Consider the following 142,179-nt stretch of genomic DNA (forward strand, 5'->3'; position numbering starts at 1 on the left):
AGGGGCGAGTGGGAGAGCGGGGATTCACTGTGGCTTTTAAGGTTCAATAAGAACATCACTTTGATACCCATAGAAAAGAGCTGGAAAATCTGCTTAGCATTCATTACAGTAAAAAAAAACGGACAGATGTGCACCTCTGAAATCTTACACCCAGAATTACCTTAAATTGTTGATTCTTTTATGGATTTTTTTAAAGCGAGATACGCACATGGTTAAGATTTCTTCCCTACCCCGAAGTAGGTGGACTATCTGGTTATGTTTATCAGCTCTTTGATTTTAAACTATTAAATATTTATCCCCTTACCTCCAAACTTCATAATTTGCACAAGTCTACGAAGAACCTTATCACGAGCGTACATGGGCATGACCAGAATAAATGTTTTTTACAGAAACCAGGCAAAAGTCAGCAAAGCCAGGTGTTGTTTGAAGTCTTGAATGTCCTATTACAAATGGGTCTCAGTTGTGGAACTTGCTTCCTGAAACTTCTGACATTTAAATTGTGTTCTTAAGAGACACTATAAAAAGAATCCCAGAATCCAAAGCTCAAAAGACGTCTTAATGGTCGTGTAATCCAACATCTCAGTTGGTGTCAGATCCGCCATCTCCCAACCCACTGTCCAGTGAGATAATTCCACCAAGATGTTCAATTCTGATTCCTCTTTCAACTCATTTCCAAAGAGACCATCGTATCCTGGGCACAAATTAAAAACCTAAACTGAAAAGAGGTTTAGTTTACATATTCAAAGCCCCAAATTTTAATTCAACTAATTTAAGAGCTCAAGCAACTCATTTAATTACCTTAAAAAGGTATAAAAATACTTGTGCAATCATCACTGAGTGAAGAGCCTTGTGTTTCTGCATCCTGATTTTTCCTGTCGGCCTGTTAGATCTGGGGAAAGAATCATCTTCAGCCTGTACAGCCACTCAGCATAACAAGATACATAACTCAGCTACAGACAGACCCCTCCAGGATTCACAGGAGAGGGCACGACTCACTGGTATGATTATTGCAGCCAAAACCAGTCCCAGGGTGACGGGGAACATATACCCACCATCTCTGCCATTGGTGATACCTTGAAAACAGCTGCAAGAGGGACATTTGGTTGTGGTTTGGGTTTATTTTGGTTTCTTGAGACAAGATCTCACTATGTAGCTCAGGCTGGCCTTGAACTCACTATGTAGCCCAGGTTGGCTTCACACTCACAGCGATCCTCCTGTCTCAGCCTCCTGAGGGCTGCAACTCCAGGTGTGCGCCACCACCCCTGACAAGAAGCACATTTGGGACGGCAACTTTGCTCCTGCAAACGTATCAGACAGATGGGAGCACAGGGCTTACTTCCCGAGCACCTCTGGTCTTGGCAATGAGACCAGCAGACCTCTAGCCTTTCAGATCAGGAAAAGAGGTCAGAAAAAGAGAAGCCTGCACTGCACTCAGGCCTGCCCTCCCTCTTGAAAGCCAGCAAGAAGGGAAACTGAGGAAAGCCCACCTTGGCAAGCCTACATAGTGGGAAACGTGGTCTGTAATCAGAAAAGAAAACCACTGAAAGGCTGAATCATGGGCGCAAGAGCACTCAGTGTCAACACACACGGTGCCCGAAGCAAGAGCTGGGCCCCAGGTGGCCCCGGGACGCTGTTGGTGCTGGGCCTCATTTAAGACAAGCGCAGAACAAGACAGTGTCTGAGCTGTTTCCCTCCACCCCGTGCATTCACAGCGCGTGGACACGCAGGGATTCGCTGGCCAGCTTTCTCCATCCTGGCAGACTAATCTGCAGTGTGCTGCCTATCTAAAAACCATCAACTTCTTTAGTCATAGCATGATTCTGTTGGGGCTTATTAATCTTTCTTAATACGAAAAGCTTTAAAAGAAGCGCTGATCGAAGGGGGACTTGCTATCAATGTTACTATGCAAAGCTACAGCGCTCCGCTCCTTGTAACCTGTTGCTTTTGTTCCTAATGGCTATGATATCATCGGCCGCTAGAAAGTTGATTACCCAAAAGTGAAATCACAGCGTGCAAATTTCATAGAGACAATAACTGCCATGGCCTGATTTTGTTTGAAGGGTAGAGCTACAAATGTCAAGTATTGAAATCTACAATACGTGTACATTAGCATCATCAGACGGAGTCAGGCTGTAACTGCAGAGCCCTCCTAAGTGAGATTAGTGCCTTACAAAAGAGTCTTCAGGGAGCCTTTAGGACCCTTCCACCATGGATGACACTGCAAGAAGCCACCATCGTCAAAGAGAAAATGCAGCCTCCGTGTCACTGGGTCTCTTGGGCCTTTGACCTTGGGCTTCCCAGTCTCCAGGACTGTGAACAACGAAAGGAATTTTGTTATTGCAGCAGAATGAAGAAGACACACACACACACACACACACACACACACACACACACACACAGCCAAAGACAGGAGAAGACTGGAAACAGATTTAATTCCATGCTTCTTGCAAGCCATAAAGGAGCCCACTGTCAGTCCTCCTGGTGACGGACTGAGTGACACAGCAAACACAGCAGCTAACCACCACGCCCCGAGTTTGCACACCCTCATGAGGTAGGCTGCACTTGCACACAGGTGTGCACCACATCTGGACACGTTGCCAAGGCAGCGAAGCCCCACCTGGCACTGGAGAATAAGGCACGTGTTTGGAACTCATCCCGAAGACCCCCGCTTTCACCAAGTCTGCATGTTTACCCTTTGAAGGAGCCCAAGTGCAGTTCAGAATAAAAATGAGAAACGCGTTCCTTTCAAATGCTAGGAGCACTTTGATTCAGCTAGATGGACAGACCCAGGGAATGAGACTGTCCGGCAGGCACGTGCTGCGGTGTTGGTCACATAAACCGGAATAAAATTTCGAGAGCCCAAGTCCTCCATGTCAAAAAGAGAACTAGGCTTTCCTCTTCACATGCTGGGATGCGTTCCATGTGAGGTGGGAGGAACATCAGCCCCAGAGATAACATGGTTCTGTCTTTATCTCTCCTTCTCTTGGCTACATAATAACAAGAGAGCACTTCTCACATACCTATGCCAGGCCGGGCCATCTCTGCATCACAGTCTGATATATATATATATCAGGTTAAGTTGTAGTTTAGAAATAAATCATTTTAACAATCTGAAGAAAAGGCAGCCTTCCCCAAACATGAGAATTCAATCAGTAAGAGCAGTGAAACATTACAAAAGCCAGTTAATACAAAGTTCTGCCTATCAAAAGTTATGGAAGTTAAGTGGGAAATTCATTATGCTTCCTTTGAGATCTTGACTGCAGCCAATGTAGTTGTCACTTCTTGGTTTCTGCCAAGAGCAGATTACATGACTAGTAATGCCTACGGCCCAGGACACCCTGATGATGTGGTCACTGACACACTCAAAGAAGCAGCAGCCCTGGAGACTTCCCTGCTGTGGTGGGGGCTTGATGGGCATCAAAAGAGGAGCTAGAGGAAAATAATACCTAAGAGGAAGTAATCTGTTTACATTTTAAGTCGAGGCATGTGTGTCTAACAAGCATACGTGTCCTTTCTTTTCTTGTAATGTATCATCATATAACTTTTCCTCAAACAAGACAACCCCACTCCTGGAAGAAAGTCCACAGACTGGGACACAGCAGCCGTTCTGCATCCTGTTCTGGGCGCTTTCCACTTTCAGCCTCATTCACAAGCGTAACTCCTTCCTGGAGCAGGATCAGCCGAAAAAGGTGTTGCTTAAATTTTCTAGGTAAGCAAGACGTCCTAACTCTGGCTAGATATCACCTTTGGTAAGAGGGGCGCCGAGGGGGTAACTCTACATCTGAATGCAAAATCCATTCCTCTCCCTCTGCACCAGCCTAACACTGGCCGTAAATTAGTCAACACATCATCACTGCACAGTGGATAGAGATCTTTGCTGTTCATTTCTAAGACAGCTGCTGGACAGTATTCTGCAAAATATCATGACAGTCTGTGACTCGGGCTTTATAGTAACATATGTTTTCAAAGTTTAATTTGGTTCCAAACAGGATTAAATGTGCCAAAACTCAGCCTGTAAGATATCCCTAATGGGAGACAGAATACAATGGCCACCTTACAGGAAGAGCGATTATTTAACAAGAATTCACGAATTGCCTGGTGGTGTTTTCTTGTAGAGATGGGCACAGCTGCCACCCTGAGAAAGTGCCAAGTTTTATTCTTTTTTTTTTTTCCGTTTCCAAGAAGAGCAACCACCCTCCCTTCCCTGCCTCCCACAGGCCTCTCATTCCCCTCAGATGGGCCCACACCATCTTGCAGGCGATCCCTTAGGCAACCTGGTCTTTTTCCAAAGTGTTTCTTATGAGGCCTGGTGCAACTGGGGGTGTGCATGGCACGTGGTGCCCTGTGTGGGGTGCGGTGTCCTTTGGGTCATAGGTTCTTATTAACATTAAAGTGTTTGTTATTCATATGGGCATATGTGTTTATATGACATAATTCAGAACTTGGTATAAAAGCAATGTAGATTTAACAAAAAGAGTTGTGATTCTCCAAGTCTTTCGGTTGATCTGATGCCCCCTCTGAATCTAGGAAAACATTCTACAAAGCAAAAGGCTGAATGCATTCAGAATGGGCCAGAGCTCAACAGATTAGGAAATAAAAACTTTTCTTAAGATGTTGGAAATCCAGGGATTGGTAGCCAGGCAGCATTTCTGCAAAGATTCAGAATGGTTATTTTCTTTTTTTTTTATTTTAAAAAAAGATTAAAATAAAAGAGGACATTACAAAACAGTTCAGGACAGAACAATTTAAGCAACATAGTATTTCATCACAAGATAACCTGACATAACAGTAGCTGCCATAGTGTGTCTTTGCTTGAAGTATTTGAGTATATCTTCATACACAATTAGTATCAAACATAATAAGACAGTGTAAAACCATTCAAGAGAAAGAAAGTATTATAGGGTATTCAGAACCAGCTAACAGAAAACGAACAATGGTTTCTATATTATCTGCTTGTCCATAACAATTTTGTTTATACTATCACATCTAATAAAATCCAATAAGATACAACATGATAAGACCAATAGAGACAGAAGAACAAAAGCTTGGTGGGACTTCAAAACAAGATGATACTAAATCAGCACTAGCTGTTATAATGTCTTACTTTCTTCAAAATAGCTGTTCATACCATCACAGACAATAAAATCAAACAACCCAGAAAAAAACCATTCCAACTAGTGAATGAAAACATTATAAGGCTCCAAAGCAATATAATGGGGAATCATGATTACCACATACTTTTATGTATTCTTACCATTTCTCATACTAGGGAAACTATTAGGTATTTATACATGTCAGTTTGATTTATTTCACTTATGAGTATGATCTCAAGCTGCGTCCATTTATTTATAAATATCTCAATGTGATCATTCTTTATAGCTGAGTAGTACTCCATTGTATAAAAATGCCACAACTTTTTTATCCATTTCTCAGCTGATGGACACTTCGGTTGTTGCCAAGATCTGGCTGTTACAAATTCTGCTGCTATAAATGGTTATTTTCAACAAGGCAGTGCAGAAATCCACCAGTTCACTGGAATAGGACACTCTAGGAGCTGGAGAAAGCATTAAAGCCCTGCACCTCATCTCTCCCCTAAAAGAGCATGAATTCATTCACATACACTACGTTCACAACACATGAAAGTGCTTAGGACAGAGGTAGGACAGGGTTTGCTTTGGGGAGTAGACACATACATACATTTGCTCTGAATAACTACTTTACGTGCTCTGTCCACTGAAAAGGATCTCTGGTTCCATGCTTTGCACAATTTTGGTGCAGTGGCCTTGACAAATGAATTAGAATTCTTCGCTTCTGTTTTTCTTTCTCTGCCCTTTGCATGCCAAAGCCAGGTAGGCCCTGAGTTAGATATTTGTTTTCACAGCAGTTGTACAGAAGATAACAATGGTGTGTGCAAGGACCAAGGGTGGTTCCTCACACTGATGACGTTTTCCTAAGAGAAGTGGCCTCTCCTTCCCTCACTCCTAAACCCAGACTTTAGAATTGTGTCTTCCCCCCAAAGTCCTCAAGTGCCACCGGCTAAAAGCTACCCAGGTGCACAGTGTAGGAACGGTCTGGAGATAGAAGTGCCTCTCCAATATTTAGGAGAAACTCAGGATCACACGTAACCATTTCTGTTGTCCGTCATTTAAATGTGAACAATTCCTGAGTAATTTCCCTCACTTAGCTGCGCCACAGTCCAGGTGTCGTGAGGGTCCACAGCTAAGCCACGCTGCCTCGCTGCCCTCCCCAGTCTCCTGCCTCTTCTCTCTTATCACCCGCATCCAGCCCAAACTTCCCCTCAAGCAAGACAGCCCCACTCCTGGGAAGAAGTCTGGAGCTGGGCCGTCGCAGCCATTGGGCACCTGTCCCTGGACGGATCTCCCTGTGGGACGTTAGTAGACTTCATGGTACCTCCCCTCCCAGAAAGCAGAGGCTCTGGATGGCAGGGGAGAGCTCTGCTCCTCCACCCAGAGCCCCTTCCCAGCTCAGCCGTCATCCTGTCCTGCATGTGCTCCACCTGCCACTGTCCCCCCACCAGTCACGGTCCTCAGCACTCACACGCAGCACACACCGTCAGCTCGCTTCCGTGTCTGCATCCGAGTCCCCATCGTAATGATTCAAGCGGAAATGATTCTGCCTTATGCCCAAGAGCTGTTTAGACACCTGTTGATTCCCAGAGCTGATTCAAGGACATTGAAGTTAATGCAAACCCTGGGCTGTTTTTAAATTATTGCCTAACCAAAACTTCCTGTCCCTGGTTGGGAAAATATATTTTTAATAAAGGAATCTTCACAACTGAAAAAAAAAATCAAGTCTCTGGAGCCATCTGTTCCTCAGTACGGGTCGCCTGCTTTCCAAAGAAAAGACTACAACACTGGGCCACAGCACGCTTGCCCTCTTCCGAGGCTGCAGCTCAGGGCCCCCTCGTCACCTCACATGCAGGGCTCCAGGGCTCTGTCCCCAGCTCACGGTGCCTTGACAGAGCAGGGTCGGCTCCCAGCAGTGTGCTCACTGCAGTAGGAACTGGTTATTCACAGCCCAGGGCAGAGCAGAAACAACAGCGTAAACCTCTTTGGGAAAGACTTTCTGTGCAACATTTGATTCCTTGTCGTTTGTTTGTTTAAATATTCATTTATTTATCCAGTTGTAGCAATATTACACCGCTTCTTACATCTACAGTTGGCAAAAGTCAGAAATTCCGCACGTGTGCTTCCGGTCATCAGAACCTATAAGGGAACAGGTTATTAAACAGATGAGTGCCAAGAAACTGTGGTAGAGGGGGGGACTGGGGAAGCGGATTGGACCAGGAGGGAGGCCCCCAGCTTCACAATGCTTTAACCCACTGAGGAGCTCCCCGCTGCATGTGCTGTGGGCTGGGGCTGGTGAGAGACGGCAGGTCACGGGCTGCGTGAATTTAGACAGCCGATTCTGGGATTCCAGCTCACGCAAACCCTGATCTGCCTCCAAACGCATCACCCCGAGGGACGCGTCCTGCGGCCCTCCTCGTCTCTGCCTTGTCCTTGCTGTCTGCTTCCGGGCTGCCAGGAAGGGAGCAGATTTCATCGGTCCTGCCCTCCTGCTGTGCGTTTCCGCCTCGGAGTCAGCTGGCCATGGGCTGAACCCATGAGTCAAAATCAGCTTTTTCTCCTTTCACCTAAATGGGTCGGGATTTGGGGAGCGAGAGGTAAGGCGGGAGCTGCTCACACGAGGGAAGGTTGGTGGTTCACTCAGAAGACTGTGAGGCTCAGTGAGACGGTGCCAGGGAGCAGACAGAATCCAGCAGCGGATAAGAGCTGGGAAAAAATGGTGGGTAGAGAACCTGTGAAGGGGTTGGAGTTTATTCAGGAGCCAGTGACGGGGCCACTAGAAGGTTTTAAGCAAACGTGGAGATTTCTAAGCAAAGACGCATGTGAGAAAGGCACCCTGGCTCCAGTGTATGGTGTGAATTGATTAGAGACGAAGCCAGGGAACGGGAGGCCTTAGTGATGAAGTGGGAAGCCTTGGAGAGGACAGTCCTTCCCTCCCCGAGGCTGCTCCTGTAACCAGTCTGACCCAGCGTGCATCATGCGGTTGATGACTGTAAAGCCCTCCGTGATCCTAACTCTGGTTCCTGCCCGGAATCCTCCAGGACAGACTGCCCAGTCCCCAGTCCTCCAGCCCTGCTCCCCACAACACCAGTGCTTCAGGCCTGGGCATGTTCGCTCCTTTAACTGAGCTTGAGCTCCCCAGCGTGACCTGTGCTTCTGCAGCTCCCTGTCACCTCTGACCACTGCCGCTTCTGGTCCCCTCGGGAGGCCCAAGTCCTATCCTCCGCTAGTGTCTGTTGTGCCTTTTCTAGCACAAAACTAAATTTGTGCAGCTTTCTAATAAGAAGCTTCTAAAACATGGGTTCTGAAGCTTTGCTCGTGTTTCTTTTGCACAACACAGGGCATTGACAGAACCAAGCAAAAGGAGAAAAAACTCATATTCCAATAGAGAAGCTTTATTCAATGTTCCAAAACAAGTGTCCCAATAATATTGTGGGGCTCCGATCCCCTCTGACAAAGGTGGAGGTGAAGACCTGCCATCAGCCCAAGAGTCTCCGCAAAAAGATACAAACAAGTTGCTGAAATTGTCCAGACAACACCTTCCCAAAAGAGAAGATTCGTTGCAGAATGCCTCGGTATTATTCCCTGTCCGGCTCTCCTAGGGCACTCATCTTCCAAAAGCCGAACTAAAATGATCAGAAATTATGTCCTTTGTAGCCAAAATCTATTCATTGGCGTCTGAAGGATAAATTCATGTATAAGGAAGTATTGGGCTGGATTAAACTTGCTGTCAATGATTAAATCATTTCTTACATAAAGAAAAAGAGGTGCAGCCCTGGAGGAAATTGAAGAAAAGCTCTATTTGCGGACAATCTCTTGTTCTATTCAAATGTCTTTAAATTCACTGCAATGAATTTGAATCCTGTGAAGGTTGTGACTCAAAAAAAGAAAAACCCAAAATTGATTTAAAGGGGCTAATCACGGAGGAGATTTGCAGTACTTTTAAGAAAGAACATTCTGAAATGGAAGAGAATTAGCCAACAATTCCATTCCACAGAGCACACGTTAATATAAGAGCCAATTATTGTTCAACAAAAGCAATATCCAATTCATCCTTTTTCACAAGGTAACGACTCTGGGCTGGGAGTTGAGAAAATAAAACGCTGGACTTGACACATGCCGCTGAGGAAAAGTGTGGGCAGGATTTGGGGCTTTTTACTGGACCCGGCACATTTCATTAGTGGGCTGCATCCCCCGCTGGGCTGTTATTTCTAACCCTTTTGTGTGGATTTTCCTTTTAAAATGATACCTCAATGCAAATGTCCACATCAGTGTAAGGAAACACTTAGCCATGTCTAAGAAACCTGTAGAATGGCTCCGGGAAGCACAGGATTTTTTTTTTTTTTTTTTTTTACAAGAAAAACTAAGGGGAATAAAGCAGAATTATTTTAGGCCGCCCTAGCAGGTGGGTAGCCAGTAGTTGGAAATCTGCTCCAGGGCAAATCAAGACTGTAACTGTAACAAGAGAAAAGACACTGCTGGCCCAATAATCCCAGAGAAACAAAATTGCAGACCTGGAGTATAAAAAGAAAAAGAAGAAAAAGACACAACACCCTTCAAAAGAAAAATAAAACAATGTCCCCAAAATGGGCCCGATTATGTGGGTCACTGCATTCTGTGTGCTCCCCCTGTCGCATTTTATCATGGTTACTGTTGCCGGGGACTCTGGTCATCTCATTATATATGTTTGTCTTTCACATCCACATCGAAGCCAGTTTTGTTGTTTTTTTTTCCCTCCTTCAATGCCCCCAGAACTGTAACTGAAATAAAAGTAAGGAATGGACCCCATTATTACACAAATACCTACAAAGCCGGGGGAGTGACCCCGGGAGCACTGGCGCCCTTGCCCCGGCCCCAGGCTTTTATCCCAGGGTCAAAGCCAGGACCTCAGCTGAGTGTCCTCTGTGAAGAAATAACAAGTGTGGCGATTTGGGGGCCTCCCCCGCGGCCCCTGGTCCTGCTGCACCAACCAGTAAATAGAGACATCTGGAGGCAGCTCTTTCACTGCAGTAATTGAAAATGAGCAGGGACCCAGTCCGGGCCTGTTGCATTCATAAATCTTGTGGCTTAATTACATTAAAGGGAAATCTAGGGCCCAGCGCTATGGAAACTGCAGATTCTATCGGGAGCTTGGATCATGAATCTTTAAGATAAGTGGGTTTTCCTCCCCGCCCCGGCCCCCAGCTCTTTAGTAGAGTGAATGGGAGATTTTCAAATCCAGCCTGCCAGTATTAATGCACCAGAAATCTTGGGCGATTTCGAGTTCTCCTATCTGCACGTGTGCTCCCCGGGCCTGTTCACCAGGTGACACTCGCGGCATTTCTCCCGAGCAGGTCAGCATTTTGAGGCTTAAAATTAGACACATTTCTATGAGTCACAGCGACAGACCTGACAGATATTTAAAATGTGTTTCCCCCTCACGTTGAGCAGAAAGAGTGTGTATCCAGTTAAAATTTAATTAGCTTCATGAATAAAAAAGATGATGGCAATTTAAGTTTCCAAATGAAGTCAAAGCCCTCAGCATCCCATCTCAGGATAGCAAGTCGAGAACTACACTCCGGGTGGTTCTACTGAAGTTTATAAATAACCCGCCTTGAAATTTCATTTTATTGCTTCCTGTAAGAATGTGTTTGTTCTCTTACCTGCAGACGGATTTAGCTGGGTACACGACAGCAGTGTCCCTTCTGGGTCTTTTTTTAACTCAATGTATTAGACGACATGAGGGCAGCTTTGAAAAATGAGTGAATGGGGCCGGTCACAGCTTCATTCACGGCAGGAGGCGCACACTAGTGGTCACGCAGAACTGAGTGGAGCACAGGCGCCCTCGGGGGCCAGGATCTCTCCCCATGGTGCCTCTCACACGTGGGCACACCTTAACTGCCAGGTGAGCTCAGGAAGCAGCCTACAAACTGGACTCGGGTCTCCGCGTTCATACTTTGTCCCTACTGCCCCGTGGTCTTCCTGCCTCTGGGGTCCTATCCAGGGTCTCAGGAGAAAAATCACTGAGTATGAACCAGATCGAGGAACCACAAGGAGGTGGCGAGCATTCGGTCCCTCCGACATTGTGCCCGGAAGGGACGCTCACATGCAGGCCCCCAACCGTGCACCACGGTCCATCCATCGACTTTTCTAGATTGTGAAACTATGGCTCAGAGTAATTCAGGACCAAGACCATGGGACAAGGCATGGTGGGCTGAAAATTAAACTGAGCTCATTTTGATGCTAAAGTCCATGCTATTTCCACCAAACGACAGTACCAGAAAACCTTCTGGAAAGATCCACCATTTATAAAAAGCTTTCTTACGTATCGTGGGCAGCAAGACCTACTGTGCTAAGACCCCAAGCTGGAGTCCGATCTACACCTGGTACTTATTTATTACAGGGACCCAAACAGTGTGGCCTCTCTTGCCTCTGAAGCTGCTCACACTAAAAGGGGGAACAATGTGGATAGTGATAAAAACAGCCAACACTCCCAAAATGAAACAAGAAGCTGTAACTGCTGTCCTTACCGTTACTTTTCACCTTTCTTTGGTAAAGTTTCACGCCCACACCAAAGTGGGAAGTAGGTTAAATGGTCAACCTACGTGCATGACGCCAGAGGCACGCATGTTTAACACGTGACAATCTTGTTTAGCTGTTACTTCTGCTCATTCCCATCACCTGGGGAAAACCTTTCAGCAAATGGAAAACTCACTCTGGACTCTGTGACTGAGATGATGCGAGCGTTTATTGAACATTTGCTGTTTTCAAGATATAAGAGGTGTACGTAACTGTTTCTTTGTGTTAAAAAAAATGGTGAATGCAGTTATAAATGCATCTTCTACAAGACATTTATGTTGAGTATCCTCCAAGCTATTGTGCTATTTTTTAGTTCACTGAAATTTGAAATTTTATCCAAAAAAAGCAACAACAAACGAGAAGACTTTTGCATTAAGATGGGGTATTTTGAAGGAATCCTTTGGCAAAGTGAACTGATAAAATCTAATCACTATAATAAATACACAGACAAAGAAAAAAGATACACACTACTTAGCCTGACGCATCATACATGCTCAGAAATAGCTGGCATCATCTCTTATGTGCACTATCTTTTAATGATTGCTTTCTACTGATTTGTCTTTCTAAAATCCTCTCTCCAGGAACTCACTAGAATGGGGTTAGGCATGCTAAGGAACGGGAGAGATGGTGAAGGCTCCTGGTCTCTAAAGAGATCTGCAGTCCAATAAGGACAGGATCCCTTCTCTACATCATGGGTGAGTTATGTCCCCTCTCCCAAGTTCACACACAGGAATCCTAATCCCCAGGATGGAGGATTCAGTGTGTGGAGTTAAGGTCAAGGTCAAATAAGGCCCGTGAAGGAGCCTGACCAGCACACCAGGCATCCGCATGGGGAGGGGTCGGGACCTGACCCCCACACCTGAAAGGTTGGCGTTGGAAAACAGACAAGAGAGGACTCCGGAGAAATCAAACCTGCTGGCGCCGTGGCCTAAGACGTCCCGCCTTCAGAGCGCGAGCAGATGTTTTTCTGTTGTTGAAGCCATCCAATCTGTGCTATGTTTTATAGCAGCAGTAGGAAATTTATATACAATAGAAAATGGATCAAAACAAAAAACCAGCAAATCACCCCAAGCCCTGAAGAACAACTCACGTAGAACCCCGTGTTTTCTTTATATGCCACACGATAGGGTAATCGTTTATTTATCCAATTCCATGATCCAAGAGCAAGGTCCTAACACTGGGTGTGGACTTGGCTGTGGTTCCCCCCAATACCTGTCACTCACAGTTTCTGACAGCTGACAGATACATACGCATTGAACAAACACCGTGAAGATTCCTCACCCTCCCTTCCGTGTATAGCAAGGTACCCAAATAGTTAATGACTGAAAGTTCTTTACAGGTATCTATAGCTAATAAATGGGTGGAAAATGATAGAATTAGGCAATTGCCATATGGTAGCACCCCTAGTGCAAAAACTAGATCTAATGCTTAAAAGTGGGTTCTAAAGTTGTTTGTGCCTGGTGGGTGGGAAACTTACAATAAAGGGATCTGTTGATACTGTCTGTCTTGTAACTTTCTTTGTCACTGGGAGGCAATACCTGACACCCATGAGGGAAAGTTTACCCTGACTCGCAGTCTGTAGAGGGTTCGGTCTGGGGTCTGAGGGCTCCAGGGCAGCATGCAGAGGGGCCTGACCGAGGAACCTCGCTTATAGCAGGGCCATCAGGAGGCAGAGAGCAATCAAGAGAGGAGAAAGAAACAGACCCTGCTGAGCCACGCCCCGGGGACCCACCAAGCTTTATTTCCTAAATCACATTTAGCTATAAACTCATCAGTGAGCTAATCCGCTGACGAGTGTTACACCTTCCTGATCCAATCAGCCCTCAAAGGCCCACCTGGGAGCGCGTAAGGCTTAGAGGGGAAGTCCAGACACAAACCACAACACCATCTAAACTTACTGGGCCATCTCTAGATATCGGAAAGGTAGATGGATAGATATTGAGTACCTCCTTGTTAGGGTTTGTGACTAGATGTTCCCCCAAAGCTTCATGCAGTCATGGGGGTGGGCTTCAGAGTTTGTCCAGTGCTGAGATTATGGACGGGAGTGTTACACCTACCGTGCAGTGGGCAGCCTGCACACACTGTAAGGGACAGAAACAGTCTGTCTCTCCTTCCCCCCTTTTTGCTCTTCCTCTTTTTGCTCTTGTAGTTTTCGCTGTCTTCTGCCACCATGAACTGTCGCCCTCTCTGCCACATCACCCGGCCTTGGAGCCAGCTGATTATGGACTTAAACCTCCACAAACAGTGAGCTAAATAAACCTTTCCTGCCTTCATTCTGGATATTGGGTATTTTGTCTCAGCAACAAGAGAAAAGCAACCAAGACAACACCTAACTACTTCTTTACAAAAACAGAGATAGAACAAGGTAAAACAACACTGGGGTCTCCTAATCTCTTTCAACATGAATATTTTCTATCATGCCTTTGAGGATAAAATTCTATAACATGAAACCTTATGATCATACATTTCCAGGTTTACAATAAGGTAACGCCAGCCAATGACCACATAATCATGCACACATCACTGGTATGTCTTTACACGAGTAGGAGACCGGTGACCAGTGGTCTCGCATCTACTTCTTGGTCTCAGTGTCACAAAGATGAAAGTTCCACAGATGACAGCTTTATTAAGCGATGGAAAGCACAGATATGCAAGTCAACCGATGGTGGGTTTGGGCATCTAGGACCTTTGGTGAGCTGAGGACAAGGTAGTCACCCCGCAACGCCCGACAACCGACATGCACTCTGCACGTGGACCTACGTGGTCACTGCTCTTTCCTGCTGTCCAAACCAGCCCTCCCTTCTGCCAACTTCCTGTCTTTAAACAGACTTCTTCATTCTCATCCTAACACACACTGAATTATCATTTTTAACAAATTACTAAGTCATAGTGCTCTGCCCGCCCTTGGAACAACATAGATCAGTCTCCTAACAAGCACATTAACCACCTTCTACCTGCCAGCCGCTGTACTGCAAGCTCTCCACGTGTTACAAACGATTTTTTTTTAAAAAGGGAAAAGAACATGAATCACAGAATAATCGATGTTCTAAACAGTAAAGAAACATAATTTTTTGAACTGTTTTAAAGGGAAATTGCCCTGGAATATCTACATACACTATTGTGCTTTGTCTCATAATCTGTGTTCAACAAACTTTAGTTGGCTTTGCTTTATAGGTTTCAGGTTTTGCCCTTGGTGATAAAAAAAAAAGAAAAGGGTGAATCGGGCAGCTTCTGAAAGGAGCATCAGCTGAAGGAGAGAGATGCTGTGGAGGACTGGGGCAAGATGCTCAAAGGAGCCCGCCGCTCCTGTGTATTAGGATAAACTGTCATGGAGCAGCTCGGGCTGCACTTCGCAAACGCCCAAGCAGCTGGCGTCAGTGATTACCGAATCTCTGTCAAGATAAGGATTCTGTTGCTCACCTTCTTTCTATAGCTAGTAAGAGGCAGCAGTGCCACATTACAGAGGAATCAGTGCAAATTAAAGAGGCCACAAGAAAGGCAGCGCCACCAGCCAGCAGTGCTGGAAAGATGCATTCGTGGTCTTTATCTGAGCCAATGTTTAGTCACCTTCTAGACTGCTGCCTAGGTCCAGGACTCCTCCATCTTGCAAACTGAGAGCACTGACACCCTGTAGCATTCATCACTTCCCCAGGAGAAGACTCCTGCTGATGGACGAGGCTGGGACTCTCACTCCAAAGTTCCCAGGGTACAGGACTCAAGGATCTGTGTGTCGAGTGCAATTGATGGGTCATGGAAACATTCGTGTATCTCCATGTACTATTCTGGTACTTAATCTTGATTGTCACCTTGATCGGTTTGAGACATCAGTAAAGCACACCTCAGGCGTGGCCAGGTGGGCCCTAGGGACCTGAGCTTGAAGGTGCACCTCGTCCCTCCTCTCTGGTTTCCTTGCTCTGCTCCCTGGCTGCCATGAAGTGAGCGGCTCCCCTCCACCTCGATCTCTTTCCATGATGCTTCTGCATTGCAGTCGGTCAGCCATGGCCTGCACCCTCTGAGACAATGAGCCCAAACGACCTGTCCCTCCTTTGAGCCGTGTATGTCAGGTATTTCCTCCCAGCTCACTAATACAACTGCAGAGCATCAAATTGTTTTTCAAAAGGAACGTGCAAAGAAATGTGCACTGATTCTGTTTCACACTTTCACCAACATTAAATCCAAGTTTATTGGGGTGCCTACAGCTATCTCCTCTTAAATTTAACCTTCATTTATTTGATCTGCTAGTGAAGATGAATACCATTACACTCTGATCAGACATTAGCCCAGGCTATTCTTGTGTTATTGGTGATCTTATTTTGTTTTTTATTTTGTCTTGGTTGAGACAGAGTTTTTCTGTGTGTTCAGATTAGCCCTGAACTCACTTTGTAGCTCAGGCTGGCCTTGAACTCAGATGAATCCTCCTGCCTCAGCCTCCCGAGTGCTGGGAATACAGACATGCACCAACCTGCCCGGTCAAGCCCAGGCTATTTATAAAATGTTTGTATGAGGCCTTTGATAATATTCACACTATGATATTTGCTGGATAGTAATTGACTGGATTTATGTGTTGGAAATATTCTCTCCCACTTGGAGTCTTAACATTTCGTTTGTCCATAAATGAACAAAATAATTTATGTGCAATACTTGTAAGACTTTTCTCTTATGGTTAGAGCTCTTGGATCTTAGCTATGAGCGTCTTCCTTAGCTCTGGGTCATGAAGTCGCTTTTCTGTCGTATCTTTCTAGGGCTTTACAGGTTTCCATTTTCCAGTTAAGTCTCATTCGCTTAGAGTGACTTTTGTGTATGGTGCAGGGTAGGAGTCTTCCACCTCTCCTCTTCCTCCTCCTCCTTCTTTGGGATAATTGAATGTCCTAGAACGATTCATAGCCTAGGCCGCAGTTCCATCACCGATCTGCAGTAGCAGCAGCCGCTGTTTACGCAGCGCTTCCCTGTACACAGTCGTGTGTCTCCGCGCCAGCCGCCTCCTGCGCTTTGCCGGGCAACCCCAGCGCCCGCCAGGAACGCGCTCTCTGAGTTCCATCGCAGCGGGGCATCGCTCCAGAAGCACATTTTAATTGCTATGCATTTACTCGATTCCAGATATCTAACAGGATGATTCCTCCCAGGTAATTTGGCTTTTGCAGGAGTATGCTGGCCATCCCTAACCTTTGTTCTGCCATCTAAATTTTAGAATGCTTTGCTTCTCCAGTTTTAATGAAAAAAATTCACATTTAAGTGAAAATGCATCAACTTTAAAATTAAGGGGAAGAACAGCCATAATTTTAGCAACGATTCAAATATGAGCCCAGCGTATGTTTCATATCTTAAAATTTAACGTGTTTCAATAAATTTGTATGATTTCCTTTCATAAAATTTGTCATTTGATTCTGAAGCATTTTTTGCAAGTGAGATTGATTAAACTTTGCGTCTCACTGGTACATAAACTGCAATTAATTGCATATACTTATTTCATTTTTGATTTATTTACTAGGGGTGGATTCCTACTTAGTTTTTGGTGTGGTGAATTAATTGATTTCCTCACATTAATCTGCCTTCGCTCTTCTGAAGTAAATTTAACATGATAGATGTGGCTTACACTTGTGTTTAGAACTTTTGTATTAGTGTCCATGAATGAATGAGAATAGACACTTGCTTTTTCCGCACTATATTTTTAATCTTTGATATCAAGATTACGTGATCGCTTTCTAATAGTAAGCCATCCTTCCTCAAGGGGATAAACTCAGCATCATGATTCGGTTTACTAACACTGTGGATCAAACTGTTGAATCAGTGCTCATAGGATTGCTCTGTACATTTTTTCGTGAGTGCTTTGTTTGACTGGTTCTGATGCCAAAAGTATACTGGCCTCAAAAATAATTTGGGAAGAACAGGAGATGCGACAGTCATCTGGTGAACTGTAGTGTAGTTCTGAAACCTGGCTCTACCAGGCCGTGTCTCTCCAAGCCTGCCCAGGGGTTGTTTGCCTACAGGCAGAAACGGCAGGTGTCTGCAGACAGAACTCCTGAGGCACAGCGCACACCTGGCACACCACCACTTCCGGTGCCAGCATTTCCTGCTTCTAATCACCAGAGCAAGTCACCAAGTCAACCCAGACACAAGGACTAAGAAACAGACTCCATCTATCAGACAGAGCAGGGCCTGCAAAACCCTGCTGCAAATGGCGTGGGCTCAGGGACCAGACAAGAGCTGGTAACACAGAAAGATTGCTTTATTGTTAATTTAATACAGGGACTACTCCAGATTTTCTGGAGGCATCTGTGTAAGATTGAAATAATCTCTTCTTTGAATTTATAGCATGATTTGCCCATAAAATTAACTGGGGCTTTGTTAGGAACTTCTAACTTTCTACTACAATATCTAGTGTAGCAAAAATTTAATTTCTATAATGAATTCACAGGTCTTCCATTTCTTCTAAGATTTTTTTATATTTTATATAAAAGTTTATGTGAAGTTTTATTCATGTAAAAGATTTTATAAGTTGCAAGTTTTTCATTTGACCTGTTTGTCAAATGTATTGATATAAAGTTGTTCCGTTACCTCATAATTATTCAAATTTCTCTGTGTGTACTTACCTCTTATTGTTCATTCCTGGCCTTACTTATTTGTGATTTTATTCTGTCTTTCACTGATTCTTATTTCTCTTGGGGAAAAAAATCATACTTTTCTGTTCTTTTTTCTCAGAAGGAGAAAAAATACGAATTTGCGATTTCATTTTTATCGTGCTAAGCTTGTTACACGTGACATACACTGGGGACATCAACTATCTCTTCATTTTCTATTGAAAAGAACCTCTGTACAGTATTCTTCTTCAGGTTTTCCATGGTGAACGCTACCACCTAGCACTTCTGGTATCTGTATCTTCTTCCTGTGTGACAATTACTCTTGTCACGCACACAGAACCCACCAAGCCACGTGAAACCACTTTATTACTCGTGCATGGGCAGTGGGAGGCCAGTAAGCCCAGGACTGCTGGCCCGCTGGTCCACCAAGGCTCAGGGCAGGCGGAGTCTGCCCCACAGCTCACATCATCGTGCCAGGAAGCCCCAGAACAGGACCCCGCTCTAGGAAGGACAGGCAAGCTGCTTCCCAGCGCACCCTAGAGTTACCCTGGAAACTACCAGCGGGCAGGAAAGGAAGGAGCTGGGTCACCACGGTCACTGAGGACTTGTCCTGTGCGTCCTGGCGTCCTTCCTGTGATGCATCTGGAACAGAGCCTCCTAGACAGCAAAGGATTTTGATACGTGTAGGACATTTTCTGGAAGTTCAACAGTTTTCTCAAACTTGTCAAAAGTCAGTATAAAGATTTCCCTGCCTGATTTAGTGCAATAATCTTTGGTCTCAAAACTCCACAGTTTTACAACCGCTGTGCTCATGATAAGGAGCCAGAGACTTAACTCACTGTTTACCACCCTGGTGCACACAATACACAGCCAGGTGAGGAAAGAACCCAGGACAAACACAGTGGAAATTAGCATCAGACAGCTCCCAGTGTGTGCTGGGCTCTGACTATGGCTCCTTGGAAACCAGCTACTGCTTAAGAGTGGAGGTTATAATCTGGCTTTCGAACCCAGACTGCAGTTTCCCCTTCATCTGAACCCACCCTGCCTCTTTCTTCAAGAAACACCTCAAGCATTCAAGGATGTCCTACATATTAGGTTATTAGATGAAGTGACCATCTAGGAAAGTCCTTTGTGTAGTCATTTATCAATTATACTTTCTCTGATTTTTAAAATAATGTAATATGCCTTGAAATTTTTATCAGGCTGCTGAAAATATTCTGTGATCCACCATTATGAAAATGTAATTTCTAAGATGCCTAAATAGTCCACAAGACGTGCAGTGGAAAGAAAACCCCTGAACCTGAAATCCCTTTCCCGGCTGTGACAGCCCCTCAGCTCACTCACACACAAGCGCCGACGAGGAGCAGCGTCTGCAGAACCTGGACCTGGTCGCCTAAACCCTGGAAACTTTGTTTTATTTATTTTCTACTTTCGATTGAAAGCACATGATGATCAGGCGATGCTTGTAGGACATTGGTGGTGAGCTCAGAGCAGGCAGGCTTTTTGCTTTTCACTTTAGACAAAAGATGAGTTGTTTTTCCTTTAAACTAAGTCCTCAGTATTCAGGTTTAATTGCAGTGTTGGCGTTGTGCAATAAATATGTTTTCTGTTAGTTTGGGCACTCGTCTCTAAAAGGTTTACCATCACCATTCAAGCAGCTTCCAGTGCCAAAATGAACCTGTAGATAAGACTGAATTTCTGGCCAGGTAGGTCAGTGCACTCCTGTAATCCCAGCACTCGGGAGGCTGAGGCAGGAGGACCGTTGTGAGTTCGAGACCAGCTTGAGCCACAAAGTGAGCTCAACGCCAGACTGAACCACATAGAGAGACCCTGCCTCAAAAAGACCAAAAAAAAGACTGAATTTCTGTGTCTCCACAAAGGAGGAAAAAAAGTAACTTTTCGTACACTTACTTATAGAAACCACTACAGAGTGCATACTCGTATGTTTCTGTTAGAAAATTTATTTCAGTTTTCCATGATTATGCCCCCAGAAATTGTTGTTCTTCCCGCTTCCTCTGTGGCTTCCGGATACAGAAAAGACGGTCAAACAGACCCTGGTATGTGTCCAGCAGAGGTGCTGTGACCCCAGCCGCGGACTGACCCTGTTCAGACAGCAGCGGAGAAGCAGCCGCCCGCGCCTGCCCTCCGGCTGAGGTCCTGGTTTCTAAACCGTCTCCCTTTGAGCAAGTCCTCCTCTGCTTGCAGCTGCATCAGCCAGGTCGGCTGAATGGGGACCCACAAGTGTCTGTTTTAAAATATATTTAGTTCCCATATTGTCAAAAACATCTAGTTAAGTTGCCTAAATCATCTTTCTAGCATGTGAATCAGTTGCCGTGGTAACAGGGGTTCAAGATAGAGGCTTGCGATTTTATATTAAATCATGTTTTCCCCCCACTTCCCACAGGCTTGCATTTATATCCTCTGTCCTCTGGGGAGGGGTGAGGCACAAGTAACCGTCTTCTTCGTGACACGTTTTTTTATTATAAAAAAAAAAAGCATCGCACTGAAAATTTTAGCCATAACTTAATGCTGTTTCACAGCACTGGGATGCTTAATAAAATGTGAAAACATTAAGATAATAATAATTAAGATAATAATAATAATAACTAAGAAAAAGAGGGGAGTGAAGCCTCGGGCTCCCCTGCGTGTCCTCCAACTGCACTTCAGATGAAATTAAAACTCCCCAGCCCCATTGGCTGGTCATCTCGAGACAAAGAACAAAAGCTTAATCACATATCTAGACATGGCAATTAAACTCAAGACCACAGAAATCTAATTCTTCCAACACATCCATGCACAATAACCACTTTTGGAAATGTCTATACTGAAAAGACTCAGTGTCTGTATAGAATCTGTGCTTTTTAATTATGAGACATTTCACATGGAGAAGACATGGGGCCACGGGGGTGGGGGGGGACAAATCCAGGCATCCAGGGAGGGGGACCTGCCCTTGCCATGGGCTCTGAAACTCATAGGTTTCAACTTTTCTTTTATGCTATATTTTTTCTTGGTATTGGGAATTGAACTCAGGACCTTGCGCTTGCCAGGCAGGTACCGTGCCACTGAGCTATATCCCTGGCCCTTCAACTTTTCTTTTATAAGAGAAATCCAATACTTTTCCAAGAATTCATTGCAAAACTACCCTCTGCACAGTCATGTAGTAAGATAGAGAATGGGCGAGACCAGCTCCACACCAGCTCTGCCTCTTCCCAGAGCGACACTGGGCTCATGACTTTGCCTCTGCGAGCCTTTCTCCCCATCTTGGAACTTGTCCTATACTAAAGCCTCTTCCCAGGGTTTAGCCTCATCTTCCTAAAAAGTCCAGTCCAAACTACTTTAATGCTAAGGACATGAATCTCAAAAGCTCGGTGGTTCCCCTTAATTCCTTCTTTATACTCAGCAATCTAGGCAGCTCTGTGGCAGGCACTCTTCAAGACAGCCATCTAGGGGGCCTCCACTTCGTCAAGCCATAGCGATGTGAGGGCTTTCTCTTCCAGCCAGTGAACCGAAGAACAGGAGGCCTTCCTGGGGAAGCTTTTATGGGCCAAGTCTAGACACAGCACTGTCACTTCCACTCATGTTTGTTGGAGAGAACAAATTGAATGACCACATCAAACTGTAAGAGAGGCCAGAACGCAGTCCAGCTGTGTGCTCGGGAGAGGAGTATATAGCCTTTATTAGCACCCCATCCCCTCTGCTGAGGAGGGTCCTGTGCTGAGGCCCGGCAGCTAGGGTCTTGGCCACCATGTCTCTCTGCGTCAGGTGAGCTACTGCTTGGTTGCAAAAGTTCCCTAAAGTTGGCTTCTGACTCTCCCCGCAAAACTCTGATGTGTTGGAAAGTTCAGCTTTGAGCATTTAGTAAATGTTTTCAAGTGCAAAATTCCTATGAAGAAATGTGGTGTGAGTTATAAACAACCTATTTATAAACAGTCTTTTGTAAGGAAACCCATCTGTAAGTTAGGAGCTAAATTTATATGCGTGAGCATAAATGCATGTGTTATATTTTGCAAAACCTTGAGCTACCGTGAAGTTGGATGTAAGGTAACTGGCGATTGGCTCCTGTCCTCTAACAAGATTACACGAGTACCATCAGGGAGGAATGGGGCAGAGGCGTGGACGGAAGCAGCTCTCATTAGGGATTTTCTCCGAGCAATCATCTGTTGCAGATTCATTGTAGGGCAATTTAACACCATTAAGTACAACTGATTTAAAATACTATCTTCCATTAACCTCCAGTGAAGCAATACAGCACTTTATGAGAATAAAACTTTGGACCCTGCATTGAATCCTGGTGAGCTTTCATTTATATCTTACACATATGTAAATATGCCATTTCAAAGGTAAGCTCGAAAAGAATGAGAAAGATTGCTGGCTATCTAACCCCTGAGCTCCAAAGCAAAAACCAGTTGTATCTTTTCTTCTAGAAGCCATCATGGCTTCCTCTTACTTTTGATGAAAAACAGCTCTTCACAATCCCCTGTCAACATAATCCTGAATTGCATTGTCCATTTTAAAGCATACGCGATATCATGGGTGTAGGAATCAGCCAGGAAATTTTAGGGCTGCTGAGAAGTTGAACAATACATTCCTGATTAGGGAACTGTGCACAGACTGTCTCCCAGACACTCTTTGCATTATAAAATCTTTCCATAATACTTGGAGACATGCGGACATAAGCGGCATCGTGCTTGCAATGTTTGTATTTATACTCGTGGAACTGGACCAGAAGTACCTTGGTAGACAGAGTTCTCTCAGAGGAGTCAGGAGACTTGTATACTCAAATCAGCTCTGCACCTCCTTTTTTAGAAGCTTCAATGAGCCACCTAACTTTTCTGATCTTCGGTTCTCCACTCCATAAAGCTCAGATCAGAATTAAATGACTTAGCCTTCGTCCAGTATTCTACATATGTTTAACCTTACGGAATTTTTATTTCCACTCTAGGAAACTGCTCATAAAACTTTGTAACCCTTTTAAATCCCAAGGTTGTTGTTATGGATTAAAAACTGGTGGTCAATTTAACGCCAGCTGAATTAAATCAGCATGGTGCTGCGCATAGATGGCCACCTGAGGAAAGCTGCCAGCATAAATAGAGATGTGAAGGAGAAGCTAGGTGTTGTGGGTTTCTCTAAGTGTTACTGTTTGAGCCGTCGGTTCTCCTGGAGGAGCTCATCATGACCAGCTTCCCCAGTGTGAGCTCCACCATTGTTATAGGAGGAGCTCGGGACCTTGTCAGTGAGAGTGGATGTGGTTCAGTTTAGAGGAGCTCTGGTCCTTACATCAAGTATCGCTTCCTGACTCTGGAGGGGAAGATGTGTGCTGTTTAATCTCCAGGAGAAGCTTGTCATGCTGGCTTTCTGGCATGTACTCAACTGTTATCAGAGGAGCTCAGGGCCTCTCTGTCGCTGAGAATGGCTGTGGTGCCTTTCAGGACAGCCGTGGTCTTTGCTGTGAGTGTGACTTCTGGCTCCAGCATAGAACCCTCATCCCACCAGCACAGCTCCTTTACCCTGCTGGCGTAGACTTTCTGGCTTCCACTCTTGACCTTTGGACCTTCCTAGCACAGATCCGTAAAACAGACTGGTGTGAGTCCATCTTGTGGGCTCTGGACCTCCAGTTGGACTCATGGGAGGCACTGTCATGCGTTCTAGGTCTTCAGCTGGACTCATTCAAGACATTGCTGTGGGATCCAGGCCCTTGGCTGAATATTCTGGGTCTTAGTGTTGTGGATAGAGTTCCTGCTCTTTCTTGTGTTAGCTCTGGGTAATCATCATAAATAATATTATAAATTCTGTGTCCTCACTGGAATTGTTCTCCTCACAACCCCTGACCACAGCAATTGTCTCCAGCATCAAAAGCGACACACATGCACATGACTAAGGAAGCCGGCTGAGGGCATAGCTCAGGGCAGAGCACTTGCCTAGCACGTGCTAAGGTCTTTGGTTTAACCCTTACTGCCAGAAATACACAGTGGTACCTCAGTTCCCGAACTTGATTCTTTCCATGATTCTTTCTACCATGTGACTTGAACAAGAACCAAATCAAATTTGATGCTTAGGTTCAACATTGAACTTACAAGGAAATTTGATTCTGTCTTATTCAACTTGGTTTGCAACCAGAATTGTAGAAAGAATCAAATTTGTGAGCCAAGGTACTACAGTACATACAGAGTATCAGGAAAAGAAAAACTTGTGTGAATATTTTAATACTAAATTTTTGAGGCATTATGAGATTAATATGTTACCTTTGACCTTTGCATTGCAAGAGGTGCTCAAAGTGGTGGCCATGAGCTTCCAGAAATTTATTAGTACAGTGAAAATGTGTACACATTTTGTGGCAGACTCTCTCTACACAATATATTATGTACTATGTTTGAAAATAAAATATATAAGAAAACTGTAAAATTCTATGCAAATGTAATGTTTTAAGCAGAAATAATTACATTCACAATCTCTGACTTTTTGGCATCTAGACCCAGCAGGAGACACTGAGAATTAAGACCTGAGGATGCAAATCCCTCTAAAGTTCATCTAGAAAGACAAGTTATTTCCATTTTTGAAAAGCTGTAGAACGCAGCCTAAGTCCAGACAAAGAAACATTGTCTGCTGTCAGAAAGTAAAGCGTCTCCTATCACAGTGCATGGTTGTTGCTGCGGCCTGCCCAAGCCAGAATGTCTCCTACAAGTCCCCACAGCGCACATTTATGGAAGGGCAGAGGTAGGGCAACAGTGCCTTTAAGAAATGCATCATTTACTGTCTGAGACAGCCAGATCTGTAAAGCCCACAGAGTCGAGTTGGAAAAGGAAGAGGAAATCCAAGCGGTCTGCACTTCAGTTGAAGCACAGTGTGATGGTCAAACAGCGTGGAAGAAATTCAGTGTCACTGCTCTAACGCTCAGGAAAGCCCATCTCTGGAGACTCCCAAAGACTGCATCCGCCCTTGGTGTGTTGTTTCTCTGTAGGCTAAGCAGAGTGCTGGCCGGTGGTCCAGAGTCTGCCGTTGCCATGAGAACACGCCCAGGCTGGCCAGCTGGCAGGGAAAGACACCCGGGGCACAGCCCCATCACCCAGCTCACGCCATCCTAGCTCAGCTAAAGGCCAATTGATCCCCCAGCCGGGTGAGTTATCCGCCCAAAATCAGCACTGCCCAGCCTGGCCACAGCTGATTACTAACACGCTGCAAAGTAGTTGAGGGTTCTTTTGATTGATTCTGATAAAAATCAAATCAGCAAAAATGCAGCTCTGCTAACAGCCCTGATGCCACCAGATGACACCAGGTCACCAGGCTAAACTTCCCAACCTCAGACCCAGCCATAAACCCATGGTGAGCTAATCCAGGATCACCCACCCATGATCCAGTCACCTCTCCAGGTCCCCATCTGGGAGCACACAAGGCTTTGGGGGATGTCAAGGGCGAAGCCACAACAAGATCTTTTCTGTTTACCAGAACTGTAGGAAATTTAGTAGGTTTACTAGTTATCAGATCTTTCACTTTCTAGATTTATAAAATATGTACATATGTCAGCAGGCGTTGAAACTGGAAATTGAACACACGTGCAGGGCTGCAGCATGGCTGGGGCGTGGCTCTGCTGTCCTGAGAATAAAGAGACACCTCAAAGGGAGGATAAGGTCACAGTGGAGGAAACCTGGCTCCCTGTTCAATTAACTAAATAAAACTGTAGCTAAAAGCATTTCACTCCGGTAGTGAAATACAGTATGGAGGTCTTCTCCTAAGACAGTTCTTCTCCTAAGTTAAACATAATGTGTTACTGGGCCAAGTCCTTGAACCACTCCCAGGTCTGCTTAGCTTCCTGCATTGTTTGAAAAAATCATAAATACGGGCTGCCCAGAGACATCCCTTGTCTTCGCCCTCAGAGTGTCAGACTGCAGAGGGTTTTGATCCTCCTGGAGCCCTAAAATCATATCACTTACCTCATTTATTTGAGCCTTCGCCGTATACTCATCTGGGAGATTGGGATTCTAGGCCAGGCCCCTGACATACGTAACTATGGTACCCCACAAGGCAGGTCCTCCATCCCTGTACTAATGGGGAGGAGGAGGGCAGAAGGGAGACCTGTGTTGAAAAACACATTTCCTCTAAATGACGATGGACATAAATCTCTGCACACAGTGCATCCTACGACTGTGTCCTCCGTCTGAATACAACAGAGACCCCACGCCAAGGTGAGTGAGCAGCTGGGACGGCCACACAGGTCTCCTCCTTGCTCCCTTCCCTTGGGGGCGGTGCGTGGCCAGAGGGCTCTGCCAGGGCTGAGAGAGCGTCCTCAGCAGAACCGCTCTTTCCTGAAAACATGGGGCCTGAGCCTGCAGCATCCTGGGGGTGGGATCCCAGGCCTCAGCAAGTGGGGAACGTAGGGAAAACCTCTTGGTCTCTGCTTGTCACTGTTCTCAGTCGGTAACCTGTGTTTTAAAAGCCCAGATGTCAAGAGGACACATGCTCACCCTCCTCCTTCAGCAAGACCAAGCCAGGACATTTGAAACTCAAAAGCATTAACAAGATCATGGCATCCACCGTGCACAAAACTTCATGTACTGTTAGATCCAGCTACACTGGTTGAAAACTTCCTGACATATTGTTAAAAACCATTCTTGGTCTTCCTTGTATTTTCATGAAGTTTTGTTTGTCATTTGGGAGAATTCTTGTTTTCCACATAAATATTTAGCACTCCATTTTAGTATTCTATGCATAAGAAGATTAGAAAAGACCTCGGGGTAAAATTAGGTACCTCTTTTACCTGGGACTCTAACTAACCTGACCAGATACCTGCAATGCAAAATGTAAGTGATCTATATCAATGTTATGGATTAAAAACTGGTGGTCAACTTACACCAGCTGAATTAAATCAGCGTGGCGCTGAGTGTAGATGGTCACCTGAGGAAAGTTGCCAGCATAAGTGGAGACGTGGAGAAGAGCTAGGCATTGTGCGTTCTCTGTGTGGCTGTTTGAGCCGTTGGTTCTCCTGGAGGAGCTCATCATGACGAGCTTCCCCAGTGTGGGTGTGGCCATTGTCATCAGAGGAGCTCAGGACCTTGTTGATGGTTCACTTAGGGGAGCTTTGGTTCTTACATTAAGCATCGCTTCCTGGCTCTCGAGGGGAAGACATGCGCCATTTAACCTCCAGGATGAACTGATCATGCTGGCTTTCTGGCACTTACTCAACTGTTAACATCAGAACTGCTCGGGACCTCTGTGTCGCTGAGAATGGCTGTGGTGCTTTTCAGGACAGCCCTGGTCTTTGTTTTGAGCATGATTTCTCGGCTCCAGTGTAGAACCCTCAACCTACCAGCACAGCTCCTTAACCCCTCTGACATGGACTTTCTAGCTTCCACCGCTGACCTTTGGGCCTTCCCAGTGCAGATCTGTAAAACAGACTGGCGTGAGTCCTTCTTGTGGGCTCTAGACCTCCAGTTGGACTCATGGGAGGCACTGTCACGGGTTCTAGGTCTTCATCTGTACTCATGTGGGACACTGCTGTGGGATTCAGGCCCTTGGCTGAATATTCTGGGTCTTTAGTGTTGTAAACAGATTTCCTGCACTTTTTTGTGTTTAACTCTGGGTGGCCATCATAAAATAATATTACAAATTCTGTATCCTGATTGAAATTGTTCTTCTCAAAACCCTTGACTACCACAATTAGTGAATAAAAATAAGTAAACTTTATAAACCATGTCTTATAAAAGACCCTATTAATTGCATTAGAACAAATTCTTACTGATAAAGGCAAGTTAAGCCTATATTTATATTAAAGGCTATATGAATTAACTTACTACCAACCTAGTTTTACTGGGCCTGTTTTTAAATTTTAAGTAAATATAAGCAAATATAAAATGCTAGAATTCCAAAAAGAGTCGGCATACATAGTTTACATCCTCATGGGCAGGGCTTACCATTCTAGACTATAAATTTAACCTTATTTACTAAGTTAGAAGTAAAAGTGTTTCTTGCCCAACAACCTAGAAACACAGTGTGTGTGATAGTTACATTTATAGGTGCAGTCATAAAATAGTTGCTTAATTTTATTAACTAGAGGAGAAAATAAACGTCAAAATGCAAACGGCATACAAGTTGCCACCTCTAATTGTCTCCTGGATCAGACATACAAAAGTAAAATCTCGCTGTTTTTAATTTATGCTTATTTTTACCTAAAAGGCAATCTCTTTCCTTCTTGGGATTTAATAGGAGACTGCAACTCTGGAATCCTATCCTGTTTCAAGATTCCACACAACCAAGATTGCCTTGCAAGAGCTGCACATATATAAGCATGGCCCAAAAATCTCTATGGGAAAAACTGGCCTGATGAATTCACCCCAAGTGCAAATTACCCTGTGTTGGGCGCAGGCGCTCAACATACCATACCCCACCCGGGACTAAGGACCACGCCAGCTTCCGCAATGCGCTACGTCCCTCCTTAAATTAGCCAACCCGTGTGCACTTCGTGCTCACTCCATACTCTGTGGCAACTCCTGATTGGCCACAGCTGGATATAGTAGCCGGAGCCTACATCCCATTCCCGCCCTGCTTCCTTGTGGCAGCCTGTGATTGGTCACGGCCGAATATATAAACCAGAGCCCGCCTAAATAAACGAGCAGTTAACTGTCGTCCACAAAAGCATCTCCTGTGTCCTGTTTCATTGGAGCTGCGCCGGTCAACCCTGAGATACTGTTTCTGCTTTTTTTAAAACTAACAAGTGAATCTTATGAGTTGGAACAAAAACCCCACAGAAGTGAGCTTTTGAGAGACATTTGTGCTGGCGATGACAGCATTTTCATGGTAATTTGTAAGTGTTCTTGGAAAGAGGGGTAATTTACTCCAGTAAAATCCTGCTAATAGCCTTGCAGATTTGAGGCCTTCAATCAGGAGGTTACATGCAAGCCTTGGGTACCTGGGGCTCTGTTATGGTTTATATCTAGATGTCCCCCAAAGCCCCATGTAGTCCTAGGTGCAGAGTTCCAACGATAACTGCATTAGGGTGTGTGAATGTAGATTAAATATGTGATGCTGGATTAGTGGTGTGGAGAACGGAAGCCCCGTCCTGACGTGGGCAGCACAGAAAGAAGGCAAGCGCGGTGCTGCTGGCTGCTTCACTGTCTCCTGACGGCCTGCCATGGACTTTTCTCCTCTGCAAGACCCCTCTGCCATGCCACCTTGCTTGGAAACCAGTCGACGATGGCCTGAAATCTCTACACACTGGGAACTGAAATAAACCTTTCCTCCTTTAACTTCGGGTGTCAGATATCTGGTCTCAGCAACAAGAACAGTAACTAAGACAGGGTCCCTTAGCCTGCGACCCCGGCGCAGCACAGACCAGCTTCCCCTTTTTCAGCCGCTTCCCTCCTGCAGTACCTCAGATCCAGTGCCCAGCTGGGAAGCTCGGGTGGGCAGAAGCCATGGTGTTTGTGAGACTCAAACTCTGGAAAGCATTTACCTGCTAAGTTTCTTTTGGAGGCAGACAATCCACAACAACAAGAAGTATACACAACAGACATACACAAACACCATTCCTTTTCCCATTATAGAGTTTTGAAAAAGAGAAAGACCACCAAAAGGAGACAAAAATCACCAATAGATATTTGTATTCCATTCTCAAAGTTCTTCCTCTGTGAGCACTTTAATTACTTCATGCAAATTTGCTGTCTATGCATTCTTTTTATAAAATCTGGTTCTTCATTGCCTTGTGTAATGCACATTATATAATGTGGCTATTCCTGGCAAACCCAGGTGGTTTCCCTCGCTGGATAACTATAAATCACTTGCAGTGGAGATCCTTATACAGAAACCTTGACCTCACAGTCTAACGAGATCTTAGAGCTCGACTCTCAGAAGGACAGGGTGCAACCAGCAGACATGGACAATTCACCAACATTTATGCATAAAATCGAAGCAAACTGCTGTTCAGAAAAGCTGCGGCCAATAGCTTGTTCAGCACCAGGACAGGACAGCACAGTCCCATACACTGCCCACACTGAGTTTTTAATCTGTGCTAACCTGACAGCAAAATTACAGAGTAAGAGCCAGTGTCTCAAGCTTATGAGTATAAAATGCACTGGGAATAGCTTCACTTCTCATCACGTTAACAAACTCAACCCATTCAAGAAGCTATAAAATGAGTCTTGGAAACTCAAAGTGACCTCAAGAGCTCATGAGAGCAGAAAGTGAAGGATCTTCCCGGCCCCCTCCTTAGTGATAAACTCAGGACTGAAACCCAAAATCTCTCCATCCCCAGGCCAGCGTGCGAGCCATTGTTAGTAAAGGAACCTGCTCTGACATGTGGAAAGGACGGAGAGGTGGAGGAGTTCTTGGTGGGTGTGGTAAGCAAGCTGTTTGCTCCACAATGCTTGCGAGGTATTTTGACTTCTGCCGCCCAGAAGTTCCTCAGCCTCACCTTTTGAAAGGGAACGACACGAAATGTGAGTTGGTTTCAGAATAAACCACTGTGTTCTGAGGCGTTTGCTGAATGCCGGGAAGCAGCTACATAGATCCTATCTCCTTCCCTTGCTTTTTCCGCTCCCCTTTTTCCTACTAAACTTCAAAAATCATTGCAACTGGGAGCTCCTGCTACCCAGCAATTCTCTCACTTTCAAAATTCTCTGCAGATTGGATCACAGCATTCACAACAATACTCAGTAACAATGTGTTGGCCAAGCGTGGAGACACACGCCTGTGATCCCAGCACTCGGGAGGCTGAGGCAGGAGAATTGCTGCGAGTTGAAGGCCAGCCTGGATTACAAAGTGATCTGCACTGTGCAGGTCTATGAAATGCACAGTGAGACTTTGTCTCAATAATAATAATTCATAGGTCCCCTGCCCAAGATTTGCCCAGTCATCACGGCAGTGATCCGACGCTGAGTCATCATGGTGCCTAGCTGCTTCTTCCCAGAAACCCCTGTGGTTTCTTCTTCCCAGCAGTCTTTGCCAAAGCCTGAGCACACCAAAAATAGCCCAATCCCTTTCAAGCTCATCTAATTAGGCAGTTTACATCAGCTGCCCAATACCCTCCCCTTCAGAGAGCATATAAGCCAACCCACACCCTTGTGTGCAGAGACAGCACCGCCTGCGTTGTGGTGACTCCCTCTGTGCCCGCATTAAACTTTCTCTGTCTTGCTGCCTTTATCTCTCATCTTCTCTGCCTGCTTCAGATCGAGTGCCAAAAATACTCAACCAGTAATAATAATGTGATTAATGATAGCATTGAAAAGGGACTTAGAAGTCACCTGGAGCCCGTGAAGAAACCTGGGTGTTTCTGGGGCATTACAGTGTCTGAGACGTTTTCTCTGCCCTGATTTTTTCTTTTCTGGAAGCAGGAATCAAACTTATGACCTCGCACTTGCCAGGCAGGCACTTATACCTGCCAGGCTAAATCCCCAATCCTCTCCCCAGCTTTCTGCCCATTTGTTCCCCCAGTTCCTGAGGCTCCCCCCATCTCTGGTATAAAGAATTTATGAAAACTTCCTGTAAACTCAATCCAGGGGTCGGTTGCATTTAAAATAATAACATTTCCATTTGCTGAGTGCCGTGTTAAGTATTTTACCACCTTCTTTTCATATCTCAGTTGGGTAAATCTTATCCCCCTCTGCTGCGGGAGCAGAGCCAGGATCTGACCGTGGAGCCCGAGGACACCAGGACCAGGTCCTGACTGCTCCTCCATAACTTTAAGCCCTCTGGCTATCTCGTGGAAGGAAAAGGATCCTAGATCACCCTAGAAACCCACAGACACCCCACTCATCCGAAGTGTCAGGAAACAGCAAGCATCTTTCCACCTTCACGGCACTCCAGCTGTTAGGTTTGAGGTTTAAAACGCCCCCCAAGGCCTCACAGTTTGGAAGGTGATTGGATTCCTGGGGCGCGGCAGCAGGCTTTGTGTTAGGAGATGGAGCTGGGTTGGAAGGCGCAGATCCCTGGAGGGGTGACCTGGCAGGCTCCATCTCCCTCCCTCCACCCGCTGCTCCCTGCTTCCTGCCTCCACGCTCTGAGCAGCCCTCCTCCGCCCGGGGCCCTTGTGCCCGCCCTGCCTCCTTTCAGCCAAACACATGCTGAAAACATCAGCCAAATACCCCTGTCTTCCTCTTTAAGCTGCAGGGGCCGGGTGTTTGTCCCAGTAATAAAGTGACTGAGACCCTGGTCCTCTCTATTCTTTCCAACCTCTCTCCTTTTTTAAAAGTTTATCTAGAAACCTAACAAACTGCTAATTGATCACAGCAGAAACTGAAAACATTACTGGATGCCTTCTCCCACTGGACTCAAATGTGGGCAGTCATTACGCCAGATCCTCTCCATCCTCTAACTGAAGGTCACTGCTCACGGGGAACATTTTCATACAGCTTAATGTTTTTAAATTAGAAACAAGCCTTAAAATGTCTACCTATCTCTTTTCTTTCTAGTAGACTAATAAAAAGCTCTTTTTGATAAATTTAACCAACAACAAAATTGGCAACGTAAGTGTGTAATATTTTCAGTTGCTGGACAGCAGTAGAAGACACAGGCTTGACCCCACTTCTGATTTTGCCCCAAGCTCCTGCCTGGGAGTGCCACCTGCCACAGCCCCAAGGCCACAGGACCTGCTTGGCCTCCTTGCTTCGGGTGTCTGAACCATCAGGTAACCGGAGGCTCCTGCCACAGAGAAAATGAGAAAAATCACTGGATCAGACCCGAGAGTTAGAGCAGCAGGAAGAGCTGGGTAAAGAGGCTGGGAGCTCCTGAGGAAGGGGTCGGGACCACAGGGAAATATCCTGGTGACGGAATGCAGAATCCACCTGGGAGGGAGGGAGGGGACCACATATTCAGAGGGGAGCAGAGGGCGGCCGAGGGTCCACCAGAAGGCAGACACAAAGCAGGCCTCTCCCGTGGCCGCAGGTCCTGGTCCCAGTGCCAAGACATGTACACTTGAAGATTTGGAGGACTCTTAATTCTTTGTGATCCAGAGTTTCTTAGCTAAATGGAGACCCACAATATTCTCACAGTGAGAGTCTCAAAGCAAGGAATGCACGGGGTCACCGGCAAGAGACAGAACCGCACAAAGGCTCCGGCGTGCTTCGGTCTTTTAGAATATTAAAGATGACCACTATTATGACTTTTCCTTGAATCACACAGTCCTTGACGATCTGCCAAAGCAACGATCACACATGATCATCTGTAATTCGGGACCGATCACAGAACCTGTCCGTAGTTTTGCTGGGAAGATAAAAAGCATAAACAGGTAAAATCTTTACCTGGGTGCCTCCTGCATAACAGATTCACAATAAGTGGGATTTGGCCTGTGCTGACACTGCTACGGGAAGCGGCGTACAGCCCCGTCCAGGCGAGGGACCTCAGGCCACGCCGAAGGTCACACAGCTGATAGATGTGACTGAGGTCTCTGGCTTTGCCTCACTCACCCACCCATTCCACAGATATTCACGGAAAGCCAGGAACAGGCCCCTCCACAAAGCAGTGGGATGCTCGCTCCTCCAAGTCTCACTGTGTTCCCATCAGGTCTGCGCTGGTCAATAATCACTCTTTGTTTTGTGCCTTGAAAATGAGATCAAATTAAACCTACAAAGAAGCAAAAGATCAGAAAAGGATGCAAGTTCCCGAGTCTTAAAAGATCTGAGCTGATTTCTCCTCGCCCTCTGTCACAGCTCTGAGGACACCAGATTATAAACCTCCAGGAATTATCTTTCCTCCTGCCCCAACCAAAAGCTGTCAGCTCCGTGCGGCAGAAACTATCCCGAGTACAAAAGATGGTGCGTAATAGATGGTGTCTGACTTGAGCTGAAGAAGGGAGCTGTCTCACGTCCGTGCCAAGCTCCTGATTCTTAATACTCAGTCTAATCTGTTTTTGATGACACCAAAAAGGTTTTACTTCTCAGGTTTGGCTTTTTTGTTTTTGTTTCCTCTTTTGTTTAGAATTTTGTTTCCTTTTTTCTTTTGTTCTTTTTGTTTTTCCTTTGGCCTTTTGTTTGAACCTCCGGAATCTCCACTGGTTTCTCAGTCTAAGGAGCCCGGGGGGAGCTAAAATGGTTTCCATCACCACAAATAATCCTCGCATGCATTTTTTCTTAGTCTTGAGCTCTAAGAAGATGAGGAAAAGAAGTGAGTAAAAAGGCAGAGAAGAGAGAGACAAGGAAGTCAAGGCTGAAACAAATGTTAGAATTCATCCGTTCGAACATGACAAAGCTGAATTTAAAAATATCGGAAGTTACAGGATGCCGTTCTGTCCAACGCACTTTCCTACCAGAATGAGTGTCTGTCTGTCTGTCTGTCTGACTGATTGGGAAAAAAGTGTGTGTTCACAGACGCACACAAATACACATACACGCATTGAGAGAGAGATCGAGATACTTAATCAAAAATCACTGCGCAGTCCTTTGGAATCTTTCATTAGAAGCAGCCTTTATTGTAAAGAACGATGATAACTTCAAAATGTAAAACTGTCCATGCTCAAAGAAACTGACCAACCAGAAATAGTAGTTCTGCCTTTAACCAAAGCCAGCACTTTTGATTGGTTAAATTTTACTCAAAGTCAATTTATCTTCATTATTAATGCATTCATTCATGTCAATGCAGAGGACAGCAATTCTGAGCTCCAAACAGATTTCCGTCAAAGCCAGAGTTTACAAAGTCAACACTGCTAAATGTTAATGGGTGCTGTCTTTGTGAGCCGGGAAGCAGGAAGGTTACTAGATCATCATGAAGCTTCATAAAATTCTAAACATCAAATATTGGGAGCCAGCAGTGAATAGGTGAAGGTTTAGAGACCCTCGAGACAAACTTTCCCAAGTTAGGCTCCTCTCCTGGCTAACCCAAGCCCGAGGATTCTCTAAGCAATACCGTAAATTTGAACTTTGTGTGTGTGTGTGTATGTTTTAGCCAGCACCCTGGAATGGCAAATGCTTCCTCATCAGTGGAACCATGTAGATTCAGCAAAAGCCATCTTCCATTGAGAAGACAATTGTTTTCTATAGAGACGAGGAACAAATGCCCGTGACCCGGGTCACCTCTTCCCAGCAGGCTTTTTCTGCGGCTTCCTCTGAGCAAACACAACAAAGTCAGGAGTAGTCAATCCCTCTGCCCCACACTGAGCCCTGGCAGTCGTTGCTATTTACTCTTCCTATTAATCTGTCAATGTTCTGGTCAAACACGCAAAACAATATGGTGGGCGCATAGTTTGATCGGCCATTGCTAAGTAACTTGGTCCAAAGATGAAGAAATGGAACTTCCAATGAACAAAATGTGAGGCCCAATTTGATTGTTAGAAAATGTCCAACAATGCCAGTGCATGGCCATTTTTCAGGGTGGCTGTGATTTAGCGTCCCTCTCCCCAGAAAAAGAGTAGTCCCAGTAAATGACATTCAGTCCCAGCATCTAAATTCAGGTCATGTCGCTGTTCTTGCTCTGGGAGCAACCATCTGGGCAGTTTGTAGAGGAAGGTGTTTGTGAGGAGATGTCCTCATCCTCCAGTGAGCAGATTATTAAAGAACTGAGTTTCCTATGCAGGCGAGGCCCTGCCAACAACTGAAACATTCTCTGAACTGGAAAAGGGTCCAAGTCCTTGGGTAAATTCTTCCTAGATGAGAAAATGTGTGACTTCAGGGCTCCAAAATGCAATTCAAGGGATCAAAGACCTGAACAAGTTGAATAGCTCGTTTCCTCACCCTGAGTTCGTTCTTTGCTGCTGGCCCAGATGAAGCCCCAGAATCCTCCTGGGCACAGAGCTCCACAGAGTTGTCTCTGTTCACCTCAAAATAGCACCAAAGACAGACCTTGTGTGGCTTTCCAAGCCTGGCACTGAAAAACAACAAATCCATCAGAATTCAAGGTGTTGGACAGCCAGAACTGTCCAAGACATGTCTTGCTAGAAAAACAGAACCACTGTTTCCTGCTGGGTTTTCAAAACCTCTGGGTTTCAAAAATCCATCTGAATAAGGGTAGGTGGCCACGAATCTGCGATGTCAGGACAAAGGGCAGCACAGTGAGAAAGAATGGACAGTGAGAGAGGGTGGACAGTGAGAGAGGACTGACAGTGAGAGAGGGCGGACAGTGAGAGAGGGCGGACAGTGAGAGAGGGCGCACAGTGAGAGAGGGTGGACAGTGAGAGAGGGCGGACAGTGAGAGAGGGTGGACAGTGAGAGAGGGCGGACAGTGAGAGAGGACGGATAGTGAGAGAGGGCGGACAGTGAGAGAGGGCGGACAGTGAGAGAGGGCGGACAGTGAGAGAGGACGGATAGTGAGAGAGGGCGGACAGTGAGAGAGGGCGGACAGTGAGAGAGGGCGGACAGTGAGAGAGGGCAGACAGTGAGAGAGGGCGGACAGTGAGAGAGGGCGGACAGTGAGAGAGGGCGGACAGTGAGAGAGGGCGGACAGTGAGAGAGGGCGGACAGTGAGAGAGGACGGACAGTGAGAGAGGGCGGACAGTGAGAGAGGGCGGACAGTGAGAGAGGGCGGACAGTGAGAGAGGGCGGACAGTGAGAGAGGGCGGACAGTGAGAGAGGACGGACAGTGAGAGAGGGCGGAGAGTGAGAGAGGATGGACAGTGAGAGAGGGTGGACAGTGAGAGAGGACGGACAGTGAGAGAGGGTGGACAGTGAGAGAGGGCGGACAGTGAGAGAGGGCGGACAGTGAGAGAGGGCGGACAGTGAGAGAGGGCGGACAGTGAGAGAGGACGGACAGTGAGAGAGGACGGACAGTGAGAGAGGGTGGACAGTGAGAGAGGGTGGACAGTGAGAGAGGGCGGACAGTGAGAGAGGGCGGACAGTGAGAGAGGGCGGACAGTGAGAGAGGGCGGACAATGAGAGAGGGCGGACAGTGAGAGAGGGCGGACAGTGAGAGAGGGCGGACAGTGAGAGAGGGCGGACAGTGAGAGAGGACGGACAGTGAGAGAGGGCGGACAGTGAGAGAGGGTGGACAGTGAGAGAGGGTGGACAGTGAGAGAGGACGGACAGTGAGAGAGGGCGGACAGTGAGAGAGGGTGGACAGTGAGAGAGGGCGGACAGTGAGAGAGGGTGGACAGTGAGAGAGGGTGGACAGTGAGAGAGGACAGACAGTGAGAGAGGGCGGACAGTGAGAGAGGACGGACAGTGAGAGAGGGCGGACAGTGAGAGAGGGTGGACAGTGAGAGAGGGTGGACAGTGAGAGAGGACGGACAGTGAGAGAGGGCGGACAGTGAGAGAGGGTGGACAGTGAGAGAGGGTGGACAGTGAGAGAGGGCGGATAGTGAGACAGGGTGGACAGTGAGAGAGGGTGGACAGTGAGAGAGGACGGACAGTGAGAGAGGGCGGACAGTGAGAGAGGGTGGACAGTGAGAGAGGGTGGACAGTGAGAGAGGGCGGACAGTGAGAGAGGGCGGACAGTGAGAGAGGGCGGACAGTGAGAGAGGGCGGACAGTGAGAGAGGGTGGACAGTGAGAGAGGGTGGACAGTGAGAGAGGACGGATAGTGAGAGAGGGTGGACAGTGAGAGAGGGTGGACAGTGAGAGAGGACGGACAGTGAGAGAGGGCGGACAGTGAGAGAGGGTGGACAGTGAGAGAGGGTGGACAGTGAGAGAGGACGGATAGTGAGAGAGGGTGGACAGTGAGAGAGGGTGGACAGTGAGAGAGGACGGACAGTGAGAGAGGGCGGACAGTGAGAGAGGGTGGACAGTGAGAGAGGGTGGACAGTGAGAGAGGACGGATAGTGAGAGAGGGTGGACAGTGAGAGAGGGTGGACAGTGAGAGAGGACGGACAGTGAGAGAGGGCGGACAGTGAGAGAGGGTGGACAGTGAGAGAGGGTGGACAGTGAGAGAGGGAGGACAGTGAGAGAGGGCGGACAGTGAGAGAGGACGGACAGTGAGAGAGGGCGGACAGTGAGAGAGGGTGGACAGTGAGAGAGGGTGGACAGTGAGAGAGGGCGGACAGTGAGAGAGGGTGGACAGTGAGAGAGGGTGGACAGTGAGAGAGGGCGGACAGTGAGAGAGGGCGGACAGTGAGAGAGGGCGGACAGTGAGAGAGGGTGGACAGTGAGAGAGGGTGGACAGTGAGAGAGGGCGGACAGTGAGAGAGGGTGGACAGTGAGAGAGGGCGGATGTGAGAGAGGGTGGACAGTGAGAGAGGGCGGACAGTGAGAGAGGGTGGACAGTGAGAGAGGGTGGACAGTGAGAGAGGACGGACAGTGAGAGAGGGCGGACAGTGAGAGAGGGTGGACAGTGAGAGAGGGTGGACAGTGAGAGAGGACGGATAGTGAGAGAGGGTGGACAGTGAGAGAGGGTGGACAGTGAGAGAGGACGGACAGTGAGAGAGGGCGGACAGTGAGAGAGGGTGGACAGTGAGAGAGGGTGGACAGTGAGAGAGGGCGGACAGTGAGAGAGGGCGGACAGTGATAGAGGACGGACAGTGAGAGAGGGCGGACAGTGAGAGAGGGTGGACAGTGAGAGAGGGTGGACAGTGAGAGAGGGCGGACAGTGAGAGAGGGTGGACAGTGAGAGAGGGCGGATAGTGAGAGAGGGTGGACAGTGAGAGAGGGTGGACAGTGAGAGAGGACGGACAGTGAGAGAGGGCGGACAGTGAGAGAGGGTGGACAGTGAGAGAGGGTGGACAGTGAGAGAGGGCGGACAGTGAGAGAGGGCGGACAGTGAGAGAGGACGGACAGTGAGAGAGGGCGGACAGTGAGAGAGGGTGGACAGTGAGAGAGGGTGGACAGTGAGAGAGGGCGGACAGTGATAGAGGACGGACAGTGAGAGAGGGCGGACAGTGATAGAGGACGGACAGTGAGAGAGGGCGGACAGTGAGAGAGGACGGACAGTGAGAGAGGGCGGACAGTGAGAGAGGGTGGACAGTGAGAGAGGGCGGACAGTGAGAGAGGGCGGACAGTGATAGAGGACGGACAGTGAGAGAGGGCGGACAGTGAGAGAGGGTGGACAGTGAGAGAGGGTGGACAGTGAGAGAGGGCGGACAGTGAGAGAGGGTGGACAGTGAGAGAGGGCGGATAGTGAGAGAGGGTGGACAGTGAGAGAGGGTGGACAGTGAGAGAGGACGGACAGTGAGAGAGGGCGGACATTGAGAGAGGGTGGACAGTGAGAGAGGGTGGACAGTGAGAGAGGGCGGACAGTGAGAGAGGGCGGACAGTGAGAGAGGACGGACAGTGAGAGAGGGCGGACAGTGAGAGAGGGTGGACAGTGAGAGAGGGTGGACAGTGAGAGAGGGCGGACAGTGAGAGAGGGTGGACAGTGAGAGAGGGCGGATAGTGAGAGAGGGTGGACAGTGAGAGAGGGCGGATAGTGAGAGAGGGTGGACAGTGACAGAGGGCGGACAGTGAGAGAGGGTGGACAGTGAGAGAGGGCGGACAGTGAGAGAGGGTGGACAGTGAGAGAGGGCGGACAGTGAGAGAGGGTGGACAGTGAGAGAGGGTGGACAGTGACAGAGGGCGGACAGTGAGAGAGGGTGGACAGTGAGAGAGGGCGGACAGTGAGAGAGGGTGGACAGTGAGAGAGGGTGGACAGTGAGAGAGGGTGGACAGTGACAGAGGGTGGACAGTGAGAGAGGGCGGACAGTGAGAGAGGGCGGACAGTGAGAGAGGGTGGACAGTGAGAGAGGGTGGACAGTGAGAGAGGGTGGACAGTGAGAGAGGGTGGACAGTGACAGAGGGTGGACAGTGAGAGAGGGCGGACAGTGAGAGAGGGTGGACAGTGAGAGAGGGTGGACAGTGAGAGAGGGCGGACAGTGAGAGAGGGTGGACAGTGAGAGAGGGCGGATGTGAGAGAGGGTGGACAGTGAGAGAGGGCGGACAGTGAGAGAGGGTGGACAGTGAGAGAGGGTGGACAGTGAGAGAGGACGGACAGTGAGAGAGGGCGGACAGTGAGAGAGGGTGGACAGTGAGAGAGGGTGGACAGTGAGAGAGGGCGGACAGTGAGAGAGGGTGGACAGTGAGAGAGGGTGGACAGTGAGAGAGGGCGGATGTGAGAGAGGGTGGACAGTGAGAGAGGGCGGACAGTGAGAGAGGGTGGACAGTGAGAGAGGGTGGACAGTGAGAGAGGGTGGACAGTGAGAGAGGGCGGACAGTGAGAGAGGGTGGACAGTGAGAGAGGGCGGACAGTGAGAGAGGGTGGACAGTGAGAGAGGGCGGACAGTGAGAGAGGGTGGACAGTGAGAGAGGGTGGACAGTGAGAGAGGACGGACAGTGAGAGAGGGCGGACAGTGAGAGAGGGTGGACAGTGAGAGAGGGTGGACAGTGAGAGAGGACGGATAGTGAGAGAGGGTGGACAGTGAGAGAGGGTGGACAGTGAGAGAGGACGGACAGTGAGAGAGGGCGGACAGTGAGAGAGGGTGGACAGTGAGAGAGGGTGGACAGTGAGAGAGGGCGGACAGTGAGAGAGGGCGGACAGTGAGAGAGGACGGACAGTGAGAGAGGGCGGACAGTGAGAGAGGGTGGACAGTGAGAGAGGGCGGACAGTGAGAGAGGGCGGACAGTGAGAGAGGGTGGACAGTGAGAGAGGGCGGATAGTGAGAGAGGGTGGACAGTGAGAGAGGGCGGATAGTGAGAGAGGGTGGACAGTGACAGAGGGCGGACAGTGAGAGAGGGTGGACAGTGAGAGAGGGCGGACAGTGAGAGAGGGTGGACAGTGAGAGAGGGTGGACAGTGAGAGAGGACGGACAGTGAGAGAGGGCGGACAGTGAGAGAGGGTGGACAGTGAGAGAGGACGGACAGTGAGAGAGGGTGGACAGTGAGAGAGGGTGGACAGTGAGAGAGGACGGACAGTGAGAGAGGGTGGACAGTGAGAGAGGACGGACAGTGAGAGAGGGCGGACAGTGAGAGAGGGTGGACAGTGAGAGAGGGCGGATAGTGAGAGAGGGTGGACAGTGAGAGAGGGTGGACAGTGAGAGAGGACGGACAGTGAGAGAGGGCGGACAGTGAGAGAGGGCGGACAGTGAGAGAGGGTGGACAGTGAGAGAGGGCGGACAGTGAGAGAGGACGGATAGTGAGAGAGGGTGGACAGTGAGAGAGGGTGGACAGTGAGAGAGGACGGACAGTGAGAGAGGGCGGACAGTGAGAGAGGGTGGACAGTGAGAGAGGGTGGACAGTGAGAGAGGACGGATAGTGAGAGAGGGTGGACAGTGAGAGAGGGTGGACAGTGAGAGAGGGCGGACAGTGAGAGAGGACGGACAGTGAGAGAGGGTGGACAGTGAGAGAGGGTGGACAGTGAGAGAGGACGGACAGTGAGAGAGGGCGGACAGTGAGAGAGGGCGGACAGTGAGAGAGGGTGGACAGTGAGAGAGGACGGATAGTGAGAGAGGGTGGACAGTGAGAGAGGGTGGACAGTGAGAGAGGACGGACAGTGAGAGAGGGTGGACAGTGAGAGAGGGTGGACAGTGAGAGAGGGTGGACAGTGAGAGAGGGTGGACAGTGAGAGAGGACGGACAGTGAGAGAGGGTGGACAGTGAGAGAGGGTGGACAGTGAGAGAGGACGGACAGTGAGAGAGGGTGGACAGTGAGAGAGGGTGGACAGTGAGAGAGGACGGATAGTGAGAGAGGGTGGACAGTGAGAGAGGGTGGACAGTGAGAGAGGACGGACAGTGAGAGAGGGAGGACAGTGAGAGAGGGCAGACAGTGAGAGAGGGTGGACAGTGAGAGAGGGCGGACAGTGAGAGAGGACGGATAGTGAGAGAGGGTGGACAGTGAGAGAGGGTGGACAGTGAGAGAGGACGGACAGTGAGAGAGGGCGGACAGTGAGAGAGGGTGGACAGTGAGAGAGGGTGGACAGTGAGAGAGGACGGATAGTGAGAGAGGGTGGACAGTGAGAGAGGGTGGACAGTGAGAGAGGACGGACAGTGAGAGAGGGCGGACAGTGAGAGAGGGTGGACAGTGAGAGAGGGTGGACAGTGAGAGAGGGCGGACAGTGAGAGAGGGCAGACAGTGAGAGAGGACGGACAGTGAGAGAGGGCGGACAGTGAGAGAGGGTGGACAGTGAGAGAGGGTGGACAGTGAGAGAGGGCGGACAGTGAGAGAGGGTGGACAGTGAGAGAGGGCGGATAGTGAGAGAGGGTGGACAGTGAGAGAGGGCGGATAGTGAGAGAGGGTGGACAGTGACAGAGGGCGGACAGTGAGAGAGGGTGGACAGTGAGAGAGGGCGGACAGTGAGAGAGGGTGGACAGTGAGAGAGGGCGGACAGTGAGAGAGGGTGGACAGTGAGAGAGGGTGGACAGTGACAGAGGGCGGACAGTGAGAGAGGGTGGACAGTGAGAGAGGGCGGACAGTGAGAGAGGGTGGACAGTGAGAGAGGGTGGACAGTGAGAGAGGGTGGACAGTGACAGAGGGTGGACAGTGAGAGAGGGCGGACAGTGAGAGAGGGCGGACAGTGAGAGAGGGTGGACAGTGAGAGAGGGTGGACAGTGACAGAGGGTGGACAGTGAGAGAGGGCGGACAGTGAGAGAGGGCGGACAGTGAGAGAGGGTGGACAGTGAGAGAGGGTGGACAGTGAGAGAGGGTGGACAGTGAGCGAGGACGGACAGTGAGAGAGGGTGGACAGTGAGAGAGGGTGGACAGTGAGAGAGGGTGGACAGTGAGAGAGGGTGGACAGTGAGAGAGGACGGACAGTGAGAGAGGGCGGACAGTGAGAGAGGGTGGACAGTGAGAGAGGGTGGACAGTGAGAGAGGGCGGACAGTGAGAGAGGGCGGACAGTGAGAGAGGGTGGACAGTGAGAGAGGGTGGACAGTGAGAGAGGGCGGACAGTGAGAGAGGGCGGACAGTGAGAGAGGACGGACAGTGAGAGAGGGCGGACAGTGAGAGAGGGTGGACAGTGAGAGAGGGTGGACAGTGAGAGGGGGCGGACAGTGAGAGAGGGTGGACAGTGAGAGAGGGCGGATAGTGAGAGAGGGTGGACAGTGAGAGAGGGCGGATAGTGAGAGACGGTGGACAGTGACAGAGGGCGGACAGTGAGAGAGGGTGGACAGTGAGAGAGGGCGGACAGTGAGAGAGGGTGGACAGTGAGAGAGGGTGGACAGTGAGAGAGGGTGGACAGTGAGAGAGGGCGGACAGTGAGAGAGGGTGGACAGTGAGAGAGGACGGATAGTGAGAGAGGGTGGACAGTGAGAGAGGGTGGACAGTGAGAGAGGGTGGACAGTGAGAGAGGGTGGACAGTGAGAGAGGGCGGATAGTGAGAGAGGGTGGACAGTGAGAGAGGGTGGACAGTGAGAGAGGACGGACAGTGAGAGAGGGCGGACAGTGAGAGAGGGTGGACAGTGAGAGAGGGTGGACAGTGAGAGAGGGCGGACAGTGAGAGAGGGCGGACAGTGAGAGAGGACGGACAGTGAGAGAGGGCGGACAGTGAGAGAGGGTGGACAGTGAGAGAGGGTGGACAGTGAGAGAGGGCGGACAGTGAGAGAGGGTGGACAGTGAGAGAGGGCGGATAGTGAGAGAGGGTGGACAGTGAGAGAGGGCGGATAGTGAGAGAGGGTGGACAGTGACAGAGGGCGGACAGTGAGAGAGGGTGGACAGTGAGAGAGGGCGGACAGTGAGAGAGGGTGGACAGTGAGAGAGGGCGGACAGTGAGAGAGGGTGGACAGTGAGAGAGGGTGGACAGTGACAGAGGGCGGACAGTGAGAGAGGGTGGACAGTGAGAGAGGGCGGACAGTGAGAGAGGGTGGACAGTGAGAGAGGGTGGACAGTGAGAGAGGGTGGACAGTGACAGAGGGTGGACAGTGAGAGAGGGCGGACAGTGAGAGAGGGCGGACAGTGAGAGAGGGTGGACAGTGAGAGAGGGCGGACAGTGAGAGAGGGTGGACAGTGAGAGAGGGCGGACAGTGAGAGAGGGTGGACAGTGAGAGAGGGCGGACAGTGAGAGAGGGTGGACAGTGAGAGAGGGTGGACAGTGAGAGAGGGTGGACAGTGAGAGAGGGTGGACAGTGAGAGAGGGTGGACAGTGACAGAGGGCGGACAGTGAGAGAGGGTGGACAGTGACAGAGGGCGGACAGTGAGAGAGGGTGGACAGTGAGAGAGGGCGGACAGTGAGAGAGGGTGGACAGTGAGAGAGGGCGACAGTGAGAGAGGGTGGACAGTGAGAGAGGGTGGACAGTGACAGAGGGCGGACAGTGAGAGAGGGTGGACAGTGAGAGAGGGCGGACAGTGAGAGAGGGTGGACAGTGAGAGAGGGCGGACAGTGAGAGAGGGTGGACAGTGAGAGAGGGTGGACAGTGACAGAGGGCGGACAGTGAGAGAGGGTGGACAGTGAGAGAGGGCGGACAGTGAGAGAGGGTGGACAGTGAGAGAGGGTGGACAGTGAGAGAGGGTGGACAGTGACAGAGGTTGGACAGTGAGAGAGGGCGGACAGTGAGAGAGGGCGGACAGTGAGAGAGGGCGGACAGTGAGAGAGGGTGGACAGTGAGAGAGGGTGGACAGTGAGAGAGGGTGGACAGTGAGAGAGGACGGACAGTGAGAGAGGACGGACAGTGAGAGAGGGTGGACAGTGAGAGAGGACGGATAGTGAGAGAGGGTGGACAGTGAGAGAGGGCGGACAGTGAGAGAGGGTGGACAGTGAGAGAGGGTGGACAGTGAGAGAGGGTGGACAGTGAGCGAGGACGGACAGTGAGAGAGGGTGGACAGTGAGAGAGGGTGGACAGTGAGAGAGGGTGGACAGTGAGAGAGGGTGGACAGTGAGAGAGGACGGACAGTGAGAGAGGGCGGACAGTGAGAGAGGGTGGACAGTGAGAGAGGGCGGACAGTGAGAGAGGGCGGACAGTGAGAGAGGGCGGACAGTGAGAGAGGGTGGACAGTGAGAGAGGGTGGACAGTGAGAGAGGGCGGACAGTGAGAGAGGGCGGACAGTGAGAGAGGACGGACAGTGAGAGAGGGCGGACAGTGAGAGAGGGTGGACAGTGAGAGAGGGTGGACAGTGAGAGAGGGCGGACAGTGAGAGAGGGCGGACAGTGAGAGAGGGCGGACAGTGAGAGAGGGTGGACAGTGAGAGAGGGCGGATAGTGAGAGAGGGTTGACAGTGAGAGAGGGCGGATAGTGAGAGAGGGTGGACAGTGACAGAGGGCGGACAGTGAGAGAGGGTGGACAGTGACAGAGGGCGGACAGTGAGAGAGGGTGGACAGTGAGAGAGGGCGGACAGTGAGAGAGGGTGGACAGTGAGAGAGGGTGGACAGTGACAGAGGGCGGACAGTGAGAGAGGGTGGACAGTGAGAGAGGGCGGACAGTGAGAGAGGGTGGACAGTGAGAGAGGGTGGACAGTGAGAGAGGGTGGACAGTGACAGAGGGTGGACAGTGAGAGAGGGCGGACAGTGAGAGAGGGCGGACAGTGAGAGAGGGTGGACAGTGAGAGAGGGTGGACAGTGACAGAGGGCGGACAGTGAGAGAGGGCGGACAGTGAGAGAGGGCGGACAGTGAGAGAGGGTGGACAGTGAGAGAGGGTGGACAGTGAGAGAGGGTGGACAGTGAGCGAGGACGGACAGTGAGAGAGGGTGGACAGTGAGAGAGGGTGGACAGTGAGAGAGGGTGGACAGTGAGAGAGGGTGGACAGTGAGAGAGGACGGACAGTGAGAGAGGGCGGACAGTGAGAGAGGGTGGACAGTGAGAGAGGGTGGACAGTGAGAGAGGGCGGACAGTGAGAGAGGGCGGACAGTGAGAGAGGGTGGACAGTGAGAGAGGGTGGACAGTGAGAGAGGGCGGACAGTGAGAGAGGGCGGACAGTGAGAGAGGACGGACAGTGAGAGAGGGCGGACAGTGAGAGAGGGTGGACAGTGAGAGAGGGCGGACAGTGAGAGAGGGCGGACAGTGAGAGAGGGTGGACAGTGAGAGAGGGCGGATAGTGAGAGAGGGTGGACAGTGAGAGAGGGCGGATAGTGAGAGATGGTGGACAGTGACAGAGGGCGGACAGTGAGAGAGGGTGGACAGTGAGAGAGGGCGGACAGTGAGAGAGGGTGGACAGTGAGAGAGGGTGGACAGTGAGAGAGGGTGGACAGTGAGAGAGGGCGGACAGTGAGAGAGGGTGGACAGTGAGAGAGGACGGATAGTGAGAGAGGGTGGACAGTGAGAGAGGGTGGACAGTGAGAGAGGGTGGACAGTGAGAGAGGGTGGACAGTGAGAGAGGGCGGACAGTGAGAGAGGGTGGACAGTGAGAGAGGGTGGACAGTGAGAGAGGACGGATAGTGAGAGAGGGTGGACAGTGAGAGAGGGTGGACAGTGAGAGAGGACGGACAGTGAGAGAGGGCGGACAGTGAGAGAGGGTGGACAGTGAGAGAGGGTGGACAGTGAGAGAGGGCGGACAGTGAGAGAGGGCGGACAGTGAGAGAGGACGGACAGTGAGAGAGGGCGGACAGTGAGAGAGGGTGGACAGTGAGAGAGGGTGGACAGTGAGAGAGGGCGGACAGTGAGAGAGGGTGGACAGTGAGAGAGGGCGGATAGTGAGAGAGGGTGGACAGTGAGAGAGGGCGGATAGTGAGAGAGGGTGGACAGTGACAGAGGGCGGACAGTGAGAGAGGGTGGACAGTGAGAGAGGGCGGACAGTGAGAGAGGGTGGACAGTGAGAGAGGGCGGACAGTGAGAGAGGGTGGACAGTGAGAGAGGGTGGACAGTGACAGAGGGCGGACAGTGACAGAGGGTGGACAGTGAGAGAGGGCGGACAGTGAGATAGGGTGGACAGTGAGAGAGGGTGGACAGTGAGAGAGGGTGGACAGTGACAGAGGGTGGACAGTGAGAGAGGGCGGACAGTGAGAGAGGGCGGACAGTGAGAGAGGGTGGACAGTGAGAGAGGGCGGACAGTGAGAGAGGGTGGACAGTGAGCGAGGACGGACAGTGAGAGAGGGTGGACAGTGAGAGAGGGTGGACAGTGAGAGAGGGTGGACAGTGAGAGAGGGTGGACAGTGAGAGAGGGTGGACAGTGAGAGAGGGCGGACAGTGAGAGAGGGTGGACAGTGACAGAGGGTGGACAGTGAGAGAGGGCGGACAGTGAGAGAGGGCGGACAGTGAGAGAGGGTGGACAGTGAGAGAGGGTGGACAGTGAGAGAGGGTGGACAGTGAGCGAGGACGGACAGTGAGAGAGGGTGGACAGTGAGAGAGGGTGGACAGTGAGAGAGGGTGGACAGTGAGAGAGGGTGGACAGTGAGAGAGGACGGACAGTGAGAGAGGGCGGACAGTGAGAGAGGGTGGACAGTGAGAGAGGGCGGACAGTGAGAGAGGGCGGACAGTGAGAGAGGGCGGACAGTGAGAGAGGGCGGACAGTGAGAGAGGGTGGACAGTGAGAGAGGGCGGACAGTGAGAGAGGGCGGACAGTGAGAGAGGACGGACAGTGAGAGAGGGCGGACAGTGAGAGAGGGTGGACAGTGAGAGAGGGTGGACAGTGAGAGAGGGCGGACAGTGAGAGAGGGTGGACAGTGAGAGAGGGCGGATAGTGAGAGAGGGTGGACAGTGAGAGAGGGCGGATAGTGAGAGAGGGCGGACAGTGACAGAGGGCGGACAGTGAGAGAGGGTGGACAGTGAGAGAGGGCGGACAGTGAGAGAGGGTGGACAGTGAGAGAGGGTGGACAGTGAGAGAGGGTGGACAGTGAGAGAGGGCGGACAGTGAGAGAGGGTGGACAGTGAGAGAGGACGGATAGTGAGAGAGGGTGGACAGTGAGAGAGGGTGGACAGTGAGAGAGGGTGGACAGTGAGAGAGGGTGGACAGTGAGAGAGGGCGGACAGTGAGAGAGGGTGGACAGTGAGAGAGGGTGGACAGTGAGAGAGGACGGATAGTGAGAGAGGGTGGACAGTGAGAGAGGGTGGACAGTGAGAGAGGACGGACAGTGAGAGAGGGCAGACAGTGAGAGAGGGTGGACAGTGAGAGAGGGTGGACAGTGAGAGAGGGCGGACAGTGAGAGAGGGCGGACAGTGAGAGAGGGTGGACAGTGAGAGAGGGCGGACAGTGAGAGAGGGTGGACAGTGAGAGAGGGCGGATAGTGAGAGAGGGTGGACAGTGAGAGAGGGCGGATAGTGAGAGAGGGTGGACAGTGACAGAGGGCGGACAGTGAGAGAGGGTGGACAGTGAGAGAGGGCGGACAGTGAGAGAGGGTGGACAGTGAGAGAGGGTGGACAGTGAGAGAGGGTGGACAGTGAGAGAGGGCGGACAGTGAGAGAGGGTGGACAGTGAGAGAGGACGGATAGTGAGAGAGGGTGGACAGTGAGAGAGGGTGGACAGTGAGAGAGGGTGGACAGTGAGAGAGGGTGGACAGTGAGAGAGGGCGGACAGTGAGAGAGGGTGGACAGTGAGAGAGGGTGGACAGTGAGAGAGGACGGATAGTGAGAGAGGGTGGACAGTGAGAGAGGGTGGACAGTGAGAGAGGACGGACAGTGAGAGAGGGCGGACAGTGAGAGAGGGTGGACATTGAGAGAGGGTGGACAGTGAGAGAGGGCGGACAGTGAGAGAGGGCGGACAGTGAGAGAGGACGGACAGTGAGAGAGGGCGGACAGTGAGAGAGGGTGGACAGTGAGAGAGGGTGGACAGTGAGAGAGGGCGGACAGTGAGAGAGGGTGGACAGTGAGAGAGGGCGGATAGTGAGAGAGGGTGGACAGTGAGAGAGGGCGGATAGTGAGAGAGGGTGGACAGTGACAGAGGGCGGACAGTGAGAGAGGGTGGACAGTGAGAGAGGGCGGACAGTGAGAGAGGGTGGACAGTGAGAGAGGGCGGACAGTGAGAGAGGGTGGACAGTGAGAGAGGGTGGACAGTGACAGAGGGCGGACAGTGAGAGAGGGTGGACAGTGAGAGAGGGCGGACAGTGAGAGAGGGTGGACAGTGAGAGAGGGTGGACAGTGAGAGAGGGTGGACAGTGACAGAGGGTGGACAGTGAGAGAGGGCGGACAGTGAGAGAGGGCGGACAGTGAGAGAGGGTGGACAGTGAGAGAGGGCGGACAGTGAGAGAGGGTGGACAGTGAGCGAGGACGGACAGTGAGAGAGGGTGGACAGTGAGAGAGGGTGGACAGTGAGAGAGGGTGGACAGTGAGAGAGGGCGGACAGTGAGAGAGGGTGGACAGTGAGAGAGGGCGGACAGTGAGAGAGGGTGGACAGTGAGAGAGGGTGGACAGTGAGAGAGGGCGGACAGTGAGAGAGGGTGGACAGTGAGAGAGGGTGGACAGTGAGAGAGGGTGGACAGTGAGAGAGGGTGGACAGTGAGAGAGGACGGATAGTGAGAGAGGGTGGACAGTGAGAGAGGGTGGACAGTGAGAGAGGGCGGACAGTGAGAGAGGGTGGACAGTGAGAGAGGGCGGATGTGAGAGAGGGTGGACAGTGAGAGAGGGTGGACAGTGAGAGAGGGCGGACAGTGAGAGAGGGCGGACAGTGAGAGAGGGCGGACAGTGAGAGAGGGCGGACAGTGAGAGAGGGCGGACAGTGAGAGAGGGCGGACAGTGAGAGAGGGTGGACAGTGAGAGAGGGTGGACAGTGAGAGAGGGTGGACAGTGAGAGAGGGCGGACAGTGAGAGAGGGTGGAAGTGAGAGAGGGTGGACAGTGAGAGAGGGTGGACAGTGAGAGAGGGCGGACAGTGAGAGAGGGTGGACAATGAGAGAGGGTGGACAGTGAGAGAGGACGGACAGTGAGAGAGGGTGGACAGTGAGAGAGGGTGGACAGTGAGAGAGGACTGACAGTGAGAGAGGGTGGACAGTGAGAGAGGACTGACAGTGAGAGAGGACGGACAGTGAGAGAGGGTGGACAGTGAGAGAGGGTGGACAGTGAGAGAGGACTGACAGTGAGAGAGGACGGACAGTGAGAGAGGGCGGACAGTGAGAGAGGGCGGACAGTGAGAGAGGGCGGACAGTGAGAGAGGGCGGACAGTGAGAGAGGGTGGACAGTGAGAGAGGGTGGACAGTGAGAGAGGGTGGACAGTGAGAGAGGGTGGACAGTGAGAGAGGGTGGACAGTGAGAGAGGGCGGACAGTGAGAGAGGGCGGACAGTGAGAGAGGGCGGACAGTGAGAGAGGGTGGACAGTGACAGAGGGTGGACAGTGAGAGAGGGTGGACAGTGAGAGAGGGTGGACAGTGAGAGAGGGTGGACAGTGAGAGAGGGCGGACTGTGAGAGAGGGCGGACAGTGAGAGAGGGTGGACAGTGAGAGAGGACGGATAGTGAGAGAGGGTGGACAGTGAGAGAGGGTGGACAGTGAGAGAGGGCGGACAGTGAGAGAGGGTGGACAGTGAGAGAGGGCGGATGTGAGAGAGGGTGGACAGTGAGAGAGGGTGGACAGTGAGAGAGGGCGGACAGTGAGAGAGGGAGGACAGTGAGAGAGGGCGGACAGTGAGAGAGGGCGGACAGTGAGAGAGGGCGGACAGTGAGAGAGGGCGGACAGTGAGAGAGGGCGGACAGTGAGAGAGGGTGGACAGTGAGAGAGGGTGGACAGTGAGAGAGGGCGGATAGTGAGAGAGGGTGGAAGTGAGAGAGGGTGGACAGTGAGAGAGGGTGGACAGTGAGAGAGGGCGGACAGTGAGAGAGGGTGGACAGTGAGAGAGGGTGGACAGTGAGAGAGGACGGACAGTGAGAGAGGGTGGACAGTGAGAGAGGGTGGACAGTGAGAGAGGACTGACAGTGAGAGAGGGTGGACAGTGAGAGAGTACTGACAGTGAGAGAGGGTGGACAGTGAGAGAGGGCGGACAGTGAGAGAGGGCGGACAGTGAGAGAGGGCGGACAGTGAGAGAGGGCGGACAGTGAGAGAGGGTGGACAGTGAGAGAGGGTGGACAGTGAGAGAGGGTGGACAGTGAGAGAGGACTGACAGTGAGAGAGGGCGGACAGTGAGAGAGGGTGGACAGTGAGAGAGGGCGGACAGTGAGAGAGGGCGGACAGTGAGAGAGGGCGGACAGTGAGAGAGGGTGGACAGTGACAGAGGGTGGACAGTGAGAGAGGGTGGACAGTGAGAGATGGTGGACAGTGAGAGAGGGTGGACAGTGAGAGAGGGCGGACAGTGAGAGAGGGCGGACAGTGAGAGAGGGGGGACAGTGAGAGAGGGCGGACAGTGAGAGAGGGCGGACAGTGAGAGAGGGCGGACAGTGAGAGAGGGCGGACAGTGAGAGAGGGCGGACAGTGAGAGAGGGCGGACAGTGAGAGAGGGTGGACAGTGAGAGAGGGTGGACAGTGAGAGAGGGTGGACAGTGAGAGAGGGCGGACAGTGAGAGAGGGCGGACAGTGAGAGAGGGCGGACAGTGAGAGAGGGCGGACAGTGAGAGACGGCGGACAGTGAGAGAGGGTGGACAGTGAGAGAGGGTGGACAGTGAGAGAGGGTGGACAGTGAGAGAGGGTGGACAGTGAGAGAGGGTGGACAGTGAGAGAGGACGGACAGTGAGAGAGGGCGGACAGTGAGAGAGGGTGGACAGTGAGAGAGGGTGGACAGTGAGAGAGGACGGATAGTGAGAGAGGGTGGACAGTGAGAGAGGGTGGACAGTGAGAGAGGACGGACAGTGAGAGAGGGCGGACAGTGAGAGAGGGTGGACAGTGAGAGAGGACGGATAGTGAGAGAGGGTGGACAGTGAGAGAGGGTGGATAGTGAGAGAGGACGGACAGTGAGAGAGGGCGGACAGTGAGAGAGGGCGGACAGTGAGAGAGGGCGGACAGTGAGAGAGGGTGGACAGTGAGAGAGGGTGGACAGTGAGAGAGGGCGGACAGTGAGAGAGGGTGGACAGTGAGAGAGGGTGGACAGTGAGAGAGGACGGATAGTGAGAGAGGGTGGACAGTGAGAGAGGGTGGACAGTGAGAGAGGACGGACAGTGAGAGAGGGCGGACAGTGAGAGAGGGTGGACAGTGAGAGAGGGTGGACAGTGAGAGAGGGTGGACAGTGAGAGAGGGCGGACAGTGAGAGAGGGCGGACAGTGAGAGAGGGCGGACAGTGAGAGAGGGCGGACAGTGAGAGAGGGCGGACAGTGAGAGAGGGCGGACAGTGAGAGAGGGCGGACAGTGAGAGAGGGCGGACAGTGAGAGAGGGCGGACAGTGAGAGAGGGCGGACAGTGAGAGAGGGCGGACAGTGAGAGAGGGTGGACAGTGAGAGAGGGTGGACAGTGAGAGAGGGCGGACAGTGAGAGAGGGCGGACAGTGAGAGACGGCGGACAGTGAGAGAGGGTGGACAGTGAGAGAGGGTGGACACTGAGAGAGGGTGGACAGTGAGAGAGGGTGGACAGTGAGAGAGGGTGGACAGTGAGAGAGGACAGACAGTGAGAGAGGGCGGACAGTGAGAGAGGGTGGACAGTGAGAGAGGGCGGACAGTGAGAGAGGGTGGACAGTGAGAGAGGACTGACAGTGAGAGAGGGCGGACAGTGAGAGAGGGTGGACAGTGAGAGAGGGTGGACAGTGAGAGAGGGCGGACAGTGAGAGAGGGTGGACAGTGAGAGAGGGTGGACAGTGAGAGAGGGCGGACAGTGAGAGAGGGCGGACAGTGAGAGAGGGCGGACAGTGAGAGAGGGTGGACAGTGAGAGAGGGTGGACAGTGAGAGAGGGCGGACAGTGAGAGAGGGCGGACAGTGAGAGAGGGTGGACAGTGAGAGAGGGTGGACAGTGAGAGAGGGCGGACAGTGAGTGAGGGCGGACAGTGAGAGAGGGTGGACAGTGAGAGAGGGCGGACAGTGAGAGAGGGCGGACAGTGAGAGAGGGTGGACAGTGAGAGAGGGTGGACAGTGAGAGAGGGGGGACAGTGAGAGAGGGCGGACAGTGAGAGAGGGCGGACAGTGAGAGAGGGCGGACAGTGAGAGAGGGCGGACAGTGAGAGAGGGCGGACAGTGAGAGAGGGGGGACAGTGAGAGAGGGCGGACAGTGAGAGAGGGCGGACAGTGAGAGAGGGCGGACAGTGAGAGAGGGCGGACAGTGAGAGAGGGCGGACAGTGAGAGAGGGCGGACAGTGAGAGAGGGTGGACAGTGAGAGAGGGTGGACAGTGAGAGAGGGCGGACAGTGAGAGAGGGTGGACAGTGTGAGAGGGCGGATAGTGAGAGAGGGTGGACAGTGAGAGAGGGCGGATAGTGAGAGAGGGTGGACAGTGACAGAGGGCGGACAGTGAGAGAGGGTGGACAGTGAGAGAGGGCGGACAGTGAGAGAGGGTGGACAGTGAGAGAGGGCGGACAGTGAGAGAGGGTGGACAGTGAGAGAGGGTGGACAGTGACAGAGGGCGGACAGTGAGAGAGGGTGGACAGTGAGAGAGGGCGGACAGTGAGAGAGGGTGGACAGTGAGAGAGGGTGGACAGTGAGAGAGGTTGGACAGTGACAGAGGGTGGACAGTGAGAGAGGGCGGACAGTGAGAGAAGGCGGACAGTGAGAGAGGGTGGACAGTGAGAGAGGGTGGACAGTGAGAGAGGGTGGACAGTGAGCGAGGACGGACAGTGAGAGAGGGTGGACAGTGAGAGAGGGTGGACAGTGAGAGAGGGTGGACAGTGAGAGAGGGTGGACAGTGAGAGAGGACGGACAGTGAGAGAGGGCGGACAGTGAGAGAGGGTGGACAGTGAGAGAGGGCGGACAGTGAGAGAGGGCGGACAGTGAGAGAGGGCGGACAGTGAGAGAGGGTGGACAGTGAGAGAGGGTGGACAGTGAGAGAGGGCGGACAGTGAGAGAGGGCGGACAGTGAGAGAGGACGGACAGTGAGAGAGGGCGGACAGTGAGAGAGGGTGGACAGTGAGAGAGGGTGGACAGTGAGAGAGGGCGGACAGTGAGAGAGGGTGGACAGTGAGAGAGGGCGGATAGTGAGAGAGGGTGGACAGTGAGAGAGGGCGGATAGTGAGAGAGGGTGGACAGTGACAGAGGGCGGACAGTGAGAGAGGGCGGACAGTGAGAGAGGGCGGACAGTGAGAGAGGGTGGACAGTGAGAGAGGGTGGACAGTGAGAGAGGGTGGACAGTGAGAGAGGGCGGACAGTGAGAGAGGGTGGACAGTGAGAGAGGACGGATAGTGAGAGAGGGTGGACAGTGAGAGAGGGTGGACAGTGAGAGAGGGTGGACAGTGAGAGAGGGTGGACAGTGAGAGAGGGCGGACAGTGAGAGAGGGTGGACAGTGAGAGAGGGTGGACAGTGAGAGAGGACGGATAGTGAGAGAGGGTGGACAGTGAGAGAGGGTGGACAGTGAGAGAGGACGGACAGTGAGAGAGGGCGGACAGTGAGAGAGGGTGGACAGTGAGAGAGGGTGGACAGTGAGAGAGGGCGGACAGTGAGAGAGGGCGGACAGTGAGAGAGGACGGACAGTGAGAGAGGGCGGACAGTGAGAGAGGGTGGACAGTGAGAGAGGGTGGACAGTGAGAGAGGGCGGACAGTGAGAGAGGGTGGACAGTGAGAGAGGGCGGATAGTGAGAGAGGGTGGACAGTGAGAGAGGGCGGATAGTGAGAGAGGGCGGATAGTGAGAGAGGGTGGACAGTGACAGAGGGCGGACAGTGAGAGAGGGTGGACAGTGAGAGAGGGCGGACAGTGAGAGAGGGCGGACAGTGAGAGAGGGCGGACAGTGAGAGAGGGTGGACAGTGAGAGAGGGTGGACAGTGACAGAGGGCGGACAGTGAGAGAGGGTGGACAGTGAGAGAGGGCGGACAGTGAGAGAGGGTGGACAGTGAGAGAGGGTGGACAGTGAGAGAGGGTGGACAGTGACAGAGGGTGGACAGTGAGAGAGGGCGGACAGTGAGAGAGGGCGGACAGTGAGAGAGGGTGGACAGTGAGAGAGGGCGGACAGTGAGAGAGGGTGTACAGTGAGCGAGGACGGACAGTGAGAGAGGGTGGACAGTGAGAGAGGGTGGACAGTGAGAGAGGGTGGACAGTGAGAGAGGGCGGACAGTGAGAGAGGGTGGACAGTGAGAGAGGGCGGAGAGTGAGAGAGGGTGGACAGTGAGAGAGGGTGGACAGTGAGAGAGGGCGGACAGTGAGAGAGGGTGGACAGTGAGAGAGGGTGGACAGTGAGAGAGGGTGGACAGTGAGAGAGGGTGGACAGTGAGAGAGGACGGATAGTGAGAGAGGGTGGACAGTGAGAGAGGGTGGACAGTGAGAGAGGGCGGACAGTGAGAGAGGGTGGACAGTGAGAGAGGGCGGATGTGAGAGAGGGTGGACAGTGAGAGAGGGTGGACAGTGAGAGAGGGTGGACAGTGAGAGAGGGCGGACAGTGAGAGAGGGCGGACAGTGAGAGAGGGCGGACAGTGAGAGAGGGCGGACAGTGAGAGAGGGCGGACAGTGAGAGAGGGCGGACAGTGAGAGAGGGTGGACAGTGAGAGAGGGTGGACAGTGAGAGAGGGTGGACAGTGAGAGAGGGCGGACAGTGAGAGAGGGTGGAAGTGAGAGAGGGTGGACAGTGAGAGAGGGTGGACAGTGAGAGAGGGCGGACAGTGAGAGAGGGTGGACAATGAGAGAGGGTGGACAGTGAGAGAGGACGGACAGTGAGAGAGGGTGGACAGTGAGAGAGGGTGGACAGTGAGAGAGGACTGACAGTGAGAGAGGGTGGACAGTGAGAGAGGACTGACAGTGAGAGAGGGTGGACAGTGAGAGAGGGCGGACAGTGAGAGAGGGCGGACAGTGAGAGAGGGCGGACAGTGAGAGAGGGCGGACAGTGAGAGAGGGTGGACAGTGAGAGAGGGTGGACAGTGAGAGAGGGTGGACAGTGAGAGAGGACTGACAGTGAGAGAGGGTGGACAGTGAGAGAGGGTGGACAGTGAGAGAGGGCGGACAGTGAGAGAGGGCGGACAGTGAGAGAGGGCGGACAGTGAGAGAGGGTGGACAGTGACAGAGGGTGGACAGTGAGAGAGGGTGGACAGTGAGAGAGGGTGGACAGTGAGAGAGGGTGGACAGTGAGAGAGGGCGGACAGTGAGAGAGGGCGGACAGTGAGAGAGGGTGGACAGTGAGAGAGGACGGATAGTGAGAGAGGGTGGACAGTGAGAGAGGGCGGACAGTGAGAGAGGGCGGACAGTGAGAGAGGGTGGACAGTGAGAGAGGGCGGATGTGAGAGAGGGTGGACAGTGAGAGAGGGTGGACTGTGAGAGAGGGCGGACAGTGAGAGAGGGAGGACAGTGAGAGAGGGCGGACAGTGAGAGAGGGTGGACAGTGAGAGAGGGCGGACAGTGAGAGAGGGCGGACAGTGAGAGAGGGCGGACAGTGAGAGAGGGTGGACAGTGAGAGAGGGTGGACAGTGAGAGAGGGTGGACAGTGAGAGAGGGCGGATAGTGAGAGAGGGTGGAAGTGAGAGAGGGTGGACAGTGAGAGAGGGTGGACAGTGAGAGAGGGCGGACAGTGAGAGAGGGTGGACAGTGAGAGAGGGTGGACAGTGAGAGAGGACGGACAGTGAGAGAGGGTGGACAGTGAGAGAGGGTGGACAGTGAGAGAGGACTGACAGTGAGAGAGGGTGGACAGTGAGAGAGGACTGACAGTGAGAGAGGGTGGACAGTGAGAGAGGGCGGACAGTGAGAGAGGGCGGACAGTGAGAGAGGGCGGACAGTGAGAGAGGGTGGACAGTGAGAGAGGGTGGACAGTGAGAGAGGGTGGACAGTGAGAGAGGGTGGACAGTGAGAGAGGACTGACAGTGAGAGAGGGTGGACAGTGAGAGAGGGTGGACAGTGAGAGAGGGCGGACAGTGAGAGAGGGCGGACAGTGAGAGAGGGCGGACAGTGAGAGAGGGTGGACAGTGACAGAGGGTGGACAGTGAGAGAGGGTGGACAGTGAGAGAGGGTGGACAGTGAGAGAGGGTGGACAGTGAGAGAGGGCGGACAGTGAGAGAGGGCGGACAGTGAGAGAGGGGGGACAGTGAGAGAGGGCGGACAGTGAGAGAGGGTGGACAGTGAGAGAGGGCGGACAGTGAGAGAGGGCGGACAGTGAGAGAGGGCGGACAGTGAGAGAGGGCGGACAGTGAGAGAGGGCGGACAGTGAGAGAGGGTGGACAGTGAGAGAGGGTGGACAGTGAGAGAGGGTGGACAGTGAGAGAGGGTGGACAGTGAGAGAGGGCGGACAGTGAGAGTGGGCGGACAGTGAGAGACGGCGGACAGTGAGAGAGGGTGGACAGTGAGAGAGGACGGATAGTGAGAGAGGGTGGACAGTGAGAGAGGGTGGACAGTGAGAGAGGACGGACAGTGAGAGAGGGTGGACAGTGAGAGAGGGCGGACAGTGAGAGAGGGTGGACAGTGAGAGAGGGTGGACAGTGACAGAGGGCGGACAGTGAGAGAGGGTGGACAGTGAGAGAGGGCGGACAGTGAGAGAGGGTGGACAGTGAGAGAGGGTGGACAGTGAGAGAGGGTGGACAGTGACAGAGGGTGGACAGTGAGAGAGGGCGGACAGTGAGAGAGGGCGGACAGTGAGAGAGGGTGGACAGTGAGAGAGGGCGGACAGTGAGAGAGGGTGGACAGTGAGCGAGGACGGACAGTGAGAGAGGGTGGACAGTGAGAGAGGGTGGACAGTGAGAGAGGGTGGACAGTGAGAGAGGGCGGACAGTGAGAGAGGGTGGACAGTGAGAGAGGGCGGACAGTGAGAGAGGGTGGACAGTGAGAGAGGGTGGACAGTGAGAGAGGGCGGACAGTGAGAGAGGGTGGACAGTGAGAGAGGGTGGACAGTGAGAGAGGGTGGACAGTGAGAGAGGGTGGACAGTGAGAGAGGACGGATAGTGAGAGAGGGTGGACAGTGAGAGAGGGTGGACAGTGAGAGAGGGCGGACAGTGAGAGAGGGTGGACAGTGAGAGAGGGCGGATGTGAGAGAGGGTGGACAGTGAGAGAGGGTGGACAGTGAGGGAGGGCGGACAGTGAGAGAGGGCGGACAGTGAGAGAGGGCGGACAGTGAGAGAGGGCGGACAGTGAGAGAGGGCGGACAGTGAGAGAGGGCGGACAGTGAGAGAGGGTGGACAGTGAGAGAGGGTGGACAGTGAGAGAGGGTGGACAGTGAGAGAGGGCGGACAGTGAGAGAGGGTGGAAGTGAGACAGGGTGGACAGTGAGAGAGGGTGGACAGTGAGAGAGGGCGGACAGTGAGAGAGGGTGGACAGTGAGAGAGGGTGGACAGTGAGAGAGGACGGACAGTGAGAGAGGGTGGACAGTGAGAGAGGGCGGACAGTGAGAGAGGGTGGACAGTGAGAGAGGGTGGACAGTGAGAGAGGACTGACAGTGAGAGAGGGTGGACAGTGAGAGAGGGCGGACAGTGAGAGAGGGCGGACAGTGAGAGAGGGCGGACAGTGAGAGAGGGCGGACAGTGAGAGAGGGTGGACAGTGAGAGAGGGTGGACAGTGAGAGAGGGTGGACAGTGAGAGAGGACTGACAGTGAGAGAGGGTGGACAGTGAGAGAGGGTGGACAGTGAGAGAGGGCGGACAATGAGAGAGGGCGGACAGTGAGAGAGGGTGGACAGTGAGAGAGGGTGGACAGTGACAGAGGGTGGACAGTGAGAGAGGGTGGACAGTGAGAGAGGGTGGACAGTGAGAGAGGGTGGACAGTGAGAGAGGGCGGACAGTGAGAGAGGGCGGACAGTGAGAGAGGGTGGACAGTGAGAGAGGACGGATAGTGAGAGAGGGTGGACAGTGAGAGAGGGTGGACAGTGAGAGAGGGCGGACAGTGAGAGAGGGTGGACAGTGAGAGAGGGCGGATGTGAGAGAGGGTGGACAGTGAGAGAGGGTGGACAGTGAGAGAGGGCGGACAGTGAGAGAGGGAGGACAGTGAGAGAGGGCGGACAGTGAGAGAGGGCGGACAGTGAGAGAGGGCGGACAGTGAGAGAGGGCGGACAGTGAGAGAGGGCGGACAGTGAGAGAGGGTGGACAGTGAGAGAGGGTGGACAGTGAGAGAGGGTGGACAGTGAGAGAGGGCGGATAGTGAGAGAGGGTGGAAGTGAGAGAGGGTGGACAGTGAGAGAGGGTGGACAGTGAGAGAGGGCGGACAGTGAGAGAGGGTGGACAGTGAGAGAGGGTGGACAGTGAGAGAGGACGGACAGTGAGAGAGGGTGGACAGTGAGAGAGGGTGGACAGTGAGAGAGGACTGACAGTGAGAGAGGGTGGACAGTGAGAGAGGACTGACAGTGAGAGAGGGTGGACAGTGAGAGAGGGCGGACAGTGAGAGAGGGCGGACAGTGAGAGAGGGCGGACAGTGAGAGAGGGCGGACAGTGAGAGAGGGTGGACAGTGAGAGAGGGTGGACAGTGAGAGAGGGTGGACAGTGAGAGAGGACTGACAGTGAGAGAGTGTGGACAGTGAGAGAGGGTGGACAGTGAGAGAGGGCGGACAGTGAGAGAGGGCGGACAGTGAGAGAGGGCGGACAGTGAGAGAGGGTGGACAGTGAGAGAGGGTGGACAGTGAGAGAGGTTGGACAGTGAGAGAGGACTGACAGTGAGAGAGGGTGGACAGTGAGAGAGGGTGGACAGTGAGAGAGGGCGGACAGTGAGAGAGGGCGGACAGTGAGAGAGGGCGGACAGTGAGAGAGGGTGGACAGTGAGAGAGGGTGGACAGTGAGAGAGGGTGGACAGTGAGAGAGGGTGGACAGTGAGAGAGGGCGGACAGTGAGAGTGGGCGGACAGTGAGAGACGGCGGACAGTGAGAGAGGGTGGACAGTGAGAGAGGACGGATAGTGAGAGAGGGTGGACAGTGAGAGAGGGTGGACAGTGAGAGAGGACGGACAGTGAGAGAGGGTGGACAGTGAGAGAGGGCGGACAGTGAGAGAGGGTGGACAGTGAGAGAGGGTGGACAGTGACAGAGGGCGGACAGTGAGAGAGGGTGGACAGTGAGAGAGGGCGGACAGTGAGAGAGGGTGGACAGTGAGAGAGGGTGGACAGTGAGAGAGGGTGGACAGTGACAGAGGGTGGACAGTGAGAGAGGGCGGACAGTGAGAGAGGGCGGACAGTGAGAGAGGGTGGACAGTGAGAGAGGGCGGACAGTGAGAGAGGGTGGACAGTGAGCGAGGACGGACAGTGAGAGAGGGTGGACAGTGAGAGAGGGTGGACAGTGAGAGAGGGTGGACAGTGAGAGAGGGCGGACAGTGAGAGAGGGTGGACAGTGAGAGAGGGCGGACAGTGAGAGAGGGTGGACAGTGAGAGAGGGTGGACAGTGAGAGAGGGCGGACAGTGAGAGAGGGTGGACAGTGAGAGAGGGTGGACAGTGAGAGAGGGTGGACAGTGAGAGAGGGTGGACAGTGAGAGAGGACGGATAGTGAGAGAGGGTGGACAGTGAGAGAGGGTGGACAGTGAGAGAGGGCGGACAGTGAGAGAGGGTGGACAGTGAGAGAGGGCGGATGTGAGAGAGGGTGGACAGTGAGAGAGGGTGGACAGTGAGGGAGGGCGGACAGTGAGAGAGGGCGGACAGTGAGAGAGGGCGGACAGTGAGAGAGGGCGGACAGTGAGAGAGGGCGGACAGTGAGAGAGGGCGGACAGTGAGAGAGGGTGGACAGTGAGAGAGGGTGGACAGTGAGAGAGGGTGGACAGTGAGAGAGGGCGGACAGTGAGAGAGGGTGGAAGTGAGACAGGGTGGACAGTGAGAGAGGGTGGACAGTGAGAGAGGGCGGACAGTGAGAGAGGGTGGACAGTGAGAGAGGGTGGACAGTGAGAGAGGACGGACAGTGAGAGAGGGTGGACAGTGAGAGAGGGCGGACAGTGAGAGAGGGTGGACAGTGAGAGAGGGTGGACAGTGAGAGAGGACTGACAGTGAGAGAGGGTGGACAGTGAGAGAGGGCGGACAGTGAGAGAGGGCGGACAGTGAGAGAGGGCGGACAGTGAGAGAGGGCGGACAGTGAGAGAGGGTGGACAGTGAGAGAGGGTGGACAGTGAGAGAGGGTGGACAGTGAGAGAGGACTGACAGTGAGAGAGGGTGGACAGTGAGAGAGGGTGGACAGTGAGAGAGGGCGGACAATGAGAGAGGGCGGACAGTGAGAGAGGGTGGACAGTGAGAGAGGGTGGACAGTGACAGAGGGTGGACAGTGAGAGAGGGTGGACAGTGAGAGAGGGTGGACAGTGAGAGAGGGTGGACAGTGAGAGAGGGCGGACAGTGAGAGAGGGCGGACAGTGAGAGAGGGTGGACAGTGAGAGAGGACGGATAGTGAGAGAGGGTGGACAGTGAGAGAGGGTGGACAGTGAGAGAGGGCGGACAGTGAGAGAGGGTGGACAGTGAGAGAGGGCGGATGTGAGAGAGGGTGGACAGTGAGAGAGGGTGGACAGTGAGAGAGGGTGGACAGTGAGAGAGGGTGGACAGTGAGAGAGGGCGGACAGTGAGAGAGGGAGGACAGTGAGAGAGGGCGGACAGTGAGAGAGGGCGGACAGTGAGAGAGGGCGGACAGTGAGAGAGGGCGGACAGTGAGAGAGGGCGGACAGTGAGAGAGGGTGGACAGTGAGAGAGGGTGGACAGTGAGAGAGGGTGGACAGTGAGAGAGGGCGGATAGTGAGAGAGGGTGGAAGTGAGAGAGGGTGGACAGTGAGAGAGGGTGGACAGTGAGAGAGGGCGGACAGTGAGAGAGGGTGGACAGTGAGAGAGGGTGGACAGTGAGAGAGGACGGACAGTGAGAGAGGGTGGACAGTGAGAGAGGGTGGACAGTGAGAGAGGACTGACAGTGAGAGAGGGTGGACAGTGAGAGAGGACTGACAGTGAGAGAGGGTGGACAGTGAGAGAGGGCGGACAGTGAGAGAGGGCGGACAGTGAGAGAGGGCGGACAGTGAGAGAGGGCGGACAGTGAGAGAGGGTGGACAGTGAGAGAGGGTGGACAGTGAGAGAGGGTGGACAGTGAGAGAGGACTGACAGTGAGAGAGTGTGGACAGTGAGAGAGGGTGGACAGTGAGAGAGGGCGGACAGTGAGAGAGGGCGGACAGTGAGAGAGGGCGGACAGTGAGAGAGGGTGGACAGTGAGAGAGGGTGGACAGTGAGAGAGGGTGGACAGTGAGAGAGGACTGACAGTGAGAGAGGGTGGACAGTGAGAGAGGGTGGACAGTGAGAGAGGGCGGACAGTGAGAGAGGGCGGACAGTGAGAGAGGGCGGACAGTGACAGAGGGTGGACAGTGAGAGAGGGTGGACAGTGAGAGAGGGCGGACAGTGAGAGAGGGTGGACAGTGAGAGAGGGTGGACAGTGAGAGAGGGCGGACAGTGAGAGAGGGCGGACAGTGAGAGAGGGGGGACAGTGAGAGAGGGCGGACAGTGAGAGAGGGTGGACAGTGAGAGAGGGCGGACAGTGAGAGAGGGCGGACAGTGAGAGAGGGCGGACAGTGAGAGAGGGCGGACAGTGAGAGAGGGCGGACAGTGAGAGAGGGTGGACAGTGAGAGAGGGTGGACAGTGAGAGAGGGTGGACAGTGAGAGAGGGTGGACAGTGAGAGAGGGTGGACAGTGAGAGAGGGCGGACAGTGAGAGAGGGCGGACAGTGAGAGACGGCGGACAGTGAGAGAGGGTGGACAGTGAGAGAGGGTGGACAGTGAGAGAGGGTGGACAGTGAGAGAGGACGGACAGTGAGAGAGGGCGGACAGTGAGAGAGGGTGGACAGTGAGAGAGGGTGGACAGTGAGAGAGGACGGATAGTGAGAGAGGGTGGACAGTGAGAGAGGGTGGACAGTGAGAGAGGACGGACAGTGAGAGAGGGCGGACAGTGAGAGAGGGTGGACAGTGAGAGAGGACGGATAGTGAGAGAGGGTGGACAGTGAGAGAGGGTGGACAGTGAGAGAGGACGGACAGTGAGAGAGGGCGGACAGTGAGAGAGGGTCGACAGTGAGAGAGGGTGGACAGTGAGAGAGGACGGATAGTGAGAGAGGGTGGACAGTGAGAGAGGGTGGACAGTGAGAGAGGACGGACAGTGAGAGAGGGCGGACAGTGAGAGAGGGTGGACAGTGAGAGAGGGTGGACAGTGAGAGAGGGCGGACAGTGAGAGAGGGTGGACAGTGAGAGAGGGTGGACAGTGAGAGAGGACGGATAGTGAGAGAGGGTGGACAGTGAGAGAGGGTGGACAGTGAGAGAGGACGGACAGTGAGAGAGGGCGGACAGTGAGAGAGGGTGGACAGTGAGAGAGGGTGGACAGTGAGAGAGGGTGGACAGTGAGAGAGGGTGGACAGTGAGAGAGGACGGATAGTGAGAGAGGGTGGACAGTGAGAGAGGGTGGACAGTGAGAGAGGACGGACAGTGAGAGAGGGCGGACAGTGAGAGAGGGCGGACAGTGAGAGAGGGCGGACAGTGAGAGAGGACGGATAGTGAGAGAGGGTGGACAGTGAGAGAGGGTGGACAGTGAGAGAGGGTGGACAGTGAGAGAGGACGGACAGTGAGAGAGGGCGGACAGTGAGAGAGGGTGGAAAGTGAGAGAGGGTGGACAGTGAGACAGGGTGGACAGTGAGAGAGGACGGATAGTGAGAGAGGGTGGACAGTGAGAGAGGGTGGACAGTGAGAGAGGACGGACAGTGAGAGAGGGCGGACAGTGAGAGAGGGCGGACAGTGAGAGAGGGTGGACAGTGAGAGAGGGCGGACAGTGAGAGAGGACGGATAGTGAGAGAGGGTGGACAGTGAGAGAGGGTGGACAGTGAGAGAGGACGGACAGTGAGAGAGGGCGGACAGTGAGAGAGGGTGGACAGTGAGAGAGGGTGGACAGTGAGAGAGGACGGATAGTGAGAGAGGGTGGACAGTGAGAGAGGGTGGACAGTGAGAGAGGACGGACAGTGAGAGAGGGTGGACAGTGAGAGAGGGTGGACAGTGAGAGAGGGTGGACAGTGAGAGAGGGCGGACAGTGAGAGAGGGCGGACAGTGAGAGAGGACGGACAGTGAGAGAGGGCGGACAGTGAGAGAGGGTGGACAGTGAGAGAGGGTGGACAGTGAGAGAGGGCGGACAGTGAGAGAGGGTGGACAGTGAGAGAGGGCGGATAGTGAGAGAGGGTGGACAGTGAGAGAGGGCGGATAGTGAGAGAGGGTGGACAGTGACAGAGGGCGGACAGTGAGAGAGGGTGGACAGTGAGAGAGGGCGGACAGTGAGAGAGGGTGGACAGTGAGAGAGGGCGGACAGTGAGAGAGGGTGGACAGTGAGAGAGGGTGGACAGTGACAGAGGGCGGACAGTGAGAGAGGGTGGACAGTGAGAGAGGGCGGACAGTGAGAGAGGGTGGACAGTGAGAGAGGGTGGACAGTGAGAGAGGGTGGACAGTGACAGAGGGTGGACAGTGAGAGAGGGCGGACAGTGAGAGAGGGCGGACAGTGAGAGAGGGTGGACAGTGAGAGAGGGTGGACAGTGAGAGAGGGTGGACAGTGAGCGAGGACGGACAGTGAGAGAGGGTGGACAGTGAGAGAGGGTGGACAGTGAGAGAGGGTGGACAGTGAGAGAGGGTGGACAGTGAGAGAGGACGGACAGTGAGAGAGGGCGGACAGTGAGAGAGGGCGGACAGTGAGAGAGGGTGGACAGTGAGAGAGGGCGGACAGTGAGAGAGGGCGGACAGTGAGAGAGGGTGGACAGTGAGAGAGGGTGGACAGTGAGAGAGGGCGGACAGTGAGAGAGGACTGACAGTTGGAGAGGGTGGACAGTGAGAGAGGACTGACAGTGAGAGAGGGCGGACAGTGAGAGAGGGTGGACAGTGAGAGAGGGCGGATGTGAGAGAGGGTGGACAGTGAGAGAGGGCGGACAGTGAGAGAGGGCGGACAGTGAGAGAGGGCGGACAGTGAGAGAGGGCGGACAGTGAGAGAGGGCGGACAGTGAGAGAGGGCGGACAGTGAGAGAGGGCGGACAGTGAGAGAGGGTGGACAGTGAGAGAGGGTGGACAGTGAGAGAGGGCGGACAGTGAGAGAGGGTGGAAGTGAGAGAGGGTGGACAGTGAGAGAGGGTGGACAGTGAGAGAGGGCGGACAGTGAGAGAGGGTGGACAGTGAGAGAGGGTGGACAGTGAGAGAGGACGGACAGTGAGAGAGGGTGGACAGTGAGAGAGGGTGGACAGTGAGAGAGGACTGACAGTTGGAGAGGGTGGACAGTGAGAGAGGACTGACAGTGAGAGAGGGTGGACAGTGAGAGAGGGCGGACAGTGAGAGAGGGCGGACAGTGAGAGAGGGCGGACAGTGAGAGAGGGCGGACAGTGAGAGAGGGTGGACAGTGAGAGAGGGTGGACAGTGAGAGAGGGTGGACAGTGAAAGAGGACTGACAGTGAGAGAGGGTGGACAGTGAGAGAGGGTGGACAGTGAGAGAGGGCGGACAGTGAGAGAGGGCGGACAGTGAGAGAGGGCGGACAGTGAGAGAGGGTGGACAGTGACAGAGGGTGGACAGTGAGAGAGGGTGGACAGTGAGAGAGGGTGGACAGTGAGAGAGGGCGGACAGTGAGAGAGGGCGGACAGTGAGAGAGGGCGGACAGTGAGAGAGGGTGGACAGTGAGAGAGGGCGGACAGTGAGAGAGGGCGGACAGTGAGAGAGGGCGGACAGTGAGAGAGGGCGGACAGTGAGAGAGGGCGGACAGTGAGAGAGGGCGGACAGTGAGAGAGGGCGGACAGTGAGAGAGGGTGGACAGTGAGAGAGGGTGGACAGTGAGAGAGGGTGGACAGTGAGAGAGGGCGGACAGTGAGAGAGGGCAGACAGTGAGAGACGGCGGACAGTGAGAGAGGGTGGACAGTGAGAGAGGGTGGACACTGAGAGAGGGTGGACAGTGAGAGAGGGTGGACAGTGAGAGAGGGTGGACAGTGAGAGAGGGCGGACAGTGAGAGAGGGCGGACAGTGAGAGAGGGCGGACAGTGAGAGAGGGTGGACAGTGAGAGAGGGTGGACAGTGAGAGAGGGCGGACAGTGAGAGAGGGCGGACAGTGAGAGAGGACGGACAGTGAGAGAGGGCGGACAGTGAGAGAGGGTGGACAGTGAGAGAGGGTGGACAGTGAGAGAGGGCGGACAGTGAGAGAGGGTGGACAGTGAGAGAGGGCGGATAGTGAGAGAGGGTGGACAGTGAGAGAGGGCGGATAGTGAGAGAGGGTGGACAGTGACAGAGGGCGGACAGTGAGAGAGGGTGGACAGTGAGAGAGGGCGGACAGTGAGAGAGGGTGGACAGTGAGAGAGGGTGGACAGTGAGAGAGGATGGACAGTGAGAGAGGGCGGACAGTGAGAGAGGGTGGACAGTGAGAGAGGACGGATAGTGAGAGAGGGTGGACAGTGAGAGAGGGTGGACAGTGAGAGAGGGTGGACAGTGAGAGAGGGTGGACAGTGAGAGAGGGCGGACAGTGAGAGAGGGTGGACAGTGAGAGAGGGTGGACAGTGAGAGAGGACGGATAGTGAGAGAGGGTGGACAGTGAGAGAGGGTGGACAGTGAGAGAGGACGGACAGTGAGAGAGGGCGGACAGTGAGAGAGGGTGGACAGTGAGAGAGGGTGGACAGTGAGAGAGGGCGGACAGTGAGAGAGGGCGGACAGTGAGAGAGGACGGACAGTGAGAGAGGGCGGACAGTGAGAGAGGGTGGACAGTGAGAGAGGGTGGACAGTGAGAGAGGGCGGACAGTGAGAGAGGGTGGACAGTGAGAGAGGGCGGATAGTGAGAGAGGGTGGACAGTGAGAGAGGGCGGATAGTGAGAGAGGGCGGATAGTGAGAGAGGGTGGACAGTGACAGAGGGCGGACAGTGAGAGAGGGTGGACAGTGAGAGAGGGCGGACAGTGAGAGAGGGCGGACAGTGAGAGAGGGCGGACAGTGAGAGAGGGTGGACAGTGAGAGAGGGTGGACAGTGACAGAGGGCGGACAGTGAGAGAGGGTGGACAGTGAGAGAGGGCGGACAGTGAGAGAGGGTGGACAGTGAGAGAGGGTGGACAGTGAGAGAGGGTGGACAGTGACAGAGGGTGGACAGTGAGAGAGGGCGGACAGTGAGAGAGGGCGGACAGTGAGAGAGGGTGGACAGTGAGAGAGGGCGGACAGTGAGAGAGGGTGGACAGTGAGCGAGGACGGACAGTGAGAGAGGGTGGACAGTGAGAGAGGGTGGACAGTGAGAGAGGGTGGACAGTGAGAGAGGGCGGACAGTGAGAGAGGGTGGACAGTGAGAGAGGGCGGACAGTGAGAGAGGGTGGACAGTGAGAGAGGGTGGACAGTGAGAGAGGGCGGACAGTGAGAGAGGGTGGACAGTGAGAGAGGGTGGACAGTGAGAGAGGGTGGACAGTGAGAGAGGGTGGACAGTGAGAGAGGACGGATAGTGAGAGAGGGTGGACAGTGAGAGAGGGTGGACAGTGAGAGAGGGCGGACAGTGAGAGAGGGTGGACAGTGAGAGAGGGCGGATGTGAGAGAGGGTGGACAGTGACAGAGGGTGGACAGTGAGAGAGGGTGGACAGTGAGAGAGGGCGGACAGTGAGAGAGGGCGGACAGTGAGAGAGGGCGGACAGTGAGAGAGGGCGGACAGTGAGAGAGGGCAGACAGTGAGAGAGGGCGGACAGTGAGAGAGGGTGGACAGTGAGAGAGGGTGGACAGTGAGAGAGGGTGGACAGTGAGAGAGGGCGGACAGTGAGAGAGGGTGGAAGTGAGAGAGGGTGGACAGTGAGAGAGGGTGGACAGTGAGAGAGGGCGGACAGTGAGAGAGGGTGGACAATGAGAGAGGGTGGACAGTGAGAGAGGACGGACAGTGAGAGAGGGTGGACAGTGAGAGAGGGTGGACAGTGAGAGAGGACTGACAGTGAGAGAGGGTGGACAGTGAGAGAGGACTGACAGTGAGAGAGGGTGGACAGTGAGAGAGGGCGGACAGTGAGAGAGGGCGGACAGTGAGAGAGGGCGGACAGTGAGAGAGGGCGGACAGTGAGAGAGGGTGGACAGTGAGAGAGGGTGGACAGTGAGAGAGGGTGGACAGTGAGAGAGGACTGACAGTGAGAGAGGGTGGACAGTGAGAGAGGGTGGACAGTGAGAGAGGGCGGACAGTGAGAGAGGGCGGACAGTGAGAGAGGGCGGACAGTGAGAGAGGGTGGACAGTGACAGAGGGTGGACAGTGAGAGAGGGTGGACAGTGAGAGAGGGTGGACAGTGAGAGAGGGTGGACAGTGAGAGAGGGCGGACAGTGAGAGAGGGCGGACAGTGAGAGAGGGTGGACAGTGAGAGAGGACGGATAGTGAGAGAGGGTGGACAGTGAGAGAGGGCGGACAGTGAGAGAGGGCGGACAGTGAGAGAGGGTGGACAGTGAGAGAGGGCGGATGTGAGAGAGGGCGGACAGTGAGAGAGGGTGGACTGTGAGAGAGGGCGGACAGTGAGAGAGGGAGGACAGTGAGAGAGGGCGGACAGTGAGAGAGGGCGGACAGTGAGAGAGGGCGGGGACAGTGAGAGAGGGCGGACAGTGAGAGAGGGTGGACAGTGAGAGAGGGTGGACAGTGAGAGAGGGTGGACAGTGAGAGAGGGTGGACAGTGAGAGAGGGCGGATAGTGAGAGAGGGTGGAAGTGAGAGAGGGTGGACAGTGAGAGAGGGTGGACAGTGAGAGAGGGCGGACAGTGAGAGAGGGTGGACAGTGAGAGAGGGTGGACAGTGAGAGAGGACGGACAGTGAGAGAGGGTGGACAGTGAGAGAGGGTGGACAGTGAGAGAGGACTGACAGTGAGAGAGGGTGGACAGTGAGAGAGGACTGACAGTGAGAGAGGGTGGACAGTGAGAGAGGGCGGACAGTGAGAGAGGGCTTACAGTGAGAGAGGGCGGACAGTGAGAGAGGGCGGACAGTGAGAGAGGGTGGACAGTGAGAGAGGGTGGACAGTGAGAGAGGGCGGACAGTGAGAGAGGGTGGACAGTGAGAGAGGGTGGACAGTGAGAGAGGGTGGACAGTGAGAGAGGGTGGACAGTGAGAGAGGACGGATAGTGAGAGAGGGTGGACAGTGAGAGAGGGTGGACAGTGAGAGAGGGCGGACAGTGAGAGAGGGTGGACAGTGAGAGAGGGCGGATGTGAGAGAGGGTGGACAGTGAGAGAGGGTGGACAGTGAGAGAGGGCGGACAGTGAGAGAGGGCGGACAGTGAGAGAGGGCGGACAGTGAGAGAGGGCGGACAGTGAGAGAGGGCGGACAGTGAGAGAGGGCGGACAGTGAGAGAGGGTGGACAGTGAGAGAGGGTGGACAGTGAGAGAGGGTGGACAGTGAGAGAGGGCGGACAGTGAGAGAGGGTCGAAGTGAGACAGGGTGGACAGTGAGAGAGGGTGGACAGTGAGAGAGGGCGGACAGTGAGAGAGGGTGGACAGTGAGAGAGGGTGGACAGTGAGAGAGGACGGACAGTGAGAGAGGGTGGACAGTGAGAGAGGGCGGACAGTGAGAGAGGGTGGACAGTGAGAGAGGGTGGACAGTGAGAGAGGACTGACAGTGAGAGAGGGTGGACAGTGAGAGAGGGCGGACAGTGAGAGAGGGCGGACAGTGAGAGAGGGCGGACAGTGAGAGAGGGCGGACAGTGAGAGAGGGTGGACAGTGAGAGAGGGTGGACAGTGAGAGAGGGTGGACAGTGAGAGAGGACTGACAGTGAGAGAGGGTGGACAGTGAGAGAGGGTGGACAGTGAGAGAGGGCGGACAGTGAGAGAGGGCGGACAGTGAGAGAGGGCGGACAGTGAGAGAGGGTGGACAGTGACAGAGGGTGGACAGTGAGAGAGGGTGGACAGTGAGAGAGGGTGGACAGTGAGAGAGGGTGGACAGTGAGAGAGGGCGGACAGTGAGAGAGGGCGGACAGTGAGAGAGGGTGGACAGTGAGAGAGGACGGATAGTGAGAGAGGGTGGACAGTGAGAGAGGGTGGACAGTGAGAGAGGGCGGACAGTGAGAGAGGGTGGACAGTGAGAGAGGGCGGATGTGAGAGAGGGTGGACAGTGAGAGAGGGTGGACAGTGAGAGAGGGCGGACAGTGAGAGAGGGAGGACAGTGAGAGAGGGCGGACAGTGAGAGAGGGCGGACAGTGAGAGAGGGCGGACAGTGAGAGAGGGCGGACAGTGAGAGAGGGCGGACAGTGAGAGAGGGTGGACAGTGAGAGAGGGTGGACAGTGAGAGAGGGTGGACAGTGAGAGAGGGCGGATAGTGAGAGAGGGTGGAAGTGAGAGAGGGTGGACAGTGAGAGAGGGTGGACAGTGAGAGAGGGCGGACAGTGAGAGAGGGTGGACAGTGAGAGAGGGTGGACAGTGAGAGAGGACGGACAGTGAGAGAGGGTGGACAGTGAGAGAGGGTGGACAGTGAGAGAGGACTGACAGTGAGAGAGGGTGGACAGTGAGAGAGGACTGACAGTGAGAGAGGGTGGACAGTGAGAGAGGGCGGACAGTGAGAGAGGGCGGACAGTGAGAGAGGGCGGACAGTGAGAGAGGGCGGACAGTGAGAGAGGGTGGACAGTGAGAGAGGGTGGACAGTGAGAGAGGGTGGACAGTGAGAGAGGACTGACAGTGAGAGAGTGTGGACAGTGAGAGAGGGTGGACAGTGAGAGAGGGCGGACAGTGAGAGAGGGCGGACAGTGAGAGAGGGCGGACAGTGAGAGAGGGTGGACAGTGAGAGAGGGTGGACAGTGAGAGAGGGTGGACAGTGAGAGAGGACTGACAGTGAGAGAGGGTGGACAGTGAGAGAGGGTGGACAGTGAGAGAGGGCGGACAGTGAGAGAGGGCGGACAGTGAGAGAGGGCGGACAGTGAGAGAGGGTGGACAGTGACAGAGGGTGGACAGTGAGAGAGGGTGGACAGTGAGAGAGGGTGGACAGTGAGAGAGGGTGGACAGTGAGAGAGGGCGGACAGTGAGAGAGGGCGGACAGTGAGAGAGGGGGGACAGTGAGAGAGGGCGGACAGTGAGAGAGGGTGGACAGTGAGAGAGGGCGGACAGTGAGAGAGGGCGGACAGTGAGAGAGGGCGGACAGTGAGAGAGGGCGGACAGTGAGAGAGGGCGGACAGTGAGAGAGGGTGGACAGTGAGAGAGGGTGGACAGTGAGAGAGGGTGGACAGTGAGAGAGGGTGGACAGTGAGAGAGGGCGGACAGTGAGAGAGGGCGGACAGTGAGAGAGGGCGGACAGTGAGAGACGGCGGACAGTGAGAGAGGGTGGACAGTGAGAGAGGGTGGACAGTGAGAGAGGGTGGACAGTGAGAGAGGGTGGACAGTGAGAGAGGACGGACAGTGAGAGAGGGCGGACAGTGAGAGAGGGTGGACAGTGAGAGAGGGTGGACAGTGAGAGAGGACGGATAGTGAGAGAGGGTGGACAGTGAGAGAGGGTGGACAGTGAGAGAGGACGGACAGTGAGAGAGGGCGGACAGTGAGAGAGGGTGGACAGTGAGAGAGGACGGATAGTGAGAGAGGGTGGACAGTGAGAGAGGGTGGACAGTGAGAGAGGACGGACAGTGAGAGAGGGCGGACAGTGAGAGAGGGTCGACAGTGAGAGAGGGTGGACAGTGAGAGAGGACGGATAGTGAGAGAGGGTGGACAGTGAGAGAGGGTGGACAGTGAGAGAGGACGGACAGTGAGAGAGGGCGGACAGTGAGAGAGGGTGGACAGTGAGAGAGGGTGGACAGTGAGAGAGGGCGGACAGTGAGAGAGGGTGGACAGTGAGAGAGGGTGGACAGTGAGAGAGGACGGATAGTGAGAGAGGGTGGACAGTGAGAGAGGGTGGACAGTGAGAGAGGACGGACAGTGAGAGAGGGCGGACAGTGAGAGAGGGTGGACAGTGAGAGAGGGTGGACAGTGAGAGAGGGTGGACAGTGAGAGAGGGTGGACAGTGAGAGAGGACGGATAGTGAGAGAGGGTGGACAGTGAGAGAGGGTGGACAGTGAGAGAGGACGGACAGTGAGAGAGTGCGGACAGTGAGAGAGGGCGGACAGTGAGAGAGGGCGGACAGTGAGAGAGGACGGATAGTGAGAGAGGGTGGACAGTGAGAGAGGGTGGACAGTGAGAGAGGGTGGACAGTGAGAGAGGACGGACAGTGAGAGAGGGCGGACAGTGAGAGAGGGTGGAAAGTGAGAGAGGGTGGACAGTGAGAGAGGGTGGACAGTGAGAGAGGACGGATAGTGAGAGAGGGTGGACAGTGAGAGAGGGTGGACAGTGAGAGAGGACGGACAGTGAGAGAGGGCGGACAGTGAGAGAGGGCGGACAGTGAGAGAGGGTGGACAGTGAGAGAGGGCGGACAGTGAGAGAGGACGGATAGTGAGAGAGGGTGGACAGTGAGAGAGGGTGGACAGTGAGAGAGGACTGACAGTTGGAGAGGGTGGACAGTGAGAGAGGACTGACAGTGAGAGAGGGTGGACAGTGAGAGAGGGCGGACAGTGAGAGAGGGCGGACAGTGAGAGAGGGTGGACAGTGAGAGAGGGTGGACAGTGAGAGAGGGTGGACAGTGAGCGAGGACGGACAGTGAGAGAGGGTGGACAGTGAGAGAGGGTGGACAGTGAGAGAGGGTGGACAGTGAGAGAGGGTGGACAGTGAGAGAGGACGGACAGTGAGAGAGGGCGGACAGTGAGAGAGGGCGGACAGTGAGAGAGGGTGGACAGTGAGAGAGGGCGGACAGTGAGAGAGGGCGGACAGTGAGAGAGGGTGGACAGTGAGAGAGGGTGGACAGTGAGAGAGGGCGGACAGTGAGAGAGGACTGACAGTTGGAGAGGGTGGACAGTGAGAGAGGACTGACAGTGAGAGAGGGCGGACAGTGAGAGAGGGTGGACAGTGAGAGAGGGCGGATGTGAGAGAGGGTGGACAGTGAGAGAGGGCGGACAGTGAGAGAGGGCGGACAGTGAGAGAGGGCGGACAGTGAGAGAGGGCGGACAGTGAGAGAGGGCGGACAGTGAGAGAGGGCGGACAGTGAGAGAGGGCGGACAGTGAGAGAGGGCGGACAGTGAGAGAGGGCGGACAGTGAGAGAGGGTGGACAGTGAGAGAGGGTGGACAGTGAGAGAGGGCGGACAGTGAGAGAGGGTGGAAGTGAGAGAGGGTGGACAGTGAGAGAGGGTGGACAGTGAGAGAGGGCGGAGAGTGAGAGAGGGTGGACAGTGAGAGAGGGTGGACAGTGAGAGAGGACGGACAGTGAGAGAGGGTGGACAGTGAGAGAGGGTGGACAGTGAGAGAGGACTGACAGTTGGAGAGGGTGGACAGTGAGAGAGGACTGACAGTGAGAGAGGGTGGACAGTGAGAGAGGGCGGACAGTGAGAGAGGGCGGACAGTGAGAGAGGGCGGACAGTGAGAGAGGGCGGACAGTGAGAGAGGGTGGACAGTGAGAGAGGGTGGACAGTGAGAGAGGGTGGACAGTGAAAGAGGACTGACAGTGAGAGAGGGTGGACAGTGAGAGAGGGTGGACAGTGAGAGAGGGCGGACAGTGAGAGAGGGCGGACAGTGAGAGAGGGCGGACAGTGAGAGAGGGTGGACAGTGACAGAGGGTGGACAGTGAGAGAGGGTGGACAGTGAGAGAGGGTGGACAGTGAGAGAGGGCGGACAGTGAGAGAGGGCGGACAGTGAGAGAGGGCGGACAGTGAGAGAGGGTGGACAGTGAGAGAGGGCGGACAGTGAGAGAGGGTGGACAGTGAGAGAGGGCGGACAGTGAGAGAGGGCGGACAGTGAGAGAGGGCGGACAGTGAGAGAGGGCGGACAGTGAGAGAGGGCGGACAGTGAGAGAGGGTGGACAGTGAGAGAGGGTGGACAGTGAGAGAGGGTGGACAGTGAGAGAGGGCGGACAGTGAGAGAGGGCAGACAGTGAGAGACGGCGGACAGTGAGAGAGGGTGGACAGTGAGAGAGGGTGGACACTGAGAGAGGGTGGACAGTGAGAGAGGGTGGACAGTGAGAGAGGGCGGACAGTGAGAGAGGGTGGACAGTGAGAGAGGGCGGACAGTGAGAGAGGGCGGACAGTGAGAGAGGGCGGACAGTGAGAGAGGGTGGACAGTGAGAGAGGGCGGACAGTGAGAGAGGGCGGACAGTGAGAGAGGACGGACAGTGAGAGAGGGCGGACAGTGAGAGAGGGTGGACAGTGAGAGAGGGTGGACAGTGAGAGAGGGCGGACAGTGAGAGAGGGTGGACAGTGAGAGAGGGCATATAGTGAGAGAGGGTGGACAGTGAGAGAGGGCGGATAGTGAGAGAGGGTGGACAGTGACAGAGGGCGGACAGTGAGAGAGGGTGGACAGTGAGAGAGGGCGGACAGTGAGAGAGGGTGGACAGTGAGAGAGGGTGGACAGTGAGAGAGGATGGACAGTGAGAGAGGGCGGACAGTGAGAGAGGGTGGACAGTGAGAGAGGACGGATAGTGAGAGAGGGTGGACAGTGAGAGAGGGTGGACAGTGAGAGAGGGTGGACAGTGAGAGAGGGTGGACAGTGAGAGAGGGCGGACAGTGAGAGAGGGTGGACAGTGAGAGAGGGTGGACAGTGAGAGAGGACGGATAGTGAGAGAGGGTGGACAGTGAGAGAGGGTGGACAGTGAGAGAGGACGGACAGTGAGAGAGGGCGGACAGTGAGAGAGGGTGGACAGTGAGAGAGGGTGGACAGTGAGAGAGGGCGGACAGTGAGAGAGGGCGGACAGTGAGAGAGGACGGACAGTGAGAGAGGGCGGACAGTGAGAGAGGGTGGACAGTGAGAGAGGGTGGACAGTGAGAGAGGGCGGACAGTGAGAGAGGGTGGACAGTGAGAGAGGGCGGATAGTGAGAGAGGGTGGACAGTGAGAGAGGGCGGATAGTGAGAGAGGGCGGATAGTGAGAGAGGGTGGACAGTGACAGAGGGCGGACAGTGAGAGAGGGTGGACAGTGAGAGAGGGCGGACAGTGAGAGAGGGCGGACAGTGAGAGAGGGCGGACAGTGAGAGAGGGTGGACAGTGAGAGAGGGTGGACAGTGACAGAGGGCGGACAGTGAGAGAGGGTGGACAGTGAGAGAGGGTGGACAGTGAGAGAGGGTGGACAGTGACAGAGGGTGGACAGTGAGAGAGGGCGGACAGTGAGAGAGGGCGGACAGTGAGAGAGGGTGGACAGTGAGAGAGGGCGGACAGTGAGAGAGGGTGGACAGTGAGCGAGGACGGACAGTGAGAGAGGGTGGACAGTGAGAGAGGGTGGACAGTGAGAGAGGGTGGACAGTGAGAGAGGGCGGACAGTGAGAGAGGGTGGACAGTGAGAGAGGGCGGACAGTGAGAGAGGGTGGACAGTGAGAGAGGGTGGACAGTGAGAGAGGGCGGACAGTGAGAGAGGGTGGACAGTGAGAGAGGGTGGACAGTGAGAGAGGGTGGACAGTGAGAGAGGGTGGACAGTGAGAGAGGACGGATAGTGAGAGAGGGTGGACAGTGAGAGAGGGTGGACAGTGAGAGAGGGCGGACAGTGATAGAGGGTGGACAGTGAGAGAGGGCAGATGTGAGAGAGGGTGGACAGTGAGAGAGGGTGGACAGTGAGAGAGGGTGGACAGTGAGAGAGGGCGGACAGTGAGAGAGGGCGGACAGTGAGAGAGGGCGGACAGTGAGAGAGGGCGGACAGTGAGAGAGGGCGGACAGTGAGAGAGGGCGGACAGTGAGACAGGGTGGACAGTGAGAGAGGGTGGACAGTGAGAGAGGGTGGACAGTGAGAGAGGGCGGACAGTGAGAGAGGGTGGAAGTGAGAGAGGGTGGACAGTGAGAGAGGGTGGACAGTGAGAGAGGGCGGACAGTGAGGGTGGACAATGAGAGAGGGTGGACAGTGAGAGAGGACGGACAGTGAGAGAGGGTGGACAGTGAGACAGGGTGGACAGTGAGAGAGGACTGACAGTGAGAGAGGGTGGACAGTGAGAGAGGACTGACAGTGAGAGAGGGTGGACAGTGAGAGAGGGCGGACAGTGAGAGAGGGCGGACAGTGAGAGAGGGCGGACAGTGAGAGAGGGCGGACAGTGAGAGAGGGTGGACAGTGAGAGAGGGTGGACAGTGAGAGAGGGTGGACAGTGAGAGAGGACTGACAGTGAGAGAGGGTGGACAGTGAGAGAGGGTGGACAGTGAGAGAGGGCGGACAGTGAGAGAGGGCGGACAGTGAGAGAGGGCGGACAGTGAGAGAGGGTGGACAGTGACAGAGGGTGGACAGTGAGAGAGGGTGGACAGTGAGAGAGGGTGGACAGTGAGAGAGGGTGGACAGTGAGAGAGGGCGGACAGTGAGAGAGGGCGGACAGTGAGAGAGGGTGGACAGTGAGAGAGGACGGATAGTGAGAGAGGGTGGACAGTGAGAGAGGGCGGACAGTGAGAGAGGGCGGACAGTGAGAGAGGGTGGACAGTGAGAGAGGGCGGATGTGAGAGAGGGTGGACAGTGAGAGAGGGTGGACTGTGAGAGAGGGCGGACAGTGAGAGAGGGAGGACAGTGAGAGAGGGCGGACAGTGAGAGAGGGCGGACAGTGAGAGAGGGCGGACAGTGAGAGAGGGCGGACAGTGAGAGAGGGCGGACAGTGAGAGAGGGTGGACAGTGAGAGAGGGTGGACAGTGAGAGAGGGTGGACAGTGAGAGAGGGCGGATAGTGAGAGAGGGTGGAAGTGAGAGAGGGTGGACAGTGAGAGAGGGTGGACAGTGAGAGAGGGCGGACAGTGAGAGAGGGTGGACAGTGAGAGAGGGTGGACAGTGAGAGAGGACGGACAGTGAGAGAGGGTGGACAGTGAGAGAGGGTGGACAGTGAGAGAGGACTGACAGTGAGAGAGGGTGGACAGTGAGAGAGGACTGACAGTGAGAGAGGGTGGACAGTGAGAGAGGGCGGACAGTGAGAGAGGGCGGACAGTGAGAGAGGGCGGACAGTGAGAGAGGGCGGACAGTGAGAGAGGGTGGACAGTGAGAGAGGGTGGACAGTGAGAGAGGGTGGACAGTGAGAGAGGACTGACAGTGAGAGAGGGTGGACAGTGAGAGAGGGTGGACAGTGAGAGAGGGCGGACAGTGAGAGAGGGCGGACAGTGAGAGAGGGCGGACAGTGAGAGAGGGTGGACAGTGACAGAGGGTGGACAGTGAGAGAGGGTGGACAGTGAGAGAGGGTGGACAGTGAGAGAGGGTGGACAGTGAGAGAGGGCGGACAGTGAGAGAGGGCGGACAGTGAGAGAGGGGGGACAGTGAGAGAGGGCGGACAGTGAGAGAGGGCGGACAGTGAGAGAGGGCGGACAGTGAGAGAGGGCGGACAGTGAGAGAGGGCGGACAGTGAGAGAGGGCGGACAGTGAGAGAGGGTGGACAGTGAGAGAGGGTGGACAGTGAGAGAGGGTGGACAGTGAGAGAGGGTGGACAGTGAGAGAGGGCGGACAGTGAGAGTGGGCGGACAGTGAGAGACGGCGGACAGTGAGAGAGGGTGGACAGTGAGAGAGGACGGATAGTGAGAGAGGGTGGACAGTGAGAGAGGGTGGACAGTGAGAGAGGACGGACAGTGAGAGAGGGTGGACAGTGAGAGAGGGCGGACAGTGAGAGAGGGTGGACAGTGAGAGAGGGTGGACAGTGACAGAGGGCGGACAGTGAGAGAGGGTGGACAGTGAGAGAGGGCGGACAGTGAGAGAGGGTGGACAGTGAGAGAGGGTGGACAGTGAGAGAGGGTGGACAGTGACAGAGGGTGGACAGTGAGAGAGGGCGGACAGTGAGAGAGGGCGGACAGTGAGAGAGGGTGGACAGTGAGAGAGGGCGGACAGTGAGAGAGGGTGGACAGTGAGCGAGGACGGACAGTGAGAGAGGGTGGACAGTGAGAGAGGGTGGACAGTGAGAGAGGGTGGACAGTGAGAGAGGGCGGACAGTGAGAGAGGGTGGACAGTGAGAGAGGGCGGACAGTGAGAGAGGGTGGACAGTGAGAGAGGGTGGACAGTGAGAGAGGGCGGACAGTGAGAGAGGGTGGACAGTGAGAGAGGGTGGACAGTGAGAGAGGGTGGACAGTGAGAGAGGGTGGACAGTGAGAGAGGGACGGATAGTGAGAGAGGGTGGACAGTGAGAGAGGGTGGACAGTGAGAGAGGGCGGACAGTGAGAGAGGGTGGACAGTGAGAGAGGGCGGACAGTGAGAGAGGGTGGACAGTGAGAGAGGGTGGACAGTGAGAGAGGGCGGACAGTGAGAGAGGGCGGACAGTGAGAGAGGGCGGACAGTGAGAGAGGGTGGACAGTGAGAGAGGGTGGACAGTGAGAGAGGGCGGACAGTGAGAGAGGGTGGACAGTGAGAGAGGGTGGACAGTGAGAGAGGGTGGACAGTGAGAGAGGGCGGACAGTGAGAGAGGGTGGAAGTGAGACAGGTGGACAGTGAGAGAGGGTGGACAGTGAGAGAGGGCGGACAGTGAGAGAGGGTGGACAGTGAGAGAGGGTGGACAGTGAGAAAGGACGGACAGTGAGAGAGGGTGGACAGTGAGAGAGGGCGGACAGTGAGAGAGGGTGGACAGTGAGAGAGGGTGGACAGTGAGAGAGGACTGACAGTGAGAGAGGGTGGACAGTGAGAGAGGGCGGACAGTGAGAGAGGGTGGACAGTGAGAGGAGGGCGGACAGTGAGAGAGGGCGGACAGTGAGAGAGGGTGGACAGTGAGAGGGCGGACAGTGAGAGAGGGTGGACAGTGAGAGAGGGTGGACAGTGAGAGAGGGTGGACAGTGAGAGAGGACTGACAGTGAGAGAGGGTGGACAGTGAGAGAGGGTGGACAGTGAGAGAGGGCGGACAGTGAGAGAGGGCAGACAGTGAGAGAGGGCGGACAGTGAGAGAGGGTGGACAGTGACAGAGGGTGGACAGTGAGAGAGGGTGGACAGTGAGAGAGGGTGGACAGTGAGAGAGGGTGGACAGTGAGAGAGGGCGGACAGTGAGAGAGGGCGGACAGTGAGAGAGGGTGGACAGTGAGAGAGGACGGATAGTGAGAGAGGGTGGACAGTGAGAGAGGGTGGACAGTGAGAGAGGGCGGACAGTGAGAGAGGGTGGACAGTGAGAGAGGGCGGATGTGAGAGAGGGTGGACAGTGAGAGAGGGTGGACAGTGAGAGAGGGCGGACAGTGAGAGAGGGAGGACAGTGAGAGAGGGCGGACAGTGAGAGAGGGCGGACAGTGAGAGAGGGCGGACAGTGAGAGAGGGCGGACAGTGAGAGAGGGCGGACAGTGAGAGAGGGTGGACAGTGAGAGAGGGTGGACAGTGAGAGAGGGTGGACAGTGAGAGAGGGCGGATAGTGAGAGAGGGTGGAAGTGAGAGAGGGTGGACAGTGAGAGAGGGTGGACAGTGAGAGAGGGCGGACAGTGAGAGAGGGTGGACAGTGAGAGAGGGTGGACAGTGAGAGGAGGACGGACAGTGAGAGAGGGTGGACAGTGAGAGAGGGTGGACAGTGAGAGAGGACTGACAGTGAGAGAGGGTGGACAGTGAGAGAGGACTGACAGTGAGAGAGGGTGGACAGTGAGAGAGGGCGGACAGTGAGAGAGGGCGGACAGTGAGAGAGGGCGGACAGTGAGAGAGGGCGGACAGTGAGAGAGGGTGGACAGTGAGAGAGGGTGGACAGTGAGAGAGGACGGATAGTGAGAGAGGGTGGACAGTGAGAGAGGGTGGACAGTGAGAGAGGACGGACAGTGAGAGAGGGCGGACAGTGAGAGAGGGTCGACAGTGAGAGAGGGTGGACAGTGAGAGAGGACGGATAGTGAGAGAGGGTGGACAGTGAGAGAGGGTGGACAGTGAGAGAGGACGGACAGTGAGAGAGGGCGGACAGTGAGAGAGGGTGGACAGTGAGAGAGGGTGGACAGTGAGAGAGGGCGGACAGTGAGAGAGGGTGGACAGTGAGAGAGGGTGGACAGTGAGAGAGGACGGATAGTGAGAGAGGGTGGACAGTGAGAGAGGGTGGACAGTGAGAGAGGACGGACAGTGAGAGAGGGCGGACAGTGAGAGAGGGTGGACAGTGAGAGAGGGTGGACAGTGAGAGAGGGTGGACAGTGAGAGAGGGTGGACAGTGAGAGAGGACGGATAGTGAGAGAGGGTGGACAGTGAGAGAGGGTGGACAGTGAGAGAGGACGGACAGTGAGAGAGGGCGGACAGTGAGAGAGGGCGGACAGTGAGAGAGGGCGGACAGTGAGAGAGGACGGATAGTGAGAGAGGGTGGACCAGTGAGAGAGGGTGGACAGTGAGAGAGGGTGGACAGTGAGAGAGGACGGACAGTGAGAGAGGGCGGACAGTGAGAGAGGGTGGAAAGTGAGAGAGGGTGGACAGTGAGAGAGGGTGGACAGTGAGAGAGGACGGATAGTGAGAGAGGGTGGACAGTGAGAGAGGGTGGACAGTGAGAGAGGACGGACAGTGAGAGAGGGCGGACAGTGAGAGAGGGCGGACAGTGAGAGAGGGTGGACAGTGAGAGAGGGCGGACAGTGAGAGAGGACGGATAGTGAGAGAGGGTGGACAGTGAGAGAGGGTGGACAGTGAGAGAGGACGGACAGTGAGAGAGGGCGGACAGTGAGAGAGGGTGGACAGTGAGAGAGGGTGGACAGTGAGAGAGGACGGATAGTGAGAGAGGGTGGACAGTGAGAGAGGGTGGACAGTGAGAGAGGACGGACAGTGAGAGAGGGTGGACAGTGAGAGAGGGTGGACAGTGAGAGAGGGTGGACAGTGAGAGAGGGCGGACAGTGAGAGAGGGCGGACAGTGAGAGAGGACGGACAGTGAGAGAGGGCGGACAGTGAGAGAGGGTGGACAGTGAGAGAGGGTGGACAGTGAGAAGAGGGCGGACAGTGAGAGAGGGTGGACAGTGAGAGAGGGCGGATAGTGAGAGAGGGTGGACAGTGAGAGAGGGCGGATAGTGAGAGAGGGTGGACAGTGACAGAGGGCGGACAGTGAGAGAGGGTGGACAGTGAGAGAGGGCGGACAGTGAGAGAGGGTGGACAGTGAGAGAGGGCGGACAGTGAGAGAGGGTGGACAGTGAGAGAGGGTGGACAGTGACAGAGGGCGGACAGTGAGAGAGGGTGGACAGTGAGAGAGGGCGGACAGTGAGAGAGGGTGGACAGTGAGAGAGGGTGGACAGTGAGAGAGGGTGGACAGTGACAGAGGGTGGACAGTGAGAGAGGGCGGACAGTGAGAGAGGGCGGACAGTGAGAGAGGGTGGACAGTGAGAGAGGGTGGACAGTGAGAGAGGGTGGACAGTGAGCGAGGACGGACAGTGAGAGAGGGTGGACAGTGAGAGAGGGTGGACAGTGAGAGAGGGGGACAGTGAGAGAGGTGGACAGTGAGAGAGGACGGACAGTGAGAGAGGGCGGACAGTGAGAGAGGGCGGACAGTGAGAGAGGGTGGACAGTGAGAGAGGGCGGACAGTGAGAGAGGGCGGACAGTGAGAGAGGGTGGACAGTGAGAGAGGGTGGACAGTGAGAGAGGGCGGACAGTGAGAGAGGACTGACAGTTGGAGAGGGTGGACAGTGAGAGAGGACTGACAGTGAGAGAGGGCGGACAGTGAGAGAGGGTGGACAGTGAGAGAGGGCGGATGTGAGAGAGGGTGGACAGTGAGAGAGGGCGGACAGTGAGAGAGGGCGGACAGTGAGAGAGGGCGGACAGTGAGAGAGGGCGGACAGTGAGAGAGGGCGGACAGTGAGAGAGGGCGGACAGTGAGAGAGGGCGGACAGTGAGAGAGGGCGGACAGTGAGAGAGGGCGGACAGTGAGAGAGGGTGGACAGTGAGAGAGGGTGGACAGTGAGAGAGGGCGGACAGTGAGAGAGGGTGGAAGTGAGAGAGGGTGGACAGTGAGAGAGGGTGGACAGTGAGAGAGGGCGGACAGTGAGAGAGGGTGGACAGTGAGAGAGGGTGGACAGTGAGAGAGGACGGACAGTGAGAGAGGGTGGACAGTGAGAGAGGGTGGACAGTGAGAGAGGACTGACAGTTGGAGAGGGTGGACAGTGAGAGAGGACTGACAGTGAGAGAGGGTGGACAGTGAGAGAGGGCGGACAGTGAGAGAGGGCGGACAGTGAGAGAGGGCGGACAGTGAGAGAGGGCGGACAGTGAGAGAGGGTGGACAGTGAGAGAGGGTGGACAGTGAGAGAGGGTGGACAGTGAAAGAGGACTGACAGTGAGAGAGGGTGGACAGTGAGAGAGGGTGGACAGTGAGAGAGGGCGGACAGTGAGAGAGGGCGGACAGTGAGAGAGGGCGGACAGTGAGAGAGGGTGGACAGTGACAGAGGGTGGACAGTGAGAGAGGGTGGACAGTGAGAGAGGGTGACAGTGAGAGAGGGTGGACAGTGAGAGAGGGCGGACAGTGAGAGAGCGCGGACAGTGAGAGAGGGTGGACAGTGAGAGAGGGCGGACAGTGAGAGAGGGTGGACAGTGAGAGAGGGCGGACAGTGAGAGAGGGCGGACAGTGAGAGAGGGCGGACAGTGAGAGAGGGCGGACAGTGAGAGAGGGCGGACAGTGAGAGAGGGTGGACAGTGAGAGAGGGTGGACAGTGAGAGAGGGTGGACAGTGAGAGAGGGTGGACAGTGAGAGAGGGCGGACAGTGAGAGAGGGCAGACAGTGAGAGACGGCGGACAGTGAGAGAGGGTGGACAGTGAGAGAGGGTGGACACTGAGAGAGGGTGGACAGTGAGAGAGGGTGGACAGTGAGAGAGGGTGGACAGTGAGAGAGGACGGACAGTGAGAGAGGGCGGACAGTGAGAGAGGGTGGACAGTGAGAGAGGGCGGACAGTGAGAGAGGGTGGACAGTGAGAGAGGACTGACAGTGAGAGAGGGCAGACAGTGAGAGAGGGTGGACAGTGAGAGAGGGCGGACAGTGAGAGAGGGCGGACAGTGAGAGAGGGCGGACAGTGAGAGAGGGCGGACAGTGAGAGAGGGCGGACAGTGAGAGAGGGCGGACAGTGAGAGAGGGCGGACAGTGAGAGAGGGCGGACAGTGAGAGAGGGCGGACAGTGAGAGAGGGCGGACAGTGAGAGAGGGCGGACAGTGAGAGAGGGCGGACAGTGAGAGAGGGCGGACAGTGAGAGAGGGCGGACAGTGAGAGAGGGCGGACAGTGAGAGAGGGCGGACAGTGAGAGAGGGCGGACAGTGAGAGAGGGCGGACAGTGAGAGAGGGCGGACAGTGAGAGAGGGCGGACAGTGAGAGAGGGCGGACAGTGAGAGAGGGGGGACAGTGAGAGAGGGCGGACAGTGAGAGAGGGCGGACAGTGAGAGAGGGCGGACAGTGAGAGAGGGCGGACAGTGAGAGAGGGCGGACAGTGAGAGAGGGCGGACAGTGAGAGAGGGCGGACAGTGAGAGAGGGCGGACAGTGAGAGAGGGCGGACAGTGAGAGAGGACGGACAGTGAGAGAGGACGGACAGTGAGAGAGGGCGGACAGTGAGAGAGGGCGGACAGTGAGAGAGGGTGGACAGTGAGAGAGGGTGGACAGTGAGAGAGGGTGGACAGTGAGAGAGGGTGGACAGTGAGAGAGGGGGGACAGTGAGAGAGGGCGGACAGTGAGAGAGGGCGGACAGTGAGAGAGGGCGGACAGTGAGAGAGGGCGGACAGTGAGAGAGGGTGGACAGTGAGAGAGGTTGGACAGTGAGAGAGGGTGGACAGTGAGAGAGGGCGGACAGTGAGAGAGGGCGGACAGTGAGAGAGGGCGGACAGTGAGAGAGGACGGACAGTGAGAGAGGGTTGACAGTGAGAGAGGGTGGACAGTGAGAGAGGACGGATAGTGAGAGAGGGCGGACAGTGAGAGAGGGTGGACAGTGAGAGAGGGCGGACAGTGAGAGAGGGTGGACAGTGAGAGAGGACGGACAGTGAGAGAGGACGGACAGTAAGAGAGGGTGGACAGTGAGAGAGGGTGGACAGTGAGAGAGGACGGACAGTGAGAGAGGGTGGACAGTGAGAGAGGGTGGACAGTGAGAGAGGGCGGACAGTGAGAGAAGGCGGACAGTGAGAGAGGACGGACAGTGAGAGAGGGCAGACAGTGAGAGAGGGTGGACAGTGAGAGAGGGCGGACAGTGAGAGAGGGTGGACAGTGAGAGAGGACGGACAGTGAGAGAGGACGGACAGTGAGAGAGGGTGGACAGTGAGAGAGGACGGATAGTGAGAGAGGGTGGACAGTGAGAGAGGGTGGACAGTGAGAGAGGGTGGACAGTGAGAGAGGACAGACAGTGAGAGAGGGTGGACAGTGAGAGAGGACGGATAGTGAGAGAGGGCGGACAGTGAGAGAGGGTGGACAGTGAGAGAGGACGGACAGTGAGAGAGGGCGGACAGTGACAGAGGGCGGACAGTGAGAGAGGGTGGACAGTGAGAGAGAATGGACAGTGACAGAGGGCGGACAGTGAGAGAGGGCGGACAGTGAGAGAGGGCGGACAGTGAGAGAGGGCGGACAGTGAGAGAGGGCGGACAGTGAGAGAGGGCGGACAGTGAGAGAGGGCGGACAGTGAGAGAGGGCGGACAGTGAGAGAGGACGGACAGTGAGAGAGGGCGGACAGTGAGAGAGGGCGGACAGTGAGAGAGGGCGGACAGTGAGAGAGGGCGGACAGTGAGAGAGGGCGGACAGTGAGAGAGGGTGGACAGTGAGAGAGGGCGGACAGTGAGAGAGGGTGGACAGTGAGAGAGGGCGACAGTGAGAGAGGGTGGACAGTGAGAGAGGGTGGACAGTGAGAGAGGGCGGACAGTGAGAGAAGGCGGACAGTGAGAGAGGACGGACAGTGAGAGAGGGCGGACAGTGAGAGAGGGTGGACAGAGAGAGGGGCGGACAGTGAGAGAGGGTGGACAGTGAGAGAGGACGGACAGTTAGAGAGGACGGACAGTGAGAGAGGGTGGACAGTGAGAGAGGACGGATAGTGAGAGAGGGTGGACAGTGAGAGAGGGTGGACAGTGAGAGAGAATGGACAGTGAGAGAGAATGGACAGTGACAGAGGGCGGACAGTGAGAGAGGGTGGACAGTGAGAGAGGGTGGACAGTGAGAGAGGGTGGACAGTGAGAGAGGACGGACAGTGAGAGAGGGTGGACAGTGAGAGAGGATGGACAGTGAGAGAGGGTGGACAGTGAGAGAGGGTGGACAGTGAGAGAGGACGGACAGTGAGAGAGGGTGGACAGTGAGAGAGGATGGACAGTGAGAGAGGGTGGACAGTGAGAGAGGGTGGACAGTGAGAGAGGACAGACAGTGAGAGAGGGTGGACAGTGAGAGAGGACGGATAGTGAGAGAGGGCGGACAGTGAGAGAGGGTGGACAGTGAGAGAGGACGGACAGTGAGAGAGGACGGACAGTGACAGAGGGTGGACAGTGAGAGAGGGCGGACAGTGAGAGAGGGTGGACAGTGAGAGAGGGGGACAGTGAGAGTGGGCGGACAGTGAGAGAGGGCGGACAGTGAGAGAGGGTGGACAGTGAGAGAGGGCGGACAGTGAGAGAGGGTGGACAGTGAGAGAGAGCGGACAGTGAGAGAGGGTGGACAGTGAGAGAGGGCGGACAGTGAGAGAGGGTGGACAGTGAGAGAGGGCGGACAGTGAGAGAGGGCGGACAGTGAGAGAGGGTGGACAGTGAGAGAGGGTGGACAGTGAGAGAGGACGGATAGTGAGAGAGGGTGGACAGTGAGAGAGGGCGGACAGTGAGAGAGGGCGGACAGTGAGAGAGGGTGGACAGTGAGAGAGGGCGGACAGTGAGAGAGGGTGGACAGTGAGAGAGGGCGGACAGTGAGAGAGGACGGACAGTGAGAGAGGGTGGACAGTGAGAGAGGACGGACAGTGAGAGAGGGCGGACAGTGAGAGAGGGTGGACAGTGAGAGAGGGTGGACAGTGAGAGAGGGCGGACAGTGAGAGAGGGTGGACAGTGAGAGAGGGCGGACAGTGAGAGAGGGTGGACAGTGAGAGAGGGTGGACAGTGAGAGAGGACGGATAGTGAGAGAGGGTGGACAGTGAGAGAGGGCGGACAGTGAGAGAGGACGGACAGTGAGAGAGGGCGGACAGTGAGAGAGGGTGGACAGTGAGAGAGGGTGGACAGTGAGAGAGGGCGGACAGTGAGAGAGGACGGACAGTGAGAGAGGGTGGACAGTGAGAGAGGGTGGACAGTGAGAGAGGACGGACAGTGAGAGAGGGTGGACAGTGAGAGAGGGTGGACAGTGAGAGAGGGCAGACAGTGAGAGAGGGCGGACAGTGAGAGAGGGTGGACAGTGAGAGAGGGTGGACAGTGAGAGAGGGTGGACAGTGAGAGAGGGGCGGACAGTGAGAGAGGACGGACAGTGAGAGAGGGTGGACAGTGAGAGAGGGTGGACAGTGAGAGAGGGGCGGACAGTGAGAGAGGGTGGACAGTGAGAGAGGGTGGACAGTGAGAGAGGGTGGACAGTGAGAGAGGGTGGACAGTGAGAGAGGGTGGACAGTGAGAGAGGGCGGACAGTGAGAGAGGACGGACAGTGAGAGAGGGTGGACAGTGAGAGAGGGCGGACAGTGAGAGAGGGTGGACAGTGAGAGAGGGTGGACAGTGAGAGAGGGCGGACAGTGAGAGAGGACGGACAGTGAGAGAGGGTGGACAGTGAGAGAGGACGGACAGTGAGAGAGGGTGGACAGTGAGAGAGGGTGGACAGTGAGAGAGGGCGGACAGTGAGAGAGGACGGACAGTGAGAGAGGGTGGACAGTGAGAGAGGACGGACAGTGAGAGAGGGTGGACAGTGAGAGAGGGTGGACAGTGAGAGAGGGTGGACAGTGAGAGAGGGCGGACAGTGAGAGAGGACGGACAGTGAGAGAGGGTGGACAGTGAGAGAGGGCGGACAGTGAGAGAGGGTGGACAGTGAGAGAGGGTGGACAGTGAGAGAGGGTGGACAGTGAGAGAGGGCGGACAGTGAGAGAGGACGGACAGTGAGAGAGGACGGACAGTGAGAGAGGACGGACATGGACAGTGAGAGAGGGTGGACAGTGACAGAGGGACGGACAGTGAGAGAGGGTGGACAGTGAGAGAGGGTGGACAGTGAGAGAGGACGGATAGTGAGAGAGGGTGGACAGTGAGAGAGGGCGGACAGTGAGAGAGGACGGACAGTGAGAGAGGGCGGACAGTGAGAGAGGGTGGACAGTGAGAGAGGGTGGACAGTGAGAGAGGGCGGACAGTGAGAGAGGACGGACAGTGAGAGAGGGTGGACAGTGAGAGAGGGGTGGACAGTGAGAGAGGACGGACAGTGAGAGAGGGTGGACAGTGAGAGAGGGTGGACAGTGAGAGAGGGTGGACAGTGAGAGAGGGCGGACAGTGAGAGAGGGTGGACAGTGAGAGAGGGTGGACAGTGAGACAGGGTGGACAGTGAGAGAGGGCGGACAGTGAGAGAGGGTGGACAGTGAGAGAGGGTGGACAGTGAGAGAGGGCAGACAGTGAGAGAGGACGGACAGTGAGAGAGGGTGGACAGTGAGAGAGGGTGGACAGTGAGAGAGGGTGGACAGTGAGAGAGGGCGGACAGTGAGAGAGGGCGGACAGTGAGAGAGGACGGACAGTCAGAGAGGGTGGACAGTGAGAGAGGGTGGACAGTGAGAGAGGGTGGACAGTGAGAGAGGGCGGACAGTGAGAGAGGGTGGACAGTGAGAGAGGACGGACAGTGAGAGAGGGTGGACAGTGAGAGAGGGTGGACAGTGAGAGAGGACGGACAGTGAGAGAGGGTGGACAGTGAGAGAGGGCGGACAGTGAGAGAGGGTGGACAGTGAGAGAGGGCGGACAGTGAGAGAGGGTGGACAGTGAGAGAGGGTGGACAGTGAGGAGAGGACGGACAGTGAGAGAGGGTGGACAGTGAGAGAGGGTGGACAGTGAGAGAGGGTGGACAGTGAGAGAGGGCGGACAGTGAGAGAGGGCGGACAGTGAGAGAGGACGGACAGTGAGAGAGGGTGGACAGTGAGAGAGGGTGGACAGTGAGAGAGGGCGGACAGTGAGAGAGGACGGACAGTGAGAGAGGGTGGACAGTGAGAGAGGGTGGACAGTGAGAGAGGACGGACAGTGAGAGAGGGTGGACAGTGAGAGAGGGTGGACAGTGAGAGAGGGTGGACAGTGAGAGAGGACGGACAGTGAGAGAGGGTGGACAGTGAGAGAGGGTGGACAGTGAGAGAGGACGGACAGTGAGAGAGGGTGGACAGTGAGAGAGGGTGGACAGTGAGAGAGGGTGGACAGTGAGAGAGGGCGGACAGTGAGAGAGTGCGGACAGTGAGAGAGGACGGACAGTGAGAGAGGGTGGACAGTGAGAGAGGGCGGACAGTGACAGAGGGTGGACAGTGAGAGAGGACGGATAGTGAGAGAGGGTGGACAGTGAGAGAGGGCGGACAGTGAGAGAGGACGGACAGTGAGAGAGGGCGGACAGTGAGAGAGGGTGGACAGTGAGAGAGGGTGGACAGTGAGAGAGGGCGGACAGTGAGAGAGGACGGACAGTGAGAGAGGGTGGACAGTGAGAGAGGGTGGACAGTGAGAGAGGACGGACAGTGAGAGAGGGTGGACAGTGAGAGAGGGTGGACAGTGAGAGAGGGCAGACAGTGAGAGAGGGCGGACAGTGAGAGAGGGTGGACAGTGAGAGAGGGTGGACAGTGAGAGAGGGTGGACAGTGAGAGAGGGCGGACAGTGAGAGAGGACGGACAGTGAGAGAGGGTGGACAGTGAGAGAGGGTGGACAGTGAGAGAGGGCGGACAGTGAGAGAGGGTGGACAGTGAGAGAGGGTGGACAGTGAGAGAGGGCGGACAGTGAGAGAGGGCGGACAGTGAGAGAGGACGGACAGTGAGAGAGGGCGGACAGTGAGAGAGGGTGGACAGTGAGAGAGGGTGGACAGTGAGAGAGGGCGGACAGTGAGAGAGGACGGACAGTGAGAGAGGGTGGACAGTGAGAGAGGGTGGACAGTGAGAGAGGACGGACAGTGAGAGTGGGTGGACAGTGAGAGAGGGTGGACAGTGAGAGAGAGCAGACAGTGAGAGAGGGCGGACAGTGAGAGAGGGTGGACAGTGAGAGAGGGTGGACAGTGAGAGAGGGTGGACAGTGAGAGAGGGCGGACAGTGAGAGAGGACGGACAGTGAGAGAGGGTGGACAGTGAGAGAGGGCGGACAGTGAGAGAGGGTGGACAGTGAGAGAGGGTGGACAGTGAGAGAGGGTGGACAGTGAGAGAGGGTGGACAGTGAGAGAGGGTGGACAGTGAGAGAGGGCGGACAGTGAGAGAGGACGGACAGTGAGAGAGGGTGGACAGTGAGAGAGGGCGGACAGTGAGAGAGGGTGGACAGTGAGAGAGGGTGGACAGTGAGAGAGGGCGGACAGTGAGAGAGGACGGACAGTGAGAGATGGTGGACAGTGAGAGAGGACGGACAGTGAGAGAGGGTGGACAGTGAGAGAGGGTGGACAGTGAGAGAGGGTGGACAGTGAGAGAGGGCGGACAGTGAGAGAGGACGGACAGTGAGAGAGGGTGGACAGTGAGAGAGGACGGACAGTGAGAGAGGGTGGACAGTGAGAGAGGGTGGACAGTGAGAGAGGGTGGACAGTGAGAGAGGGCGGACAGTGAGAGAGGACGGACAGTGAGAGAGGGTGGACAGTGAGAGAGGGCGGACAGTGAGAGAGGGTGGACAGTGAGAGAGGGTGGACAGTGAGAGAGGGTGGACAGTGAGAGAGGGCGGACAGTGAGAGAGGACGGACAGTGAGAGAGGACGGACAGTGAGAGAGGACGGACAGTGAGAGAGGGTGGACAGTGAGAGAGGGTGGACAGTGAGAGAGGGCGGACAGTGAGAGAGGACGGACAGTGAGAGAGGGTGGACAGTGAGAGAGGATGGACAGTGAGAGAGGACGGACAGTGAGAGAGGGTGGACAGTGAGAGAGGGTGGACAGTGAGAGAGGACGGACAGTGAGAGAGGGTGGACAGTGAGAGAGGGTGGACAGTGAGAGAGGACGGACAGTGAGAGAGGGTGGACAGTGAGAGAGGGTGGACAGTGAGAGAGGACGGATAGTGAGAGAGGGTGGACAGTGAGAGAGGGCGGACAGTGAGAGAGGACGGACAGTGAGAGAGGGCGGACAGTGAGAGAGGGTGGACAGTGAGAGAGGGTGGACAGTGAGAGAGGGCGGACAGTGAGAGAGGACGGACAGTGAGAGAGGGTGGACAGTGAGAGAGGGTGGACAGTGAGAGAGGACGGACAGTGAGAGAGGGTGGACAGTGAGAGAGGGCGGACAGTGAGAGAGGGCGGACAGTGAGAGAGGGCGGACAGTGAGAGAGGGTAGGGTGGACAGTGAGAGAGGGTGGACAGTGAGAGAGGGCGGACAGTGAGAGAGGACGGACAGTGAGAGAGGGTGGACAGTGAGAGAGGGCGGACAGTGAGAGAGGACGGACAGTGAGAGAGGGTGGACAGTGAGAGAGGGTGGACAGTGAGAGAGGGTGGACAGTCAGAGAGGGCGGACAGTGAGAGAGGGCGGACAGTGAGAGAGGACGGACAGTCAGAGAGGGTGGACAGTGAGAGAGGGTGGACAGTGAGAGAGGGTGGACAGTGAGAGAGGGCGGACAGTGAGAGAGGGTGGACAGTGAGAGAGGACGGACAGTGAGAGAGGGTGGACAGTGAGAGAGGGTGGACAGTGAGAGAGGACGGACAGTGAGAGAGGGTGGACAGTGAGAGAGGGCGGACAGTGAGAGAGGGTGGACAGTGAGAGAGGACGGACAGTGAGAGAGGGTGGACAGTGAGAGAGGGTGGACAGTGAGAGAGGACGGACAGTGAGAGAGGGTGGACAGTGAGAGAGGGTGGACAGTGAGAGAGGGTGGACAGTGAGAGAGGGCGGACAGTGAGAGAGGGCGGACAGTGAGAGAGGACGGACAGTGAGAGAGGGTGTACAGTGAGAGAGGGTGGACAGTGAGAGAGGGCGGACAGTGAGAGAGGACGGACAGTGAGAGAGGGTGGACAGTGAGAGAGGGTGGACAGTGAGAGAGGACGGACAGTGAGAGAGGGTGGACAGTGAGAGAGGGTGGACAGTGAGAGAGGGTGGACAGTGAGAGAGGACGGACAGTGAGAGAGGGTGGACAGTGAGAGAGGGTGGACAGTGAGAGAGGACGGACAGTGAGAGAGGGTGGACAGTGAGAGAGGGTGGACAGTGAGAGAGGGTGGACAGTGAGAGAGGGCGGACAGTGAGAGAGGGCGGACAGTGAGAAAGGACGGACAGTGAGAGAGGGTGGACAGTGAGAGAGGGCGGACAGTGAGAGAGGGTGGACAGTGAGAGAGGACGGACAGTGAGAGAGGGTGGACAGTGAGAGAGGGTGGACAGTGAGAGAGGGCGGACAGTGAGACAGGCCGGACAGTGAGAGAGGGTGGACAGTGAGAGAGGGTGGACAGTGAGAGAGGACGGACAGTGAGAGAGGGTGGACAGTGAGAGAGGGTGGACAGTGAGAGAGGGCGGACAGTGAGAGAGGGTGGACAGTGAGAGAGGGTGGACAGTGAGAGAGGGTGGACAGTGAGAGAGGGTGGACAGTGAGAGAGGCCGGACAGTGAGAGAGGGTGGACAGTGAGAGAGGACGGACAGTGAGAGAGGGTGGACAGTGAGAGAGGGTGGACAGTGAGAGAGGACGGACAGTGAGAGAGGGTGGACAGTGAGAGAGGGTGGACAGTGAGAGAGGGCGGACAGTGAGAGAGGGCGGACAGTGAGAGAGGGTGGACAGTGAGAGAGGACGGACAGTGAGAGAGGGTGGACAGTGAGAGAGGGTGGACAGTGAGAGAGGACGGACAGTGAGAGAGGGTGGACAGTGAGAGAGGGTGGACAGTGAGAGAGGGCGGACAGTGAGAGAGGGTGGACAGTGAGAGAGGGCGGACAGTGAGAGAGGGCGGACAGTGAGAGAGGCCGGACAGTGAGAGAGGGTGGACAGTGAGAGAGGGTGGACAGTGAGAGAGGGCGGACAGTGAGAGAGGGCGGACAGTGAGAGAGGACGGACAGTGAGAGAGGGTGGACAGTGAGAGTGGACGGACAGTGAGAGAGGGTGGACAGTGAGAGAGGGTGGACAGTGAGAGAGGGTGGACAGTGAGAGAGGCCGGACAGTGAGAGAGGGTGGACAGTGAGAGAGGACGGACAGTGAGAGAGGGTGGACAGTGAGAGAGGGTGGACAGTGAGAGAGGACGGACAGTGAGAGAGGGTGGACAGTGAGAGAGGGTGGACAGTGAGAGAGGGTGGACAGTGAGAGAGGGTGGACAGTGAGAGAGGGTGGACAGTGAGAGAGGGCGGACAGTGAGAGAGGCCGGACAGTGAGAGAGGGTGGACAGTGAGAGAGGGTGGACAGTGAGAGAGGACGGACAGTGAGAGAGGGTGGACAGTGAGCGAGGACGGACAGTGAGAGAGGGTGGACAGTGAGAGAGGGTGGACAGTGAGAGAGGGCGGACAGTGAGAGAGGGCGGACAGTGAGAGAGGGTGGACAGTGAGAGAGGGTGGACAGTGAGAGAGGACGGACAGTGAGAGAGGGCGGACAGTGAGAGAGGACGGACAGTGAGAGAGGGTGGACAGTGAGAGAGGGTGGACAGTGAGAGAGGACGGACAGTGAGAGAGGGTGGACAGTGAGAGAGGGTGGACAGTGAGAGAGGGCGGACAGTGAGAGAGGACGGACAGTGAGAGAGGGCGGACAGTGAGAGAGGGCGGACAGTGAGAGAGGGTGGACAGTGAGAGAGGACGGACAGTGAGAGAGGGTGGACAGTGAGAGAGGGTGGACAGTGAGAGAGGGCGGACAGTGAGAGAGGGCGGACAGTGAGAGAGGGCGGACAGTGAGAGAGGGCGGACAGTGAGAGAGGGCGGACAGTGAGAGAGGAAGGACAGTGAGAGAGGGCGGACAGTGAGAGAGGGCGGACAGTGAGAGAGGGTGGACAGTGAGAGAGGACGGACAGTGAGAGAGGGCGGACAGTGAGAGAGGGTGGACAGTGAGAGAGGGCGGACAGTGAGAGAGGACGGACAGTGAGAGAGGGTGGACAGTGAGAGAGGGTGGACAGTGAGAGAGGGTGGACAGTGAGAGAGGGCGGACAGTGAGAGAGGACGGACAGTGAGAGATGGTGGACAGTGAGAGAGGGTGGACAGTGAGAGAGGACGGACAGTGAGAGAGGGCGTACAGTGAGAGAGGGCGGACAGTGAGAGAGGACGGACAGTGAGAGAGGGTGGACAGTGATAGAGGGTGGACAGTGAGAGAGGACGGACAGTGAGAGAGGGTGGACAGTGAGAGAGGGTGGACAGTGAGAGAGGGTGGACAGTGAGAGAGGACGGACAGTGAGAGAGGGTGGACAGTGAGAGAGGACGGACAGTGAGAGAGGGCGGACAGTGACAGAGGGCGGACAGTGAGAGAGGGTGGACAGTGAGAGAGGACGGACAGTGAGAGAGGGTGGACAGTGAGAGGGTGGACAGTGAGAGAGGGTGGACAGTGAGAGAGGACGGACAGTGAGAGAGGGTGGACAGTGAGAGAGGACGGACAGTGAGAGAGGGCGGACAGTGACAGAGGGCGGACAGTGAGAGAGGGCGGACAGTGAGAGAGGACGGACAGTGAGAGAGGGTGGACAGTGAGAGAGGGTGGACAGTGAGAGAGGGTGGACAGTGAGAGAGGGCGGACAGTGAGAGAGGACGGACAGTGAGAGAGGGTGGACAGTGAGAGAGGGTGGACAGTGAGAGAGGACGGACAGTGAGAGAGGGCGGACAGTGAGAGAGGGCGGACACTGAGAGAGGACGGACAGTGAGAGAGGGTGGACAGTGAGAGAGGGTGGACAGTGAGAGAGGACGGACAGTGAGAGAGGGTGGACAGTGAGAGAGGGTGGACAGTGAGAGAGGACGGACAGTGAGAGAGGGTGGACAGTGAGAGAGGACGGACAGTGAGAGAGGTTGGACAGTGAGAGAGGGTGGACAGTGAGAGAGGGCGGACAGTGAGAGAGTGCGGACAGTGAGAGAGGGTGGACAGTGAGAGAGGGCGGACAGTGAGAGAGGGCGGACAGTGAGAGAGGGTGGACAGTGAGAGAGGACGGACAGTGAGAGAGGGTGGACAGTGAGAGAGGGTGGACAGTGAGAGAGGGTGGACAGTGAGAGAGGACGGACAGTGAGAGAGGGTGGACAGTGAGAGAGGGTGGACAGTGAGAGAGGGCGGACAGTGAGAGAGGGTGGACAGTGAGAGAGGACGGACAGTGAGAGAGGGCGGACAGTGAGAGAGGACGGACAGTGAGAGAGGACGGACAGTGAGAGAGGGTGGACAGTGAGAGAGGGTGGACAGTGAGAGTGGGCGGACAGTGAGAGAGGGTGGACAGTGAGAGAGGGTGGACAGTGAGAGAGGACGGATAGTGAGAGAGGGTGGACAGTGAGAGAGGGCGGACAGTGAGAGAGGACGGACAGTGAGAGAGGGCGGACAGTGAGAGAGGGTGGACAGTGAGAGAGGGTGGACAGTGAGAGAGGGCAGACAGTGAGAGAGGACGGACAGTGAGAGAGGGTGGACAGTGAGAGAGGGTGGACAGTGAGAGAGGACGGACAGTGAGAGAGGGTGGACAGTGAGAGAGGGTGGACAGTGAGAGAGGGCGGACAGTGAGAGAGGGCGGACAGTGAGAGAGGGTGGACAGTGAGAGAGGGTGGACAGTGAGACAGGGTGGACAGTGAGAGAGGGCGGACAGTGAGAGAGGGTGGACAGTGAGAGAGGGTGGACAGTGAGAGAGGGCGGACAGTGAGAGAGGACGGACAGTGAGAGAGGGTGGACAGTGAGAGAGGGTGGACAGTGAGAGAGGGTGGACAGTGAGAGAGGGCGGACAGTGAGAGAGGGCGGACAGTGAGAGAGGACGGACAGTCAGAGAGGGTGGACAGTGAGAGAGGGTGGACAGTGAGAGAGGGTGGACAGTGAGAGAGGGCGGACAGTGAGAGAGGGTGGACAGTGAGAGAGGACGGACAGTGAGAGAGGGTGGACAGTGAGAGAGGGTGGACAGTGAGAGAGGGCGGACAGTGAGAGAGGGTGGACAGTGAGAGAGGGTGGACAGTGAGAGAGGGCGGACAGTGAGAGAGGGTGGACAGTGAGAGAGGGTGGACAGTGAGAGAGGGCGGACAGTGAGAGAGGGTGGACAGTGAGAGAGGACGGACAGTGAGAGAGGGTGGACAGTGAGAGAGGGTGGACAGTGAGAGAGGGCGGACAGTGAGAGAGGCCGGACAGTGAGAGAGGGCGGACAGTGAGAGAGGACGGACAGTGAGAGAGGGTGGACAGTGAGAGAGGGCGGACAGTGAGAGAGGGTGGACAGTGAGAGAGGACGGACAGTGAGAGAGGGTGGACAGTGAGAGAGGGTGGACAGTGAGAGAGGGCGGACAGTGAGAGAGGCCGGACAGTGAGAGAGGGTGGACAGTGAGAGAGGGTGGACAGTGAGAGAGGACGGACAGTGAGAGAGGGTGGACAGTGAGAGAGGGTGGACAGTGAGAGAGGGCGGACAGTGAGAGAGGGTGGACAGTGAGAGAGGGTGGACAGTGAGAGAGGGTGGACAGTGAGAGAGGGTGGACAGTGAGAGAGGCCGGACAGTGAGAGAGGGTGGACAGTGAGAGAGGACGGACAGTGAGAGAGGGTGGACAGTGAGAGAGGGTGGACAGTGAGAGAGGACGGACAGTGAGAGAGGGTGGACAGTGAGAGAGGGTGGACAGTGAGAGAGGGCGGACAGTGAGAGAGGGTGGACAGTGAGAGTGGACGGACAGTGAGAGAGGGTGGACAGTGAGAGAGGGTGGACAGTGAGAGAGGGTGGACAGTGAGAGAGGGTGGACAGTGAGAGAGGGTGGACAGTGAGAGAGGGCGGACAGTGAGAGAGTGCGGACAGTGAGAGAGGGTGGACAGTGAGAGAGGGTGGACAGTGAGAGAGGACGGACAGTGAGAGAGGGTGGACAGTGAGAGAGGGTGGACAGTGAGAGAGGACGGACAGTGAGAGAGGGTGGACAGTGAGAGTGGACGGACAGTGAGAGAGGGTGGACAGTGAGAGAGGGTGGACAGTGAGAGAGGGTGGACAGTGAGAGAGGGTGGACAGTGAGAGAGGGTGGACAGTGAGAGAGGGTGGACAGTGAGAGAGGGCGGACAGTGAGAGAGGACGGACAGTGAGAGAGGGTGGACAGTGAGAGAGGGTGGACAGTGAGAGAGGACGGACAGTGAGAGAGGGCGGACAGTGAGAGAGGGCGGACACTGAGAGAGGACGGACAGTGAGAGAGGGTGGACAGTGAGAGAGGGTGGACAGTGAGAGAGGACGGACAGTGAGAGAGGGTGGACAGTGAGAGAGGGTGGACAGTGAGAGAGGACGGACAGTGAGAGAGGGTGGACAGTGAGAGAGGACGGACAGTGAGAGAGGTTGGACAGTGAGAGAGGGTGGACAGTGAGAGAGGGCGGACAGTGAGAGAGTGCGGACAGTGAGAGAGGGTGGACAGTGAGAGAGGGCGGACAGTGAGAGAGGGCGGACAGTGAGAGAGGGTGGACAGTGAGAGAGGACGGACAGTGAGAGAGGGTGGACAGTGAGAGAGGGTGGACAGTGAGAGAGGACGGACAGTGAGAGAGGGTGGACAGTGAGAGAGGGTGGACAGTGAGAGAGGGCGGACAGTGAGAGAGGGTGGACAGTGAGAGAGGACGGACAGTGAGAGAGGGCGGACAGTGAGAGAGGACGGACAGTGAGAGAGGACGGACAGTGAGAGAGGGTGGACAGTGAGAGAGGGTGGACAGTGAGAGAGGGTGGACAGTGAGAGAGGGCGGACAGTGAGAGAGGGCGGACAGTGAGAGAGGGTGGACAGTGAGAGAGGGCGGACAGTGAGAGAGGGCGGACAGTGAGAGAGGGTGGACAGTGAGAGAGGACGGACAGTGAGAGAGGGTGGACAGTGAGAGAGGGTGGACAGTGAGAGAGGACGGACAGTGAGAGAGGGTGGACAGTGAGAGAGGACGGACAGTGAGAGAGGTTGGACAGTGAGAGAGGGTGGACAGTGAGAGAGGGCGGACAGTGAGAGAGTGCGGACAGTGAGAGAGGGTGGACAGTGAGAGAGGGCGGACAGTGAGAGAGGGCGGACAGTGAGAGAGGGTGGACAGTGAGAGAGGACGGACAGTGAGAGAGGGTGGACAGTGAGAGAGGGTGGATAGTGAGAGAGGACGGACAGTGAGAGAGGGTGGACAGTGAGAGAGGGTGGACAGTGAGAGAGGGCGGACAGTGAGAGAGGGTGGACAGTGAGAGAGGACGGACAGTGAGAGAGGGCGGACAGTGAGAGAGGACGGACAGTGAGAGAGGACGGACAGTGAGAGAGGGTGGACAGTGAGAGAGGGTGGACAGTGAGAGAGGGCGGACAGTGAGAGAGGGCGGACAGTGAGAGAGGGTGGACAGTGAGAGAGGGCGGACAGTGAGAGAGGGCGGACAGTGAGAGAGGGTGGACAGTGAGAGAGGACGGACAGTGAGAGAGGGCGGACAGTGAGAGAGGGCGGACAGTGAGAGAGGGTGGACAGTGAGAGAGGACGGACAGTGAGAGAGGACGGACAGTGAGAGAGGGTGGACAGTGAGAGAGGGTGGACAGTGAGAGAGGGTGGACAGTGAGAGAGGGCGGACAGTGAGAGAGGGTGGACAGTGAGAGAGGGCGGACAGTGAGAGAGGGTGGACAGTGAGAGAGGACGGACAGTGAGAGAGGGTGGACAGTGAGAGAGGACGGACAGTGAGAGAGGGCGGACAGTGACAGAGGGCGGACAGTGAGAGAGGGTGGACAGTGAGAGAGGACGGACAGTGAGAGAGGGTGGACAGTGAGAGAGGGTGGACAGTGAGAGAGGGTGGACAGTGAGAGAGGGTGGACAGTGAGAGAGGGCGGACAGTGAGAGAGGGCGGACAGTGAGAGAGGGCGGACAGTGAGAGAGGACGGACAGTGAGAGAGGGTGGACAGTGAGAGAGGGTGGACAGTGAGAGAGGGTGGACAGTGAGAGAGGGCGGACAGTGAGAGAGGGCGGACAGTGAGAGAGGGTGGACAGTGAGAGAGGGTGGACAGTGAGAGAGGGCGGACAGTGAGAGAGGGTGGACAGTGAGAGAGGGTGGACAGTGAGAGAGGACGGACAGTGAGAGAGGGTGGACAGTGAGAGAGGACGGACAGTGAGAGAGGGCGGACAGTGCGAGAGGGCGGACAGTGAGAGAGGGTGGACAGTGAGAGAGGGTGGACAGTGAGAGAGGGTGGACAGTGAGAGAGGACGGACAGTGAGAGAGGGTGGACAGTGAGAGAGGGTTGACAGTGAGAGAGGGCGGACAGTGAGAGAGGGTGGACAGTGAGAGAGGGCGGACAGTGAGAGAGGGTGGACAGTGAGAGAGGCCGGACAGTGAGAGAGGGTGGACAGTGAGAGAGGACGGACAGTGAGAGAGGGCGGACAGTGACAGAGGGCGGACAGTGAGAGAGGGTGGACAGTGAGAGAGGGCGGACAGTGAGAGAGGGTGGACAGTGAGAGAGGGCGGACAGTGAGAGAGGGTGGACAGTGAGAGAGGGTGGACAGTGAGAGAGGGTGGACAGTGAGAGAGGGTGGACAGTGAGAGAGGACGGACAGTGAGAGAGGGTGGACAGTGAGAGAGGACGGACAGTGAGAGAGGGCGGACAGTGAGAGAGGACGGACAGTGAGAGAGGGTGGACAGTGAGAGAGGGTGGACAGTGAGAGAGGGCAGACAGTGAGAGAGGACCGACAGTGAGAGAGGGTGGACAGTGAGAGAGGGTGGACAGTGAGAGAGGGTGGACAGTGAGAGAGGGCGGACAGTGAGAGAGGACGGACAGTGAGAGAGGGTGGACAGTGAGAGAGGGTGGACAGTGAGAGAGGACGGACAGTGAGGAGGGCGGACAGTGAGAGAGGGCGGACAGTGAGAGAGGACGGACAGTGAGAGAGGGTGGACAGTGAGAGAGGGTGGACAGTGAGAGAGGGCGGACAGTGAGAGAGGGTGGACAGTGAGAGAGGGCGGACAGTGAGAGAGGGTGGACAGTGAGAGAGGACGGACAGTGAGAGAGGGTGGACAGTGAGAGAGGGTGGACAGTGAGAGAGGGCGGACAGTGAGAGAGGGCGGACAGTGAGAGAGGGTGGACAGTGAGAGAGGACGGACAGTGAGAGAGGGTGGACAGTGAGAGAGGGTGGACAGTGAGAGAGGGTGGACAGTGAGAGAGGACGGACAGTGAGAGAGGGTGGACAGTGAGAGAGGGTGGACAGTGAGAGAGGGCGGACAGTGAGAGAGGACGGACAGTGAGAGAGGGCGGACAGTGAGAGAGGGCGGACAGTGAGAGAGGGTGGACAGTGAGAGAGGGTGGACAGTGAGAGAGGGTGGACAGTGAGAGAGGGCGGACAGTGAGAGAGGGTGGACAGTGAGAGAGGGCGGACAGTGAGAGAGGACGGACAGTGAGAGAGGGCGGACAGTGAGAGAGGGTGGACAGTGAGAGAGGGTGGACAGTGAGAGAGGGTGGACAGTGAGAGAGGACGGACAGTGAGAGAGGGTGGACAGTGAGAGAGGGTGGACAGTGAGAGAGGGCGGACAGTGAGAGAGGGCGGACAGTGAGAGAGGGCGGACAGTGAGAGAGGACGGACAGTGAGAGAGGGCGGACAGTGAGAGAGGGTGGACAGTGAGAGAGGGCGGACAGTGAGAGAGGGTGGACAGTGAGAGAGGACGGACAGTGAGAGAGGACGGACAGTGAGAGAGGGTGGACAGTGAGAGAGGACGGATAGTGAGAGAGGGTGGACAGTGAGAGAGGGTGGACAGTGAGAGAGAATGGACAGTGAGAGAGAATGGACAGTGACAGAGGGCGGACAGTGAGAGAGGGTGGACAGTGAGAGAGGGTGGACAGTGAGAGAGGGTGGACAGTGAGAGAGGACAGACAGTGAGAGAGGGTGGACAGTGAGAGAGGACGGATAGTGAGAGAGGGCGGACAGTGAGAGAGGGTGGACAGTGAGAGAGGACGGACAGTGAGAGAGGGCGGACAGTGACAGAGGGCGGACAGTGAGAGAGGGTGGACAGTGAGAGAGGGCGGACAGTGAGAGAGGGTGGACAGTGAGAGAGGGCGGACAGTGAGAGAGGGTGGACAGTGAGAGAGGGCGGACAGTGAGAGAGGGTGGACAGTGAGAGAGGGCGGACAGTGAGAGAGGGTGGACAGTGAGAGAGGGCGGACAGTGAGAGAGGGTGGACAGTGAGAGAGGACGGATAGTGAGAGAGGGTGGACAGTGAGAGAGGGCGGACAGTGAGAGAGGGTGGACAGTGAGAGAGGACGGACAGTGAGAGAGGGCGGACAGTGACAGAGGGCGGACAGTGAGAGAGGGCGGACAGTGAGAGAGGACGGACAGTGAGAGAGGGTGGACAGTGAGAGAGGGTGGACAGTGAGAGAGGGCGGACAGTGAGAGAGGGCGGACAGTGAGAGAGGGTGGACAGTGAGAGAGGACGGACAGTGAGAGAGGGTGGACAGTGAGAGAGGGTGGACAGTGAGAGAGGGCGGACAGTGAGAGAGGGCGGACAGTGAGAGAGGGCGGACAGTGAGAGAGGGTGGACAGATAGAATGGACAGTAAGAGAGGTTGGACTGCCTGGGTGTCCAGTTCCCATTCGCTACCTCATTTTGGCTGTGGGGCCTCTGGCAAGTATTTCCTGCTCTTAGACAAGTTCATTCACATGGAAAAGGGAGAAAATAATGTGTGAGGCAGAATTGAAAATGTGGTGTGTGTTTAAGCTTTTAAAAATATATTAAAGTAAAAGATACACTGCCATCCATCCTCCGCAAACCTCCCTCACACATGGAAACGCACTCACCTCCTTATTCCGAACACTCTCCAGAGCAGTTCTGGACGTTCTCTTTTGTGAGCATCTTTAGTTGGGCTATCGTGGCTGCCTTGATGTCCTGAAAAGTGCTTCACTTCTGTGGTCATTTTGATCTGGGGGAAGACCCCGAAGTCACACGGTGCCAGATCCGGTGCATTAAGTGACTGTCTGAACTTGAGCATCGCGTTTCTGCTGGAGGGCGCTGGGCAGCGGCATTCACCGTGTTTTTGATCATACCTCATAAAGACACTCAAGAAAGAAGAAGACTTCAGAAAGTGGCAAGGACAGTGAAGTCAGTGTGTTTGCAGTGCATGGGGGTGTTTGGGGGGTTAATGGCAACTGTCTTTCACTGTAAGTCTGAGCATGTAGCTTCCATCACCCCTTGCATAGGTCAAGACATTTGGACTCCTGTCTCTGCTTAATTTTCTGCTTACTTCTCAGACCACAGGCCACCCTGGACTTGTATCTTCACACTTAGTGACCCAAGGGGAACAAGAACGCTCTCTTCCCCATTGAGTACAGAAACGGAGAGGAAGAACCCTGCATTCACTTAGATTATGTGGCTCCCACCACAGCCACTCCAGCTGGTCCAGGCTGAGTCGGTCACACAGCCATCCTGGCAGCCAAGACTCCAAGCACCATGCTTGTGCAGTCCCCAGGATTTGTGGTGGAAATGGGGGCAGGGGGGGAGCATTCTCCTAAAAGGAACTCTGAGTAAGCAGAATACTTGCCTAGAACAGACAAAATAGTATATATGTTCCTCCATGATCTCATGGAGCGAGACAATTAAAAATTTTTAAAGCAAAAAGATTTAATAACTAGTGAAAGATAAGGATTCCAAAGTAATTACTTTGAGCACTGCTATGGCTGTGATTAACTTCACTTTGTTAGTTTGATTGGTTGGAAGTCACCTAAGGGACCACGCTCTGGGTGTGTCTGCATCGGTCCTGGAGGCACAACCTTGGGTGCTGCTTCCTGTATCGGGCCCTTATCCCGTCCTCTCAGGCACTGTCCCCCTACTCTGCTTCCCAGTCACCATGAACCAAGCAGCTTTGCTCTACGACACCATTCCACGACGATGCTTCTGCATTGGAGCCAACCAAGCATGGACTGAGCCCCGGAAAACATAAGCCAGATAAACCTCTCCTCCTATAAACTGTAGGTGTCAGGTACAGTATTCCAGGGATGGGAAAGCTAGCACAATTATCCAACTCTCCTCTCAAAACAGTATAAACAGTAACAGAAGAATTCATAGAAGATACTTCATATTTCATACAAACTCATCACTTACTGATGTCAGCTGTAAATCTGGCCACTCAGATTACACAAACAGGCAGCAATCTTGGTAAAATTACCAAATACATTGGTCATACCATTTAGACTTCAATTTTAATCCAACTCTTAATTCAAATAATAGAAATTTCTTATGGCCCAGTTTATGAAAGAGAATATTCTATCAAGAAGCAAAACTGAGAAATTAATGCATTTGCATGACCTGCTTTGCATCAGGCACCAGGCCAGACACGGGGTAACACAAGGAACCAAAACTAACCAAGTTTCTGCCTTCAAAGGAATTAACTTCCAGAAAGACACCCAGCAAAAGAAAGAAATGCTAGAGAAAATACAAGGCGCGGGGAGAGGGTAAAACACACAGGGTGAATCTGTGATGGAGGCTCATTGCAGGCCCTTGGGCAGAGATTAACCTTAGGGATGGCATTCCACTCCGAGAGAGGAGCGGGCAGCTCCGGTCTGGGGTCTGCCAGTGTGGGCAGAGCAGCATGAGCTGGGGAGGGAACCGGAAGCAATGTCAGAGGGTTTCCCTTCCATCTCCCAAGCCCCCAGATGGTGGCCCCCTCACTCAGAACCTGTGAAGGCACCACCTTCCGGGCAAAGACAATTTGCAGCTGCATCCCAGTGAAGGACCTGGAGGTAGGGAGACCGACCACGTGAGCCTGTGTGACCTCCAGGGTCCAGGAAGGCGAGGAGAGGCAGGGAAGGCTGCAGCGATGGGATGTGAGAAGGATTCAGCCTGCTGCCGCTGGTTTGGACAATCGGGAACACCATCGGGAACCGAGGAGTTCAGACAGCGGCCAGCAGCTGGGAGACCCAAAGCAGGTGGTGTCCCTGAATGTCTCTAGAAAAAAACAGAATGTGCTGTCACCTGTGTTTAACTAGGTCACACTCGTGTTGGACTGCTGACCTACAGAACTGTAAGATAACAAAAGTGGGTCATTTGAAGCAACCGAGCCTGTGGTAATTTGCTACCACAGCAATAGAATAAAAACCAGCACAGCACCATCCTTAGCATGCTCAGAAGGCCTTCCTTCACGTGTCAGTAAAAAGCCTGCCTCCTCCTGCAAACCTAGTACATAGAACCTCTCAGAGACAATGTCGGCCACTTCAACAGAAGCTCACATGCCCCATTTTTAGGGTGTGGGATCATCTTTTAGTGGTATGCAAAAAAAAAAAGAACATGGGCTGTGTCCCCCCAGGTTTTCCTGACAGAGAAGTCATGTATCCCTAGGGCGGCAAAGAAGACATGTACAGCATGCTCTCAGGCACAATGATGAGGATCGTATGCAAATTAAAGGGCTATTCCAAACCCAGGCACCAAAATCCGTGGCTGAAATGGAGCAATTTCACCTAAAAAGGACGTAAGACATAGCAGTGGCTCTCATGCTGTACCTGCATCCCGTCTGCGAACAAACTGAGTTCAGTAAGAAGAATGCTTTTTCTCCTCTTGCTGCATAATGTCACCTCTGACTTCTGTTTGTGGGTACAACTCCCCATAAACAGAGCCAGTGTAAAGGTGCAATTATGGGGAAACTGATGTTTTTAAGAGGCTGTATCTATGAACACAGCAGTTCCCTGCAGTGATTTTCACTAACATTGTACCATTTTCTCTAGAAAGTTTTCTGATTACCCATCGCCAGATGTAATTCCGGATACTGTTGGCTTGGGGAATTTTGATGGTTAGGCAGGGAGGTGTTATGGTTGTGTCTAGATGTCCCCACAAAGCCTCGTGTAATCACACACGGAGATTCTCAGAGGTGGTAAATCTAGCATCTAACACTGAAATTAAGGGTGGAATTGACTGACTGATTCATGGTGCGATGTGAGGACTAACCTCTCTGTGAGTGCTGCCTTCCCTAAGGATGGTCAGCTTGGAGAAAATATAAACAACAGAAAGCAGACTCCTGCCACCGCAGGTTCTTCACTATTTCTCCACGTTCTGCCTAGCGCGCCTCTGTGATGCCCCCTGCAAAGCCAGCCTGCCTTGGGCCAGCCAACTATGGAACCTCCACAAACTGTGAGCCAAAACAAACCTTCCCCTTTAATGTTGGGTGTCAGGTATTTTGTGTCAGCCACAAGAAAAGTAACCAAGCCAGGAGAGGTTGGCAGTTTCTTACCTTACCTGTTATCTTTTAAATTACAGTTTTTGAGGTTTATGCATTGCGTAGACATGATTTAATTTTCCACATTACTTTAAGACAAAGTTATTTCAAGTCACATTCATTCTGAAAAACATGTGTGTAGCTGATGTGGGGATTCGATGTGAGCAGCTGCACCACCGGATGATACTGACAGCTTGTCTTCTCAAATCTCTACGCTTCCAGTTTGCCTTCTGCACCAGTTTACATCGCTCAGGCCGTGAGAAAGAGCCGTGGCAGAGGCAGATAGCTGTGGTGTTCCTAAAGACAGATTTCCTGTAAAGGAAATACAGCGTAGGCCTCGCCTGCCCAGGGCCTGGGAGTTCTGGGCATTGCTAGTAGGACTTACGTGTTCTGGGTGAACTGAGGGAGGCTGGAGGCAGCATGCAACTTCCTTTACAATGTCTAGGAAGGGATCGGAACTGTCTACAGCGCCCACACCGTGCTCCGGAGGCAGCGCGCACTCCTGCCCTTGTTCTTACCTTCTTTTTCTATTTACTCAATCTTAATCCAAGCTTGCTCCGCAGAGCCAGTTTCTCTCTCTTCATGTTTTGCTTTCTTGAATAAACTTTTGCCACTGCTTAAAAAAAGAAAATGTCTCAGAGGGAAATGACCTAAATCTCCTAAGTTTCCAATATTTTTGTGTGTTTTCTTCTCACTCATTTTGATGCCTGATTTTGTATTTATAGTTTTTTGGCGGTAGTGATGGTGGTGGTGGTGGTGCGTTTTTTGTTTTTTGGGTTTTTTTGTTTGTTGTTTCTGTTTGCTTTTTGAGACAGGGTCTCACTATGTAGTTCAGGCTGGATCTGAGCTCACTTTGTAGCCCAGGCTGGTCTTGAATTTGCAGCCATCCTGCAGCCTCCCGAGTACTGGGATTGTATTTATAGTTCTGAGGCTTGAGTTTTAAGATATCTTAATCAAAGAAAAAGTAAGGTGAGGAGTTGGTTGCAAAGGTATTGAATAATTGGAAAAGGACAATAAAACTAGAGAAAATAACACTGACCGGGCAGTAGGTCTGACGCTCATGAGATGGAGCCTCAGGTTGGTATCGGGTCAGCCTGCCCATGAAATGGGTGCACTAGGTTGCTCTTAACACAAACAGGGGTTCGTGTATTCCCCATCAAGTATGATGCTTGTATTTTTACTTGGTTAGATGCCTTTACCAAGTTAAATGAGCTTGCTTAGACTCCTAATTTGCAAACATTCTTGTTCTTCTTTTTTTTTAATTAGGAGCAGATGGTGAGTTTTATTGAATGCTTTCTCTGCATCTTTTAAAAGAATCATATATTTCCTTTAAATCTGCTAAAGTGATGGCATATTAATAAAATTATCAATATTAAACCCATCAAACATCCTTGGGATAAAAACAACCTATTCACACGTATTTTCTCCGTAGTATGGTGTTAGATTTTGTTAATCAATTTGCTTTTTATCTTCTTCATAGACCATGCAGAAATTGCCCCAATAATAATAATTTTTTCCTTAGTCCTACGTATGTATTTAATTGTTTATTTTCAATTTCTGTTAGTAAATGTTTGAAGCACAAACTGCTCACCTTCCTCCTAGAGAGCTGGGACAAGCACATATCACAGTTCAATTCTTTGTTAATTCCCTTCCCCTCCTCCTTCCCTGATCCCTCTGTCTCGGGGACCCCTTCTCACGTTGTGCACAGATCACTGTACTACAACCTTGTCAGCTCTTCTGGGATGATACCTAGAATGAGAATAGTGAGGCTGGATAGAATTTGCTCTCGTTTCTTGAGGAAACTCCACACTGATTTCCCTAATACTCATGGCAGTTACACCCACACACAACACTGCAGAAAGCTTTTCCCACAGCCTCGTCAGCATTTGTAATTATGTGATTTCCTGATGATGGAGTAAGCCAGAATCTCAGTGTTGTTTTAACTTACAATTTTTCTAACAGCAGGAGACATTGAACAGTTTTTCATGTCTTTATTGGCCTTTGTACTTCTGTTCAGTTGGCCACTGTCGATTAAGTTTATTTTGAGGGGAAGGTCTAATCTTTGAGTTCTCTGTATATCCTAGGCATCAATCTTCTTCTGAGGAATAGCTGGCAAAATGTTTTCCAGCTGTGTAGGTTCCCTCTTTCATTTGTTGGTTGTTTCATTTGCTGTGCAGAAGCTTTTCCATTTGATAGAATTTTACGTGTGAACTTTGCTATTATCTTTGGTGAAATTGGTATTCTGTCCACAAGAGCTAACTTTATTTTGGTACCAAGGTTATGCTCATTCCACGGAATTAGTGGGAGGGAATTCTCTTATCCCAATCACCAAGAGTCTGTGTGGAAATGAAATTATAGTAATGCCTCAGTTCACAAACACTGTTCAGTTTGCAAACAGAAGCATTTGGTGAAATTTTGCTTCTATTCACAAAGTCCAAGTCAGGTGACAAACATAACGATGGCCACTTCCCCCAGAATCATGGAAGAAATTAAGTCCATGAACCAAGATACCTTATCTGCTTACATATCTGTGTTGGCAAAACCATTTTATTCTTACATATTTTTGTGGGAAAATTTTAAACTATTGATTCAACTTACTTGGTGGTTATAGGACTATTTATGTTTTCTATTTCTTTTTTAGTACATTTTGATAAACTGTGTTTTTCAATGAAACTAATCTTTGGTTTTCTATATTTCCAAATTCATTGACATTAAACTACATATAACTTACACTATGTTTAGTATTATAAAATCTACCCTATTTGTCCCCACTTTAATTCTTAATATTATTTATGTTGCAGTTCTCTTTTCTATTCATTGACTCGATGAAGACTTGTGAATTTTATCCATTTTTTTCAAAGAATCAGTTTTTAGTTCTGTGATATTTTTGTTTATTTTCTGATTTATTAGTTTTGTTGTACATATTTATTCTTTTTCTTATATGCCTTAGAGCTAAATTCTTCTATTCTTCTGTTTTTGCAGTGCATTTACACAATTTCTTTCCTTCTGGTGCCTGTCTCCTATACAGTGTGAAATGTGATATTTTCATTATTACTCATTTCTAAAGCTGTTCAGTTTATATTATGATTTCTTAACCCATAACTGTTTAGATGAATGATGTTTCCCAGTTACCTTCCTGCTATTAGTTTCTAAACCAAGTTTTCTTATTTTCCTAAAATAAGATCTATTGATATCAATGCTTAGAAACACTTGAGGATAGTTTTCCAGTCTCTATGCCACCAATTTCTTTAAATTTGCTAAGAATCTATATTACCCAACTATTAGATATAATCTATAGCTGCTCTTTAGATCAAGCCTATTATGTTGTACAAATCATTTACATCTCTGATTGTTTCATCTGTGTGACCTAAGACTTGTGGAGAGACACATTAAAACCTCCCATAACCTACTGGCTCATTCTATTCTTTTCTGAAATTGTATCAATTTTTGTGTTTTATAATTAGCTGCTTGAAAGTGTAAAGTTAGTGTACCATCTTAATAAAAGTCACTTCTACACAGTTCCTTTGTCATCTCTAAGAATGTGATCTCTTTCCTTGGAATGTTTAATTTGATATTAGTATACAATAGCCACACCAAATTTTCTTTTTTGTATTGCTAGGACAGTAGCAACCATATAATATAAACGTGAGTGTGTGGCTAAAGAAGATGTTTTAAGTTAGTCTGTTCTGGCAGGAAATAAGGGACAATCCCCAAAGTACATACAGAGGAACTTACATTCTACATAAGGCACAACATTGAGCATACTGTGTTCAAAAGGCCTCACAGCGCTGCACTTCCTAACAACACTTTTCCCCAAGGAAGAGACGTCTAACCCGTCCCTGCTGAAGGACAGAGAGAAGGACGGAATCCAAATGCCAGTGACATTATTTGTAAATTGTAACACTGATTGCATTTTGATGAGGCACATTTTTATAGCTTCCTACGTATTTTTCCAGTAGTTGAATTTCTTAACATTTCTGTGGCAGATTTTAGGTGTGTTTTTCTCAGATTTTTACGAGGGAGAAATTGCCGATCTTTCCCTTCCTTTCTTTCCAAATGGCTTTACCACTTATTCCTGTTTCATATCTTATTTAATTCCGTAAGATTTTAAGAATAATCTGAAATAATACTGGCATGGTAGTTATCCATGTTTGTAATTTTAAAAATACTCTAGTGTTTTTGTTAAATATGCAATGATGCCCATTAAAATAGATATTGTGTATGTTAAATAAGTACCTATCTGCATCCACTTTATAAGGCATTGTTGTTCTATATTTCATATTTACTAGGATTCTCTTATTTTTCTTATTTTTCCTATTGTTGTAATATAGTCCTAAAATTTCTAATGTTCAACTATCCAGCAATGATATCCACTGTGTATCACAGCTACAATGATTAAATCAATACATCTATGGAGTTTTTAGATATTAGTATATATACTTATGAGTAAAACAGTTTTGACTTTATGTTATTGTACCATATCTGTTTAAATATCATATGAATTCAGGAAATTTCATCAACTTTTATTTCTTATGACAATTTCTGAAACATGGAACTTCAGGTTTAAAACACTGGAAGAACCCTCCTGTAAAACTGTCTGGATTCAGAGACATTTCAGAGTTAACAACTTGAAAGTATTTTTTAAATCTTTGTCAGTACTATTGTTTTAACCAGGTTTTCCATCTCTCCTTGAGATGATTTTACTTAATTTTGCCCATTAATATGATAATTCTATGAAGGCTTTTTAAAACTGTTTTGCCACAGAATTCTACATAATGTTTCTTATATTTGAAAGATATATATACACACATATATATATATGGAGAGAGATATAGATATATAGATATCTCAAGAGGCAACTCTGGCACCTCCATCCCATTTCCAGGCAATCACAGATATAGTAGCTTCTATTCCATGGAAAACAAAGAAAATCTTGAAAGAAACACTTCCTCTCTCGAGATAAACCATCTCCGGGGCCAAGTTTACCAGGACACTTACTGGAAATGTAATAAGCAGACAGCAATCGATCGCTCTCGGCTGTTGCTTCCTGTATGGACTCCCTGTGCCCAGACACAGCAGGTCTTGAGCTACCAGTGCAGCTCACCCCTTCCTGCCGCACCGCTTCAGGGGTCTACGGGAGCCTAAGAAGTGATGAGGGGCTGGGCCAGTCAGCTGACCTCTCACACCCTCTGTACTCCGCGCCCCCTAAAGCAGCTCCAAATCCACACGTGGAAACAGAACACCTCACTGCGCCCTCCTGGCTCTGGTCTGCCTTTAACCCCGGGGTGCACCTCCATCTGCTACGGGTCTGTCCCTCCCAGGCCATCCTGGGTCCTCACCTGCCGTCCTCAGCCCTCTCACGAAGTCTCACCCACTGGGTCTCATCAGTCCTTTGTGGAAAGCAGATCCCCACTCCACCCATTCTCTTCATTTCCATTAACACCAGCTTAGCCCAGGTACCACCACGTGTCTCCTGCATTACTACAGAGGCCTCCGGGCAGCTCCCTAACCAGCCAGTGGGCTGCTAAGTTCATCGTTGGGTCCGTGCTCTGTCAATGGCCACCCTTTAATACTGGCTTCCGCTCTCTTGTGTGCTCCGACCTCCTGCATAAGGGATGCCCACTGTAACGGGATGCAGGCTGCACTGTCCCGTTCGCCCTCCGTGCCTTCTGCCCTCCACCACACAACAAGCCGGGACCAAGGCCAGCGCCCCTCTCTTGGACTTCCCAGGCTCCAAAACCACACGCCAAATAAAGTCCTACAGGACATAAGCCACCCAGCAGGCCATAGATTCTAGCACAAAACAGACTCAGACAACACTCCCCACAGCAGGGATAATGACCTGAAAACATCCCTTAGGATGTATAGACCCCTCCCTCAAAATCCTTATTTATTTTAGAATAAAATCCAGTTCTTCTCCAGGCTTCACGAATTCCTCCCTGGTCTGCTCCCCGACATCTCTCCAGCACCATTTTTCAGTCCCCCCCCCCATCCCATGTTTCTCGAGCCATCCTCTCCTTCCAGGACTCCAGGGTCCCCCGGCTTGGGGCCTGACACCCTGCAGCTGGGCTGGGTCTTCCCCTGCTCCTTTGCTTGCTTTGGGTCACAGCTTAAATGTGGTCATCTTGGAGGGCATTTCCTTGGTCCCCCCCAAATGAAAGGTACCTCTCCCAACTTCAAATTATTATTTTAGGGCTGGGGGGATGTAGCTCAGTGGCCTGCCTGGCGAGCACAAGGTCCTGAGTCCGATTCCCAGTGCCAAAATATTTCTATTTTATTATCTTTTGCTTCCCTGTATTTGCCTGTCTCCTTTATTACTGGGAAAGAAACTATGAAGAACAGATCAAAATAAATAAATAAATAAATTAAGCACAAGTCAAAAAGCAAAACCAGAAAAGTTTTGAAAATAAAAGACAAAAACCTGAGAGAGGGTAAAAATATGGAGTTAGGAATAGTCCAGGAAAAAATGAGTTGATCAAATGTTTAAAGAAATGCAAATACTGTACATCCCCACGGAGAACCCTGGAGCCCTTACTTCGGGTACAGATTTCTCACGCGTCTGTCCTTGAGGCTGCCACCAGTCCGCTCGCCTTGAATTCTGGTGAGGACAATATTCGCGGGGTGAAGCACTCAGGCCCCAGATGAGTCAGAAGCGTTTGAAAAAGTCATTCGAGTCCCTAGAATAATCTGATAGTCACTGCGCCTTGTAAGTTTGCATAGCAAGACAAGTTCTAAAATAAAGCGGCGCTCTCTTACAGCCCTCAGACATGAGGCGTCGCCTCCCCCACAATAGCCCGGCTCCCCGCTTCCTTTTGTCCCCTGCAACGCCTCTTTGTAAATCACAGGTGTTTGTGGCCATAAAACCCCGGCCTGGAGCTGATTGTGAAGAGCTCTTTCTTCCCTGCTTGTTGTAAACCTGTTCAGCGAGAGCGCCAGGCCTGCGCCCAAATCTCCATAAAAATCAAGGAACAAGAAGTTTCTCTGTGCCCGCCCGGCAGCCCCACTATGACATTAGCCTCGACAGCTCTGTGACCCCGTATTGTCCCCACCTTATTCAGGAGTCTCTCTTTCTCTTTTTTTCTCCGTTCCTTTTTTCAAGCCTTTATTGGCATTTGGCATATTTTATCTACTGTAAAATAAAAAGGAGGATGGTTGTTGTTTTGTTTTGTTTTTTAGAAAAGCACTCTGTGGCAGCTAGAAAAAGCTATCTGCAGGCCACTGTAGCAATGGTTTTTAAAAACACCTGCAAATCAAAGAAAGACACCCCAGCAGTGGCTTCGACTTTTTCTCTCCTTCCCTTAAGTCCCTTCTTGGCCATTATGGAGCAGGCCTGGTCATGAATTTATGTGACAGCTATGAAGTTAGTGTTAAAGTCGTGAATAGGCCTCGCAGTTTCCAGGCCCTTCCTGTAAGCTCCCTTCAATTTGCCGCACAGCGGAGAATAGGGGGGCGCGGAGGGGCGGTGTGCGTGGGAGCCCCGGCAGTCCGGTGGGGGGGGGGAGCAGTGATTTATTTTTGAACTTGCAAACAGGAAAGCCAAGCGAAGCTGCCTAGAAGACCTGAAGCCCGGGTGGGTGCGAGATAAATAACTCGTCCCTGCGCTTGTGCCAACCTCAGCGCCCGCTTGGGAAGCGCGGGGACCCGGTGGGGACCTGGTGGCGCGGACTGAACCCTGGACGCCTGCAGGCGCTGCAGACGCGGAGAGGGAGGCCGGGGAGGGGGGCGCACGGCGAGCCCTGCTGGGGGGCCGAGCCCGGGGAAGCGGCCAGAGCCCGCGGGAGAGGCGGGGCTGCAGGGCTGCACAGGCTGGGCTGCACCCCGTGGGGCGGGCGTCCCCTCGCGCCCATCCCCGTCCCCGCCCCGAATTAGCATGCTGGAGGCGGAGGCCCGGCCGCGCCCCCTCGGCGGGGGACCATCTGCTCGCTGTCAATGCGTCACCTGCTTGTCTGGGCCGTCGCCGGGCAACGGGGCGGGGGGCACGAGCGTGCGCGCCGCGATCCCGGTCCTGGTCCCGGTTCTGGTCCCGGTCCTGGTCCTGGTCCCGGTCTCGGTCCTGGTCCCGGGCGGCTGCGGGTCCCCTCCACCCTCCACCCTTCCCGTGGCCACCCGAGCTCGCGGACCCTGTGCGCCTCCGGGACGCAGCCCTGGGGGCTGAGCACCTGCTGACCGCGGGACCGGGCCGCAGGTGGAGACGGCCCGCCCCGGAGGCTGGTCCCGGTCCCGGTCCCGGTCCCGGAGGCTGCGCGCCCCGGAGGCGCCGACGGCAGGGGGCGAGCCAGGCCGTGCGCTCCACGCCGTGCGCTGCACCGGGGGGCGCCACAGCGCGGTCACCCGAGCCCGCCGGCCCCGCGGGGCGTCCGTGTCTGCGGGTTCGTGGGCTGAGGGACAAAGGCTGCCTGACACCCCGCCCCTCCCCTGTGCTCCTCGCAGACTGCAGGATCCAAAGAGTTAAACTGTTAATCACGACTCAAAAAATACCACTTCTTGGGGCTCTGCAGTAACAGGACGCGCGCAAGCGGAAGTTCCCGGCCGGACACAGCGTTTCCAGCCAGATTTTTTTAAAAAAGTCTCAGTCTGGTTTTAAAGATGGCCCAGTCAAGAAAGCCCTGTCTTTCTTGTTAGATCACATTCCAGAGTGTAGTAATTCCTGAAAAACCAAGGATCTTTTAATTTAGAGACTACTGCCTGCAGCTCAGAGAGACTTAGAGAGACAGAGGGGGACAGAGAGGGAGGGCGAGATCTGCAACCCACGTCTTCCACTGAGGTTACTACATTGTCCACTAACTTTCTGAAATTTTCTGCTACGTTCTGGACATTTTTCTTTTCTCTGACAAAGCCTCTACTGAAAGTTACTCCAAAATATGCCTCTGTGGTGTGGCCCTGAGTCCATCTTCTCCAGCGAAGGTCTCACAGCCATAATCTGTAAGGAACTAACACTGTGAGCCAGACTAGCTTCATGGTGCAGTTTCTAAAACTTGCTGTTAGCGTGCAGCGAATAGACCATAAAATGTCATTCTCTTCCTAGCGCTGACGTGTGGGGCCGGGGTGAAATTGTGTGCATGTGTAAACCTCTTCCAAAGCTGAGGGGACTCCCACTCACCCCAAACCAGGATTAACTGGCTTTCAGAAAAAGGAGAGTTCGGACAAGTTTCGTTCTTTATTCCACGCATCTGCAGGCTCATGACACGGTTCCTACTCAGAGCAGGGAGGACACAGAGTCCAGCTGCTTTACCTGTGGGCCTCTTTGCACACTGAGAACCCCCTTTGTCCTTTGTCCACTCTGGCACCATGCCTACAGCTTTCCAACAAAACAGTGAAAAACGTCATTAATTAAAGGATCCTTGAGCACCTACCACGTAGGAGACAAAATACTTTCCTGTGCTCCTGGAGATCACTTGTCAGTGAATAAACAGATGAAAACAAAAGACTGCTCTCATGTACACCTGAAATACATAGTACTTCAGGGTCCTCACCGCCGTGACCAACACAGGCAAAGGTGATTATACAAGGTGACGCTGTGCTAATCAGCCTGACTGTACTCATCATTTTGTAGTGTATAGCAAACCATTACATTTGGACCCTTTAAGTTTATGCAAATATTATTTGTCATTTACACCTCAGTGAAGGGGGCAGCAGGTTGCCTTAAAGAAACCCAAAGACAATAAAACTTAACACAGAACTGCTGTAACTGATGTGCCACAGGGCCTGACCCTTGTCCTCTACCTGGGGAGACTAGGTTGTCCCTCGGAACACTGGACACCAGTCCCCTGGGCACTGAGTCATCTCCGAATATTATGAGACACGGAGGGTGCGTCTGGTGCAAAGCAGTTAGGTTGCTGTTTAACTTGGGTAAGTGCAAAATAATGATTTGATGAGATCAGTGGCACTGGTGGCGTGAAAGAAAATAGAGATTTTTGAAGACAGACTCTTTAAAATATATAGTCTTTCTGCTTCCAGGAAAATAATCTCACCTTGGTGCACAGTGATAATATACAGCAAGCATTGTAATTGTCGTTATGGCCAGCAGATGCCCATACTTGGAAAGGTTTTTGATAATGCACTTTTTTTTCTTTTGCAATAACTGGTTACATGATGGCTCAGGAGTCAGAATAAAGATTTTAGGATCCTAAATGAGCAAATGAAAAATGTGGAAAGTTGGCATAAAGAATGGCACACATGAAATAAATCTAATATGCATTTTGTTGTGAGGCAAAGGAACCAATTTTTGAGAAATGATCAAAGTCATGTCTTAGTCAGGTTCTCATCAATGAGACATAATTCCCACTGTCTACAACTTCAAGAGAAAAAGTTTAGCTTGGTCCATAGTTTGTAGAGGCTTCAGTCCACAGCCAGCAGGGTTGCCCAGCAGAGTGAGAGGGCAGAGGACAAACAGCTCCTGGCATGCTGGCAGGAAGCACAGAGAGAAATCACGGGAGCAGGAGGGAGAGAGGCCCACCCAGGCCTCGGCCCAGGTGACACCGCCTCTAACCAGCTTCAACTCCCAGCACCACCTTAGCTATAAACTCATCAGCAGACTAATGCACGCATGAGTATCACACATCCATGATCCAGTCACCCCAAAAAACACTTACAAACACCTGATGCTTGCCAGGGGAGGGATCTAGATATAAACCATCAGAGTCATCGTGACTCAAACTCTTCACCTGTAAGCAGTCAAATATTTTTCTAAAAGTCACGTAAATGACGTTCATCGCAGCCCACTTACAACTAGGTACATTTGCCAATTAGAAACCCCTCAGTGGGTAGAAGATGTGTGGTTTAAGAAATCCATGACACTCCTAAAAGAGGTAAAAATAAAAATACGCTCACACAAGCCACTGAAAGCGAGGCAGCAGAGGGAAGGGGAAGCCAGGGAAACTCACATGATAAAGACACCTGGCAGGTAGCCAGAATAAAAACTATAAATATTAATCAGAGGACAACCAGCGTCACTTTCCCGCAAGAATGTTCAGTAATTAAAAGAACGGGTATTATGTTGTGCATGTTAGCACAACTGCCACCAATGACATCAGATGCCAGCAGTTCCTGGTGTTGGAAGGGACACAGATTCCTAAGGATGTCGCTCAGCAGAAGGTTCACTACACGCGTATCCGGCATTTATGTCCAATTCAATCAATCAAGGAGGGAAGAGGCACCAGAGTTTCCACATCGTGTTCTCATCCTTAAAAGGTAAGAAAAATCAAAGACTGAAGCTTCGGCTGGACAGTCACGTTAGCCAGGCACCACTTAGGCGCTTTCCATACATGAATGACCTCATTTAATCCCTCCCTGCAGACATTGTGACCCTCACATGTTTCAAAGATGAAGCCTTTCCAGAGCTGGCTTTGCAGTCCAGAGGGCGGTTGTGCTTGTGATCTGAAGAAGAGGACAGGTAAAATGTCCCTGAGGTTGACCGAGTCACAAGGTTTGGAGACTGGGATCTTAATAAATCATCCGTGTGGACACAGGGTCTCCCAGGAAGCTGACGGGCTTTGGGGTGACTAGCAAGGTGAGGAGGAAGGACCAGAGCTCTCGTTTGGATAAATCAAAAGCAGCTCTACTTAGTAAGCAAGAAAAAGGAGCTTGAGCGACTTACCAAAATTATCAAGGGGTGGGGAGACTATTGGCAGAGGGACAAAGGCTGGAGGAGGCAAAACAGGAGCAGAAGTACGCTGTCCCCTCCTTCCCTCTATCCGAACACAGCGGACATGAGTGAGAAGCAGCCGCCCCTTTAGGAGGGCATAGAGGTCCTCGCTCCAAAGAAAACGTAAATTTTAGTCAGCGCTGAAGTGGAAGGACCTCTGAGTGCAGACACCTAGAAGGTCGGGAGATCTGGTCGGAATCATTCTCGGATGCTTGCTTTGCCCAGTCCGAAGCCCTTCAGGTTGTCCTAGAATGGCATCTGATGGTTTAATCCAGTGGTGTTCTGCTATGTGTTTAGTAAGTGATTGTCATCGTCGGACAGAGCTGATTCCGTCTTTGCCAACGCCCGTGGTGTAAATGCTCCCACGATGGCGGATTTCAGGGTGACTGTGACACCAGTCGCTGCAGAGCTGGGAGAGGATGTGCCCTGGGCTCGGATGAGTGAGTGCGGGTAGCTCCAGGGCAGCCTTGTCTGTGTCACGCTTCCTGTCCCTGCCTGCCACACGGCGCTCTTGTCCAAGGAAAGAGCTGCCGAGTTGTGCAGAAGGTGTGCGGCATGACTGTTCTGCTCCTGTGCTCACCACAGTCACCACTGTTCCTGTGCCCGGCGTGACAGCTTTCCTTCAGTAGACGTCTCTGCCTGCGGTGTATGGCCTTTGCCTAACTTCCACATCAGCACCATCTGGCTTGGGGGTCCTGCGGCCCCGAGACCACAGACCTGAAGCTCCAAGCCAAGTCCAGCCCACAGACATCTTTTCTTCAGCTCCTACTGGTTTGGTTTTTCTTAAGTCATTTATACTTAACTTGCCAGTGTTTAAAAATCAGTAGACAAAAAGACTAGACTTTCTTGGGAACCCAAGAGCAGGGTGCATCCCATTTGAAGCCGTGACACAGGGTCAGTACCCACGTGACACAGAGTCAGTACCCACGCCCGGAGAAAGAAATCACCTACAAACTAGCTGTCAGAATCCCCCGGGCAGGCCCAGCCTGCCTGTGCATCTGATCGTGGCACCCGCCCTGACTCCCTGGCCTTCCCAGCCCATCTCCCCCCCTCCGGCTCAGACAGGATCACCAGCCACCATGGCTCCCAGCCGGACTCCCCGATGGTCACCAACACCCTTCTCCACAGTGGTCAGGGTGAACTTTTAAAAATATAAATTAGATCTGGCACAGCACAATTCTAATAAAAGATGAACTTAAAATGTCCTGAAAAGCCACGATGGAAGGTAATTCTGCAAAGGTAATTCTGTCAGTGTAAGACTGACAATATTAAAATCATGTGTACCACTAAGAAAAACTGTCACCCTTTAACAAATGTCATTTCCCCATCTAGACAGACTCTACACTTGAACAGTTGATCAATGATTGGTTGATTGATTGAAATTATCATGACTTATAAATATGTGTCTACCTCCACATTACAGATTCCTTTAAGGCAACATAAACTAGAAGGAACAACCTGGTTTTGAGTCCTGGTTCACTCACTCGTCAGCTGCCTGATATCAACCTCTCCCCGTCTCCATCTCTCCATCTACAGAAAGGGACACTCCTTTAAGAAGTGAAAAATAACAGCCAGTATTTATAAACACATGTACTAGGCAGGTTCTACGCGCCTTGCACGTAATGTTTTAATCAATCTTCACAAGAACCCTTTGGGGCAGCTACTATTATGTGTCCTGTTTTTCGCATGGGACACATTAAGGCACCAGGATGCCCAGAAACTGGCTCAAGGCCTCAGAGCTGCTCAGCAATCGAGCTGGTACTCGAACTCAGCCCATCTGATGCCATCGTAAGCAGAGGTTTGTAAGCAGGTGGTACAGCAGCTCACGGGTGGACCGATCTTTTCCCACAGGGCTTCTTAGCCTCTCCATCTGTGCCATTTGCAGGGAGTTAACCCTAAAACCCCTTATGCCCCTGGCATACAACATGCTACTGAAGAATCAGAGGGGACAATGCAGGACTGAGCGTGTGAAGTGTCTCGGCCCTTCTGAAATCAGCCACCACCCAGTCGAGAGCCTGAAGGAACTTCTCCAACTCTGCTCTTTTCAAAGGAACAGAAACATAAATCTCATCTCCAAGCCTGCCAAGCCTGAACACCTACAGAAAGCCTGGAATATTTCAATGACTAAGTCAGCATCCTTGCATAAATACAGATGATAGGTGCAAAGAGAAAGGGTGGTGAGTCCAGGTGCATCTCCAGCCTTGCCCCAGGCCCACGCAGAGCAGGCGCTCGCCGTCAGCCATGTCTACAGGGACGAAAACCCGCTCCCCTTTATATTCCGAGTCCCCTTTCCGAGCAGTGAGGCCAAGCCAGCTTTCAGGGCTGCTGCCACACAAGGGATATGAGGAATCTTTACACAGAGGCTTTCTCTTTCCTTCCTGTAGATGCAGGAATAATTCTCATGTTCTGCTTCATCTTGGACTTTCTGAACCCAGGGAGTTCTGCCAGGGAGATCTAATTCTCTTTAAATTTTCTTTAAATCCCTCTGAAGGAGTCATTTCCTCTGTGTGCAGTGGTAAACCACAGCCTCACCATAACCCTGGACCCCTTTCCTTTGTAAAGTGGGCTCAGAGGCCAGATCATGGACACTGAACAGTAGCCTTCAGGGTGAAACCGGTGATGTTGCACTTGGACCCTGCACTGTCCACAGCTCGGGCCTGTGCCCCCTCTAATCCTGCTTGCACACACTGCAGTCCTCTTTGGTCCGCTGTCCAGGCCCAGGCCCTTGGTCCACTGGGACCATGCTGCCAGGGTCCCAAACTAGCCGAGGAGAAGGCCTTACGGTGTCACACGGGGCAGCTGGCAGGGCTCCCCTCCAGAGACAAGGTTGATCTTGCTAACCTTAAAAGGCTTGCAGGTGAAGCTCTGAATTTTTTAAATAACCACAGAACAAATAGGGAAAGAGGGCAGGAGCACATTAGAGAAAAAAATGCCATTCATCCAAGATGCTTGTGTCTTCAAATTTACCAGGTCATATGTGTTAATTTATACAGCTTTTTGTATGCAGTTCAGACCTCAATAATGTTGTTTAAACTAGAAAAAAATCGCTAGTTTCACTATGATCCTCAGTCAGATCCCAGCCATGGTTGAAAGGCTACATAAAATCATCATAATGTATTTTATATATATTTAGGGTATGTTCTATCACATTATAGTTAGAGCCGTGACTCTTAAATAGAGTAGCCCCATTCTCATTCCTGCTGTAATGCAGAATCCTGAGAAAGTCTGGTAAGTTCGGTTCTCTACTGCCATGGGGTTGGAGGTGGGCTGGTCCTGGTCAGGGTGGCAGACCCCCATGCTCTGTCCCCCTCACAACCGTGCCTTCTCATCCGGTGAGAATCAGCTGGCATCTCTCTGGTCAGTCGCCACGGCTCTGGGGGACCTGTGCAGACGCAGCACGGTGACCAGGGCAGAGGGCACCTGTGACCCCAGCCAAGCCAGGGAGAGTCAGCGTGTTTGCATGGATGCCAAGGAAGAGGGACCCTGTCCACAGGGTCGCTAGGCAGCAGGAGGGAAACTCGTGGCTGTGTAGACCACTTCCGTCTTCACGTGCAAAGAAAACGGAGCTGTGAGAGAGAAGGAGAGAAAGAAAGCAAGAGAGCCTCTGAGGACCTCAGGCAGGGCTGATCCAGATTGCCTAAGGCCGGAGAGGACCGTGGGTTTCAGGTCTGTGGACAAACACGGCCTCCTTTGCTTGAGCATGCAAGAGAAATAAATATCTGATTCACAAAACCAGTCTTTCTGTGCTTGGCCCTCCCTCCAGCCAAAACAAGAACAAGATTTCACCCCAAGTTTAGAAAATGGGATCTTTTCCTAAGGCCACACTTTTGCAGGTCTCTGGACAAGAAGAACTCTAATTTAGGAACAGTATGAAGACTGAGCTCCAAAACCTCATTTATTTTTAAGTCTATGAATAAAATAGAAAGAGGATTCAGGGCCGGGGTTTACCTCCATGGCACAAGCGCCTGCCTACGAAGTATGAGGTTGTGAGTTCGATCCCCAGTACCAAAAAAGAGAGAGAGAGAGAGAGAGAGAGAGAGGATCCAGTCCTCTCAACAAATAGCAGTGTGGAACAGAGGCACACAGGATGTTTCTATTGCCACACAGCCACGAGCAAGGGGTGGTGCCTGCCTTGTGGTACCCACATTCCCGAAGAAGGAAACAGAAAATAAGCAAATAGGAACTAGGACGCTTGGCTGGGGAGATGAGGAGACCAGGGAGCCAGGCTGACGGGAGGCCTCCCTAGAAAGGTGGCGGTGGGCAGAAACGGGGCGCGGTGCACCAGGAGGGGTCAAGGTTAGGGCAGGGCCAGGACGGCAAGAAGGCCAGAGGGATGGGCACAATGGGACAGAGGAAGTCACGGGGCGGTGGGCACCCTGGAGGTTTTGGAGGGAAGAGAGGCCATCTGGGATCTGGCTTCATCTACAGACGGTTGGACCTGCTGGGAAGGAGCCCTCACTGTCGCTGGAGAGCCCAGAAGGGCCAGAGCTGCGAGGCGTCTTCCCAGGTAACTCTGTGCACCCTGCTGGATGCATCTGCTGCAAAAGTTCTGCGTCCACATAACCTATTAGAAATCCACCGAATAATCCTAAACCAAGAACTGCACACCTGCAAACAGTTCCCCGGTGTACCTGTGGAGAAGGAAGGAAGCATACAAGTAACTCATTTTAGCTCCTCACAGCTCTAGACCAGCGGCTGTCAATCAGGGATCATTTTCATCCCCTGGGAGATATCTGGCGATTTCTAGAACTTTCCTTTCTTTGGCCCAAAAGGTGGGGGGTGGAAAGTAGGGGAAAATGGTACCAACAGCTACTGATAGAGCTCAGGGATGCCGTCACAGCTTATCATCAGAGGGCAGCATCCGCAACAAGGAATAATTATCCCCCCATAGCAATGGGGTTGAGGATAAAAAAACCCAGCCCGCACTAATATAAAGATGCACTCTTCTGTTTTTGCCTCAGTGACTCTTAAACTTGCAGTAAATCAGAGAAGCACAAATGGAGTTTGATTATCTCTTTGGCTGACCTTTTGCAAGGCAAAAATTAGAGCTACCGTGCTGCATGTAAGAACAACTTCTTAAACAGAAATAAATCGAACAGCGGCCTGTGTTCCCGAATCAGAGCAGGAGGTCAGGGAGGTGGAGGGATGCAAATGTTCCTGAGCTTACAACCGAAAGACTTTGGGAAAAAAATTTTTTTAAATATGAAAATGTCATTCCAAGAAAACAACAGTACCTGGCACAGATTTTGCTCTGGGGAAGAAAATGCCTTTGCAAACCCAACTGGTGTATAATCAGGTGATAATGAATGCAGAGTGAATTTGTATTCCGTCCCAGCACAGCAGCGAGGCCTCCGACTGCCACAGAGGGCGCTGCCCCAAAGACCGGCTTTCCAAACCGCCTAAACGTGAAGCTGGTTGTAGGTGCAAGCCGCAGTCAGCAAGAGGCGATGTGTGACGGGAACAGGCAGTGAGCTGTCTTGTGTGACGCTGTGCTTGAGAGCAATGACTGTGCTTTGTGAGAGAGAAGAGCGATCCATTTTTGCTTTATTCTGTGGGACTAGGGGAGGGCTAAGTCACCAGTGATTTCAGCCAGAGAAACACAGTAGTGCTGACTACCTGGCACTGGCTCCTTTCATGTATAACAAGACGTGTGAGGGTTGATTTTAGCTTTTTGCTTGGTTATGGGGATACAGTAGGGAGTACGAGGCAGCTTGATTTCATAAGAGTTGGAGAAAGAGTTTTTTAATTACTGTGTCAAAACCAACCCCACAGGGCGTGGAAACACGTGAAATCCACGGCATGATGAGCTGCTTAGTATTTCACCACCGTAATCGGTTATCAGCCTTGGGTAGTCGTTCAGAAAAGCCACGGGCAGAGGGTGTTTTCAGCTGGATGTTTGAACACCAAGTTAGAAGTGACAGGAATTTGTTTCTGTTGCTAGACAAATCGATACCTCAAACTAACGGACTAAAACATGAATTCCACAAAGAACTTAGAAGGCAGTGCAGTGGGAATTAAAATACAATCGAACTCAGGACTCTGCGCCTGCCAGGCAGGGGCTGGTGCCATGAGCTGTGTCCCCGGCCCGCTTGCCCTTCTCTGAAGCAGTCTGGAGTCCTCGTCCACAGTGTCTGCACAAAGTGTGATCCAAATTACTGCGAATACTCCTGCAATGTGTCCCCGACAGAAAGGCAGGCTGGTAAAACACGCTGGGTGTCCCCCCGCCCCCCACCTTTTTCTCCAGAGGGAACTCCTGGCTCGTGACTCCTGGCTCTGCCCCGAAGTCAGAGGGACCCTGAAAGGGAATGTTTTCAATCGACTCAGTACACTGAGGCTGCCACAAAAATGCAACTGGAGACACACAGGAAAGAGGCCTTCTGAACTGCTTCAGGAAGTCGCAGGAGCGAGGGGACGCGTGTCTTCGAAGTAAGGGGGAGGAATTTGAGGGGGATTCGTGGCTATGTGTCTTTACTGTAACGAAGTTGTCTGTTTTTATTTTTAAGTTTTAAAACATTTACATATGCATTATTTTTATCACACTGCATACCATAAAACATGTGTGGGCTTATGCATGCAATGAGTGAACCAAAACTTAAATGCGATCACTCCAGAGGAGCAGCAGGGAATTAAAAGGAGAGAACATCTTTTCTGATAGTTTCTCATTGGAAGACACGGAGAGCCAGCCCAGGAGCCCAAGCCGGGCCGGCCTGGTATGTGCTGCCCTGAGCTTCGCTTCTAATCGTGGTCTTTCTTAAATGTGGCTGTCTTTTCTGCCACGTGGAAATGTAGTCCTTACCTTTCTCTGTTATCAACCTCCCACCCCCAGCAGTTAGAATTTAACGACAGCCTTTGGTGAGGCCCTGTTCCGAGGAAAGGATAAAGCCACAAAGTCACAGAGGATACTTTAAAAGTTTGAGAGAAAATTCATTGAAAGAACAATTTTAAATAGTTTCCTCTGAACACATATGTACATTAAGGGCACGTTTTTAGATTATAACAGTAAAGGATACATTGCTACTAATCTCTCTCAAAAGAGGCTGAGGCAGGAGGATCCTTGAGAGTTTAAGACAAGTCTGGGCTGCAAAGTGAGCTCAAAGTCGGCCTGAGCTGCATAGCGAGACCCTGTCTCAAACAAAAACAAACAAACAAAAAATTGCCCTTGCTGTGAACACACTTAGCTCGCCATTCTAACCACTTTCTGGAGTTCTGGATGTCTTCCTTTGTGAGTGTCTTTGTGAGGTGTGATCAAAAATACAGAGAACGCTGCCACCCAACAGCCAGGCAGGCTGATATTTTGGGTGTTTTCCTAAGTGTCACACATCAGAGACTGAGACATGACCCTGAGCAGTAATCAAAAGCCAATAAAAATTCCCTAACACTACTGAAGTCCCAGCTTGAGGTAAAACAGGACATGGGTTGGAGAAATTGTAGCGCGCGGGAAAGACACAGCTGTGCCTCTGAACTCCAGGCCACAGGTTGGCTCTGGGCACAGTGTAGCTACAGCTGCATCGTCATATTGTTTGTATAGAAAAGAACAGAATGTACTTGGGCTGGCTTAAGTGGGAGAGAAATTTATTAAAAGGCACGAGGTAACTCAGAGACTCTTTGAGGGAGATAGGGAACCTCAGCCTGAAGCCCTGGAGCCAAGAATCCCAGCAGGTCCACTGCCACCCTGAAGGAAGTGAACACCCCTGCCCCCAGCATGGCCACAAGGCTGACCCCAGCCCCTGCGGTCACCCCCGTCCCCTGGACAGAGAACTGTTCGTAGATCGCCCCCAGCCGCCAACGTGAAACTGCACTGTGAATCCCAGGGCATCTCTTAGCGTCTCGCCTCACCCAGCGTGGAGGTTAAGCAGCAAATTAAAAAACCCACAATCCCAGACAGGAGGCCCCAGAAACCTGCCACCTGCAGCTGCTGTACCCTCTCATCAGGGAACAAGTTACCCACAAGCCCAGACCCCTGGAGGCCCCAGGTAGGAGGAGAAAAAGGGGATTCCATAATGTTAGGACCTCAGTGTGAAGTGTCCAGGGTCCCGTACTAGCCTGTGACACACCTTTGATGTGTACACCCTGCTTAATCAAGTTATTCCTAAAAAATATTGTTTCCATGGAGCTTTCTGACTCTTATGATTGGAAATTAAACTAACAACAATAACAACAAAAATCCTGACTCAAACAGCAGGGCCAAACCCTTAAGAGCTAGAATAGAAATGAGAAGGCATCGTGGTCATTCCAGATCAGAAATGCTCTTTTATCTTGTGCATTTTTTTACCTTGTGGGAATGTTCTTCCTCTCCATCACGACTAGGTGGACTCCTAGGCATCCTTCAAGACCCAAGTTAATTATCACCTTCTCTGGGAGGCATCTCCCCACCTCCGCCAGAACTCCAGAAAGAATCAGTCCTTGCCTTGCAGGCTGTGAGAAGCTCAGATGGTGACATACTACAGGCTGCCCACGCCCCACGGGACCATAACCTCCTCCTAATTTATTTCTGTGTATAATGGTTTGCAAGCAGTGGCCTGCGCCATGCCCCATTAAACTTTCTAGCTCGGCAGCCAATGCAGCTCATAGAGCTGTTAACGTAATTAGTTAGGAGCCACTGGGCTGAGGCCTTGGGTTTCCACATAAGCAGAGTGAAACGCAACTCGGAATGGAACGTCACAGCTCAGCAAAGCGAGCCCATCAGAAGCCGCTCACTAACCTGGAGCAAGGATGTTCCACAAGTTATGGTCTGGTCGTTCCCTCTCCAGACTCCAGACTCCAGATCCAGGAACCTTCCAAACCTCCATGCTCACCAACGGCCCAGGCTGTAGCAACAGCAAAAAGTGGATTAAGACGCCATTCTAACCGTGGAATGTTTCCTCCAGCCGGGAACTATTTGCTCTGCGTTTTCACTGTTGTTTGCACAGAAGTGTTCACTGCCCCCTCTCAGTGAACCTGAATCTGCTTTGGTGGGATGCGACCAGCTTTCTGAGCTGCGATCTATACAAATAAACGCTGACATTTTAACACGCCTCAGTCTATCTTCTAACACCTCAGAGTCTGGCCCTTGGTCCTGTTTCCTTTGGCTCTGCTAAGTCCCAGTGGCCGAGCATGACTTGCGCCCTGGCCCTTAGGTCACCTTTTGGAGCCGGACCTTGCCGTGTCACCAGCTGTGCCCCGGTGACATCCGAACCCTCTCCCCTCTGCTACACTCACACCTCTCGTGGTTCAGCCTGGCCCCACGGCCATCACAACACCCATGCAAACCTGGATGGAGGAGGAGGTATTGTTCCATGGGAGCCTTGGGCCCCAGGAGGCGGCGGCTGTTGAAAACTGCACCCCTTTCCCAGGTCCGGGGAGACGATCTTGAGGTGCAATCTCTAGGGCTCTTCAGAGGATCCTCTACCATAACATTCCCATGATCCTCAGCAGAAACCATCGTGAAACAATTCCCCAAAATATACAAAATACACCGTCTGCAAACACGCCCTCACCTAAGCCCTGGCAAGTTCCCGGCAGTACTCAACTGCCACCATCGGCGGTTCTTCCATTCCGACAGATCAGAAAACAAGATCTATCACATTATTTAAGGAGGCAGTTCCAGCCTGTTCTCAGTGCAGTAAGCACAAACGGAAAAGATCTCAAGACTGTAAGGTGTTCTATGAAAGTCGTCACTGGGTAACAAGGCTTTTCCTGCCTCTAACTCAGTTCCACACTGCTATCTTAGCTGCAGGAGTCCCCTCTGCTAAGGATGTCCACCTAAGGGGAGACCACACCCTCTCAGACAGTGGCCCCAGCCTGGAGCCCCTGCAAGAGCCCGTGATCATTTCTACAGTCTTGACGTAGCGGGAATGGCTGTCATCGCTATCCTGAGGATGCCTGCAGATGCTGCTGCAGTGAATCAACACAAACTCACTCTAAAATGTTACCGATACGCTCAAATGGCTCTGGGCCATTAGGCGTCTTGTCCATTGGTGACATGTATTTGTCTGCAAATCCTGTGAACCTGATAAAGGGATATTACAAAAGATTAACTCCTGTTTTAAATGACATTAAATAAAATAGTCCCTGCCTAATAACAGCTCCTAAACCTGGAGCAGTTGCGTATGTGCTCTGCACACCCCTCAGTGACCCTGGAAGCAGGTTTGACAGCTAAGGAATCCAGTTCAGAATGTGTGTGGGACCTGCCCCGGGCACAGAGATGCTAAGGGACAAAGCAAAGATCAGGGAGGAAACCCAAGTGACCGCACCAGTGTTCTTTCATGGACCAGGCATGTTTGGGGACATGCCACAGCCTACATACTTTGGGTACGGCCTGGTCATTCTCCAACCTCCTCCTCAAAGGATTTTCCTTCCACCCAGTTTAATTCAATCATTCTGTCCTGCTCAGCTTCAGCGGGTCTGGGGTGTAAGGGAAGCTGCCATGCTCCTCCGGTTTCCTCCTGCACCCCCTGCAGCGCCTTGAGCTGTCCTTTTTCGGGGACCCTTGCTCTTATCACCTGTCTGTTCCCAGCGTCTTCCCGCTCACCTACACAGAGGGCTGACGGGGGACAGCTCTGTCTCCAGCTGCCTCAGCCGCTCCTGCTGCCAGGACAGAGCGCTCACTGGGGTATCGCAGAGAGAAACCAGAAAGCCAGTGAGAACAGGGCTGTCATTCCCAGCCAGGCTTCCTCCAGGCGCAAACTGGCAGCCAGGAAAAAAAAATGCATGATCACATTTGCTTAGCGCCTTTTTGTTCCCCAAGCAGGGAGACCTGCTTTGCATACCCTCCACACAGCCGCCCCTGCCCAGCACGCAGTCCCGGGGAGCCTCCTTTCACACCCCGTAGGGAGCAAACCCCGGCCCCAGGCAGCCGCCAGCCCTGTCACTCGTCAGAATGACTGTCAGCCACGGCTGGACGCAGTGGGGCTGGACCGCAGCCATGCCGGCTGTGTGAATGTGGAATTCACTAAGTCTGTGTCTCTGTCACAGCGCCGCCCTGGGCCCGGGCCTGACGGGAGGCTCAAGGTGAGTGACTATCAAGAGACAAGAAGCAGCAATAAGGTTCACGGTCCACCCGCAGAGAGGACCAAGCATGGGCACCGAGCCCAGCTCAGGATGGCTCCGGGGTGTGTCTGCAGGCACAGCTGGGACCCCACAGCGGAGGAGGACACTGGGCGTCACGGCCTCTGTGTCCAGCTTCTCCTGGCAAGTGAAGTCACAAAGCCTCCCTGCCCCAGCCACTGAACTAACCGTCCATAGCGCGGAGCCCCTGGACCTTAGAGGAGTGGGCGCCCAGGCCCTGCTGTCTGGCCCCAGGCTGCTTCCAGGCATCATGACAGTGATGGGGACAGTGGTGACTACGGGACACCAGGCTGGCCCTGCTCGGCACGCTTTCTGTCTCTCTGCTCAGTCTGCCTTCACAGTGACCCTGAGAGAGGAAACACTGCTAACGCCTGTGTGGCTATGATAAACACACTGCCGTGACTGCTTCACAGAGCAGAAACCCAAACACATTAAACTCTGGACACGGTGGGGGGGCACACCTGTAATTCCAGCATTCAGGAGGCTGAAGCAGGAGGATCTCCATGAGTTCAAGGCCAGCCTGAACTACACAGAGCTCCTGTCTGAAACAACCAACGACAAAAAGTAAACTATAAATCATTTCAACGGTAAGGGCAGCCTGACCCCAGAAACTGCTCTCTTGATGAACCAGGCTGGCTGCAAGAAACAGGCCGCCCTCCCAGCCACCCCGCAGTCTCCAACAACCAACGACAAGAACCATAATCATATTTCTGTACGACAATTGCCAAGAACCTTCGGGAAGAAAGAACATCAAATCTTCAGGCTCAGCTTGGTTCTTCCCTGCCGAAGCCTCTGCAGTCGCCAGAAACCAGAGCCTGACTCGGACCAGTGTGCACAGGCCGTCTATAGTCGTGAGAGTCTCCTGGTTTTGGCTGATGGAGCAAGAAGATGCAGGCTTTGGGATGAGCCGTGACACAGCCATGTCATTGCACTGTGCCCTGGGAAGACGACACAAAGTGTTATGAAGGTCCAATTGTCCATGGAGGAAAGAGAACCCTGGGAGGTTAAGGGACTCCCCCAGAGCTACGGACAGAGTGGTGTTCCCCAAAATTCAGACATGGAAGCTCTAACCCTAAACGCCGTTGGATTTGGAGGGTCTGACCCAGCAGGGTCGGGCTTGTGTAAGAAGAGAAGCCACAGAGCTCAATCCCGCCGTTGTGCACTGTGTGTGAGCTCACACAGAAGAGGGACCTGGCGAGTGGGCACCTCAGGCTGCAGCCTCTGTGTGTCTCCCAGAGCTGCGGGACATAAATCTCTGTTTTCTAAAGGCACCCAGTTCAAACACACTGAGAGAGAGAGAAATTAGGGAAGCTACACCCTTCACAACAGCAGCGAAGGAAAAAAATGGAAAATTTCGGAACCGCTCTAACCAGGGCACCCACTTCCTGACACTTGACTATGGCAGCCTGAGCAGACTAAATAAACCCTTGTCACACAGTAGAGGAGCAGAATCCACACCCAGGCTTCCTTCTCTGAGTCAGGCAGTGCAGATGAGGAGTCGTGGGGGATTCTCACCCAACAGTACGGGCTTTCCCTCCTCTTCACTCAGAGAGCTTCGTTGAATTCTAGTAGGTGGTACGCTAGTGTTGCTCTTCTTGTCAGTGATGAGGTGAATTTAGTACGTGTTCCAGCTGGAACAATGAGATGGGAGGGGGAGTCTTGAGAAGGATTTCTTCACAAAGAGAAATTCAAGAAGACATAGTCTCTCTTCTGCTGCTGGACATGAGTGCATCTTCACTAGAGAGCTGGAACTGTGGCAGCCACCTTGTGAGCATGAGGAAGTTAACCAGAAGAGCTAAGGATCACAGAGTGACAGGATAGAGAAAACCTAAAATAACTTGGGGTTTCTTTCTTTTTGACATCTTATTAATGAGCTAGTAAATTTTCCTCTTGTTGACTCTATCATGAGTGATTTTCTGTTTTTCACCCTGAATGAACAAATCACGGTTCCAAGTCCACAGACACAGAGCCACACAGAGGTCCCCTTAACCCCAGGCTGTGTGCAGCCTCCCCACAGGTATCTTATGGGGCCAGAACCTGCAAACCAGCCATATCTTGGGCCTTAGGCCTTCCCAGGGGAGACCAGGGGCCTTGTCTACATCAGCACCTGTGCTGTCCCCAGCTTCCTGCCTCTCAGGGTGTCACCTCCAACCTGAACTGTTCATCGTTTTCACGGAAGATCTGGCTGTACCAAGCCCAGGCCAGAACGTGGGATCAATCTCACAGCCTCAGCGGCACCAGCTGGTGAGAATTCTCACGGTAGCCACTGAAATGCAGCTTGTTCATCCCCTGTCCCCAAGCGGCCAGCTTCCCAAAGACACAAGCTTCCTATCCACGTCCTGGGCAACACTGGCTTATTAAAGGCATGTAACAATTTCACTGAATGAATGACGCAAGAAACGGAACACTTAACAAGTACCAAGCACCCGACCACATCGGTGCCCTGCTCGTGCAAAAGTTCAGGAAGAGACTTCCATGGGTAGGGGGAAACAGAGAAATCAGTGCTGGGAACATTCTATATGCAAATAAATGACTCATCTCCGAGATGGCAGGCATGCCAGTTAGTCTGACGTGACAGTGACACACTGTGTTAGTGTATTGAAAGTCACACTTCGATGATGTGCAATATAAAATGTCTGTCAACAGTAAAAATATCCATGAAGGAGCTAGGGTAGCTCAGCAGCAAAGCACCTGCCCAGCAAGTACAAGGTCCCAAGTTTGATTCCTGGTCCCATCCCACCTCCCAAAAAGAGAAAAACATACATGAAAAAGTTTAAGGGGGAAATAGTTTCCTATATGGCTATTAAAACAAACATAAATGAAACAGTGAGCGAGGGCAGCGTTGCATAGCTTATATGTATTATCTGAACTCTGAGCTGGCATTAAAGAAACCGTCTACAATGAGGGAAAAACTAAACTCATTTGCCTACTGTGTTAGTCAGCTTTCTGTCACTGTAACAAAATATTTGAGAGAATTAACTTATGAAGATGAAAAGGTTACTTTGTGGCTCATGGTTTTAGAGGTTTCAGGTCAAGACCAAGCGGCTCCGTTGCTCTGAGCCACAGAAAGCAAAAATCAGGGGGATGACATGGGGGTCCCACGTGATCTTTGAGGCACCCACAAGACCCGACTGCCTCAGGGTATGCAGTGATGTCCACCAGCACCTCTCTAGGGCCACAGACTTCCGTGTGGATCTCAGAGAGGGGGCATTTATCCCACCTGCAGCACCCACCGTGCGCCACACACACCTGGGTGTTGGCACAGATGTCGCCTGTTTATCTCGATAACAGCACCTGGGTGGGTGTGGCCACCCCGTGCTCCAGGAGTTGGGGAGCTTCCCGGACAGGTTCAGCCCAAAGATAGAGGTGGTCCCTGTCCCTGAGTGATTCTCGAATCCTCAGCCTTTGTCTCCTTTTGTGCATCCCTTGGCCACCATCAGTAGCCGCGGGTCCTCGGTTCTGGTGGGGCCGTGTGACGCCCTTTAACACGCAGGGAACCCTGAGGGTGATTTCCCGCAGTGCAGCTCCTGGGACGTTAGATTTGCTTCTTGCCCTCATGGAAACACGCTCTGCCTGGGCGCCTCTCACAGCCAACAGTTTTCACAGTTAACGAGCTGCCCCCCAGTGCCCAGGCTTGTCCTCCAGCCTCACGGTATGGGTTGCCGCACAAACACACCGTTCTGAACCACGCTGCCTTGCCACAGACAGGGCTGGCTTAGCCCGGTCATCCAGAGGTCCTGGCTGGCAGCAAGAGATAGTCAGGGGTGGGGATCTGAGACTCTGGGGCCTGGGGAGAGGGAGTGGGGCTCCTCTGGAGCATGTTAGAGAGCGGAGTCCTGCACAAAGTGCATTTGCACTGATCGATCCAACCTGCAGTCTGCGGCCATCTGATCCTTCCGTGATGCTCAGCTATTTCAATGGGAGACAAAACCAGCCCACACTCGGGCACTGGGTCCTTATCATCTTTAAACCTTGGCCACCACCACCGCCCCTCCGGGAAAAGAAATTTCCAAACTTCCCTTCGCAGCCAGCTTCAGAAATGGCCCAAGATCGCCAAAACACGGGTCTTGGGGGCCGGGGATTTAGCTCAGTGGCGCAGTGCCTGCTGGCAAGTGTGAGGGCCTGAGTTTGATTCCTGATCTGCCCCCCCCCCCAGAAAAAGAAAAACATTGGCCTTGGGGATGTCTTCCCTGCGATCACTTTGCTTGGCTTTGCTTCCAGCCAAGGTCTCCGGTGTGCAATAGCAAACTGATTCCTCACTTGACTTGAGGCTTCGAAAGTGCAAAGAAGCCTTCTACGCACCCGGCTCTTGAAGATGCTCAGGTCAGAAGGGATCGGGGCGGGGCTGCGTCCTCAGCACCGGGAGCTTGGCCGGGCCAGGAGCCGCCAAGTCCCTGGAACCCGACCTGTCAGCAGCACATGGCGCCCTGCCTCTCGGAGCGGGCCGTTTGGTATTCCGCAGAGGCAGTGCAGCCGCGCTGGGGGCCGAGGCCAGCCCCAGACTTCGGAGTCTGCCCGGCTTTCATCCCCTCCCGCCTCCCAGCAGGCGCTGACCCGGGCTCGGCAAAGGTTAACGAGCACAAACAGCCTTCATTTGTGCGAGTGGGAAAGCCCCATGTGTTGCCGGGTCCCCTTGACGAGGCTCGAGGGGTGGGTTTGCTCTGTTGCTGGACGGTTGGCACCCGGTGAATGCCCAGCATGCTTCTGCTCCCGGGACCGGACAGGGCAGCTCCAGGCCAGCGCTGGGGGCCAGCAGAGGCTGGGGGCAGAGAAGCCAGAGCCATCAGAAACCTCCCCGTGTCTAAGGAGGGGGAGGCCAGGGCCGCAGAGGTAGGGAAGGAGTCAGGGCAGCTCCAGCACGGCTGAATACGAGCGTTCACCTGGACCTAATCGGTTCAGACCCCATCTGCTTACCTCGGCGAGGTTTGGGGACCGGCTCGGGCTCCATTGTGAGCCCATCATTTTGCAAATCTATTCCCGTCACTGTGCCCATTATAGCAGATGTCAGACAGAGGAATCTGAGCTGTCAGGGAATTGCAGCCTCAAAAGGAGGGGCAGGGGCACCCCGGCAAACAAAACAATCGCGGGCCACAACGTAAACAGGGGTGTTTGTCACCATGTTTTCCCACATCACCCAAGAATCCCAGGAAGAAAAGGCGGGGGCGGGGGAGTCCCATAGCAATGAAGAAACAGGACCCACCAAGTCCGTCCCCTCCCGGCAGAAGGCTCTGGAACCCAGCCCCAAATTCGTCTTTCTCTGCAAGAGATGAAATTTTGCTCGCCTTCCAGGACAGTGTCTGATAACCTGAAAACCAGCACGCTAAGCTTCAGGCGGAGGTCGGGGTGCCGTGTTTCCCCATTTCTCTTTATCAGCCCTGCACATCTGGCTGCACGGCGAGCCCTGAGGTGCTGTCTGAAGCAGGAAGGAGCACGTGGGCCTTCCAGTCGACACTGTGGGCCTCTGGTCCGAGCATCAGAGTGACCAGAAGGCTGCTTGGAGCAGCAGGACGTGGCCAGGGTTCCTTCCCTGGACAGATGTTTTCTGGGTTTTCCATTATCACAAGAAAGAAAGGTTGAGTTTGGAGAGGAGTTGGCAAGCCCTGCCATCATAATTTCAGTGATTTGAGTACATCCCTCTCATTACCTTTACGGGAAAAGAATACTATCCTGGGAGCTACAAAAAGTTAGCATTCCGTATTATTGGGGAATCCGAGCAGTTTCCTTCAATCCCCACCCAGCGGCCAAGCCGTCAGTGATTTTGTGTGGAGACCAAAGCCCTTGTCACTACACGGCTGATCAGAGGTCCGTGAGTCCCATGAGGTCTGGGATGAAAACAGACAGACTCCTACAGAGGGCACCTTACCTCCTTAGGAGTGCTCCTCCAGCCCACACCTGAAAAGCTGAAATCATCCCAAAGCATGATGGGGTTTGAGTACTTAGACTGTGACGTCTGCCGGGGGTGATTGCTGTTTAATTTTTATTTATTTGTCCATATTTGCAGCACACTATGATTGCATCCATCAGGGGAGTTGGATGTGTTGCTTTCTGTTATCTTATTTCACCCTTTCATTTATTTGTATTTTGAGTTTCTCACGTAAGAAAAGCCACATGGTGTTTAAGCTTGCATGTCGGATTTATTTCACTTAACATTATGGTCCCAACATGCATCCACTTTCCTATAAATGCCTCACGTTTGTCCTTCTTTATGGCAGAGTAGTGCTCCATCGTGTATCAATACCACATTCTCTTCCTCCATTCATCTGTGATAGGTATATAGGCCGCTTCCAGTATTTAACTATTGTTAAGGTTGATTCATTTTGTCAACTTGAGGAGTTTAGAAGTTTAACCTCGAAATTCAGTGGGGAGCCAGGGCCCTTACTTTGTAAACATCCTCATCCTGTGCAAGAGGAGAGCAAAGGGATTTTGGGAGTGCCACACCAGCCCTGGGGGGATGGTATCCAGCATACAATATAAGGGAGCTCTGGCTGCTGCCTTGAAGGGTTGCCCCAGTGCCCGGCCACCCTGCCTGGGCCAGCTGATTATGGACGGAAACTTCCACAAACTGTGAGCCAAATAATCCTTTGCTTCCTAATTTTGGGTGTTAAGTATTTTGTCTCAGCAACGAGAGAAAAGTAACCAAGACCAAGCTGTTACGAGTTGTGCTGTTACAAACATGAGTATACACGGATGGCCGGAATATAATATCTTTAACTCTTTGGGGAAGATACCTAGATGGGAAATAGCTGGTCTGATGGACTTTTCAATTTTAGGTTTTTGCCAGAAACTTGTGCAGACAGAGGGGTGAGGTTGGTCCCTCTGTAACTAGCAGGCAGTCCACTAAGCAGAGCTCTAAATAGGAACCCTGCGTCGTCACTTCCTTTACACAACACTGTCAGGCAGCCGGGCAGACGTTAGCGTCTTCACTATGCGGCTGGGGAGGTTGAGGCCTGGATTGCAGCTGTGTCTTCCGAGCCCAGGACACCAGGCTCCCCACGCCTTAGGTCTGCAAAGCACCCCAGCTTCACATTCACCCCCTCAGTGCAACACCATGGAAGCATGGAGGAGAACAGATTAACGCTGGGGAATCACTGACAACCTATGAAGGGGGAAAAGCTAGATCACAGTGTGCGTATGATCCCAAGTCCCTTATAAGCAGGTTCACTGAGACGCCTTGATTAGAAAAATGAACCAAACTTCTTGTGGTCGTCAGGGAATGATGAGGATCTTACTGCCTCTTCTTGCGTTATACTGAACACATTTTATATAAGAAAAGTACAGAATAGTGCAGTGCCTTCCAGGGAAAAGCATATGTTCGATTGCTAGTAAACATCACAAATAATGACATAATAAGAAAATGTAACGTTGTGCCCTGCTTAACGCCCACCATTGACATCAGTCCCCGGACGCTTCCCACTCTCGGCTCTGTGACCCTGCGGCCGGATCGCACACTGCCATCTGCTAGTTGAGTGTCACACGTACTCTGCCGCCCCTGGGATGCGTGTCCTACCGACAAGGAGCGGAATACAGGAAAACAGGGCGACCAGCCGCAGCAGCACGGTGGACCCTGGCCTGCAGGCCTCGGGGGGCCACAGACACGAGGCAGATCCGCCAAGAGCCACTCGCAGCCACCCGCCCCCAGGGAAGGGAAAGTCACGCGACCACGGGAATTGTGTCCCTCCATGCAGGCCCCGGTGCCAGCCCCACAGAAGGTCAGCCACAGCTCAGTCCTGCCCAGGAGGCCGCTTCGCTGAGACAACTGGACGGCGGAGGGCTTCCCCTGGCTGCGTCTCTACCGCTGATGAGGCCAATGAACCTTCAGCCAAGAGAACTCACTCCCGCAACGACGGCCGTTATGTCCTCGGCCGCGGTAATTGCTACATTAACTGGACACTGCGGCAGTCATTTGTCATGGCTGAAAACAGCAGATTCATTTTGGGGCACTTGGGCTTTTCTTAAATCGTCTCTCCAGCCTTCCAGGCAGGACTTGGTGGTGGTGGTGAGGCTGGACACCGGACACCTGCTCCCCGAGGGCCCTGGACTAATGTGATGCCCTGGGCAGCGGCTGGGGGCTTTGCCCTAGCTCCTTCCTTCTGTGTTGGAGTCCTCACAGTTCTCGGGGAAGAAACGTTCTCTTTCTGGTCCCCATTTGCCACAGAAAGCCCTCTGGCTGATGCCAAGACCCCAAACAGCAAAACTGGGCACAGGAGCGACCTGGAGAGTGCACGGGTCCAGTGCTGGACCATATGAGGTGATACGGGGCAAACACATGCTTTACACTGAAGTCTACAAAGTCGGCTGGCTGTCTGTTGGTCATAAAAACCTCAGGTGGTGGCAATTTATATCATCATGCAATGCTTGTGAGGTCACAAATTTTCCCACCACTGGGTCAGATACTTAGTCATGGTGCAGACAAATCTTGCTTTCTCTGAGTCTCAGTTTCTTCATCTGCAAAATGGGATGTGGGATCTGCTTTCAGAGCCACTGTGCAAATTGAATGCGGGCTATGAAGTGATCGGCATCATGCCAGGGCATCCGGTGGGGCCAAACAAATCTGATTCTCTAACTGGACACAAAAAAATATATTGCAAACTTATCGTCACCAAAAACTTTTGGAACTTACACTCTAGCAACCACTATATTATTTGTTGTTTCGTGAATAAATCTGATAGCTATTTAAACCTTTTTTCTTATAGGAGAACTATCTCCTGTCATCCGAGAGACAGAGTTAGGATTCCAATAAATGTCGCCGACGTTATTCTGAAGTTCTGTACGTCTGGCTTCGTCCTCTGGGAAATGTTGAGGCTTCACAGCCACCACTGGCCTCCTTTTCATGCAAGTGTGCTCCCAGATATCCAAGGAGCCCAGCGCCCTGGAGTGGTGACTCGGGGTTGTGAGTCCCCCACACAGCTGCCGTACGATGACCCGAGGATTTTAAACCACCAACGTGTCATAAATACAACTGTCCTCATCTGCATCTCTCCCTTCCATGTCCTGGGAACAGAGGCCGAGCACGGAGTCGGAATTCAAATTCAGGGAGCGCATCTGCCCAGATGTAGAATCAGCTGCCCAGAATCTGACTAACTCTGTGCTCCGCACTTATTTATTGTTTTAAATTTTAAAGAAGCCACCTACCGCCTGCCATCCAACGCTGACCTTGAATGCTGACGAGTGACACCTCCTGGCGCCTCCTCCTCTGTCACGAGCCCCTGCCCCTGTGTGGGGACAGCACACCCACCCACACCTGTCTTCAACAGAGCGTGAGTGATTTCCACCACCAGTCACGCATACAGTACACAGCGTTTACACGGCCTGCAGGGGTGGGTGGCGGGTCATAACCCCCACTCCTCTCCTCACCCCCTTCCCTTCACCTCCCCTTTTCTTTAATTCTGAAAACAGTCACGTGATGTAGATGTGGATTCTTAGCTTTCATTTTTATTAGTGCCTATTGATTATGCAGAGGAATGGGCTTCATTGTGTCATTTTCTATTTGAAATGCATACTAGTGACATTTATTTAGGGGAATACATAAATAGCACCACAGATAATCCTATCGTCATCAGTTTGGACCCTCTAACTCCCGCCCACCACCCTTCTCTTTCCCCTGATCCCCTTCCTCCCACACAGAGTCCGTCTCCCCGCTTCCCATCGTCTCTCCTTTGATTTGCTCTTCAACTAATTCATATGTCAGGGTTTTCATCTGAGAGGAACCAGGTGACATTACACTTTCTGTGTCTGGCTTATTTCACTGAACATTGTGGTCCCAAGATCCATTCATTTTCCTGCAAAAGATAAGGCACCACTCTTCATGGCTGCATAGTATTCCTGTGTGTGTACATATATATCACATTTTCTTTATCCATTCATCTGTTCATATGCAACCCTCCCCAAGAAAAACCCCACAAATCAGCAAATTTTACTTGTTATTAACTTTAATAAAAATATGGCAGGCTCAATGTTACCTCAAATTTAATTTTATACTTCCAATTTTATTGTTCCTACTTTTAATTCCTTTGTATTAGGACTGATACTTTTGCCCGCTCCTCTATCGATCTCTGCCAAAGGCACATTAGAACCTCACTAGTTCGGTGGAACGTTTCTCTATTTCTCGTTGAATTCGGAGTTTTGAACTTATGCTGCTGGCAAAGATGACTTTCAAATTTCATATTTCCTTGTAAATATTCTGTGAGTCTGTTTGCAGTGCAGCGTTGTATTCCCGGTGTGGCGCGGTGTATGGACACCACGCACCTCAGCTCCTTTTGTTTTGGCACTTTTGTCCGTGGGTGTGAGTTCCGTTTTTTCTCACCGTGTGCACTGCTCAAAGCACATCGTTATAGCACTGTCGGGTCAGCTTTCTCCTGCCCAGAGTCTGCCCACAATATCACTGTCTTTTCTTTGCTCATCTTCCTCTCTCTTCGTGTTCCTGATATTTTAAATTTGCCTCTTCCAAACACCAAACGGCTGTATTCTCTTTCAAACCCGGCTGGCAGCCTTCCTGTCCAGCCAGCACACACACCCTCTAATTTTCTCGCGAGGACAAGTGGGTCTGAGTTTCTTCTGCCCGCTTGCTTTGCTTCACTGCTGTGTTTATTTTTTTTTCTCTTTTCTGGCCTTCCTTTAAATTGAATAATTTTATCTTTATTCCTCTTTCTTTTTTACTGATTTTGAAATTATAATCAGTATTTCTAATATTTTAAGTTTCCTGGTACAAATTAAAGCTACCATATTGAAGTCATACTCTAAGATTAATTATATGTTTATGCTTTTAAATGCAATACAAGAGGCTTCAAAACTTCACTCACCTGCTTCCCAGCTTCCGTGTCTTTAATCCTGCTTTGGTTTAGCACCGTGAATTCCACACAGCTGATGCTCGTGTGCAGTTTATTCCCATATTTATGAGTTTCTCACCACCGGTCTTCTTTGCTGAGGACTTTCCACCAGGGACAACTCGACAATTCTTCAGGTTCATGCGTCTCTCAAAACTCATGTAACAAAAAGCTAGAGGGAGCAGAATTCCCCGTTGTTATTCTTCCTAAAATTGTCTTTGACTTACTTAGACTATCGGGAGATTTTATTGGTTGCCTCTTACCTGACACTTACCTCTCTGTGTATTCAGAAACGTCCACCATCTTCAGGCTTTCATCAGAATCGCTTCTCCAGGAGTCAGTCCTATTTTATTTGATATTCTTATGTAGATCATTGGGCTATTTTTTTTCTGAGCTGCTTTGAAGATACTGTTTTCCCTTGCAGATTCTAAGAATTTGACTGTGATGGTTCCGGATGTGAGTTTCTCTACGTTGACCTTGACTTGGTTGGACTGAATTCCTCGATATGAGGGTTGATATTCTTCACCAGTCCTGGAAAACACTTGGGCATCGTCTCTCCACACATTTCCTCTCCTTCACAGCTCTCCTCTCGCCTCTGGACCGCCAGCATCGAACCGACTCACTGTGTCCTCTGTGCTGTGACCTGCCTGGCTCTTGAGGTTCTTGGGGTGAAGGACCCGAGAGGAGGGGAACTAGAGACAAAGCTGGGGCGGGGAGGAGCCCTTACTCTCCCGATGGGAGGAAAGGAGTGTCCCCTTACTGTAGAGGCCTTTGTCTGCACCTTTTAGCACCTTAATGTCACATGACACCCAGCTGCCCCAGCAACCAGTGGCTCAGATTGTCTCGAGGCCAGTGTGCTCTGGGCGGAAGCAGCTTCTTCCTGGGGCTGCCCCTTTTCCTTTTAAGTGATGTCCAAGGATTTTAAGTTCCTGCATCCTGCAATTTAAACCCTTTTCAGTTCATTAATCCCTAACAGTAGATAGTTACCAATGTAGCCAGCAGTTGTCAGAGGGTGTTGGTGATTTGAGCTTCTTTTATAGCTAACATGTTGCTATGGCTTTGTATTGTACATTTTGTGATTATACATTTTTGTTCAGTGTCGAAGACCAAGTAAGGTGAGACCTGTATTAAATACAACCAGGTTTTTGCTATCTATCAAGGTCAGTTAAGTCTCGCAGGAATTACCTTGGAACCACACACAGCACCTCTGAGCTCCTGTGTCAGTGTCAGCTGTTTAAATGAGCCACAGCCATCGCTTGACCAAGTTGCTTTCTGTGAAAGCTTGGGAGGCCTTTTCTCCTGGTGACTCTCCTCAGGCACACCACACATGGATGGTCACTTTCCTGTGTGGTCTCACAGTCTTCTTGATCAGGGACTCACTGAGTATCTCATGATGCAGCAGAGGTTCTCCTATGTCCTGGGTCCTCACTGACCTTGGAGGGCGAGGGCCAGGATACTGGCTGTCCTCTTAGCCCATCTGTCTCACTGATTTTTGGTCTCAAACCTCAGTTGTTGAACATTCAGAAGAAAACATTGATAACGGTACAGTGTAGTAGAGACAGTAAGCTTACCATTATTATCTCCTCTAAATATCAAGCACCTTAGAACACAACATAGAATTGTTTCCTAACAACCATGGATGTTTTAACATTTGAAACCAATAGAATCTTAACAAACAGTTACATGTTTTACACAGGAGATTCGAAATCAAAACGCATGCCTAATATGATAGCCTGACAGTCACAATGACATTGTTTTAACACATCTGAATTTCCATTTTGACATAAAGAATCTACTTTTACTCAATCAACCCTATATAATGCATAAAAAACTTTTATCTAGCTTGTTGACTTTTAATGGGATGCACATCTCGTAAGTTTTTGTTAAGGACAGAGGTCTGAAACCAAAGCAGAAATCTGTCACCATACACAATCCCTATTTTACATTTTGGAAAACCTGTACATTAATACGCCATAAGGTTAATAGCAATCATTTGTCATAGCCTTGTGAACACCTGTGTCAGAGCACCTTTAAATCAAAACCTTAGAGTCTAGAAAATTCAGTCTTTTGATAATGACCAATGTGAACATATTACAATAATGTATTTTTATAGCTTTAGTTGGGGTGTCTCCCATAAGGCTGTGAAGATCACTTGGGCCTCCGATCAATGAACAAGAACTGGTTAAATGTTACCAGGCAGCTTCTTCCTTACTCATCAATTGGAGTCCTGTCTAATAATTTCCCCCTGTCCTAGGGGATTTTTATTTAATTATCTTAATAATAGCTCTATTTTTTCAAGATGACTTATGAAAAGCCCAATCATAATATTTAAGCCATTAGTTCTTAAACAATGAGAGATTCTCAAGTCAATAATAACAATATACATTACATTTACACAATCAATTTAGGCATCATTTTCACTAACGAGGAACCCAGGTGGAAGCATGCCTTTTAAATCTGTGGCCTGAAGTAATCTTTGATCCAAAAATGCAAAAGGAAAAGAGACAAAAAATTATTGAGCTCAAATAAAAAAGAAGAGCTGTTCATAGAACAGACAAATAGATAAACATGGACAGACGATCTGTACAGACTGGAACAGACACAGAAACAAGGGTTATTGTAATTCAATTTGTCTAAAAATACACTCGAGTGCACTCTGATTTTGTAAGAGGCTTGTCAGTCTGCCTGTATATCTGTTTGTCCACGCTGTTAAGCTGTTGTTGGGAGTCACTGAGCTAGTGACTTTTACACGTGCAAAGCCAAAAGCACAAGTGCCCGCACAAGGGCGCCCAAACGCTCGGGGTGCCCACCTGAGAAAATCCTGAAGTCAGCAGGTACTGAGAGTGAACAGGTGCTCCAGCCCTGAGAATGCGGAGCATGAGAAGGGGGCTAGTTTGGCAAAGGGGCGCGATCCAAGTGTATAAATAGCTGCCTGGGAGCTTCGGGAGTTCTTGGGGACACCAACAAGCATCTGCTTGTTTTCAGTCTTTATTTGGTCTTTCTGCTATGGTAGTTTCATGTTTATTAGAACTTAAAATGTTGTTGAACAGAACTGTTTGCAGTATCATTGTTGGAATGTCCACTTTACAAGCTTTAATTTTGTGACTTGAACAATCATTTCTAAGATGACAATATGTAATCCATTAACTAGTGATTTCCTACTGTTTATTTTTTTTCTGTAAACCTGTATAACTTGTACCCTTTCTCTGCTTTTTTTTTTCTCCTTAAATAAAATTTAAAAAAAAAAAAGAACTTAAAATGTTGGTAGTGTGGCCCACTGCAGCCCTTCCAGGGGGAGAACCAGCAGTGTCTCCTGAGATCCGAGCCATGTTGGAACTGAGGACGCTGTGAAAACAAATGACCATCCTGCCTCCCTGCTTAGCAATAGTGAACCTACTGCTACACGGCCTAGAGTCAAATATCCCACTTCCCTGATCCTCCTTCTCCTCCCCCCATTAGCAAATGGGAACCAGAAATCTGAGCGTCTCCTGGGAGGTTGACCATAGCAAATAGGGGGGACTTCCTTCTACCATCTCTTTGAAGGCAAATATTTTTATTACTGTTTTGCTCTTTTCTGATTAATGGTACTGCTCTATTCAATATTCTGTTTTGATAAGTTCTATAGTGTTCTATATTTCATCTCATTTTGATATACATGATTGAAAGAACAACTATTATAAAGATACCAAAATATACTGTGACACCTATTACTGTTATCCGGTAACCTGCTGTGAAGTTCTGTACCAATTTCACTGTACGATCTTAGCTGGCTTTATTCTGACTTGTTCTGTTGTATACTTTCAAAATTAAAATTAAAAAAAAAGAACTTAAAATGTTTAAGTGTATACACTGCCAAGTGAAATCTATTTTGTTTTGTAATTTAAATTGTGAGCATGTTTAAAACTTTTTGACCTGAGGATCATAAAGAGCTTTTGTGTTAAGAGCCCTAGGTACAGAGAACAGCTGCATAATATTTAGTCATTTAGGGCCCGTGCTTGCCCTCTGTGGGTTCTCACCTCTGGCTGTGGCTCCTGTCTCACTGCCTTGAGGCAGGACATGGCTGGCCGGTGAGCGGGTGACCCTGGGACTGCACAGGCAGTGCTGAAATCCCAGCGCTCTGTGAGATGCTCAAACGCAGCCACCGCCACCACCAGCTGATCCCAGGCTCTGGGTGCGCAGGTTGTGTTTGCCCTGGCCTGGAAGCCCTGAGCACAGGCTGTGCCAGTGCCCTATAAACTTCCGTGCATGTGAAGCGTGCAAGTACGCGATGGAGAAAAATCAGGGGGGTTCCTACCTGCCCGGGCCCCAAGTGTTGCGGTGCCACTGCCAGTGGGCTGGCCATTAAAAGGCTTGCCAGGCTCTGGCGGAGTTCAGCCCCGGAGGCAGTGGGGGGCAGGGCTGCAAACCCCAACTCTGAGGCAGAGGTTCCCCCTCACAAGCCAGGCCTGGCCCGGCTGGCGGGAAGTTCTCCAAGCCTTACACCATTTATATGGGTTCTTGATGGCAGAACCCTGAAATGGCTTTGGACCCTGATGCCCACAAGTCACATCTAGGGATGCCTCACGGGAAGGAAGTCCCTTCCACAGCTTTGTGGCTGCTATTCTAAGTTGATCATAAATTTGCAACTCAAAAGCAAGTCCATTACCTGCCCCGCAACAAAGGCTCTCTTTGTAGCCAGCTAGGCTAACAATTTCACACTCCTGCTTGGGGGAGAAGCGTCACCCACACCCATACAGCTGTAGTTGTCACATCCAGAGGCCACGCTGCAGGCCAGTGGGGTTGGGGATAACGGAGGCATGTGTCTGCGTCTGGAAGCCCTTTACCTGCTTTTCCTGTAACTTACAATAT

At 52.9% G+C, this 142,179-nt stretch overlaps 1 long non-coding RNA gene across 1 annotated transcript; it reads right to left on the bottom strand.

The window, feature by feature from the left end:
• Positions 1-32,665: 32,665 nt before the first annotated feature.
• Positions 32,666-112,313, bottom strand: LOC134477402 (uncharacterized). Its single transcript, XR_010049462.1, has 3 exons — positions 111,757-112,313; positions 100,415-102,557; positions 32,666-36,004 (listed from the first exon to the last, which is right to left on the bottom strand). It is a non-coding gene; the product is annotated as an uncharacterized LOC134477402 (long non-coding RNA).
• Positions 112,314-142,179: the final 29,866 nt, after the last annotated feature.

This window comes from Cavia porcellus, unplaced genomic scaffold, assembly GCF_034190915.1.
Source record: "Cavia porcellus strain 051 isolate PalLab524CR breed Dunkin Hartley unplaced genomic scaffold, mCavPor4.1 scaffold_8, whole genome shotgun sequence".
Lineage (NCBI taxonomy): Eukaryota > Metazoa > Chordata > Mammalia > Rodentia > Caviidae > Cavia > Cavia porcellus.